Source organism: Jaculus jaculus, chromosome 1 (genome assembly GCF_020740685.1).
Source record: "Jaculus jaculus isolate mJacJac1 chromosome 1, mJacJac1.mat.Y.cur, whole genome shotgun sequence".
Taxonomy (NCBI): Eukaryota; Metazoa; Chordata; class Mammalia; order Rodentia; family Dipodidae; genus Jaculus; species Jaculus jaculus.
Genome location: NC_059102.1, coordinates 234,482,995 through 234,584,044, shown reverse-complemented (window position 1 = coordinate 234,584,044; position 101,050 = coordinate 234,482,995). Strand labels below are relative to the sequence as shown.

Here is a 101,050-nt window from a genome sequence, read left to right as displayed (position 1 = left end):
GCATGGATCTGTACTGCTTATGAGTCCCTCGGAATTCCAAGCCCTGAGCTGACAACAACCTTGGCTGGTTTCAAAGCGTCCTTGTATCCTCATTAACGTGAGGGCCCCTGGGGAGCACCGGTCCTGTGTCACCGTGGCTCACCTCAGCTTGGGCAGTTTGGCCTGACGCCTCAGTCCCAGCCCCCACTCCACCTGCTCACGGCCTCCCCCTCCCATCAACTTGTTTCATAAAAATCAATTTCTGTCCCGTGTTTGCCATGTACATAAAAGACTGTGGCATCAATTAGCCTTCCCCCTCCCCACTCCCTTCCTTCCCGTCTTTTTCGGAAGCCTCTTTGTAGGAAAAAAAATCTCATATTTCAGCAATTTGCATCATCCACACATTCCACTTTGAAGTTCTAAGTTATGGTAAGAAAAGGACCCACTTATCTGCCCATAAAAAATGTTCAAAGCTTATAAAGTCCTGAAACAGATGTACATTATCATTGGATTTGCTGCCTCTTTGCTAGAGCATGCCTAATAGAATATGAGCCGCCCCTGACCCCCACCCCGCCTCCGCAGAAGCCCACTCGGGGTCCTCCCCGGCCCCTCCCCGCCATCTCGTCTACATAGAAGCCCACCCCTAGCCCTCCTCCTCCCCCATGAGCATCTCCTCCTCAGCATCTCCCCCGCCCTCGTGAGCTTCTTGCCTCCACAGAAGCTGCTCCCCACTGAGCCCCGCGACTTCAAAGGTCCAGAGCTGTCTGTGAGAAGCAGAGCACAAAGTGGGAACATATGAGGCCTTTTAAATCCCTCACATTCAAGTCAATATCGGGCCTTCTTGCCCCTTACCAGCAGAGGGGCGCTTCAGCTCTCCCCTGCCTGCCTCCGGCTAATTCAGTAATTATCAGGGGGTCAGTGCTGGTCTATCTCTCTTGGTCTCTGCCGTCTCCCTCATTTTCTGCCCCTGCCCCCTCTTCTCAATGTCCCCTCCCCCACTTAAGGTGATGTGATTCGACACTAGGAGTGTCAGTCATGATCCCAGATGAAGGCAGGCAAGAGCATCCGGAGAGCCCTCATGGAGGATGTCACAGGTACAGTGGATGGTAACAACTCACCTTTGTGCCCACAGAGGCTCCACTGTCTAGACCACCGCTCCACTGAGGGAGGGGAACCTCTTTTTGATGTGTCCCTTAAGATCAAGAGGACACCATTCACCACGCCCTTTCCTAGGCGCTTCCCATCCTCGATGTCACGCTTGCTGCCAGCATGCATCAACATGAGAATACAACTTTTCATCCAGTGGCTCACTCTCTTTTCCATCTCAGGGCTTTTTTTACAAACCATGCCCCCTGGCTTTCCACGTGGTTAACTCCTCCTTAATCTTTTTTTGAATTTTTTATTTTTTATAGTTAACAACTTCCATGATTGTAAACAATATCCAATGGTAATTCCCTCCCTCCCCTCACTTTCCCTTTGAACTCCATTCTCCATCACATCCTCTCCCTCTCAATCAGTCTCTCTTTTATTTTGATGTCATCATCTTTTCCTCTTACTATGATGGTCTTCTGTACGTAGTGTCAGGTGCTGTGAGGTCAAGGATATCCAGGCCTTTTGTGTCTGGAAGAACACATTGTAAGGAGTCCTACTCTTCCTTCGGCTCTTACATTCTTTTCGCCTCTTCCTCAATGGACTCTGAGCCTTGGAAGGTGTAATAGAGATATTGCAGTGCTGAGCACTCCTCTGTCACTTCTTCTCAGCACCATGATGCCTTCTGAGTCATCTCAAGGTCACTGCCATCTGAAAAGAGAAAGTTCTCTAATGAAAAGGTGAGAGTAGCATTAATATATGGATATGAACATTAAGAGAAGTGCTTACTGGGCAGTTTGATGAGCATAGTATTTACATTTAGCCAGACAGCAGCAGATGTTACAATCCTAGGGCTCATGACTACCCCTGTTGTTGGTTTTCAGTATCAGCAATGTATTCCCTCCCATGGAGTGGACCTCCAGTCAAATTAGAGGGCAGTTGGTTTCCACCATGACAGACATGCCAGTATTGCACCCGTTGGCTCATTTGGCCTTAATCTTGCAGTTGCCACCTACACGTGCTTCCAAGAGAGCCCCTCTCCTGCCCCCAGTCTCAGTGATGTCCTCTCACTGTTCTACATCTCATGTCTCCTAGAAGTCCATCCCAGCATGTAACATGCCACTGCTGTGTGTCAGCTGTCATCCCCCCACTAGCCCGTGAGCTCTGTGAAGATCTATCAACACGGGGTCGTCTGAATGAGTCCTGAGCCTGCTCCCTGACACACAGCAGTTATTCACTAGATATAGAACAGTAATGCACAAGTGTAGAGAGGACTGGAGATGGACGAGGGATGGGTGTGGTCCAGAGAATGACCAGCAGGGTCTGAGCTTGCCCTTTGTATAAGCAGTGAGTACAACATCTGGGCCATTCTTTGCTCTGCCCAAGTCTTGCCCAGAAGCTCAACTGTGGCAACTCCTTTATAACCAGAGCCTGGTGTGCTGCACAGCACTGCACAGCAAAACCAAAAAGGGCACTCAAAGGACAGCTTTCTGGAAAGGAGGGACAGTGGGAAAGAAGGATGCCACTGGAATATTTGGTCCAAGAATTTCTGAACCAAATCATAATTAGAGGACAACTTTGAGATGTCTGTGTTCCACTTTTTTTTTTTTTTTGAGACAGTGTTTTGTCACTGTAAACAAAGTGCCAGACTGCAAATGCACATCAAACTTCCTGGCCCAGGATTAGCTAACCATAACTTTTGGACTTTCTCCTGACCCCCGTAATCTTGGAATCACAGATGCAGGTGCCACTTTGCATCCAGCTCTTTGTGGGTGCTGGGGAATTAGACTCAGGACAATAGGCTTTATAGTACCTTCTTTTTTAAAAAAAAAAAATTGTAAATTATTTATTTGAGAGAAATAGAGCCAGATAGATAGATAGATAGATAGATAGATAGATAGATAGATAGAGTTACTGTGGGCGTGCCAGGGCCTCTAGCTGCTGCAGACAAACTCCAGATGCATGTACCACCTTGTGCACCTGGCTTACACGGGCCCTGGGAAATCGAACCTGGGTCATTTGGCTTTGCAGGCAAGTACCTTAATTGCTAAGCCATCTCTCCAGCCCAGCTTTGTAGCACCTTTAACCACTGAGCAATTCTTCCCAGCCCCAGATATTGCTTTTAGGGGATAGAGTCAGAGGATGGGGGACCAGATGACTTCAACTCAGAAGGGCAGAGACCCCCTCTTCCTGGGTGGGATTTTTGTGGTGTCATCCAAAACCCCTATACCTAGCCCCTGTGGAGAGCTCACAGGCTGATGCAGTGCCATTGTCTCTCTCCTCTGGGTCCTTCGAACATCCCTCACCAGAGTACTGATTTTCAGTCTGGTGCAATCGCTGCTACTCCTAGAGGCAGAAGTGTGGGCACAAGGATCCTGTGAGAGCAATACCCATTGCCCATTGGTGTTTATAGGGCAGTTACCAAAGACATTGTCTTAGGCTGGTAACAGGCCATGTGCTGGGACCGACCGAGGTCACATCAGATGCCAGGAGTGTGTCCTTTGAGACTCTCAACAGGCATTGTATAAGCATCTATCTGCACTGGGCCCTTGTGTTACAACATGATCTTTGGTGAACCAAAGTAGTGATTTGATGGAAACCATATGTTGGCATAAACCAGTATAGGCTGGAATGTTCTCATACTTCACAGGCACCACACTGTGACCTCACCAACCCACTGTCATTTACTTGGAACTCCGAAGTTAGTATCTGGTGTTGTCATTGTCATTCACAGACGAGGGTCTGAGTTACCTGGCTGCATGTGCCCAGCTGGGGCTGAGCTGGATCAACTGCTTTCTCTAGGGAACTGTCATCTGATAAACACGGGTCTTTAGGGCCACAGTCCACCGTATTGGTGGTTTTGCCATTTAAAATGGTCCCCGGGGGCTGGGGAGATGGTTCGGTGGTTAAGAATGCTGGCCACTTCGGCAAGAGGGCCTCTTGGGTGACAAACCACCAAGTTGAACGCCGCCGCCGCCCCCCCCCCAGAACCCACGTAAAAAGCTAGGCATGGCCCCTCACTGCACACTGGATGGAGACAGGAGACTCGCTGCAGATCACCGACAGACAGCACGTTCAGGCTGAGAGACGCTGTCTCAAGGAAGTAGGCAAATAAGAGGACACTCTACATTCTGTGGCCCCTGCACACATGCACACGGGGATTATGTATCTGCACACACGTGTGAATATACCACACATCACACATACCATATCATAAACCATACATATACTCTACAAACACACATGAAAAAAAAGAAAGAAAGAAATGGTCCCCAGGTCTAGAGTTCAAGGGCTGCTTTTCTCCTAGGTACAAGGAAGCTTGGAAGAGCCTGATGAAGGAACCCCCAGCAGCTTTGTTCAGCCTTGAGATACAGTGCTTGGGCCAAGTTCACTGTCAATATACCCATCGAATCAGGTGCCCTTAAGCAGTCACAGCGTACAAAGCTGCACACTGACTGGCTGATGGTAATGTCATGACAAGCTAGAGAGAACCTTGCTGTGATGGTTTGATTCAGGTGTCCCCCATAAGCTTAGGTGTCCTGAATGGTCCAGCTGATGGAGATTTGGGAATTAATGCCTCCTGGAGGGAGTCTATTCTTGGGGGTGAGCTTATAGATGTTATAGCCAGTTTCCCCTTGCCAGTATTTGGCACACTCTCCTGTTGCTATGGTCCACATGATGTTGGCCAGGAGGTGATGTCCACCCTCTGCTCATGTCATTTTTCCCTGCCATCATGGTACTTCCCCCCCCACCAAGCCTGTGAGCCAAAATAAACCTCTTTTTCCCACAAGCTGCTCTTGGTTGGGTGATTTCTACCAGCAATGCAAACCTGACTGCAACAGTAAAGTGGTACTGAGGAGTGTGATTGCTGCTAGACACCTGACTGTGTGGCTTTGGCCTTTTGGAGCTGATTGTCAAGAGGAATGTGGAAGGAGTTGAAACCTTGGCCTAAGAGATGCCTTGCAGTGCTCTAAGTACAGCTTGATGGACTATTCTGGTCAGAGTTGAAAGACTTGAATGCAGTAAGAACTATGGACTGTGAGGTTTGGCTTATGAGGGTGAGAAAGAGCTTTGCCTGGACTGGGCTAACAGGTTGTGTGGGAAGCTTGCTGTTATGCCCATGTCCTCAGAATTTGTGCAGGGATGCTTCGCGTAGAAATGAACTGGTGTGAGTACAGGGATATGGCACACAAAAAAGTCTTTGGGCCTAAACTGCTGCCCATTCACCTGCAAATTGTTTAAGAGATAGCAACTATTGAGATTGGGCCAGCTGACCTGCACTGAGGCAACAGGAAGAATGTAGAATCTGGTGAAGGGGCCTGAGTGCTCAAGGAGTGCCTCTTGGCACTTCCAAGTCTGCTTTATTCCCCCCACCACCACCACCTGGATTAACAAATTGGCACCCTACCTGGTATTGTGGAGTATAAAAATGCAGGAAAGAGAGGGTCACTGAGATGGCAACATAGTGTTATGTTTTGGAAATGGCCATGGGCAGTGTGAAGCAGGTTTGCTGGATACCTACATGGAGACCCCATAGGCGGGCCATGAGGATGAACCGTGGACTGCAGTGGAGACCCAGTGGAGATGCTGAGACCACGAGATGGCTTCTAAGTAAAAGCTGCCATCCCTGATGAAGTTTAACAGGACTGTGAGTAGCCTAGCTGGAGGGGTGGAACTGGAATTCCAGAGATTTGTTGCTGGTTAGAATTATCGGACTTGGAGATTTGTCACTGGTTAGAGTTGTTGGATTTGAAGCTACAGAGTTTGATGTTTGCTCTGGTTGTTTTAAATCTTGTATTGGTTGAATATTTCTTTGCTATGCTCAGTGCCATCTTTTGCAGTGTGGATGTTTATTCTGTGCCAGTATGGGGTTTTTTGAGGGTTTTTTTGGTATTATGGCTCAGTTAAAAGATCATGGACTGTGGGGATGTATGAACATCATTGGGATTGATAAAAACTATGGTGACTTTTATTTATTCTTTGGATTGTTTTTTTTTTTGTTTTCTATTTCATTAATTTCTGCCCTAATCTTTATTATTTCTTCCCGTCTACTGATTTTTGGTTTGCCTTGTTCTTCTTTTTCCAAGGCTTTAAGGTGAAGCATTAGGTTGTTTACCTGTGACCTTTCTAATTTCTTAATATAGGCACTTAAGGCTATAAACTTACCTCTTAGAACTGCCTTCATTGTGTCCCAGAGATTTTGATATGTTGTGTTCTCATTATCATTTGACTCTATAAATTTTTTGATTTCCTTCTTGATTTCTTCATTGACCCATTCATCATTTAGTAGTGTATTGTTTAGTTGCCATGATTTTGTGTATGCTCTATAGCCTTTCTTGCTACTGATTTGTAGTTTAATTCCATTGTGGTCAGATAGAATGCAAGGAATTATTTCAATTTTCCTGAATTTGTTAAGATTTGCTTTGTGTCCTAATATATGGTCTATTTTAGAGAATGTTCCATGTGCTGCTGAAAAGAATGTATATTCTGCAGCCTTTAGATGAAATGTCCTGTATATATCTGTTAGGTCCATTCGTTCTATGACCTCATTTAGTCCAGATGCCTCTCTGTTTATTTTTTCCCGGGATGACCTGTCAATTGATGAGAGTGGGGTGTTAAAGTCACCCACTACCACTGTGTTTGGTGTTATCTGTGACCTTAGTTCTAATAGTGTTTGTTTGATGAATTTGGGAGCCCCCATGTTAGGTGCATATATGTTTAGGATTGTAATGTCCTCCTGTTGGAGTGTGCCTTAATCAATAAAAAGTGACCTTCCTTATCTTTCTTGACTAATGTTGGACTGAAGTCTACCTTGTCAGATATTAGGATAGCAACCCCTGCTTGTTTTCTAGGCCCATTTGCTTGAAACACCATTTTCCAACCTTTCACCCTAAGATAATGTCTATCCTCTGTAGAAAGGTGAGTTTCTTGGAGACAACAAATTGTAGGATCCTGCTTTTTAACCCAGTCTGCAAACCTATGTCTTTTCGTTGGGGCATTGAGGCCGTTGATATTAAGAGATATAGGTGTGTATTTATATTTGCCAATTTATCTTTGTGGTTCTGGTTACCTGTGCTCTTTTAACAAGTATTTGAGTATTGCTTGCTTTTTCTAGGTTCCTTATATGTGTGCTTTTCCTTTTCTTCAGCATGGAGGATTCTTTCAAGTATTTTCTGTAGAGCTGGTTTTGTCTTCAAATACTCCTTTAACCTGCTTTTGTCATGGAATGTCCTTATTTCTCCATCTATTTGAATGGATAACTTTGCAGGATAAAGTAACCTTGGTTGACAGTTGTTATCTTTTAGAACTTGGAATATATCACTCCAAGCCCTTCTGGCTTTAAAAGTTTGTGTTGAATAATCTGCTGTAATCCTGATGGGCTTGCTTTTGTAGGTAACTTGATTTTTCTCTCTAACTGCTTTCAATATTTTTTCTTTGGTGTGTGTATTTGGAAGTTTGATTATAATATGGCGAGGAGAGGTTCTTTCCAGGTTTTGTCTGGCTGGGGTTCTAAAGGCTTCCTGTATCTGTATTGGCACCTCTTTCCCAAATTGGGGGAAATTTTCTTCTATGATTTTGTTGAAGACACCTACTATGCCTTTGGAGTGGGATTCTTCTCCTTCTACTATGCCCTGAATTCTTATATTGGATCTTTTCATAGTGCCCCGAATATCTTGAAATTCCCACTCATACTTTTCTATAAGTTTGTCTTTCTCTTTGTTGGCCTGTATTAGATCTGCCACCTGGTCTTCTAGCTTAGATATTCTGTCCTCTCCTTCATCCATTCTACTGGTGAGATTTTCTACAGAGTTTTTTATTTCATTAACTGTGTTCTTCATTGCTAGTAATTCTGACTGGTTTTTCTTTATTATTTCTATTTCCTTATTTATGTCTTGTATTGCCTTCTTTATTTCATGAAATTGATGTCCTGCATCTTCTTTGATTCCTTTGATTTCCTCTTTAAGTTCCTCTTTGACTCCTTTGATTTGTTCTCTGACTTCTTTGAACATATTTACAATCATCCTTTTGAAATCTTTCTCAGGCATTTCCTCTAACTTGTTTTCACTGGAGGTCCTTTCTGATGCATTAATACTTTTAGGTGGATTTATATTGTTTTGCTTTTTAGTGTTTCTTGTGTTATAATGTATATATTTTTGCATCTTGGATTAAGTTAATGCTTGGATTTTCTAGCTAGCTGGGTATTCTTAGCTGTATCAATTGGTTTGATGTTATATATTTTCAGTGTAGGAGCTTGAGGTGTTAGATGTGGCTCTTAAGACTCTGAGAGTATCTACAAAGGTGCTCCTAGGGGTTGAGTTTCCCTGCTATGGGGGTATTCAAGTAGGCTGAGTGGAATAAAATACAGGTAGATTCTAAAAGTTAACTAAACACTGTACCCATTCAGTCAAAAACAGCCCCAAGTATGTATGCCAGAGTAGTTATTATAACAACCAGATCCTCTATCAACATGGAGGTTAAGATTTCTGGTCTGTTGAGGGATCCAAGTCAGCTTGTGACCAAGTGAGACTCTTCCCTGATGCAAACCCAGTTACCTTGGATGAGTTTGGTCTCAGTCAAGTTGCTGCCTGGGTCGTCGGGCTGTTGTTGTGATTTCTGGAGCTGGGCACTGGCTTTTCCTGCGGGGCAAGCCAAGCCTGGCAACTGTGGCCCTGCAGATCAGCTTCCCCACTGGGTCTGTCAGCAGCTGAAGCTTCTGCTGCTGGGTCGGCTGTTGTTGCTGCTCCTGGGTCTGCTGCTGCTTGGGCCGCTGTTACCGGTGCCGGAGCTGCTGATGTTGCTGCCAATCTCTGCTCCTGCTTGGGTCCCGCTGTCAGCTCAGGTTGGCGTGGCCGGGTCCCGGGACCGCTGCTCTGTTCGCTGGAGCTGGGCTCAGGCGGCGGGGGAGGGGAGGGAGCCGCAGCTGCTCTGGTTGTCTCGCTGCTCCACGTGTTCTTCTACCTCGCGGTCTGCTCCTCCGCTGCTCGCTGCCGCTCTCCCCTCACATTTCCCGAGTTGCGGAGAGCGCGGTGTGAGGGGAAAATCCCGCACCTGGCTTTTCCTGCGGCTGGAGCCGAACCTGGCAGCTTTCTGGTGTGCCCCACCGCCACCGCGGTTGGTGGAGCTGCTGGGGTTGCTTTTGCCAGCCTGTGCGGGCTCTGGATGCTCTGGATCTCTCCTACTTCTCCGCTGCTGCTTCAATTTCCTATACACCTCAATTTTTAGTAAAAGTGTGTATTTTGCTGAGTTTTTTTGGCCTTTTTTCCCCCCAGGCTGCTTTGGCGTGGTACCTACGCCGCCATCTTAACTGGAAGCGCTGGGAACTTTTAAAGTTGGACTGAATGCATGGCATTTTAAATCATGTATGTTTATCAGTTTATGGGGGCCAGGGGTAGAATGTGGTGGTTTGATTTAGGTGTCCCCCATAAACTTAGATGTTCTGAATGCTAGGTTCCCAGCTGATGGAGATTTGGGAATTAATGTCTCCTAGAGGGAGTGTATTGTTGGGGGCAGGCTTATGGGTGTTACAGCCAGTTTCCCCTTGCCAGTGTTTGGCACACTCTCCTGTTACTACAGTCCACCTTATGTTGGCCAGAGGGGTGATGTCCACCTTCTGCTCATGTCATCATTTCCCCCTGCCATCATGGAGCTTCCCCCTAGAGTCTGTAAGCCAAAATAAACCTCTTTTTTCCCACAAGCTGCTCTTGGTTGGGTGATTTCCACCGGCAATGCAAGCCTGACTGCAACACTTACCGTCCACTTCCCCCAGAGCAGCTGTTCAGCATTCACAAATTCAGTGTTCAACGTGACTTAGCAGAAGGTGACTGCCAAGATGAATGTTCACAGACTAGTCACAAAGGCAATTAGCACTGGCAATGAAGAACTCTAGGGCCCCAGGGAATCCTGGGCCCCCACCAGGCTGGCAGCATATCTCCCAACTCCTTGTTCTAGCTGGGGCAGTGGTGGCCCACAGTGTCTGACTGGCCCTGGTCAGTTTCAGTCAGTGCCTGCTGGCTTGGGTGGCTAAAGGCATCACACTTGTCTTTAAGCCTACCATGTGCTAACCACAGTTAACTGTACCTCAGTGGATTCCACACATTCAGAGGACACCAGGGAGCGGAAGCTGAGCACTTCCTAAGTGGTGACTTACACTCCTCAGCAATCCTGGGTGTCTAAGGTTGGGCCTGATTCCTCGAGAGGAAAGACAGGCCCAGATGCAGGGCAGCCAAGGGCTTGCTAAGGCCTCTACTTCCCTAGCAAAAGGCCCCTTGCAAGCTGCGGGTCCCCAGCATTGCCCGCCTCTGTGGGCTCAGAGCTGTCACTGTCTAGGGCCAGACTCAGAGCTTAGGGGTGGGGGGAGGGTGGTTTCATTGAGCAATGTGGAACTTAATGCCCAGAAAGGGCAAGGGTTTGTCCAAGTCCCAACGCATGCCAGGTCTCGAGGAATGGAGTGACCCTGTAGAACATGGGTATGAGAAGCAACAGGGCAGGTTGAACAACCTTTAAGAATGTGTCAGAGATGGCAGCTGCCCCATGGGGTGGGGTGGGGTGGGGGAAGGGCGTCTGCCCTGATCAGGAGTGCACCTGCTTCTCCAGAGCCCTCCAAGGCCACATTCTCCTGACAGCTGGTGCCATCTTTGGAGGGCCTATTGCATGGGCTAAGTTTTATACCTATCGGGACTGTTTAATTTGTGATGAGTCCCTTTACAGAGCAGGAAACTGAGGCAAAGAGAGGTGAGGCCACTTGTTCAATGTCACACAACAAGTGAGTAGCATACTGCCAGCCATGCAGTACCCAGCTACTGGATCCCATCACCTCCTCAAGCTCCACTCACTGAGCCAAAATGAGCCAAATCCAAGACACTAGATCCAGATAATATAGAGCTGGTCCTGGTCCTGCAGGATCAGCAGCCTGTGGCTGGTCTGGGCTGGGCTGGTCAGGTAGCACTGGGTCCCCTCTGTCCACACTGATCCCTCAGGACCAGGAGCCTTCCTGTTCCTAGAGAGCTGGGCAGCATCCATTCAGGGGCCGCTATGCGTAAGTCTCTCCTCACATTTCTCCTTTTGCTTAAACCTCCACAGAGCCAGGAGCTGGAGCCAAGCAGGCCACCGGACAGAACAAACTGAGGCTCCAAGGTGATGCCACTGGTTCCCAGCCAGCAGCCCAGAGTCACAGGTCTTTAGAGTTTTGAGGAATGGGCTTTCCCCATGGCTGATGCCTGTGCCAGGGCAAGTCTTACCCACCTAAAGGAGGAATGGAGCTATGTTGTGAGTGAAGGCATCCGGTGCTTCCCCAAACTTCTCCATGAAAGTCCTCCCACGCCCGAGACACCCCATTCACCTTTCTCAGAAATTCCATCTTGAGCTGGATCCAGCTCCGCTGACTCCCAGAGGGTCAGTGTGAGGAAATATGAGATAACAAATCTCAGGACCAGGCTAGCGAAGGCTTGGAGTTGGGTGGGGGAGCTCCAGGTCCCAGGGGGCATATGTGCCACTGGACGGGGCAGATGCTCCCACATTGTTGCACAGGGGAACGTGATCCTGGAGGGAATCTCACTTTCTGATTTGTATGAGAAAAGCCACAATATTTGATTTTTAGATGAAATCCTTAGATTTGGGGGCATTCGTTCAAAATATTTGGAACCCTGGATGAGTCAAACATGGCTAGCTGTAGGGACATGCTAAATATCTCCCAAGGCCCACTACTGGACTGACTCCACTGCCCCCGTTCCAATCGGGGCTGTGGCTGGGCCTTACCAACACCAGCAGGACCACCTTGGTCTCTGCAGCCCCTGGCAGTGATGGGAGCCAAGGAAGCTCTTGCCCAGACTCCACAGACAAATGCATGCACTTGGACAGTGAAGGCCTCAGGCTGAAGAGAGCTGGCATGAGGCCAGCTTCAGGTACAAGTATGCCATGCTGGATCAGTCTATCCGCTGGAGTTTCAGCTGCCCCATCCCCGTAGCAGGAAAATCCTCTTTGCCCAACCACAAACAATTGTTCAAAAACACAAAGGAGGGGGCCAGAGGGATTGCTTAGTGGTTAAGGCATTTGCATGCAAAGCCAAAGAACCCAGGTTCAATTCCCCAGGACCTGCAGTAGCCAGAAGCACAAGGTGGCACATGCATTTGGAGTTCGTTTGCAGTGGCTGGCAGTCCTGGCATGCCATATTATCTCTCTCTCTCTGCCTCTTTCCCTCTCTCAAATAAATAAATAAAAATAAAAATAAAAATAAAAATATTTTTAAAACCCACAAAGAATGTTTAACCAAACTTCCTCTGGCTCTAGGATTAAATAAAACCAACCAAACAAACAGAAGGGGGAAAAAAAAAGCTAAGCCAACAATGAGGGTTTATTTTTAAAAACTAATTTTAAAAAAGAAATGTATTTGTGCGTGTGTGTGGGCACATCAGGGTGCCTTCCTGATGCCAATACATGCTCATCCAACTTTACACAGATGACTAAGGAATTGAACCTGGGCCAGCAGGCTTTGCAAGCAAGCATCTTTAACCTTTGAGCCATCTCCCAGCCTCACATGTCTTTTTAAAATAAATGATGGCTTTTGTTGTTTTGTCTGTGGTGCTGGGGCTCAAACTCAGGGCTTTGCATATGCTAGGCAATTCTCTACCATAAATCTAAATCCCCAGCCTTTTTTATTTTTAAAGCAAAATTGAAAGATGGCAATGTTGTATTGTCTGCACACACTTATTCAAAACTTTCCTGCTTTATAAAACCCCAAAGTCAAAGAGGATGTCATGAATCCATCATGAGGATGTGAACTCTACTGTCCTTCACTCCTGCCTCCCTCTCCCCCTAATGTGCTCTCTCCCATTTATTAACCACCTACTGTACACCCTGAAGAAGAACCCCCCTTCAGGAAAAGCCCAGACTTCAAGGGGCTAGTGACCCTGTGGACCAGGTCATAATACACAAGCTGCATTTCTTCTTTTGAGAACTCTCTATTTAGTTCCATTGCCCATTTTTTAATTGGGTTGTTTGATTTCTTACTATTTTGTTTTTTGAGTTCTTTGTATGTCCCAAATATTAATCCTCTGTTATATGTTTAACTGGCAAAGATCTTCTCCCATTCTGCAGGTTGCCTCTTTGCTCTATTCAGTGTCCTTTACTGTACAAAAGCTTTGTAATTTCATGAGGTCCGAGCGGTTGACCCGTGGTTTTATTTCCTGAGCAATTGGGGTTATATTCAGAAAGTCTTTGCCAAGACCAATATGTTGAAGGGTTTCCCCTACTTTTTCCTCTAGCAGTTACAGGGTTTCAGGTCTGATATTAAGTTCTTTGATCCATTTGGACTTGATTCTTGTGCATGGAGAGAATAAGGATCTATTTTCATCCTTCTACAGATACATATCCAGTTTTCTCAGCACCATTTGCTAAAGAGGCTGTCTTGTCTCCAGTGAGTATTTTTGGCATTTTTGTCAAAGATTAAGTGGCTGTAGCTACATGGACTTACATCTGAGTCCTCTATTCTGTTCCATTGATCTACATGTCTGTTTTTGTGCCAGTACCATGCTGTTTTTGTTACTATGACTCTGTAATATAGGTTAAAATCAGGTATGGTGATACCATCAGCTTTATTTTTGTTGCTCAGAATTGTTTTAGATATTCAAGGGGTTTTGTGCTTCCAAATGCATTTTTGGATTGTTTTTTCTATTTCTGTGAAAAATGCCATTAGAATTTTGATGGGGATTGCTTTAATGTGTAGATTGCTTTTGGTAAGATTTCCATTTTCACAATATTGATTCTCCCAATCTAAGAACAAGAAGTGACAGAGGAGTGCTCAGCACTGCAATATCTCTATCACACCTTCCAAGGCTCAGGGTCCATTGCAGAAGAGGTGGCAGAAAAAAATGTAACAGCCAAAGGAAGGGTAGGACTCCTTACAACGTGCTCCTCCGGACACAAAATGGCTTGGATATCCATGACCTCACAGTGCCTGACACTACCTACACAAGACCATCATAATAGGAGGAAAAGATCATGACATCAAAATAAAAGAAAGACTGAGATGAGGAGGGGATATGATAAGAGTGTGGAGTTTCAAAGGGTAAAGTGGGTGGAGGGAGGGATTTACCATGGGTTATTGTCTACAATTATGGAAATGATCAATAAAAAAAAAATACACAAGCTGACAGCTGCCCTCTGGTGGGCACCAGCCAAGAGGCTCCAGGTAGAATTGCTCAGTTTTTAAGGGCTGATCAGTATAGGCCAGCTTTGGAACTCACCAGAATTTTGCCATCAGAAATGTCTAGAATTTTGTTAGTGATGCAGGGCTTAGCTTTGTTAGAGGTGCCTAGGGGCTTTAAGGTCTTGTCACCCAAGAGCTGATTGACAGCCCAAGGCTCTGTGCCCATAGGGCTTGTCCTAAGCAGGCATCTTGCACCTTGGACCTTCTTCTAAGCTCCTAATGATCTCCCCACTTGCCTCTGAAGCATTTGCCCAGACTATGACCCCCAAAACAGGCCCTTGAAGAAGCCAGGCAGGGCCATAAACTTGGAAACAGGCTGGGATCTGCAGTGAAACAAAGTGGGGTCATTGGTGGCTGTACCAAGTCCTATGCTACAAGGCTTGTTGTAGTTTGAGTGTAAATGTTGGTTCCCCCAAGCTTCAGGTATTGGAGCTTCCTGCTCAAGTCTCCAGCAGCCTGTGGTGGGGGCATGTCACTGGGCCAGATCTGAATTCCAGTCCAAAGGTGTGGAGAGCAATTTGAGCTCTGGAGGGGTTCTTGTGTTGGTGTTTTGCTTGGATGTATAGAAGAAAGCAGGTTCTTCTGCACCTAATGGAACTTCCCTGGATCCCTAAGCCTGAAATAAATCCCTTCTTCCCATAAACTGTGTCTGTTTGGAAGGTCATCCCAGCAACCTGGAGCTCTATCGGGGAGGGAAGTTTTCAAGAGCACAATCATATCCTTTTAACTCCAGATCTCACTGTGAATGGCAGGAGGGCAGAGAATATGGCCCACCACAGACTCCCATGGACCATCCTTGTTGTGGGCCATTGGGTCTTGTTAAGTCTGGTGTCCCTATGGTTTTGTGCTAAGGGAGAGAGTGAACCATTCAGGGCTAATGGCAGGGCAGCTAGGAGAGGAACTTGGCCTGCACAGAGGTGGATACTGAGCCCCCCTAGTCTTGTCCTATGCTGAGGTCATATCACTTGATCCAACATTGTAGTGGTTTGATTCAGGTGTCCACCATAAACTTAGGTGTTCTGGATGCTAAGTTCCCCAGCTGATGGCAATTAGAAATTAAAGCCTCCTGGAGGTGATATATTATTGGTGGCGGGTTTATGTTTATTATAGCAGTGTCCTCTTGCCAGTGTTTGGCATACTCTCCTGTTGCTGTTGTCCACTTTATCTTGGCCAGGGGGTGATGTCCATCCTCCACTCATGCCTTTGTTTTCCCAGCCATCATGGAGCTTCCCCCTCGAGCCTGTAAGCCAAAATAAACCTCTTTTTCCCACAAGCTCCTCTTGGTTGGGTGATTTCTACCAGCAATGAGAACCTGACTGCTCATGAAGATTTTGGGGTCCCTGGTGGGGCAGAGGTCGGAATAGCTCCCTGCCTGTCCTCGTAACTCAATGCACAATCTCCTCAAGGCAGGGCTTTGGAGTCTACTGGCTTGCACTAAGGCACAGGTTCCTAGAATCTCAGAGCAGCCTGTGAGCCAGCTGCAATGCCATCTTTCTGGGTGGGAGTTTGTTAAAAGCCATCTTTCCTGCTCTAATCCTCCCACTAATCCAGTGGTGGGTCTGAGCATCTGCATTTAATATGGTCCTTGGAAGAGCCCTTCAGCCCTAGTAGAATTTAGGTATTTCCTTCCAAGGAGCATCTGAGGTTATCTGGGGGACATTGCAAGGCTCAGCGGTCTCAGCCTGGTTACATAGGATGTCACCTGGGATCTTAATGCCTGGGCCACACCCTGGGCCCAAGAATCAGCATCACTGGTGGGAAGACCCAGGAACTGGGCTTTGAAAAACTCTCTCAGGTGATTCTGAACTCAGCGCTCCCCGCCCCCCAACCCACTGACAGGCTGGCTTATTGCAAAGGGAGGGACTCATGTGGGGACACACATCTGCCAGGCTGCTGAGGGAAAATGTAGAATCCTTCCACTGCTTGGAGGATGGAGGGAAGGGAAAGTTTCTGGTGGGGTCAGTGGCATGTGAGGCATCCAGGCCAGGCTCTGCCACTTCCTCCCTGGGATCCAACTCTGGACATCAGAAGCCTTTTGAAGGAAAATACATTGGTCAGAAACTCCCTTCTAGGGGGGTCAAACCCTGAGGAGTTAGGTTCAAGAATATGCTGTGCTGGCCTGGGAAGGACGAGACTAAACAGCAGAGAAGAAGGGGTGACTTCAGGAAGGGTAAAGTTTGATGATGTTCCCTGGCTTGCTTCTAGGAGTCAGTGAAACAGATGGATGATCTACCTTCACTGGCTCTACAGAACACAGCCCTGCCCTTTTGGGAAGGAGGTGAGGTGGGAGGCCAGGGTAGTGGCCAAAGGGTGATGCTGATGTGGTCTTTAGAGTGTGTACTCCCCTGGTACCCGCTACATGGCTGGCAGCCTCATCTTCCACCCGGAGCCAAGGGCTATAGGTGACAATCATAGCGTGATATACAGAGCAAAGGCAGTTCAAGGTCCCGCACAGCAGTGACGTGAGACCTGACTGCTAAGGAGGGGAGAGAGTAGGAGAAGCTGCCCCCTTTGCTAAAAACTCTAATCAGCACGGCTGCATGTGTAGTGGACCAGCTGCCTGGCTCCTGACCTCTAAGCTCCCAGAAAGGTGCGAGCCGAGAAGGTACTCGACCCCACCAACCCACCAGTGGCATGCACATGTGTGCCTAGGGCCACAAAGCCAAGAGCTGTGAGTCTCGTGCGGGAGCTAACACTTCTCCAGGGCCGGGGAAACCCCTGTGCTAGCAGCTCAGGAGCCTGGGAGGCAGCAGCTGGGATCTGGAGTCAGGTCTCATCACTTCCTTTACCTTCCTCCCTCAGCCCTTCTCTTCTTCCTGAACTTTTTTTTTTTTTTTAATAAAAATATTTCATTCATTTGAGGATTGGGGGAGGAAGAGGCAGATCGAGAGAATAGGCACACCAGGGCCTCTAGCCACTGCAAATGAACTACAGATGCATGTGCCACCTTGTGTATCTTGGCTACTTGGGTCCTGGAGAATCGAACCTGGGTCCTTAGGCTTTGCAGGCAAGCGCCTTAACCGCTAAAAGACATCTCTCTAGCCCCTCTTCCTGAATGTTCTAATTGTTTTACAAAATCACTTTTAATGTCACTTACAATAGCTTCCAAGCAGAAGCTGCACTTGAATGCAGCAGTTCCATGCCGACACATGTCACTGTCGTTGGTGTGCTCTGAGCCGAGCCTACCACAAGCCACATGCAAAGACCCTCTGTCATGCAGTGTGTCTGTCACGGCCCAGAATGAGCCATGACCTACAGGCCTGCCAGGAGGTGACAGCACCTCTAAGCAAGAAAAGGTTAAGCAGCTGTTAGAGGGCAAGAGAGCTCATTAACCCAGGGGGAGGGAGGCCCCCGAGTGCACGGAGCTGCAGAGAGCAGAGTTACCAAAGTATGAGCACTGTGCCCCTCCTTGGGTAAAAATAAAATGGGGAGGGTCAGGGATTAAGACTAACTGCAGGGTTTTCTCTTCTAAAATTAGATGGAAAGAAATGTTGGCATCTGAATACTCTGAGTAGAGTTCACAGGTACTATTATATGACTGTTTCCAACTTTGTATTTGGAAAATTTTAAAATATATGTATTTATTTGAGAGGGAGAGAGAGGAGGAAGAGGAGGAGACAGAGCATGGGTGCACCAGTCCTCTAGCCACTGCAAATGAACTCCAGACACATGCACCCCCTTGTGCATCTGGTGTGGGACCTGGAGAATTGAACCTAGGTCATTGGGCTTCACAGGCAAGTGCCTTAACCACTAAGCCATCTCTCCAGCCCATGAAAACCCTTTTATATCCACAAATTTTAAATGAGAGATGTTTTATAAACTGCATTTATTATAGTAACGAAGGTCAGCCAATGCTGACCGTGCTCACAGAGGAACCTGAGGTATGGCATTCCACCTGAGGCATGCTGTGAAGAGAGGGAGCCGGGACCTGAGCCTGGCAGCCTGGTATTGCCCTGTACTGATGGTTCTGAAGTGCCAGGATTTGGGCATTGGGTGGGTACCGGGATGGAGGGGACGTTTGTTCGTTACCTTCTACTGTATGCTTCTTTGTACTATTTTGATTCCTTACATGTGAACATGTGACTGTTTTTATAAGTGATTTTTAAAAGTTAACAAGAAGAAACCAAATCCTTGTGGGTGAGGGGCAGGCTGGCAGTGGGGTCCTCCTTGGGGAGACCTGCAGCTCCAATCCCCTGGCTAGATCCTGTGGTTATGGCAATTCTGGGCCTGGAAGCGATTAGTTCCTGTCTACTCAGCTCCCTACCCCAGCTGACCCTACCTCCTGCCATGAATGGACATGTGACCCCAGATGGGCCGTGCTGATTGGTCTAGGAGTGGGCACTCTTATCTAACTAAGTCCAGCCAGCCAGAACCCCTCACTGGGCTTTCCTCTTGTGCAAAATCTCTTTTTCCTGGATTTGTACCCACAGTACAGCCCCACCTCTTTCCCACACACAAGGGTGTCTCAGGACAAATGTCCAGAGACGGGTGACAAGAATCACTCTGCCTCATTCACACTCAACCCTGTCATCCCAAAGCCAGCTCCCACTCTGCCTTTCCTACAGTTAGGTTTAGCTACATTCACCTTGTTTGAGTTGGATCCTAGCCAAACAGAAACATAAGCCTCCCAGCAAGGAGAGCCCGAATCCAGTGCTCACACCCTTCGCAGTGATTACAGGAGCCTGGAGAAGGCTGGGGGCCAGCACCACCACCTGCCACGCGGTCTCAAGCAAGTTACTTCACCGCTCTGAGACCCCCGTGCTCTCCCCAAGCCCTCACTTCTTGCTTTACCTCAGAGCTGTCCAAGGACTGCCTCCGCCGGTCCCAGGCACACTGGGACTCCTGTAATCACGACTGCCACTACCTTCAGAAGGACCTGTTTACCAACAGCACTAACCTCCAACTGTGGAAGCAGAGCAGCAGGGAGGGAAGCTGGAACTGCTTTTCCTGGACTACGTGACCCAAAGCAGCAAGAGCAAGTCCCCTGGACCTCTGACTCCAGGGTCTTCAGCAAACACCGCTTCAGCAGAATGCAGGGCAAGCAGAAGGGATCAGGATGCTCAACCCAGCAGCTCCTGGAGGTTATGGCTCCTAAGTAGCCCTCGGGCACAGAGGTGGAGTGGCAGCCCAGTACTAGACTGGATTCTACACTCCCTCAGCCTTTGCCCCCATGGCAGTAACTCCTTGTTCAATCCTCCTCAGTTACCCAATGTGGGCATGGAATTTGGTTTTTCTGTAAAGGTCCCAGCTGGCTGGCCACGTAAAACCTGGCTTTGCCCAGGATACTGCCCCAGGGGCCCAGCTACCATCCCCATCCCCCTTCAAGTTTATGTACCCAAGCACGTTTGCTCTGAAACCCACAACTTCAAAACCTAAAGAGAAAGGAACTCCGATGAGAAGAAAGGGACCATCTGCCTGTGACATATAGCCAGGCCCTATAGGAGACACATAGGGTCGCATCTGGGTTTCAGAAACTTCCAGAGAACAGAGCAGTGATTTCTGCACACCAGCAAAGATACCTGAGAGTGTGTATTTATAGAAATAAACAGAGACGTGGACAGGCAGCACTACCTATAGATACAGAGGCTGCTAGAGAGCCGTATGGTATGTTTGCTGAAGGCAAAGTTTCCACACCTTCTGCCAACAGACAACTCCGCACCGAGGGGCAATCTTGTAAAACCTTGATTTGTGGCTGCTTCTCTCTGTAGCAGTTTCCAAAATGAGAAGGCTGGCGTCAGTGACAGTCCTTTAACATGGGTGCATCCTTCAAAAGCAGAGGGGGCTGGCACAGGTGAGGGTACATCCACATTGTACATAGAAAAGACAACGAGGCTGGCTTGGGCCAAAGGCATATTCCCTTTGGAAAGGTGAGAAAGGAACTCCAGAAAGCACAGCTAAGGTGTCTAGATTGGGGCAACAGCAGGGAAGCCGTGTCTGCAGTCCGCTGAAATCCCTTATAGTATGTCACAATCAGTTAAGGGCAAAGTTACACCAGAATTACACTAAGAGGTAGCAGCTGTTGTCCTCTGGAGACCGTGAGGGTCTCTGAAGCTGGGCCAGGCAAAGGTGCTCTCCTGGAAGAGCCGGGGTGAGGTGGCTGGGCCAAGGGCTCCTGTGCTGTGGGCAATTCGCATGGACCCTGTAGCTGGGGAGCCCAAGAGACCTTTCCCAACCCAGTCACTTCTTGGGTGAGTTACGCAATCCCCTCAACATATAAATAAAAGTTTAGTTCCGTGTTTCCATATATCTTCTACCTGAAGGCTAGCTAAATATTAGTGGAGTAACAATCATTATTAATAACAATAATCATCATAATAACAATAATTAATAGAATAATAGTGCCCTGGGGCACAGGGCAGGTCCTTCATGTGGCGTGGCGAGGCGGGGGCCAGGCGGGTCTAGGGCTGGTAGAAGTGGTGGTAGTGGTGGTGATGTTCGTGGTGGTGGTGGTGCTCGTGTCTCTGGACCGCCTGCCCGGCCTGACCCTCATACACCACCACGGCAGGCAGCTCCCTCACTTGCTCCCGCCCCAAGATGGCACTGCCCACAGCGAGTGGGGCCTGCAGGCCTCGGCAGCCAGCCTGGTTCTCCTTGGCCCGGTGCTTGTGTTTCTTGTGGCCCAAGGGTGCCAGGGTGGGGAGGAGGGCTGGGCTGGCAGCCAAGTGAGCAGAAGGGGACACAGTGGGGCCGGTGGGTGCCAACGGGGGCTTGCTTCTGGCCCCTCTCGCCATGTGGCCCACACCGACATTCTTGCCTTGGGTCTTGGGAGACCTCACAAAGTGCTTGCTCCCATCCTGGGTGCTGCGGAGCCGCTGCTGGAGCTCTGAGACCTTGGAAAATGGGGTGTCAAGAAGATGGAAAGAGCCTGGGTCCACACCCTGGGGCTTCCGGTGTGGGGCGTGGGCGGCTTCTGGCTCATGGGAGCGAGAGCGAGTAGGGTTAGAGGTGCGTGGAGGCAGCTCTGATTTCTGGGCCACTGAAGGGGAGCCTAGGAAACAATCCACAAGATACTTCATGAGCACCCACTGTGTGCTGGGGCTATCCCCATTTGCCAAGAGCAACAGACGGCAGCTCCTGAGCTGCCTGCATTCTACCACCCCTTGCTGCCCTGCAAGAAAGCTCCTGGCAATGGACCCTTCCTACCCACTAACTAGGAAGAACTGCTGCTCCTCAAAGGTGAGAAAGAGACATGGTGACAGCGACATGGAAAATCAGGTTGGGGTAGGAAAGAATTCTGAGTGTAATGAAATGAAAACTCAAAGGAAACCCAGAGAGGACTTCACAGAGCAGGAAGCAGAGAAGGGAGTGAAGAGTGAACTTGAGCAAGAGGTCAGTGGGCACAGCGACTGGCAGCAGTATTTCCCTGCATGGAACAGCTAACAGAGCTCGTGCCTGGCATGGGGCCAGGGCCGGGATGGCCCGGGTGGGGAAGGGACCTATTGCTTTTATTATATTCTAAGCCCTCTGATACTAAGCTTTTGCTCAAATTTGTACATGTGGTGCTTTCATTTTGAAAATGTTTTTAATGTCACCTCCACTAAGAAGATTCTGACCTTTCCAATAAAAGCCACATCTCTCCCTATCCCACAAGAGCAGCGGCCTCCACCTGGTACCATGTGTTAGTGCATGCCCCATGTAGCAGTCCCTTACCGGGTCCAAGCTGAGATGTGTAGTTCTCCATCCCCGCAAGGTCTAGGTAGTGGTTTCTCCTCTCGATGTTCTCATCCACACAATAGTGGTAGCAGCCTGGCTGCTCCAGGTGGCTGTCACCCTGGAACCTGTGATGGGAAGCATGTGAGTGGGCAGGCACCAGCCCCATACACTGCTGGGAAGCCACCAGGTCAAATGCTCTGCTTTTCACTCATTCCCTTCTGTCTTGGGAGGAGGTGGAGACACAAACCTCTGTAGTCTGTGCTTCCATTTCCCTGCCACCTAGGGAGATATCTGCAGCTGATGTTCTGAATCCCTTGTGCTTTGGTGAGGGGTGGACAGGGGCACCTCTTTGAACAGGCCCAGGGCAAAGGTGAAGAGTCACTGGTCAAAATTTAAGGATGCCTCAATAACAGCTTTCAAACTACATGTGCCTACTACAGGCAGGCAGCCATATTCTGGCCTGGGTCACCCTCCAGGGGTTTGAGCAGGAGACTCCCCTAAACTGTTGGTATTCAGACTGGCAGGCTCCATGAGCTGTCCAAAAGCCTAGCATAGAGACACACTGCCACAGGTCTTCTTTCTCTAAGTACAGCTGTGATGTGCTCCAGCCCTGCCTACCTCCCACCAGCTGGATGTCTGTGATATCATTGCTCTGCCCACCCACAGTGTCCCAGTGTGGCCTGCCTGCTTTCTGGCCCCCACTCCCAGGACTATTCCTCTTTGCCCACTAGGTGTGACAGGTCTGCACGCCTGCCTGATCCCCTGATGCTATCACTTGCTGCTTTTCTTTACAACCGCCTCTCTTCCCATCCCTCCCTGTAGAAGTGACGACAGGGGACAGATAACTGCAACTTCACAAACTTTGATCCACAAATCTGAAACCTAAAGCTGAAAACAGTTTCTTAAAAACCCACTGAGCAGCCTGGCCACCCTAAGGGATGGAAATGGTTTGAGGTTTTGTCTCACTGGGTGTGAATGAATGTGTACACACTCAGTGGCAGAAACACAGCATGCTAAGCTCCCAGGGGGATGACCTAACGCTGCCTATAGTGCATAAGAAATGCATTAGGATACCCAACAAATGCTGAATCAAGACCGTATCTGGCTGGAAGATTTTATACAAAGCCACAATGAGGGCGTACTGCTAGCCCTCTTTTTAAATTGATGTAACTTGTGAATCTGTGCATCTGAAATTCTCTGTCCCTACGAAGGGCCCTGGATGGGGGCTCCTACTCAGAACTGTTCGGATGCATGTGTTTGGCTGGCACACACTACGTGCTCCTGGGCACCAGGCTGCGGCTCCTGCTGTGTGAGGCGTACCTGAGCGGGGCCCGCTGCTTCTTCTCCCAGCCGCGCAGCTCCTCAGCAGGCTTGGTCTCTGCTCGGGGCCTCGTGCTCTGCATGTCTGAGCCCCATCCCAGAAGCCCAAGAAACACTAGTCAGCTGTTTGCAACTGGCATGCCAGGGCTGCCTGGCACTCAGCCCTCAAGAACCACCCACAGTGGCTTCATCACAGCTCCATGGGAGGGTTCCCCTAGCTGAGATGAAACCAGGTGCCTGCCCACTCACCTCCTCTCTGGGCTCCTCAGCTAAAGGCCTGTCCTGCCACCCGCTCCACTACACCCATGTCCCTGTACCTGTGCCTATTCCCACCTCCATGTCTTTGCCTATTCAGAGCCTTCCATTTGCAACTCCCTCCTTCTCTTCCTGCCTGGAGGCCTTCAACATGCAGAGCAGCTGCCAGGGAGAACCAGGCTCCCTCCCAACCTCCCCAAACAGGCTCAAGTCCTCCTTCCTGAGGCAGTCGCCTGTTCTGCCACCCTCACCGGCATGGTTGAAAAGGACACTCCTCTTGCTCTGACTCCCATCGGGGGCCACAGTGAGCTTCACCCGCAGTGTCTTGCTTGATGTTGGGGAATGGTTCACGGACGAGTCAACCACCTCATAGATGGTGTGCAGCAAGCTGGTGATGTCCTGTAAGGGAGGAAACAGGTACTCTGTGGGTTTCAGGCATGGTGCATTGTCACCACAGCAACTAGAGGAAAGGGAGTAGTGGCCACTGTAATGCTGAGGTTCCCTGGCTCCCCCAAAGAGGGCTAAAGACAGAACAGGTGGTATGTGTGTGGGGGAGTCCTAGGAAGGAGGAGTAGTGGAGCAAAGGGGAAGGGATATAGACTAAGCTCAGAGTTGATTCCAGCCACGTGCCACTGGGTTGCTTAGCAGGACTTGCGGAACCAGGCCAGGTGGTGGCATCCAGATAGGGGAGTGATCTGCTCTTATTTCTCCCAGGTGAGAGGCACCCAGGGATGCTCCTGGGAGGGGAAAAATGTAGACACCGTTGTATCCTTGCCATGGACTGGATTTTATCCTCTGCTGAAGTCTCCCTTTGGCACTGTAGCTGGAGTCAGGTGATTAGAATGAATGGAGTCCTGGAGGTAGGGCCCTGATCCGCAGGGGTTACTATAGTTTGCATCTTAAAGGTCCCCCAAAGGTTCATATGGTAAACATGTGGTCTCCAGAGAGGCACTACTGAGAGCTGGTGGAGTCTTGAGGAGGTGGAACTTGTGGGAGGTCTTGGGTCATTGAAGGTATGACTCAAAGGTTATTGTGGGACCCCAGTATTTTCCACTTTCTTTTTCTTTTGCTTCTTGGCCCTGAGGTGAGCAGTTTTCTTTGCAATACACTTTTGCCCCGATATGTTGCCTTGCCACAGGCCTTCCAAACAGAACCAACCAATCATGGGCTGGAGTCTCCAAAACCCATTTTCTTGGTAAGTTTCTGACACAGGACCCATAACTGCTTTCTGCTCGAATAAGCACCTGAGAGGTGCTGTTTTTGGAGCTGAGGGGTCATCCTCGAAACAGATGTAATGAGTTGGGAGCCTGGCTGCTTTGGCATATTGGAACACATGTGCTCACATCAGAAAGAATGGGAGAATGGCAGTTATAGCAGGTTTGAGGAAAGATTTAGGGGCTCGATCCCTGGAAACACCAGGCTGGGTTCTCCACTCAAAGCCCCAGGCTAGCTCCCTAGTAGAAAGAAGATAGAATCCCTAGGAGGTTTGATTCAGGCTTGCCGTCTCCTTCCTCTGGTTGCCAAAGCTAACGAAGGAGTATGTTCTTACATTGCTTCCTGCAACATCTCCAAGTTGGGGGACATGGGATAGGAAGCCCCTCAGTGACTCCGAGCTAGGGAGGAGGGAAGAAGGCAGCTCTGAGGGGCTGGTCATCCTCACGGCTGCACAAGTGACAAGAGGGCTGTCCAAGAAGCCCAAGACTCGGTCTGCAACTTGTGCTCACAATCTGAATGGGTGCGGCTGCGGACAGGGAGGGCTACAGGCAGAGCCAACAGCAGTCATCTACTACCACAGGGAGCGTGTGTGATAACCAGCGACAGCAGATAGAGCCATGAAGGAAGGTCCTATGCACACTGAGCCTGTGGACCCAGCCCCACCTGAAATCAGCGCCACCCGGACTGAATTTCAGGCACTTGAGCCAATGTGTGCTTGTGTCACGACCGACAACTGAATGAGCCAAGCTTCTTCCCCTCATAGTCACGGTCCTCAGTGGGTAATCACCAGTCCACCTCTTCCTCCCACCTGCTCTAACGTTCCCTAGGCCACAACTTTGGGAAGAGTTGGGCTCAGTAAACCAGCTCTCCCTCTGGCAGCTGTTTGCACAAACCACAGAAAAGCTCTGACCTGACTGGCGATAAGGAGATAATGTCTCTGAGGACTAAAGGGTCCATATGCTGGACCAGAAATGAATGTCGAGTGTGGAGCCCACCCATGTGATCTCACACACACCTGCTGAGAGTGCAGGCCTCTTGGGGAGGCAGAGGTGTGGGCACAGGACAGGGGAGGATGCAGAGCCCGGGTGGCCTCCTCTGGCCCCTGGAGTGTGAAACCTAGGCTGCTTGCAGGGCTTCAAAGGCCCGAGTCTCATGAACAGTAGCCTTAGGTGGCTCTCCTTCAGTTCCATAACAGCCTTGTGTGCGGTGGCAAAGCAGAAATTCCTCCCCAGGGGTCCTGCCTGCTGTACAGCGAGCTCAGCAAGGCTCAGCTCCCATGCCGTGGTCCTCCTCCAGGAAGTAGGTCTCTGCCCCGCCACTGGCATCGTTCTTTCTTTCACTGAGCGTATTATAGCTTATAACTGTCTTATTTTCTGTCTCCCCCATCAAGCTGCCACGCCACACGCGGAAGGACGGTGGCGGGTGATCCTACTGAGCACTCAAGCTTGGTGCACAGGTGGTGCTCGATGGGCAGTGATAGGCATGGAGAGCGGAGAGGAAATCAGGGTAGCCAGGCATGGGAGAAGGGCTAGGAAGAGAAATGAGGGTCCACAAAGAGGGAACACAGAGGTGCTAGCTGCATGGGTGCCTTTAGAGTGCATACCGATGGTAGGAGGGGTTATGTGGCCTTAGGGGCTCAGTGAAGTGTCCAAGGGGGGCTGTTATAGCTCAGGGGCTACAGGAAGAAGGAAGCAAAGCAAGACTATTGGGATCTAGGGACCTTTACTGGGAGGGCCTGGGCCTCTACACTGTCCCCCACCTCTCCCCGCAGGAGTCTGAGTGCACGCTGTCTGGCTGCCCTTTGCTCTAACCCCTCTCCTCACTCACTGCGGCTTCGGGACACCCCTCCCATCTTCCCAGAGGCTCACAGCAGCCTTGCTTCTCCCCCACCCCACCACACACAACTCAGGAACAAGACCTAGCAGGAGGATGGGGGCAGGAAAGGACAGGGCCAGACCCATTCCTGTGCCTGAGGGCTGGCAAGTGACAGGAGGCCAAGTTGATGCGCTCACCTCACGAGTGACCTTGCCATTGTTGTCAAAGTCATACAGGGTGAAAGTCCATTCCTGCCGGCTGTCCTCTTCCACGGACACATCACACTGTAGCTCCTGGACACAGACAGACAGGCGGGCTGGTCACCCATCAGCTGGAGCACTGGCCGAGGGGTGGGGGTCCCTGGGCCCAGGGGCAAGGCCATGGGCATCCCCCTGCTGTCCCCAGACCCTGGGGGAGGGAGGAGGACAATGACCAAGACATGACCAGCCAGGGAGAGAGGCCAGAGCCCAGTCAGGGGACAGAGGCCCCCAGGGGCACTAGCAGTCTTCAGTCTTCTAGAAGGCAACAGGAAACAGCAACTTGGGAGGTCAGGCAGGAGCTTGAGATGGGCACCTGAACTGGACATCTGCAGAGGATGGGCATGAAGAGCTGAAACTCCAGTCTGCCAGGCTCTGCCCCCATGTGACACTCTATAGCTGTGCCACCTTGGGCAAGTCACCGTGTTTCTTGATGCCTCAGTTTCCCCTTATGTGAATTATAGGAAATTATAGTACCTATCTTCTATCCAACAAAGTTACTGGGACAACTCAATGCCTTGCTCCATGGCCTCATCACCCCAGAGGTCTCAGTTCCTCTGGAGCTATGACAGATGGTCCTGATCTCCCACCTCAAGCACCTGCTTCTCTACCAAGGGCTCACTGCAGGGCCAAGCATCCAAGGCCCAGAGGTGACTTGGAGGGCTGGGAATCAGTGCACAAATGTCCAGCTTCTTCTCCCTGTGTGGTACACATCTGAGCACATTCTATATGCTCCTCAGAGGGTCCCCGGGGGGACAGATCCCCAACTTCCCCTTCCATTAACTGACCCTTTCCCGACCTCCTGCCTCTCCTGCTCCCTACAATCCTCTCCAAGGCACCACCTGACACTCATGTCCTGTCTAAGGCCACACTGGTGTGACTGGTAAAAAGAAGCATAGTAATATGTCATGTGCTAGGTAAATGGAGGAGCCAACAATAATTCTGTTATCATTCACAGCAAATCAGGGTTCTAGCCCCGGGGAATCTGAGCTGGGAAGTAGGGCACTCTAACACTGGAGGTCTGGACAGACAGTTCTAGGAGGATGGCTACTGGGGAAGAGCTTCTATTTGGGCCTTGAAGAATCATTAGCCTGGAGCTGGAGAGACAGTTTAGTGGTGAAGGCGCTGGCCTGCAAAGTCTAAGGACCCAGGTTTGGTTCTCCAGTACCTACATAAGCCAGATGTACAAGGTGGCACATGCATCTGGGATTCGTTTGCAGTGGCTGGAGACCTTGGCATGCCCATTCTCTCTATAGGCCTCTTTCAAATACATAAGTAAATACAATTAAAAGGAATCATTAGGGCTGTAAGGATGGCTTAGAAGGTAAGGCATCTTCCTGCAAAGCCAAAGGACCCAGGTTCAATTTCCCAGATACCATGTTAGCCAAATGAACAAGGGGACACATGCATCTGGAGTTTGTCTGCAGTGGCTGGAAGTCCTGGCATCCCCATTCTCTCTCTCACCCCCCCTTTCTCCGTCAAATAAATAAATAAAAATAAATAAAATATTTTTTTAAAAAAGAATTATTACTCTGGGGCCTGGGGAGATTGTGCAGTATGGTCAAAGACGCTTGCTTTGCAAATAGGCTGGCTACAGAATGCACTCATGTAAAAGGCAGATGCAAAGTAGCATGTACAGACATAATCTCAACACACCTACAGCAAAAGGGAGGAGTCAGGAGCACCCAAAGACCATGTCTCAAACCAAGGTGGACAGAGAGGATTAACACCCAAGGTTGTCCTTTGACCTCCACACATGTGCCCACACATATACTCACACATATATGCATACACACACACACACACACACACACACACACACACACACACAGAAGATTTGAAAATAGGAAATCAGAATCCTAAGTCTGCAAACATAGTATCAAGTGTCTCTGGATATAGTGGTACACATCATGCAGCACTCAGGAAGCTGGGGCAGGAGGTCTTCAATTTGCAGCAACCTGGACTATATAGTGAGACTCTTGTCTTAAAGAAAAAAAAAAGCAAACAGTCAGATGTGGTATAAAAGAAATAGGAAGGGGACTTAATAGGATGGTATTGTATATATGTAAGTAGAAGAACAGATTAATGGGGGTGGAAAGGCCTAAGTGAGGTCAAGGGAAGAGATTGAGCAAAGGAATGGTTGGGGGGGGGCTGATCAAAATCTAAGAGGGCATCAATAAATCATATGGAAACCTACTGTTTCTGGACAATGATGCACCCAGAAACCATATATTGTTACTAGAAAATTTTCAGTGCCAGGGATGGGATGCCTTCCAGTGAGTTGTTGGCCATGGAGGTCCCTGATGCCCCTAAAACATTATAGGCCATTGCTGAGGTTCTTGGTACCCACCAGGAATAGACTATAAGACCCTATTGCTGAAGACTCCACATACTTGGGCTGCAAAGTCACTGAGAAACTTTGCTGGAGTTGAGCTGAAAACCTCCTCCATGTAGACCAGCTGACAGAAAGCTGGAAAAAACTATGCTACATGCAGTTCAATAGGAGAGAGAAAAATCACAAGTGGAGATGCTCAATAGTGGACACAGACTGAAAACCTTAAATTGGGCCAGCCAGGCCAAATGAGCCAATGGGTACAATAGTAACCCATCTGCTAAGGGGGAAGCCAACTGCTCTCCAATTGGACTGGAGGCCCGCTACATGGGAGGGAATATAACATGCCTGACACTGAAAACCTGTAACAGAGGTAGTCATAAGCCCTAGAGGTGTGTGGTGGTTTGATTCAGGTGTCTCCCATAAACGTAGGTGTTCTAAATGCTAGGTTCCCAGCTGATGGAGACTTGGAAAATTAACAGCCTCTGGAGTCATTGTATTGTTGGGGGCAGGCTTATGGGTGTTATACCCAGTTTCCCCTTGCCAGTGTTTGGCCCACTCTCCTGTTGTGATTGTCCACCTGATGTTGGCCAGGAGGTGATGTCCACCTTATGTTCATGTCATCACTTTCTCCTGCCATCATGGGGCTTCCCCTCAAGTCTATAAGCCAAAATATAGCTTTTTCCTCACAAGCTGCTCTTGGTTGGGTGATTTCTGCCAGCAATGCAAACCTGACTGCAGCAGGATATAGCATATATACTATGCTCACCAAACTGCCCAGTAAGCACTTCTCTTAATGTTCATACCCATATGTTAATGCTACTCTTACTTTTGGTTAGAGAAGCTGGCAGTGACCTTGGGATGACTCAGAAGGTACCACAGTGCTGAGAAGTGACAGAGGAGTGCTCAGCACTGAAACATCCCTATCACACCTTCCATGGCCCAGAGTCCATTGTGGAAGAGGTGGTAGAAAGAATGTAAGAGCCAAAGGAAGGGTAGGACTCCTTACAACATGCTCCTCCAGACACAAAATGGCCTGGATACCCATGACCTCACAGTGCCTGACACTAGAAACATAAGACCATCATTAATAGGAGGAAAAGATGATGACATCAAAATAAAAGAAAGACTGATTGAGAAGGGAAAATGTATGATGGAGAGTGGAGTTGCAAAGGGGAAAATACGGGAGGGAGGGAATTACCATGGGTTATTTTCTATAATTATGGAAGTTGTCAATAAAAAAGTTTTAAAAAAATCAGAGGCAGAGGTAGGAGTATTGCCGTGAGTTGGAGGCCACCCTGAGACTACATAGTGAATTCCAGGTCAGCCTGGGCTAGAGAGAGACCCTACCTCAAAAAAAGAAAAAAGAGAAAGAAAATCACAGCCAGATGTGGTAGTTCACACCATTAATCCCAGCACTGGGGAAGCTGAGGTAGGAAGATCATGGTAAGTTCAGACCAGCCAGAGTGAGTTCCAGGTCAGCCTGGGCTACAGTGAGCCCTTGCATCAAAAAGGAAAGAAATAAAAAGAAAATTCAGCTGTCCTCAGACCTTTCTGTTCTACGTCTTGCTTTGTTCTGTATTTCCTCTTCTTCTGCTATAAAGAAATGGGCACCTCAGCTCACAGTCATGGTGCCCAGGAGGGGAAGGACCTGCAGAAGCTGGCAGGAGGGTGCATGACAAGCATTATGCCGCTGCTGCAGCTTAAAGCTGGTTGCTGTAGCTCCAAGCTGGTTCCCTCCCATTTTCAAGGGGCCCATGCTGAGTTCAAAGCCAGCCTTCCCTCAACTGTGACACCCCTTTCTCATACCTGCCCAGTGCTCATTCTGCTCCCAGAGGAAGTGTTTCATGTTGTGTGACACATGCAGCACAGGTGTGTCTACACATATCTGCACATATGCAATACACACACACACCAATCACTTATGGCTCTCTTTGCCCCTTCCATACTTGGAGAGCTCTCCTTGAGGAAGAACCATGGCTCAGGGGCAGCAGTCAGCCAGCCCTATTTACATAGTGGACCTCCAGGGACAAAGCGCCTGGGTCAGGTCTTCCGTCTGATGTACCCAGATGACTCTCCCGGAACCCTGGTGGGCTCCAGGCAGCAGTGGGGATCCCTACCCCTTCAACTGGATTGTAGCTGTCCCTCTCAGCTCCTGCAGGCAGGGCCTTTGGTGCCTGATCTTGTCCCCTTTCTGCAGCCCTGGCCTTTTATCATCACGCAGGTCACTCAGGCACCTTGGGATTCCCACAGGACATGAGGTACAGCCCAGCATCAACTAACTCCCAGGACTTTGCTCGGGCAGGCCAGGCCCAGCTTCCAGGAACAGCATCCTCCTGCACCTTCCCCAGCTCCTGCCAGCAACTGGATGCAGTTGAGCCACTGCCTGACCAGCCAATGTCTGTATATTCTCTTTCCCCTGTTACTGCAGGCCCAGGAGCTGCCCCTGTCCATCAGTCTACACCGCTCCAGCTTGACTTGGTGACGCCCCTATGCTCCCAGATCCCCATCCTGTCACTGAGTGTGTGGTCACTGAGCCTAGGTCACACTGTTCGCTCTGCAAGGGCAGGAGCCACAGCGGCTACTGGCAAGCAGCAGGGACCCATCAACAGTAGTGAGGAAGGAAGCAGTACCCAGGCAGGACTCCCTGCTGAGTTGTCTGGCGATGGGAACCCAAATGCTCCCAGTGCCCCTACCAGACACTTCTATTACTTCCACAGCCCAGGTGAGGCCAAGATATGAAGACATTTGGTTCAAAGTCACAGCTACTCTGCCAACTATAGAGCTGTGCCCTGCGGTTTCAGGAAGACAGACAAAGGGAAGGAGGGAAGGCAACAAGGTAAAGATGTCAGCAAGCTCCTTGGGTGCCGGGCTTGGCTCTCAGCCCTTGCTCTGTGCTTGGTGCCAGGGAGCAGTTCAAGCCCACACTGCCCCAGCTCCACTTCTGGGGTTGGGCAGGGGCGACGACAGGTTGTGCACTCTGAGAGGGCCTGTCCTTGCACTGACCAAGCAGGAAAACGAAAGCTTAGATGGCATTAGGGCCCTGACCATGGCCTCTAGCCTCCATCTCCTGACTCTTACCTGTGGCCTCTGAAGTTAGAAGGGAAGGCTGCCTAGCAGGCCACATGGGCTTGAAGCCAGAGTCCTGGCCACAGCCCAGCTATGTGCTCTGGCTACCACTCATGAGAAGAGGCAAGGGCTAATTTGAGGGCACCCTGTACTAGGCATGGTAGCCCCAGAATTAGGAGAAAGCATCTCCCAGACAGGCAACTGTCCACGCAGAGGTGAGGGGCCCTCCCATGGGGATGGTCTCAGCTCCCCCCAGCACCACACCATTACGAAGCACCACCATGAAGGCACAGCTCTCAAAAAGGAAACTTACTTCAAACTTCAGCTGCTTCTTGGAGCCCGGGCCAAGGTCACTCGCTTTCTCCATCCTCTTCTCATCTCCACCGCCCAGGCTGTCAGTCTTCTCGGGTGGCAGTGCCACTGCAGGGAAGGTGTGGGAGAAGGTGAGGAGGGGAGTCCAAGCACAGCCAGGTGTGTCTGACACGCTCACAGGGCACTGGCTTCCTCCTACACTGCCTGCTGCTGAGCTCCACAGCTCTCAACTCTTTAGGGAGCTCACTGGCCCAGAGTCTTGCCCTTGGCCTCTGCTTACTCAGGGTCTTGCTCCCCTCTGCCAAAGGCATGGTTCTCGGTGTGTCTCCCAGGAGCCAAGAGAGGATGGGAAAATGGTGACCTACTGGCACCTTTTCTTATGCACCATCACTAGATCCAGGACTCAGACCACAGGCTCCACCAAGTCTTGGGATGTCCACAAGAGTCCTCTGGTCCCTTCTGCCTGTCTTGTGTCTGCATGATACAAGATTTGCTTTTCTACAATATGCTTCTGGCTCCTTCTTCCTCAGGACCACCCCTCTCCCAATGTCCTGGGACAGTGATTTTGCTGTCCTATTTTGCAGGGAAACCAAGTGAGTGAGGCTCCTGTGTGAAGGGTTGTATGAATAGCCAAGAAGCCCTAGTTGAACTGTATTGGGATACCAAGAACCTGGCAAAATGAGGCACAGGCCAGGAAAAGAAGCGGGCTCTGTATCTGTCCCAACTACCCCAATTTACACCCAAGAGCAGCCACAGGGGAAGGCATGGTGGGACCCCTGGGGGAGGGGAGCTCCTCTGCTTGGTTCTTTTCCTGTGCTTAGAGCTCCCTTCCAGGTAGCTATCTGCAGCAGTCTCCAGTACCCTGTAACGTTGGCTCAGCGGAGCACAGAGGGCAGGAGGCAGCAAGCCCACATGGTGCCAGGCCAGCAGTGCTAAGCTCTGTCCTTACCACAACTCTGTGAGACACTTACTGTTATTGGCTCCATTTCCCAGATGGGAAAGGCTGACACATACGAATGTTCTAGGTTTCCCAACTCCACAGCAGCTACAGATTGGACCAGAACAATAGCTCCATCCATGATCTCCTCCTGTTGGAGCCTGGAAGCCATTTCCTTCTCTTCCTACCAGCTCTAGTACAGCCAAAACCCACAAGGGTTTCCAGTGGCCTCATAGGGTGACAGATCCCTAGGGCCTTGAGGGTGCCAGAGGGGATTGGTCTATTAACTTTCCAGCTCCTGGGATGGTGGCTGCACAGAATGAGGCCAAGGAAGCACAAAGTTAAAAAGTCCACCTCCACAGAGGGACCCAAAGTCACCAGCACCCTTACTACTAGGCAGGCCATAGGCCCCGACTGCTTCTGATTCTGTCTACAACAGTCGTATGCTCTGATCTGCCAAAGCAAAGCCCTCTGGCCAAGCACCTCATTCCAGACAACCCCATACCCAGGCAGACCAGGCCAGTAACAGGGACCCAAGGACAGTCAAGCACAGACTATTCAACCTATCTGGTGCCTGCTGGGCCATAGCTGATACCACCATGGGTCCAGAAAGGGGATGAATTGCAACCATGTCCTCCAGACCACAGGGCAGGAGCCCTCCTGGCTCCTATGAGCTGAAGCTCCCTCACTTCTAGCATTAGATGAGCCCTGAGCGCTGGTTGTCTCCAGTACCTCAAGCAGCTGTGTCTGAGTTACAGGAGAGTGTCTAAGTGACAGGAGCTTTTGGGTCTCCTACCCATCTGATTCTGACACTGGCTGGCTCAGGCAGCCTTGGACATGACATTCAGTGTCTCTGGACCTATCTCTCCTCAGGAGGTTTGTAAAGTGAGACATGGTGGTGTCTCCCTCGCAGGGCTGCTGGTTTCCAGTACAAGAAGACCCCAGAAGAGGACACTGCTTGTGGCATCATGGTGGGCACACAGTAAGTGCTCAATAAGGCTGGCTCTGCTAGTGCTGAGCCTCAGTCCCACCTAAAAGCCCAGGTCCCATGCTGGCCCCTGAAGGAATCACAGAGACATGATGGCCAGCAGTGTTGCCTCTTCCCCTCCCAGAGGGGAAAGAAGAGGATGCAGAAAGGAAAACAAAGCCCAGCTCCATCTTCAAAGCCCTTGCCTGGCTCTGTGGCGGTCCTGCTGATGCAAGCTGGCCAGGCTTATCGAAACCCAACTTCAAGTTCAAAGGGAAGTTATCAGACAAGCACCTCCAGGTTCAATGCTGCCTTTCATGTTCCACTTGATAACCCTAATGACAAGGAAGCGCTGCTCCCATTCTCTCCACATACCTCTGTGTCACAGCCAGAAAGCCCGTCTTCCTTCAGGTCCTCTCCTGCCCCTTTCTTTCTCCTGAACACCCCCTTCACCCTCCAGAGACCAGCACGGCCTAGACTGTTCTCTCTTCCCTAGTGGGTCCCTCATGCCATTCCAGCCAAGCACAGCCCCAGCCAGCATGGTCAGCAAGCCTATCAGGTCCTACCAGTCTGAGCAGAGCAGATGTCCCAGGTACCTGACAACAGGGATAAGGTCTTTTGGCACCCTCTGATCTATGGAAGGACTTTACCCTCTCCTGTCCCCTGCCCAAGGCCAGAAGAAGTGGTGGAGAGCTCACAGAAGGCCACGGGGACCCAGTATCAGAGGCAGGGGCTGGGACACCAGCATGAAATCTGCAAATGAACCCTCTGAAGCCCAGCAAAGGCAAACGGCACCATGCTCAAGCAGCCTTCAGTGGCACGGGCATCGGGCATTGGTAACTCCAAGGTGGGTTGCGAGGGGAGGATCCTGCTCGCTGCAAGTCATCTGAATAACCATCTCTCTGCCTCTTACTCCTGCTTGGTCCTACCATTTGTCTTTCAGAGAAGGATCTCTCAGGGGTATTCTAAGTATGCTCCAACAACAAGGTGGAGCTGCTGCATGACACTTCACTGAAGTGACAGGAGAAGGGAAAGCAAGGAAAAGGAAGAGGAGAAGGAAGGAGGACGCCTTCCACTGCTTGTGCAGCACTGTGGTTAACAAGGGGCAGGGATGGTGAGCTAAATGGGTAACACACCTGGTTTTATAAATAAAGTTTTATTGGGACATTTGCAAAAACTGCTCCAGAGTAACAGAGCTGAGTCAAGTCATCACATGAGACCACATGGGTCACAAAGCCTAAGACACTGTGGCCTTTTCTGGAACTGTGACAATGGCTGTTTTTGCTGTTGTAAGTGAATACTGCCCTCCACCCCCATCGACTGCTTGCTTGATGCTCAAGGTTCAGACCGGAGGTCACCTGTGATTCAATATTTGTTTGACTAGAAACTCATTCAGTACACAATTTACCCAACCATTCTCAGTAGCCATGGAAGAAATATGTCAACTCTATTCTTAAAATCGCTTCTCAGAGACTGGCACTCAGGAGGTAGAGGTAGGAGGATTGCCATGAGTTCGAGGTTACCCTAAGACTACAAAATGAATTCTAGGTCAGCCTGAGCTGGAGTGAGGCCCTACCTTGGAAAACAAAAATAAATTAATTAATTAATTAATTACAATTGCTTCTCAGCCCAAACAAGCCGGGGTTGTTCATGGAGTGCTTTCTCTTTGGAAGCTGCTCCTTGTCCCTCCTCGAGCTGAGGCCACAGCCACAGGAAGCTGACTGAGTTTAGCAAATGATGCTTCTCTCTACATTAGCTCGCAGCCTGGCTGCTCTCCACCCCCAGCAACTGCCAGATTAAATGCATTACTTGACCATCTTCACCCGGCTCCCTTTGAAGTTCCCTTCTCAAGCTTCAAAATACCTTTTGGAGGGAGATCAGACAGCATTAAACAGAATTACTAATTAATTAAGCAAAGTTAAATTTTAAACACTGTTTGTTGTGTTAGCCAAAAGCCTGAACAGAACAGACTTCTTTCCTCCACTGAGATCAAAGACAATCTCTTCTCTCTCCCCTCCCCCAGTTTAAAAAAAGGGAAGAGGAGGAGAGAGGGAGAGAAGGAAGAAACTTGGGAAATACAGGAAGGTGGCAGCTGTGATCAGGGCCCAGACTCCCTTCCCTCCACATGGCCAGCCTATGGGAGACACCAAGGCTCCTCTGGGACCACATACTGGGAGAGCTTCCGTCACTTTCTGGGACTGTTTACCCTGGCAAACATCAGTGACCCATGGATCAGCCTGGCACAGCCCACCCAGCCTGAGCTGCTGACAGCTGGCGCCACCCAAACAGCAGGGGATGTAGAGGGCTGGGCAATGAGCTCCCTTCCTGAGCTGTGTAGGGCATGCTCACCTTAAGACTCTTGCCCTGTGGCTAGACTCACCTAGTGTCATTTAGGATCATCTGGGGGTATTATGAGAGCAACTTTTGAGGGGCAGGGTGGTATAGTGCACAACTCTGGAGGTGCTATTCACACAACAGACACCAAGGATGTATGCACTAGTTTTGACATTTCTCAAACAGTGTGTTAGGCGGGGCACCTTCTTTTAATTGGTACAAATGCATCTGAGCTGGCAGGGTATGATCTACCATCACTCAGTCTGCCACTGCAGTCAATACAGTCCCATCTGCAACCTCCACATCTGTGTAGCCAGAACACACTCTTCCTGGGCACTGAGTCTTTCTGGCTGGGGCCCCCTGTGCCCGTGGAGTCTGGTGCATCTGCACGTGTGCACGGCAGGGTTTCTACCAGCATGTGCCCAGCTGTGCCACATCCTACCGACAGGCAAAGGCAGGGTGGGGCAGAAAAGACATCGGTCTGACTGGAATGGCATGGGGACTTGGGTGGAAAGTAGCTGAAATTCAAACCCTGGAGACATTAGCCAGGACCAGCTTATCTCAGCATGATCCAGAAGAGCCTGGTTGATATTCAACTAGGAAATTGGAAACACTGTTTTGACCAAGGCAGTAAAGACCAAGCAGCAGTAAGGAAAGACCAGAAATGACTGGCCTGTCCAAAGTGTGGCACATGCCTCTCCAACAAGATACCCGGCAAGCTCTTGGCAGACACAAGGGGAGATGGAGCACACGCCGAGACTTTTCACTCAAGTTTGGACATTCAGCCTAGCATGCTCATGGTCCTTTTGCAAAGTGTCCACATGCAGATTATCTGAGGCAAATATTCTGGTCTCAGGGTAACAGGCCAGGTCGTCTGTGTGCCCCCAAGCCTCCAACAGCAGCTGTTAGAGAGAATGCAGATGGATTTTAATATTAGCTTACACCAAAAATAATTAGGAGGGTAAATAAGCAGCCACAAAGAGAAAAGTATCGCATGTCCATTCCAGGCCAAATGGTTTCTTATATTATGGGCACAGGCCCCTGAGAGAGGAGGCTCTATAGATACACAGATGTGTGGGCAACAAATCATACACCGGTGGTCACCCTGGCACTGCTGGTCAATTGGCAGCTACACTCATTATTTCATTAAATTTTCTTACTAATGCCATGTACGGGGCGTCATGTGCATTTTACAGCAGTGGAACAAAGCTTTTAAAAAGCCGAGTTGAGGTGGCTGGAGAGATGGCTCAGGCATTAAAGTGCTTGCCAGGCAGGCATGAGGACCCGAGTGTGAACCTTCATATAAAAGCCAGGTGCAGATGCACACTTGCAACCCCAGCAATGGGGGTGTGGGAGCCCCTTGGGGCTCCCTGGTCAGCCAGTCTAGCCTAACTGACAAGCTTCAGGCTGACAGAGCCTGTCTTAAGAAAAAAAAGGTGCTCTCTCTGTTCTCTCTTCTATCTCTCTACTTGCAAATAAATAAAAATCAAAATAAATAATATTTTCTAAAAGGGCTGGAGAGATGGCTCAGCAGTTAAAACTTAACAACCCAGGTTCAATTCCCCAGGGCCCATGTAAAGCCAGATGCACAAGGTGGCACATGCATCTAGAATTCATTTGCAGTGGTTGGAGGCCCTGACATGCCCATTCTCTCCCTCCCTCCCTCCCTCTCTCTCTCTCTCTCTCTCTCCCCCTTTCTCTCTACTTGCAAATAAATAAATGAAAAAAACTTTTTTTTAAAAAAAGGACAGCATTCTTGGGGAATGATACCCAAGGCTAAACTCCAGCCTCCACACACATGTGCAACACACACACCCACACACCTCAAAAAGAAAAAAGAAAAACTGGGCATGGTAGTGCATGCCTTTAATCCCAGTACTTGAGAGGCAGAGGTAGGAGGATTTCTGTGAGTTCGAGGCCACCCTGAGAATATAGAGTGAACTGCATGTCAGCCTGGGCTAGAGTGAGACCTTATCTCGAAAAACCAAAATAAAAGTAAAGGGAAAACTTGAAAGCTGGGTGTGGAGACACATACCTGTCCTGCCAACACTCAGAATGCTGATACAAGAAGAGTACATGTTCAAGCCCTCCCACCGCCCTTCCCCAGTTGGTTACATAGCCAGATCCTGCCTCAAAAAATGAAATAAATGTGTGAATACTTTTACTTACAGAGCCCTCTTCATCCCTACTACTGTTCTAGCACCAAGTCACAAAACCTAGATCTTTCCTGGTGAGTAAAGTGAGAGTCAAACTTCTTCAAGGACTTCCACGACCGGGAGGCTGCGTCTCACCTAAGACATCACTGCACACTCCAAGCTCACAGGAGGGACAGCCTGGAGGTGGGCGAGGGGTGGCATCATTATGCATCACTGATGAAACCTGGACTTCTAAGGGGACCGGAGGAGAGCGGCATTGGAACAAGTGGCCTTCCCTGGCAGGACAAGCTGGGAACTGAGGGACAGAAGCCAGAGGCCGGGGTTGCCTGCTCCCCAGGGAACCTGTTTCAGACTTCCAAGGCAGCTGCCAGCCAACCATGCAGACCTGCAAGTTCACAGCATGGCAGATGGACTCCATGGACAGTCAGAGGAGGAGTGCTCACGTGTGTGATCACTCCTGCGTGCACACATTAAAGGACACATCACTGTGGACCCAGTGCTCAGGGAACCACCACCTCCTCCCAGGCAGCAGCTATGTACCCAGCAGAGCCTGGCCCACAGGCTCTCTCCAACTTTCCTGTGTACATGCATGGTACCCCTTCGCGATGTATGCTTTCTTCTGCATGCCACCCTGGGCAAGCCTCCTGACACAGATTCTGCTCTGGGACCTGTTGTTGTCAGTTCACGTTGCTGGGATGAACATCCAACCCAGAAACGGCTGGTAGGAGGAGGGTTCGTTCCAAGTGTACAGACCCAGCGGGGAAGTTCCATCAGTGGCTGCTCCCATACATCCAAGCAGAGCGAATCCGCAGCAGGCAAGCACCAGCATTAGCTCACACACAAACCCGCCAGAGCTCAGGCTGCTCAGCACACCTTCTCACGGGAAATCAGATCCGCCCCAAACACAGCTTAGCGATGGACCCCGAGATCTGACCCCAATGACAGCTCCTCTAGCCAGGTGACTGAAGACAAAAGTTATAAGGTTTAATGGAACATCTGAACCTATGGGGGACATACATTCAAACAGGGACACTTGTGACAAGAAAGAAAGAGAGGAGCAATGGAGGGAAAGGAGACGACTGTCCATAAATTACATCTGGTCCTTACAGTTTTGAGGCCTGCATTGGACTAAAGGGGCATCTGCTCAGAAAGTGGGCAGGGACCCTGGGCAAGCAAGAACCCTGGGTGAGAAGGGAATAGGAAGAGCCCACAGTGGTCTGAAAGCACCACACTGTTTACACTCTGCCCATTCCAGCCATGTAAAAACCCTCGATGGAATCCAGATTCCCAGCCTGGCCCACCCAAGCTGCTGCCAACCCTCCTCGTCATCTGGCTAAGTCAGAATCTCCACTTCCAGGCCGCACTTTCACGGACGACAGAATCTCCACTTCCAGGCTACAGTTTCACGGACGACAGAATCTCCGCCGTCCAGGCTACACTTTCACAGATGACAGAATCTCCACCGTCCAGGCTACACTTTCACAGATGACAGAATCTCCACAGTCCAGGCTACACTTTCACAGACAACAGATGAGCAAGCCAACTAATAGAGTCCACTTGGCCGAAACTAAGCCTCAGTGTCTCGGGGACTGGAGTGCCCTGCTAAGGCCACAGGACTGGCTTGAGCAAGCACAAGAACCACAGACCACCTGTCCTCCATGGTGGGGTGGGTCCTTGCTGCTCTCTGAGAGGCCCAATTCCAACTCTGGAACATCACCAGCCAGCTCTGAACTGCCTGTGGTCACTTATGAAGAAGCCCCACTGGTGACCCTCTCCCTCCAGTTCCTGAACCCCAGGTCCCATCTGGCAGGCAGTCAGCGCCGCTTCAGCATCCGCACGCAGATGGCCAGTAGGTGTCTTGACGTGGCATCCCAGACCAGTTGCCTGCTCCTCTACTGCCCCAGTATTTCCCCCGGACAGCCTGGCTGTCTTTGTGTCTTTCTACAAACATAAAGCTCTCCTTCCTTCTGGTCATTCTCAACACCTGACGTCTTCTTGGCACGTGCCCCTACGCTAAAGTGCCCCTTCTGAGACCTCTGCACATTCTTCCCTTTGCTGGGCTTTGACCCCCACTGTCAAAAATGCAGTTGCTCACTCAGTAATCTATTTACCACCATCCTCCCCCCGCAAATGTCTTGACAACTGGGTAGGGCCATTTTACTCAGGGCTGTACATCCAAGGCCCAGGAGATCTCCAGCTGTAGCAGTTGTGCTCAGAAAATAAGAGACCAAAAGGGTCTGGAGGCCTTGATTCTGCTCAGTCTGCTGTGTGATCCTGTGCAGATGAGCTCCTTCTCTGGGCCTCAATGTTCCAACTACAAATGAAATGGACTAGGGATGCTCAAGATTCTTCTGCTATCATTGGCTGTAACGTTGTACACTGGCCTTGATCCCTGTTGAGTACTTGAGACCTGCCTGAGTGGTTTGAGGAAGGGGTAATCTCATTTCAGAACTTCTTAGTGTTGACTTGAATTCTTTATTGCACATTTAACAGTGCACCAGACTGTAGGCCACTCTGGACTGTAAGAGGATTACTAAAGCCGTAAGGATCAGTGTCTCCTGAGACACACTAGTACAGCTGGCCCTCTGTGAGAGCACCAAGTCCTCGAAACAACTCAAATCACGACATGCCCAGTGCACAACACTACACCAGAGCTGTTCTGGGACTGACATAAATCACCTCGTCACCTTCACAACAGCCTTGACAAAGTAAAAGCACAGAGAAGTTAAGAGGATTGCCAAGGTCACACAGGAAGCTATGATAAAGCCAGGGTTTACAATCTAGGGAGGAGGGTGCCTGCCCTGGACCGACAAGGAAAGCCAAGTTCAGGGTCCTGCAGTCGGAAGGCCTCCATCCCTGCATCTTGACCCCAACACCACTGCCCTATGTGCAGAGCTGGCTCTTCCAGGGACTTCTTTCTTGAGCTGGGAAGCAGAGACCCTCTCATGGTTACCACAGCCATGCACAGGAGCAGCCCTGGGTGGGAAGTAGGAAGAGGACTCTGAGGATGGTGGGCACAAGAATAGGTTTTCTCTTCTGCCCAGTAAGCTGATGGGAGTCACAATGGACAGGGAATGCCCAAGGCCACACAGGGACATGTGGGTCTGTTGGCACTGGCTTGCAACTTAGGGCACAAGTCCTGGGGAGCCACCATGTGGGATGCTGGAAGTGGGTAAGCTTCAGAGGTGCTAGAGATGAGCAGGAGGAGAGACCCTTTCTGTCCCAGACCACTGCTGGATCCTCAGAATGAGGGTCCTTCTGCTTCTCCCCACCACACCACACCCCACCCGCGAGAGCTGGCCTGGGACCTCTGATGTTTACTTTGTTCTTCCCCTAGTTCAAAAGGAGCTTGAGGCCTGCACCAAGCAGGCCTTAATCTCCCGCTCCGATCCCAGCTGGCCAGTTAAGGCAGCTAAGACTTGGGATTAGGGCTGGCTTTACAGAACAACCCAGGAGCCAAAGCCCTCCTCTCCCGGGATAGCCAGAGACTTCTTTTCATCTTTATGCCTCACATGGCCCTTTCTCTCCCTTAAACAGCTTTCCAGCCTGCCAAGAGGCAATGAACTTAGCCAACAGCAAGACAAAGACGACATTCAGGACGCAGCTCATTCTCATTTGGCTAAGAGCACAGAGGGATGCTGCAGCCCAGGTCCAGCAGGTGGAGGGCTACATAGCCAGGACTTGGCAGCACCTGCCCATACCAGCCGTCATGCCCAGCCACTTCCCTGCCCTGGCATGGGTGGCCACGGGCCACCATATTAGGGATGGTAGGGGAACCCCAGGCAGGTGTTTGGCCCAGGGGTCTCAGAAAGCAAGTGAATGGACAAGTCCAGACATCTGCCTGGCTCACACTTTGCTGTTTTCATTTTTAAATTTTATTGCTTCTTTAAAAAATATGTGTATTTATTTTATTTATGAGAGAAAGAATATTGGTACACAAGGGCCTCTTGCCACCGCAATCAAACTCCGGATGCATGCGCCACCTGGGCTCATGTGTGACCTGTGCTCACGTAGTCATCTTGTGCATCTGGCGTATGTGAGTTCTGGGAGGCCAAACCTGGGTCCTTAGGCTTTGTGGGCAAGCACCTTAACCACTAAGCCATCTCTCCAGCCCTATTGCTAGTTTTTAACCTCAGAATGCATGGCTACATTCTTGGAAAAGTAGCAACCTATGTTATAGATAACACTACAACCCACTCTTTCCATTTTGCCTTCCCTCCCATGCTCAGAAGGGACTGCTGTTATTGTCTGTCGAGGCCTCTGTCCTCAGGGTCACATGCATGTGGTGTTGAAGGAAACGGAGGCTGCCTGGCACCAAGGTACACAGTGTCGCACTGGCCCATCTCTCTGACACCTGTTTCACATTGTGTGCTCTTGCATGGGCTTCTATTGGAAGACAAGGGCTGAAAAACTTGACTATCAGCAATCAAGTCCTCGTCCTAACTGGAAAACCGAGGCAGGGTGGTGGCACCAACTTTCTCGTCAGTGGAGTTTCTACTATGCTTGGATGAGACAGGTGGTTGGTCAAATGCCGATGCTGGTACAGTAGAGACATAGCTGGGGGGATGGGACTCAGGGTCCAACCAAGTTCTAGCAGCACCCACCCTTGCCCCAACAAGGGTCATTCAGGCACCTCGTATCTACTCCAGCCAGCCAACCAGTGTCTGTAAATGCCAACCCCAGAGCAGTCAGTCCTCCTTACAAGGTGCCTACATCCTCTGAACACCTATGGAATACAACTCCTTATCACCACTCATCACGTGACAGGATGAGGGTTGAAGCCCAGAGAGGGGGGAACCTGCCCAGAATGCCACAAGTTACTGCCGGAACTAGGAGGGAGCCAGGTCTATGGCTTCTCTCATGTCTGTCTGCAGGAAGACATCATGTGTGAAATTGATCGCGTGATTTTCAACTTAGCCCCAGTGGACAGTGTCCAATTTGGAGCTCTAGTGAGGGACTTGACAGAGACAGAGATAGGCAAGTGATAAATGGAAGGTAGTTGAGGGATGAGTGGGTGAACGATAGGGGTGGAGGGTAGGTGATAGATGGCTGGTGACACATGAAGGGGAGGCAGGCTGATGGATGGGTAAGAAAAGGAGAAAGGTAAATAAACAAAAATAGATGGAAGGACAGAATAAATCGCTGAATGGACAGATAGGAATGGTAGATGAGGAGGCCACATGTTAGTTGAAGGGTGGCTGCATACCGGCAGCTGAGGATGATGGTAGCTAGGTAGATAAAGAGAAGGATAGATGGGTGAGGGAGAATATGAACAAGAGAACAAACGTGCTACATGTTCTCATGTGAATAAGCAAATATGTGAGTGTGAAATGAGGCCACCTGGGTCCCAGATCTCTACATTCCAGATCCCAGCACCTTTCCTTGGATCCAAGGATGATGCTGAGGTTTAGCGAGTCCCAGAAGTGATGACACTCAGAGCCACTGAGCTCCTGGGAACAGCCCCAGGCCCACAGTTAACAGACTCAAGGGAAGCCCACCACCTGGACACAGCTTCTTGACCCTGGGACCCCGATCTGTTAATTTGGGACCAACTCATATGGCAGCAAAGTGGGCTAGATCCTGGGGCCCCAGCCCATCTCCCATGATGGGGTGACTGATCAAGAATCTCAAACAATGCATCTCCCAGTACAGAGTGCCCGCCAATTGCATGCACCTGGGATTCAGTAAGCCTGGGAGGAGCCAGAGAGCCTCCAGTTATAATGGCTCTTGGGATGCATTGGGCCCCATTCCTCGGGTAGCCCCAACTCCCCGCTTGAGGCCTTCTGAACAAGGAGCAATCCCCAGAGACTCTTCATCTTAACTCTGTTCTCTAGTCAGGAACTTTCCCTGGCCAGCACTAGAGGTTCTTAGTCTCTCTGGCTGCTCCATATTAGGTGTCTCTTATGATGCTGAGTAAGGGGCAGAATATGACCCTCAGCGAATGCTCTCAGTATCAGCTGAGCCACTGCTGGCAACTCCACAGTGACAGACCTTGCTCTCATTCTACTAATGTGGACACGAGGCTCTAAAGATGCTATGCCCAAACCAGTGTCCCCAGCTCTATAGTACAGCACCATTTTATTTATTTATTTATTTAGAGAAAGGAAGAGTCCCAGTGAGGAAGCAAAGGTAAGAAGTAGGGTGGGCCTGTGTGTACCTGCATGTATGACTCTGTGCCAGGGTACCACACATATGGAGGTGAGATAAACAATGTGTGTATTCAGGACCCGCCTGAGTGGCATCCCACCAACCTGTTATCACTGACACCCTAGAGGGGCAGCTATGACAGTCTGCCAAGCGCCTGCAGCTCCTGGGCCCAGGGCCCAGATGTGACTGCAGACCACAAAGACCTGCACATCCAAGCTGCCACCTTCTGCACTCATGGCCCCTCCACCTCACTGCCATGATGGATCCCATGTACCTTCCAGCCGGAAGTCGTCTTCCTCTTCCTCGCTGAGTGCCTCTCTAGAAGCGTCACCCATGAGCTCCTGGGAAAGACAGAGCAGGATGTTAAGGGAGAGTAGAGCCCAGCAGGAGCTCACCTGGCTGGACTTCACAGGTGGCAGTGAGGGCATGGGGCCAAGATGCTGGGGTGCGGCCTAGTGCATGTGACAAGTTAAACAGGGCGGCACTCCTAGACAGTGTCTTCTTAGCCCACGGGACACCAGGAAATACTGCCCAGGACCCCACAGCTCCTTGAGAACAAGTCCCCTTCCCCTTCCAGAACTGTCAGCTAAGATAGATAAGGTGGGTTTCCAAGAGGCCATGGGGCCTGCTATGCTCTATGCTGGGTCTCTACTGACCTCAACCAACACAATACCTTCCCCCAACAGCCCACACTTTCCCATGCTATGGCTCCGGCCAGTCCTTATTCAGGCCTCCACATCTTGCCCATGACCCAACTTCCTAGTCACGAGTCTACCCTGGCATATGCTTTGCCTGTTCCCTCTCTAGTGAGTTAACAATATCTGTCATGGACCAACATGGCAAGGGGCCCCTATTTATAGCCTCTTCAATATGCCATTCAAATACTGACAGGTTAGCAAGGGGAGTTTCACTGGTTCATAGGAAATGTTGGAGATGTCAAGAGACTAAAGCCCCAACTCTATGACCCACCTCAGGAAGACTAGAGTTACAGAAAAAGCTAGACAATATCTGGTCAGACTCGTCTATTTATTGGTACTCAGCCCAAAAAGAATTTTGTGGGGAAAAGAAAAAAATTTTGTGATCAAAGATGATTGTTTGAGGCAAAGCTAAACAATGCCCCTTACTGAAGGACTTGTCAGGGCCATTACTGTGGTCGGCACATGAATCTCCTTATGCTGGTATATATCCCAGCACCATATGGGTGGGATTCACCGTCCTAGGATCTACTTTGGAATCTGGGAGCCAGATGAGGCTGGGGAATATTACACGTTCTCTCTTGCAGTGCTACAACCAAGCTTTGGAAGCATGTCTCAATGCCAGGAAATAGCAAGCAATACAAAGCCCAAATGCAGCAGCTGTTAGCAAGACCTCTTTGTGAGCAATAAAATAAAAAGCCCCAAACCCTGTAAGCCCACATGCCTAAAAAACATCCAGGCTGGTGTAATGGTCCACAGAGAAAAGACACTGTGCATAGAAGGTGACCCGCTGGCCAGGGTTGGAGGGAGGGCGCTTCCTGTCTCAGCTTTTGTTTTAGAGACAAACAGTTCCCATCTGGGTCTGCAGCTGGCTAGATCATTCTAGGCCACTGTACTCCTTCTTCAAGGTAGTTAAAACCTGCCATCCCCGCTTTCTCAGGTGTTCCATTTACTTCAAAACCAGGTGACTTTCTTCACTCTTCTCCTCTGCCAATTATAGTCACGGAACACTTCCTGGGCTTGTAACCTGGCTGTTTGTGTTAACAAAGCCAGAGTTGACAGGGAAGCTAGAGATAGTGACAGAAAAAGGGACTCACAGGTGTTATCATCAGATGACAGGGATGCCCCAGCAGCCAATTAAAGCCTGGCTTTCATGCTACAGAGATGGCTGGCATCTGCTCAACCCCTGAAAGGTTGGAGAAGAGTGCTTCCTACAGGAGCAACAATGGGCTTCAAGGGGACCAAGCCCTTTCACACTGGGATCCTCCACAGAGGCTGTACTCAGCACTGACCTCAGCCGCCCTGGATGTACTATGGTGAGGCCACCAGCAATGATGAGTCTTTTGAGGCCCCGTGATGTTTACTGGTACTATTTCACCCCAACAAGGAAGCCAGAGGAACCCTCTACTGACACCCATACATGTTCACCTGGGCTAGGCTCTTCTGCTCTATAAGCCACTGCAAGTGGCTTCCTCAGGCCACAGACCATGGCCAGTGGAGTCACATTACCACTTTATGTGTGGAGACACCCCAGGGCTGGTGGCACACAATATCCATGGTCCTCACAGTTGAGGTCACTAGCCTCAGGGCACTGTGGGCTATTGAGCCAACCAAGGATCTCATCCTGCCTTGGGCCCCCCTTGCACTTGGACCTTAGTGTACTTATCTATAAAATGGGCCCAGGACTAAACACAGTATGGTAAGACAGCTGACACTCACTGGACACTCCCCGTGTGGCAGGCATGTTAATGTCATCGTGTGTTAAATAAACTCCTTTGCTCATCACAACAGCTTTTCTCTATTCCTCTCTCCAGGAATAAATGATTTACAAATTGTAAAGATGTGATCATTGCTATTAAAGAGGCCCAGTCTTCAAGGGTCACAGGACAAGCAAACAAGCTGCTAACAGCAGCTGAGGTGAAGCTCAGTGACAGAAGGCCTGCACAATATGCACAATGCCCTGCATCCCATCCCAGCGCCTCAAGGGAAAGAGGGTAGGAGGGGAGGGGAGAGGATCTGAGGGAAGGGAAGACGGGGAAGGAAAGGGGGGGAATAAGAGGAGTTGAGGGAAAGTGAGGGAAGAGGAAAGGGGGAGGGGAAGACAGGGGCTGAGGGAAGGGGAAAAGGAAAGGTAGGGAGAAGAGGGAAGTCTTGCCCCCTCTTTCACCAGCACCCCTGGTACATGAGTGACACAGATAGATCCTAGCAAGGAGCTCTGGAAGGTTCCAACATCATATGAATTTAAATGAAGAAAAGGTTGCCCAGGCCCACTCTAGACCCTCAGCTGGGCTAGGAAACAGAACTTGGCTCCAAACAAACTTGGGACATACAGACAGGATGAATGTTGAGTTTAAGAACAGTCTGGGCTACACAGTGACTGAGGCCAGTCTGGGAAACCCAGTGAGACCCTCTCTCTAGACAGAGCCTAAACTGGGACCTGGCTAGCAGGTTCAGTGGTTCAGAGGCCAAGTACTTTGCTTGTCAGTGGGACTCACCCGCACAGCTCCTCTTTCCCAAGGCAGAGGGCCTGGTCCTGTCTTCTAGCCTCAGCATCCTTCTGTGGCTTCCCACAGGTGCTTCTGGGAGCTAGACACTTAAACCCCTTCACTATGAGCCCCCCAAAGGGCCTGGAGCAGGAAGGGGGGAAGGAGCATGAAGGCAGAATCAAGATGTCCTCAGTGCAAACCTGAGCTCAGCTCAAACAAGCTACATCCCACAGAGGCAGCAAGAGACTTGCGGGGTTGCAGGTATGGACAATGCTGCTCCCCAAAGCCACAAGAAAATCCCAGCACCAGAAATGGAATACCTCGCAGTGAGCTGTTGGTCATGGAGGTCCATGAGGCCCCCAAAACAATACAGGCTACTGTCAAGGTACTTGGTTGCCCACCAGAACTAGATGGTAAGACCCTATTCTGAAGATACCCTGTGGTTTGGCTGAAGGACACTGAGAAATCAAGTGACCTAGAAACCTCCTGACTACTGGCTAGCTGTCACAGTGTTGGAAAGTGCTATGCAGACCGCTGGGGGGCAGAGTCATCAAGTCTTTATAAATGCCGTGAGCCATACAACCAACAAGCCAGGCAAGATGCACCTACTGGTGCACTGGTGACCTATTATGGGGGTAACCAATTGATGATTGGATCTAAGACCCATTCCATGGGAAGGAATTTGTGCCTGGCACTGAAAGTTAATCAAAAGCCCATGGCTAGGAAGATGATAGGTCTTAGGAATGAAACTACTGCTGCTGTTTGGCTATAAAGGATATGTTGTACTCAACAAGTTGCCCTCTAATCACTTATGTTTATGCTTATAGAGTAGTGCTGCTCTTGTCTTTGGTCAGAAAAGTTTCTTTGGCTGTTGGCAGTAACTACTGGGGAGACTGTCAAATGCTCAGCATTAAGTGAGACATCTGCATCCCACTCTTCAAAACTTAGGGAACACTGCAAAAGTAGACTATAGAAACTGTAGCAGGCAGAGGATGAGGAGTGCTTTGAAATGCTGTCTTCTGGATATGAAGCAGTTCTTGTATTACGTCCTCACAGCTACTGTCACTGCCTGCCCAAGACATTTCACTACAGACAGCGGAGGAGGGCAAAGACATCAAAATAGAAGGACTAGTTGGAAGGAAGGTATTCAGTGGAAAGGGAAGGATATGAAAGGGGATCACGATCAAAAAAATTATGAAAATTGTCAATAATTTTTTTAATAAAAAAAGACTTCCAATGGGCTGTAGGGATGGCTTAAGGCATTTGCCTGCAAAACCAAAGAACCCAGGTTTGATTCCTCAGGAACCATGTAAGCCAGATGCACAAGGTGGCACATATGTTTGGTGTTCATCTGCAGTGGCTGGAGGCCCTGGTGCACCCATTCCTTTTCTCTCTTCACCCCTTTCTGTCAAATAAATAAAAATAAATTAAAAAAAAATATTTCCCAGGGTGGCTCTAAGTAGCAAGACAGCTACTACAGAGCAAGTGGTCAGCCTTGAGGAAGTCAGGGGCAGGTGCTGCCGGCACAGCAGTTACTGTTTACTGCTTCCTCCTCTCTTGTATCAGTGATAGCTTCCACACTTGACTAGGAGGCACTAAGCCGCTCACTAGCCTGAGCTGCCCTCCCATGGCAATTACTGTGAGGCAGTCCTAAGTGATTATGCCCACTTTACAAATGAGAAAATCGAGGCACAGTGACTAGTTAACTGATGTGCCAAAGATCACACAGCTGACCACCAGAGTTAGTGCCTGCTCCTCACCACTGCACCCCCTTATGAGAAGTCTGAGTGTTGGAACTGATATGCAGTATCCCCAGTTCATTGATTCTTTTGCTTTACTTAGCCTCTGTTTTGACCTCTAAGGCCCAGAACCTAGGGTCCCTCTCCTCTGTCCTCCAGAACCGTGGTTTCAGTCTTGCTCAGATGGAGACCCTACTGGATCCCCAGAGGCTGGTTCAGTGGCCTCCCAGGACACATGATCTAGATGTGCCTCCGTTTTTAAAGTTGCAGTGCTGTCCCTTTGTTGGCTCTGGGGAGTCCAGCCTCTGCCCCTCGCTAGGCCCCAGGAAGAATGTAGTTCCTCTGTGTATTGGTGTGTGGCCAGCCTAGTCCTGAGCCCAGAATTGCAAGTACAATGCCTTATAAGGCCTCCAGGATGGAAAACCACATCAAAGTGGGGCCTTGGGAAGCAAGCTGCTGCTAGCTGGGGATTTTCCTCTTTGTCTTTGGAACTGCATACTCCTGAACTTAGTCCCCCCTTCCCCCACCATCCCCATGACCCCAGCACGTCATCTGTCAATCTTTCTGTTCTCTAAGGGCTAACAGATGTGGGTGCCATGTGGTTTCGAAGTGTACTCCTGCTGCCCACAAAACATGGTACCATGTTCAAATACCAGAAATGCATGGGGCTGGGATGCTAGGGAAGAGGGGGCTGCCCAGGCCAACCAGAACCCTCACATCCAAGCAGCGTGTCATGAGCCACCCCTGGAAGTGCCTGGCAAGTTCTCTCTTTGCTCACTCTGCAGAGATAACAGTCAGCCTCGTGCCCAGCAAATCCACCTCCTGTGGTAGTATCAGGAGGCCCATTTGAGTTCAGTGATGGTCAGGACAACACCATTCCTACTGGCCAACAGTCGGACCCTCTGAAGGCCGTCAAAGAATGCTGTGCTGGTCCGTCACAGTGGAACACCACACAGTGAAGCAGAGGAGTGAGGCTAACCCGTCACACAGGGTGCGTCCCAAGGGGACACGCATTAGGGACACAGTATTGCTACATACTGCACACCTAAGAAACATCAACCACAGATGGGACCATGAGGTGCACCAGAGAAAGGAGGAGGTCACCTGCAGGGAAGGAAAGGACAGCAGAGACACAGGACGTGAAGAAGTCCCAGCCTTATGAGAACTGTTCTAATGCTCAACAGATGAGTACAGTGGTAGCTTGGGATTCATGGGGACTGGTTCCAGGACATCCAAATCCTCCAACTCTTGAATCCCTCACACAGAACAGTATAGTATTTGCATAGAACCTACCTACACACGTCCCCTGAAGTGTTTAATTATCTCCCAATGACTCATAAAGCCTGACACAAAGTATGTGCTATGTAAACAGCGTTACACTGTATTGTCTAGAAAAAGAAGTCTGTACACATTCAATACAAATGTAGTCTTTTCCCTGAATATCTTCCATGGGGAGCTGGCTAAATCTGTGGTGCAAAATGGATGGAGATGGAGGGCCAACTGCACACTCACATGTTACTTGGGTAATCAAACCCTGATTTAACAAAATCTCCGACAATTAAAAAAAAGGTGACAGAGTAAGTTGGCACCCTCCAGGCATTGGCCACCTCATGTCGAGAATCAGCAACATGCCCAGGTGAGGAACACGGTCCTTCACTGCGGAGCTCCTGGGGTCCCAGCTCCGACCCCATCAGCAGCACTCATACTCAGGAAGCAAGAGAAGAAACAAGCTCCCTGTCTGAGCCTCCCTGTCTGTGTTTGGCATACACCTCTAATTCATGGACCAATCTGTCCACCCAGCTGCTTCTTCCCCAGGCCCCACAAAGCTTCTCTGGCTCTAAAGCCCACTCTACCCATGAGTGCTACCAGCTACAAGAGCTGTAAACTGTCACCCCAGGCTGACAATGTGCAACATGTGAGCTTGGGATGCAAAGTTGGTTGTTATCAAGGGCTTGGGAGATGGGATGCAGGGCCTTGTCTCCAGAGACAGAAGGAATTTGAACTCTTTCCTCCCCAGAACAGCTTCAGAACTGAGGCCCCACTGAGCTGCTTCTAAAGATAAATGACATTGCTCCTCAGATGGGCCGAAGTGTGAGGTAGACTCCTCAGCCCCTCCTGTAGCCTTGCCACAGCCTTAAGTCACCGGTGGTGGCTCTTGGTCCTATTGCACGAGCACACATCCCTCCCCTAGGGCCCCTGTGGCAGTAGTGAGCTGACACACCTGCCTCTCTGGGGCCATGGCTACATCTCAGCTTGGCTCCAAGAGTCAGATGCTCCCATGGAGACAGGCATCAGGAATGAGAGGTCAGCACAAGACAGGTCATGAACTGAAGCAAGCTCCTCATGACAGGGTCCTGGCTGTCCTGTTCTGAAACCATGTCCAACACACACTGGATAAACATGACAAATGTCAGTTGGATGGAACTTGCGGCCAAGCCCACTGCACCTGCTTTGTAACCTTGGGACAGTGACAAATGACATTACACTGTCCTCTTTGCTTGCAGCAACTCAAGTTTAACTTGTCACTTGCTGTAAAAGTCCTAACTCAGACCCAGGACCAAGCTGCAGCTTCCATAAAAGTAAATAAATAAAAAGATCCAGGGCTGGAATGATAGCTTAGCAGTTGCCTGAGATACCTAAGGACCCAGGTTCAATTCCCCAGTACCCACGTAAGTCAGATGCCCAAGATGGTGCATGCATCTCAACTTTGTGTGCAATGGCTAGAGGCTGCATACCCATTTTCTCTCTCTCTCTCTCAATCTTGCTCTCTCTCTCTTTCACACACACACACACACACACACACACACACACACACACACACAAATAAAATATTTAGAAACACAGATCCAAGTCCATGACACACCTTGGAACTGGGGGTAGCCCCTCCAGTCTCTAGCTGGCCCTGACTACGGGCTATGCAGAATAGGGAGACAGCTCTCAGGCACTTGTAGGGCTGGCCCTCTGCCTAGGCCCACAAGGAGTAGCCTTCCCGGCTCCAGAGACATGGAGTGGTGATTAAAATTCCTTGCATCGCTCCTATTTTTATCTGCCTGGGATATAATCAGAACGCTTGGCACTATGTCCCCCGCCAGCTCCCCATGGCTAGGATACAGCTGAACTTGCAGTCTGGGGCTCTGGGTCTGCTGCTAGGAAGATGTCCATCCTAGAGGGGCAGTAGAGCTCTGAGAAGGATGTCAAGCCCCAGACTTCACAGGGCACAAACGACCTCAGAGATGGCCTTGCACACCTCTGGCCCCAGGCAACCACGTGTCAACAAAGTGCACTCTCATTTGACCTGGTCTTGCCATAAGTAATAACATTTCTGAAAATCATAGGTGGATGTGAGTCCTCACTATCTGTTTCATTTGTGGGCATTTATGTGTGTTAGTATAAGTGCATGTATATGGATCAAGGCTGGAGGACAACCTCCAGTGTCATCCTCTGGAATGCTGCCCACCTCCTTTGAGATAGTATCTCTCACTGGCTTACCAACTAGGCTAGATAGACTGGCCAGCCAGAAAGTCTCAGGGGCCACCTGTCCCTGCCTCCAGTATTGAGATTGCAGAGGCACCACCATACCTGATATTTTACATGGGCATGGGGATTGAATTCAGGGCCTCATGCTTGTGAGGTTTTTGAAGGACAGCTCATATTAAACACATACAATCATTAAAATACCACATGCCGGGCTGGAGAGATAGCTTAGCAGTTAAGACACTTGCCTCCAAAGCCTAAGGACCCATGTTCCATCTCTCTCCAGATCCCATGTAAGCCAGAGGCACAAAGGTGAGGCAAGCACAAAGTCGCACATGCCCACTTGGTGGTGCAAGTGTCTGGAGTTCAAATGCAGTGACCGAGGCCCTGGCACACCAATTCTTTCCCTATCTTTCCTCTCCCTCTGTCTGTCTCTCTTTCTCTCTAAAATAAAAATGAAATTAAAAATACCATATGTCCACTACTTGCTACCTCCAGTTCCAAGCCCCAGAAGGTGGCCCAGGCTTTGAAACTGACAAAATGTGAAGAGTCCCACACTGAGGTCTTGCCCCACTGAGGCTGGTTCCAACAGGAGAAGGAAGTAGACTGACAGTGGACAAGCCGAGCAGTGGGGAGACCCAAGGCTCTCCCCACAGGTCGAAGGCTTCTGCCTTGGCATGTGGTTTCTAGGCATGGAGAAAAGTTGACAAACAGGGAAACTCCAAATACACCCAAATCAACAGAAAATGGTATATCTTGTCATTAACCAGAATGATCACTTATCCTAAACTGTGGGCATCTATCTCATTGCTTATGAGTGACCTAGGGTAGGACAGACTATCCAAAGCAGGCAGAGCATGGGCTTAGCCAGCATTCTGAGGTATGTCCACAGTGGGAACTGAGAACGGATGGACTTGTTGAGGTATGGGAACACTGAGGTTGTAAGGACAAAGGATTTAGTAAAACAGTAACCAGGGCTTACCAAGTATGACACCTGTTTAGTGTTTTTCTGAGCATCCAGGACTCTCTAGCGAACCCCTCCATAGCCTAGAGGCTAGGCCCATTTCATGTGAGGACAAAAGCTTGGGGTTGATGGGATGAACTGGAATTGGCATCTGGATTGCACTGTGATGCACAAATAACTCCTCCTGCCATGCCTCAGTTTCTCCAGCTGCTGCTAGAGTACTCAGTTTGCTGCCTGGCATGATGAGAGCATCCTGAGCCAGAGATACTGGCCCTTGACCCTGGGGACAGGGTTTTACTGTCTCCCACTGTCCCCACCCTGGGTCTTCAGGGATTTAGACAGCTGGGCAAAGTCAGTCCAGTCCTCAAGCTTCCACAAGGCACTTGGTCAGGCCTCTGTCCTCACTCTCCACCCCACCATCCGCTGACACTGCAAAGCCAATGCCTGCCACAGTGCTCACCTGTCTGGGGACTGGTCTGCACTCAGTACAGCTGGGAGCTGATGACAGAGGGCTAAGGAGGCACTGACCACCATGCAGCTGTAGCTACTGCTGCCAGCAGTTCCTGGCTGGGGGCAGGCCTGCTCTGCCATTAGGATCCAAGCCCATGTTCCCTGCTGAGCAGGGTGGCTGTGAGCCAAGCCACTTATGGCAGATGGCACTGTCAAAAATGCCTCTGCAGGCCCGGGCCACCTCACCAGAGGAAAGGATGTGCATTCTGTTCCAGGACAGCAGCCGGCCCAGCCAGGAGCCAGGGAGCTTGGGACCTCGGAACCACAAAAGCTGGTGATTCTCCTTCAGCCTCACATGGGCTGGGCTTCTGGCTTTGCTAACTAAACACATGCAGCAGGACCCTTTCCACCTGCACGGTCTGCAGACCACATCTTCTGGAGTGGACAGACAAGGGTGTTAGCCACAATCAGGGTGTGCACAACACACTTCACACATACATATGCATGCACGTGCACATGTACACACACCACACACATATGCATGCACATACACATGTACATGGCATACCACACATGCATATGCATGCACGTGCACAAATCCACACATATGCATGTACACATCATACATCACACACACATACAAATAAATCCATACACATACACATGTACATAACACATATACATGTGCATGCACCCACACATGTACAAATCTACACATATGCACACACATGTGCACAACATATCACACACATTTGCATGCACACATGTGTGCACATCCACACACTTGCACACACACATGTACATGATACATGTCACACATATATGTGCATGCACATACACAAATCCACACATGTGTACATACACATGTACATACCACACACGTGCATGCATGTACAAATCCATGCATATGCACATACACATGTTCACAACACACATGTACATGCACATGTACTCATCACACATACACAAGCATGCACATGCACAAAGTCCACTCATCCAGCCCTGAGGCACCACAGAGGTCATCTCCCAGTCAGTCTGCTCCCAGCCCTGCCGAGCCTCCCTTGCAGCTGCCTCCTGCATCCTCTGTCCCACAGCCCAGTGCTAAGAAGCTTCTTGCCACCAGCCATAGGCTAGTGCCTGTGCTGTGCCCCAGAAAGCCATCTGCACTTCACTGGGGTGGATCCTTATACCTCCCCACACCAGGGTGGACCCACCATCCCCACCTACCCAATTCAGGCAGAATCAAGAGGCGAAGCTCTGAGATCCCCAAGACCTCAATTCATTCCAGAACTTAGAAGTGTACGTATAAAATGGAGGCACCAATACAGCACATGCAGGAGCCCCAGACCCCACTGGATCTGAGACAGAGGCACACAAAGGTCACACACAGTGATGGGCACCCGAAGGTCAGAAGTAAGGCATCCTGGGCACACAGAGCTGCTGGGGAGAGCGAGACTCATCCTGCCACGTGATGAGCAAGCTGTGCAGCATCTGTGTGTGTGGACTAGCACAGCCTGAGAGGACGTGGGCCCAGGACATGGCTGCCCGCTGCCTCTGTCAGCAGCCTAGCATTCTGCGCTGCGTTGCTGTGGCATCCTCCCTCCCTCCCTCCCTCCCTCCCTCTCTCCCTCTCTATCTCTCCCATTCTCCTCTCCTTTCCTCTCTCTCAATTTGCACTCCCTTATACTAAATTCATTTTTCAAAAGAGTTTCCATTAAAACCACCATGTGGCACCTGCTATTTTCACCAAACACCTCGAACTTCATGAGTCTTGAACTGGTTCATGGCATACAAGCCTGTCCTCTCTGTGCTCAAACATGGCAATGCCCACCCCAGCCAGACATATGGAGTCACCTGACACTTCTCATCCAACCCTTCCTTCCATCTATCAGTGTATCATGTTGGCTTCACCTTCAAACCAAGGGTGCTCTCACCTTCTCCACATCTCCCATAAGGTCCTGCTACCATCCTACCACATCCGGACAATGCTAATCATTTTCCATTCTCTGCCCTCGCCCCAACCCTGACCCTACACAATTCTCCAAGGTTTTCCCAATGGTCAACAAAACACCTCCAACTCTGCCCATCACCTCCTTGGTAACATCTGTTGCTCCCCATTCTGACAGCTGCAGCAACTACCTTCAAGGTTTTTCTCACCATCACTCTGTCACCTGGATAAGTCTATTTAACATTAGAACTGTTGAATCCAGGTGTGGTGGCACCCACCTTTAATCCCAGCACTCTGGAGGCTTAGGTGGAAGGATTGATGTGAGTTCAAGGAAAGCCTGTGACAAAAGAGTGAGTTCCAGGCCAGCCTGGGCTAGAGTGAGACCCTATCAAAAGAAGGAAGGAAGGAAGAAAGGGAGGGAGGGAGGGAAGAAAAGGAAGGAAGGAAGGAAGAGGGGGGAGGAAGGGAAGGAGACAGAGAGAAAGAAGAAAAAGAAAAGGAGAGAGAAAGTTAAGGGAAAACTACAGCAGCCTCTTCCTCACTCCCTTCCCTTCCCTTTGGTTTTCTCTGACATACCAGGTACACATGCCTCATATGAGGCATGCAGCAAGCATGTGCTGAACAACTGATGCAGCTCTTATATTTACATACTCAGAACATTCCCCACATTTTCTCAAAATAAAAAAGCAAGAGTCCAAAGAATGTGATTGCCTCTGCTAAAATTACCCACATATGTTCCCATGCGTCAGGGTCAGAGACAGAAGGTACCAAACTGTTCCCAGAGACTGTGAAATAGCACTCAGATCACCTAATGTACACCACAACCAGGAGGTGACTCCCATAGGCAGAGGAAAAGAAAGGCACCCCTTATCTTCTAGAAGGACTCACACAGAAGTCAGCCTATTGACTCACAACTTTCCAATGAACTGGAAGGTTCTGCTTCCAGGAGGAATTTCTGGCTTCTGCTACTATGTAGATCCCTGCCCCTGCCCCACTCTCAGCCCACCTAAAACCCCACCAGACCAGTCCTGCTTCTTGCTACTCCCGGTTGTAGATACACTGGAAACTAGGGACTGTAGGTCTCGTGTTTTTACTGCTATGTGATGGTGTGACGCAAGAGGAGTTGGATCCCATAGGTAGCAGGAGGCCCCCTGAGCATGTCACATGAAGGAGAACCTTTCCTCCCATCCCAGCCACTACCACACAAAGTTCACTGTTCTGCTTCCAAGCAACTAAAGAGCTGGAATAAGACTAGGACGGGGGTCCAAGAGGTAGCTGCCTGGCCCTGTGAGGCTGGCTAGTGGCTGTGTCAGGGTCTCTGTCACTAATGGTTTCATACAGGTGTAGGAGAGACAAGGAGGGTTAGAGGCTGCTCAAGATCAGGAGCAGAAGGCAACTGTGTTTGTGGCTCCACCTATCACCCCTGAACTCCCAGCTACTCAGAGAAACCAACAGGCATCACCCTCTTTTACAGTCTTGGGGGCAGAAATGAGGATCTGAAAGAGGAAGCAAGAAAAGGATGCATTTGTGAGAAACCACATTGTGCCCTCTTGTGCAGGCCAGGCTCCTAGAGGACCAGAGTTCACACAGGAGAGGCCACTAAGGTCACAGGATGGCATGAGGCCAGCTAGGTCCTGAGGTTAGAGGTACAGAGCTATGAAGGGACCCAAGACCCACTGGGAATGTACCCCCCAAGAAGTTTAACATAGATCAAATGGATGCTGAACGTGGGGGGTGGGTCATGAATCTCTCACTAACAGTCCATCTTCAGACTTTAACAGGAACCAGAGTCTAGATGAGGAAAGTGAGGCCTCAAATAGAGGTAGGATTTATAGGGTAGCAAAGCCACAGAGTAAGACCCAAAGCAGGAACAACAGAGCTACAAAGATCAGCAAGCTCAGGAGCCCCTAACCCACCCATAGCCAGGGTCAAGCACATCTGAGCCAGCCATTGGGAAGGTGTCCCTCACAGGACTTCTCACACCTTCATGGACTATCTGCATTAGGACCCCTGAGAAAGCCTGTAGCAAGCAGGCTTCTCTAGGCCTTGGGAATGGCCTACTTCCCCAAGGCAGGGCACATAGGGGGCTCCTCATCGCCCTCTCAGCAGCTACCCCCATGAAGATTCCCCAGGGCCCACCCTGGAGCCTAGTTTGTAGATCACCTAATGTACACCACAACCAGGACTCAGAACTGCTGGCGTCATCTACTCCTGAGTGACCCCAAGGTGGGGGGGGGTGCAAGAAACTGAAAGCCCATCATTCACATCTGGACAAACACACTCCAGAGCTCCCTACAAGGCCAGGCTGGAGCCCAGCCTGGGCCAGAAATGGTACCTGTACCTCTTTGCCTGTTCTGTCTCAGGACATCCTTAAGGAACCATGTACACACACACCCTCCCTTAGGCTCTGCCTCTCTGGGATACCTCCCACTGAATTACCACTGGCATTGGAGAGCTCCTGTCCCATGTGGTGGCTTCCCAGGGAGCAAACAGGCCACAGGAAGTCCAGCTGCTTGCTCTTGCAGAAACCAGACAAAGCATCCAACAAGCAACAGTCACACCAAGGCCTGTCCAGCCAAGCAAGGGAGGAGCTGGACTGGCCAGCAGGTGGAAACACATATTTGCTCCCGTCCCTCCTTGGATCTTTGGGAACCTTCCTAAGTATCTCATACTCACTCAAGTCTGCACTCTCAGACATCTAGCCATATAGCAGACTTCATAGATCATACTTTGGGGATCCAACACTGAAGAGCAGCTTTGTTCTTCCCAGCTCCTGTGGTGGTATCTGTGACCCGGAACCCCCCGCCCACCAAGAGTTCATTCTTCCTCCTCTAGGAACACTGATTGTCCTGTCATGCTGTCTTCCACAGGCCTTCTAGATATCACTCATGAAAGATGGGACACTCAGTGTGAGTAGACCCCATACAAGACTGAGGGCAGACATCACATTGGGATTCCAGTATAACAGTATACCAGGGTGCCATGGAGCTTAGGGGGGAACCTTATCTCTGCCTGCTCTCACTGGCCTGCAGCACCATCCAGCTGCTTCCGCCTGGATCCAGCTCTGGCTCCTACTCAGAACACAGGCTGGCATGGCCGGTGGCCTCCAGTAACTCTGTCCTTAGTGTGGCTTTTTACAAAGGGAAGAGACAGGACAAGAGGACCCCAAATGCTTTCTTGCTACAATGTTCATGGTGAACAGCTCACAGACAGTCTACTCTGCTCTCATCCTACCTCTGGTGTCCTTAGGCCACCCCAAAGACTTATTTCTCATTCATAAAGTCACCACTGGAGCTTGTCTGGCTGAGATTGTCTGTCTCAGGAGGCAAAGTTACTTCAAGGACAAGGAAAGAAGTGGGGGATACCGTTGAACATTTTTCTCAACTAGACTTCACAGACCACTCAGCCCTAACACCCTGCACCAATAGCTGTGTCAGCTGCACACAGCAGCTGGACACAAAGGCTGAGGAGCAGCCACAGATTGGTGAGAATCCCACATATGAAATGCTTCAGACCAGATATGCGTTAGATGGGAGCCATGTCTAAATATGACATTCTCTTTGTTGCCTACCTTACATAGAGTCTGACAGTAATTTCACGTGATCATTTTAAAAATTTTAACATGGCCGTCTTTATTTCTTAATGTGTATGTGTGGTGCACATGTGCGTGAATGTGAGCACATGTATGTGTACAAATGTGCACGTGTGTGCACAGGTCAGAGGGCAAGGTATGGTGTCTCCTCAGTTGCTCTCCACCTTATTTTTTAAGACAGGGTTTCTCATTGAACCTGGAGGTCAGTGAATCCACTAGTCTGGCTAGGCAGCAAGCCCTAGGGCTCCACCTTCGTCCAGCTCTCCAGCACTGGTATTAACATATGTCTCACCATGACTGCCTGGCATTTTCTACTGGGGTACTAGAGATCCAAACTCAGGTCCTCGTGCTTGTGTGACAAGTACTTTGCCCCCTGAGCCATCACCCCAGCCTCCGTCATACAATATTTTTAATAGTTTTATGCCAGATGCAAAGCTCCATGGTATAGAATTTTTCATGTGAAGCATCATGGCAGTGCTCCAAAAGTTTTGGAGCATTTCTTATTTCTGACTCAGGGTGCCTAAGCTATACTGCATGGCCTGAACAGCAAAAACCCAACTGGGTAGAACACTGCCCCCCCCCAAATAAAAGACCTAGCAGCCCAACTTGACCATTTGCACCTCAAAAATCACCACCATCAGGTGACTTTTCATATAGGCTGAGCCCTGGTGGCCTACAGGTAGAAGCCATATCAGGAGGTCAGGAGTGTGCTAAATGCCAGGTTGCCTGCACTGTGCCCAGCTCTGCCAACACCTGCTGCTGAAGTGGGCACAACAGCAAGCTCTCCATGGGCAGTATCTAGTTCACAGAAGAGCATGGTGACTGAACAAGGCACCCCTAGCAGAGGCTGAGGCCACGTGCGATGGCTAAACAGAAGAAACGAAGGTGTGTGCCAAGGACGCAAAGCTAAACTTGCAATCAATCAGAGAGGCGGGTCTCTGGGAAATCAAGACTGCTTCTCTCCTTCCTCCTTCCCTCTCTTTCTTTCACAGTGCTGGGGGCAGAACCACTCAGTGCTCCTCGCATTTTGGACAAGCATTCTACCATACCCCCAGACCATAGCTTTCTATTTTGAGATAGGGTCTCACTGAGCTGCCCAAACTAATCTTGAGCTCACAATCCTCCTGCTTCCCCTTCTGAGTACCTGAGATACAAGTTTATACCTTCATATCCAACTTTGGATTCTGCCCAACACTGAGGTCACAGCAAATCAAGAAAAGACCAAGGGCACTGAGGTGGGCCATATGCCACACTAACACCCTTGTGCTTGCTAACTCACTTAACTGTCACAGTAACCATGAGGAAAGCACTGCTATTCTCCCCATTCTACCAATGAGGAAACTGAGGCCAACAGCAGTTAAGAAGCCTAAGCAAGAGACCCAGAAGCAGTATCATGGAGATGTGAGCCCAGACCCATGGTGCCTTTGTCAGGGAGTGTAGTGGCCACAGAAATAGCAGGGAAGCCAGGGTCAGTGCTGGACCATGGATGCTCGGGCTTAGGAACAGCATCTGCTATTGGTGATGTGACTACCTAGATATTGTGACAACTACCGTCGGGGAATCCAACCTGTCCCATCCTCATGTGGAAAGTGCCACTTGCTTGTACAAATTTCACTTCCATAGTGTCAGAATCTTCAAGAACTATAGTCCTTCTGCTACCTGGGCAAGTACAGTGAACTGAGTAGTGAGCATAGCACCAAGGTGCCAGCCAAGGTCTTCCTTCTTGAGGGTGAGTGCTGCCACACATCCCTGGCACTGACAGCCTGGGGTCACTCTAGGCGTGCTCAGCCCTTCCCCCACTGACTCATCTGGCCCGCCCTGAGGAAATATGCCCTGGAGATTCCATCTGCTGATGTAGGTCTCATCAGTCATGCGGCACATGCAGGTCCTACCGCAGGAATCCTTCCCCAGAAGCGTCCATCTTCTGTCAAACCCATTAAGACACAAAGACACTGCACGGCAATGCCTTAAGTGACTGGTTGAGACTCAGAGGCCAACTTGAAAATTATCTTGATAGCCTATATAATAATTATCCCCCTGAGCAATACAATCTGAGGCCACAGTAATAGAAGTATTTCAGCTACATCATGGGAGGTAATGGTTCTTTCTACCACCACAGATTACGAAGGACCCCATCTGGAAAATTAAATTTCATACTCAAAGAAAAGACACATACTCCTGATCTCTTCAAAGTGTGCAACAAGGAATACCAGTTTCTACCCAGTCTAAGGAGTAGCCAGAAATGCAGCCTCGGGCCATCACCTGACCTACTAAGCCAGAATCTGTACTTTTCCCATAATCCTATGCACACTCTCTGGTCTAGAGAGGACAAGAAAGGTGACTACATCATTACAGCTGATATTTTTATACTGAGCATGTTCCAAGTCCTATTTTAATGCATGGAAGTACTTTAAAAAGCCTGAGGTTGGGACCATGACTATCCTCATTTTGTTTATATGTTCATTCACTTACTGATTTTAAGGCTGGCCTTGAACTTCTAATATTCCTGCCTCCACCTCCCAACTGCTAGGACTATAGGCATACACAGCATCATGGCCAGCTGCCACCCCATGTTATAAATGAAAAAGCTGGGGCTGCAGATATGGCTCAGTGGATAAAGTGCTTACCATCCAAGGTGTAAGGCAAGGACTGACATCCACATTTGTCCTCTGACTTCCACAGGTACACTGTAGCATGCATGTAACTGCACACGCGCACACACACACCAATTTTTTTTCTAAAGATGAAAAACTAAGAGTGAGGTTAAGTAACTTCCGCAGAGCTCGGGACTGGCCAGAGCTGGTAGCAGAGGTGTACAAGGGAACTCAAGAGCAGCTGGAGACCCTGGGTGACCTGAGAGAAAGGGTGCAAGCAGCCAGCAATCTGCTTCCTCACGGTCAACAGTGACCCTCCAGCCCAAGCACTACTGGGGTCCTAGACGAGGGCACAGAGCAGCCCTCAGAAAGCAGCAGACTTCATGGACCTCTGACCAGGGAAGGCAGAGAAGATTCTCCTAAATAAGAGCTGTCTCTGTGGCCCAGTAGCCCACATTTCCTACAGAAGTGACTCTCATTTAATGGCAGCTGTTGCCACTGTTCCTGTTGTTCTCACTGCCATTACCAAATTCTAACCAGAGAGAAAAGAAAACTGTTAGGCCACAGTGGTGGCACATGCCTGGAATCACAGCACTTGGTAGGGTCAAGGCCAGTGTGGGATACATGATGAGACCCTGTCTCAAAACAGAAAAGAAAAACTCATAGAGTCACAGACCCCAGGACCCAGTGGTGCAGCTGGGTCAGAACCAGGGTGTGCCACCCTGAGGATGAGGGGCAGGCCCCACTGGGTAAGTGCTTGGCCGCTGGATTCTGGAAGAAAGGAGGCCTTCAGAGAGCCAGCTCCACAGCGTCAGAAGTCAGGCCAGCTTTCCATTCCCAGCATTCCAGTTCCAAGTCCCCAGGCGGTCCTGCTGGCCAGGGCGCTCTGCTCCTTCCAGGGCTGGCTGTACTTCCAAGGCAGCCACTTCTCAGGCCAGGCCAGAATTCCTTAGCTGGCAGGATCTCAGCTCCATGCTGACAGAGCCCAGCTGTTGGGTACTGTCCCTCTGCTCTCTCCAGGCTCTTGTTCAGCTCCTGAGCAGACAACCTGGACTGTCAGCAGCTCTGCCCAACCCTGCCTAGTATTCAGCATCAACACCAGGCAGGGATGTCCATGGCCCCTTGGCAACACAAGTCAGAATCTGAATTTGATGACCAGATTCATCACCTATGCCTGGTCTGTGACTCTGAGGTTTTTTAGAGACAGTGCATATGGTGACTTAGAGATATCCGCGTGCCTGCCCATGGCCTACGGTGACTCCCACATATCCACATGCCCATGGTCTATGGTGACTTCTAGTTATGTGCGTGCCCATGGCCTACGGTGACTTACAGATATCTGCATGCCCATGGCCTATGGTGACTTACAGATATCCATGTGCCCATGGCCTATGATGACTCCCAGATATCCACATGCCCATGGCCTACAGTGACTTACAGATATCCAAATGCCCATGGCCTATGGTGACTGCCAGTTATCCGTGTGCCTATGGCCTATGGTGACTTCCAGGATGGGTGGTATTGAAAATAACAGTTACCACCTACCACATGCCAGGTCTGCATCAGACACTGCCATATGCTTGTCCTCTTTTGAAACCCTTGCACTACCATCCTTTCTATGACTAGACTCATTTTATAAAGAAGAAAATGGAGGTCCCAGATAAACAGTGCCTAAAGTTACATTTGGAAAGTGTCCAAAACTGCACCCCACTCCAGGACCCCTGGGGAGGGAAAAGGCCTTTCAACTCAGTTGTGGCTGACCACTGAATCCGTGGCCCCTATTTGTTCACTCCTCCCCGAATCCACATCCTTTGTGGTGTCCTCAACATGCTGACGCTGAGTTTAACCACATGTGTCTGCTCTAGCCAATGGGATAGGACTAAATGTGATGTAAAATGCAATACTTGCATACTCTACTTCCTATCTGAGTCCTGTCACTATGATGAGGAATGTCTGTTAGAAAGATGTGAAATAGCGCTGGAAAGATAGCTTAGTGGTTACACTTGCCTGCAAAGCCTAATACCCAGGTTCAATTCCCCAGTACCCACTTAAGCCAGAAGTACAAGGTGGCACATTTGTCTGGAGTTTGTTCACAGTGGCTGGAGGCCCTGGCACGCCCATTCTCTATCTGCCTTTCTCTTCCTCTCTCACTCTCAGGTAAATTAAAATAAAATATATTTTTAAAAAGACACTGAACAGAAAATAAAAATGTGTAATATACATGGAAAGGAGACAACTTATTCTGGTCAATTCTATTCCAGACCAGGTAGTTGTCAGCCAATGTGTCAATATTCTGAGAAACATGAGCAAGTCCAACCCAGTTCAGCCCAAACTGGCCCAACCCAACCCTAAATAGCCCAAAACTAGTCCTAATCAACCCTGATCAGGCCTTTCCAGATCATCTCAGCTCAACTCAATCCTGAGCAGCTCAGTCTACCTCAGGCCAATCTGAGCAGTCCAGGCCAACCCAAAAATCCAGACCAGCTCCTATCAGCCTAGATCAGCTATACCCAACTCAGAGCAGCTACACCATCACAAGTCAGCAAAGTGTGGCCAGCCCAAACCAGCTTAGTCCAATCCAGATCAACTCAACTCCACCCAGACCAACACAGGCCAAAGACTCTGCTCCAAGCACTCTGCACCCATTAGGCAAAGTGAGTGGCTGCCTTAGGTCACTCCATGTCTTGGGGTTATTTATTACATATCAATAATGAACAACTATGCCAACTATAGTGGCCATTCTCTTTTGACATAGGAATAACAATTTTCTGAAAATTCACAGGGCAAATAGTTATTACAGAATGAGTAGACTTTATTTCAAATGCTGGAACCAGAAAGAAGTGTCTAGATTTTCTTTCTTCTTCTTTTTTAAATATTTGAATCTATGTAGTAAAATAATATTGGGAATGATATCCAAGTCTAAATACAAAATTCATTAATTCTTCACATGCCTTATAATTGAAGGTAAGTTTACACAATTATTTTTAGTTCATCTGTGTTTTCACTGAAAGCTGCCACACAAGGACAGGTGTGTTATTTTCCATTTGTAGTTTCACATTACTCAAATGTTTCAGATTTGGGGGTATTTTGGAGTTCAAATGTTGGATCCATTTATCACTTGGAGGAGAAGCTCATTGAAACCACAAGGCTTCCTTAATGAGAGAGAGAGCGAGTCATGCGTCCATGTTTAGCTGAGGATCTGTGTTCCAACTGCACCCACAAAGGAGCCAGCCCACAAATGCAGTCACAGATCCATTGCCCGGCATACTGTGGATGGCCCTGAAGTGGACCACATATCACTCCTGTGTTCTCTCACATGCACCCCCCCCCCCCGCCATGGACCAGGGGATAGGACACCTTTCTTCCCATGCCAGACTAACATAAAGCCACCTTTTCTTGGAGTATCTGCTGTGCAACAAACACCCCAAACTTACAGGCCTACACCGCCCCCTTTATCATCTCTCTCAATGCTTCAGCTTACTGGGCTCTGCTGAGCAATTCTGTGGGTCCCAATTGAGTCATTGGAAAATCGGCTGGGTGGTACTCCAAAGGGGCTCACTCCATGCCTGAAGGCCTGGCAGGGAGGTTGGGATAACTGGGCCTCTCTCTTGCTCCATCCTGACCTCAGAGCACATCCTCTCCACAGAACTGCTCCTGGTGGCTGCTCTAGCAAAGTGTCTGTACTTCTCATTGGTAGCTGAGGGTTCAGTAGCACAAAGCTGAAGCTGCAAGGCCTCCTCAGGTGTCCTTCCCACTGCCTTCTAATGGTCAAAGCAGTTCACAGCTTCAAGGCAGGAATTTGTGCAGCACAATCTCTGGCGTCCTCTACAGTCTAGCCCCGAGTCAGTGCTGCCCAGGTCCTCAAGCATAGCAGCAGGGAGTTTTAGCTCCTAACCCTCAATGGGCAGTGAGCCTTGGGTCCGCAGTAGACATCCAGAATCAGCAATGGAGTGTTTCCACCAGACTGATGGCCAGCACATATGATGTGCATCAGGATGAAGGCAACACCCTCAGACCCCAGGACTGCTGCTGAGGCCTCTCCAGAATGAGTGTGTGGGAGACCACTCAAAGGCAGTACAACCCTGCCTGTGCACATGTGGGTGTCTGGGAGATAACAGGCCATCGCCTTCTTTGCTAAGACCCCAGTCTGGAAACAAGCACCTGCAAGGTCCAGACTCCTCAGAGGACCTGCTCCCTCTCTCAGGGCACAAGTGGCTTTCTTGTTGGCTTGGCACCAGGCACAGCTAAGGGTTTACCATCGGGAGAGCAGACCAAGAGAGACCTTAACTATTTAAATACAATCAGTCAAGGTATAATTCGTGGACAGCTCCAAATGCAGGATCTGAAGGCTATTGACACTAATAGACTAATTAGCTGAGACATCCTTGGGCAGGCAACACGCTCAGGCCTTCCAGAAACATCCCAAAGAGCTCTGAAGATCAAGGCTGGCATCTGGCTCATGAGGTGTCTCACTATGGCTGGGCAGATGCATTACTGGGAGGAAGTACTCCTTGGCACAATCGCCAGGCATCCTTGCCACCACCCGTGAGAACCAGTCTGGCAGCATCTAAGTCCTGGACACAACATACTTCACTCTCGGCTATGAGAGGCATGCTCCCTGCCTCCTGTCTCCTGCACTTCCCAGCCCTTTCCAAGTTAGGATAAAGGACATGCACACCCACATGCACAATTCTGTCTTCCCAGAGCCTACCGTACTCACCCTGTGGGCTCACAGAAAATAGCGCATGACTATGGGCTGGAAAACTAGCTTTATGGAAGCGCAAATACCCACAGCCACAGACCCAAAGAGTAGGCACTGGCTGCTTTGGCAGCTTTCTCCATTCAAGCCGCAGGGGTCCCACACAGTGAGGAGGACTTCAATCCTCAGCACAAAGGTGGGAGAAGGAGACACCTCAGCAGAAATGAACCTGCTCACTGGGAAGCCTTGCGTGTGTCTGGCGCAAAGTACAACATAGGTGCTGGGATGAACAAGAGGTGGCACCCAAAGTAGATCACCCCAACCCTACAGCACTGTCTCCAAGGGATTCCCAGGCCAGACAAGCCTGGGAAATGGGTTACAATGTAGGAGGGACAGAGGTACCCCCAATAAAAAGCACAACAAAAATTAGTGCCATAAAGGCTGTGAGAAGTCCTATAGTAATGAAATCTCATTGACTATTGCACCCACTGTTTCCCAAGCTTATGTTCTGCTTTTCTTCAGTCTAGTGGGATCATGTGTTTGAGAAAGACGATCTACAGGAAACAACACACTGCACAGGGAAAGTCACAAGCTCCATTCCCATCCCGTAGGGGATAAGTTCCTTCAACAGAAGTGGGCAGGCTTTACCATTTGCCCAGGAAGCACAGTAGCATGTTTGATACCCATGAAGAAAACAAGATCTCATTTCTCCTAACATAAATATGCAGCTTCTCTCTCCAACCCCAGCAGCCATCTGTGATTGCAAGATTTTTGTATATGAGACAATTAGGAATACTTAAAAGAAGCATCTCTGTAAGAAAAAAAAAAAGTAGGGGACAGAACAATGAAGAAAGGCAACAGGGAGAGAAACAAGAGAAATAGGCCTGTCGGGCCCTGAGGAGAGGCTCTGGGGTCACAGCTACCCTCTGCTCTAGCTCAATGTTAGCAGGCCAAGGAGTCAAGGTGTGTGGTATGGTGGTACACACCTGTGATCCCAGCACTCAGCAGGCTAAGGTAGGAGCGTGGCCACTTGAGGCCAGCCTGGGCTATATAGAGAGACTCTGTCTCAAAAACATCAAAGGCTGGGGATGTAGCTCAGTGCCAGAACACTTGCTTAGCATGCAAAGGCTTTGAGTTCCATCCAAGTATGGCAACAAAAAGGAAAAGGAGAAGAAAAGAGAGAAGGAGGAAAAGAAAGGAGGAGGAGGAAGAAGAGTTGTTGTTAAGACCAGGGATACCAGCTTTTCCCATTTTAAAACAGAAGTTCAAAATCTTGACTTCTAAGTGAAACCTCACATTTTTAAATATGGGTCACACGAAACCTTCCTGGGGACATATTCAGACTGTCAGGTTGCAAACTCTGCCAAGCAAAACACAGTGATACTAATTAACAGTTACTGTCACCTAGTCCCCAAGCTTCCCAGACAAGAGACCCCCCGGCGGACAAAGTCTTAGTGATGCGGCGCACTCACTCTCACTGCAGTCTCTCACATGCACCTGGCACAGCCCTGTGTGTTCCTGCTGTGATGCCACAACATAAGGGCCTCCCAAAGATGGGAATCCCTGGCATGATGCCTTCTCCTAGAAGGGGTGAGCCAGGGAAGTGGCAAGTAGTGGGAGGTTAAGGGGACCCATCATAGTCCCATGATAACATTAGCCAAGGTCCCTTCCACAAGCAGGTTTTGAACTCAAAGTAAGAAATATAAAATGTACATGCGGAGATCAGCAGAGGCAGATGTCCCCCACAGACCACCCATGGTCAGGTGGCTTGATGGCAGAAGCACAGTACACAAGAGAACCTGACAGTCTCCCAGTGGTCCACATGGCCAATGCTTCTTTGAACACCCCATTTCACTCCCTTACCTTCCTATGCCTTTCCTGTTTCATTCCATGACAAAGTTTCATGCATCCCAGGCTGGCCTCAAACTCTCTATCCTCCTACCTCAGCCTTCTAGTGCTGGGATTACAGGCAAGTACTCCCATGCCCAGCTGTTTATTTTTAAAGATGAGTCCATGGACATAAACTTTCTTTTCCTAGGGAGACACAGTGGTACATATTCCTATAGGTAAATGTGGCCCCTATCAAGATTCAGGGAACTCTATCTGGTCAGGACACTGCATAACTCATCCAAACACGGGCAACTGACTCATGCCCTCCCTGAGAACGTGCTACACCCAATCAAAGAACAGCGCTAATTGGAAACCTAGGTCTGCTGGTTTTCTCTATGCTCACAAACCTCGATTTTTATGTTGTGTCTCCAATTTTTAAATGTGTCAACTTCACTTTTTTTCAGTGCTAGAAATAGAATGCAGGACCTCACACATGCTGAACCAGTGCCCTACCACTGAGCTACACCCCCAGTTAGATCTTTTATGCTGTGAAAGCCACAAAACACATGGGCAGGTGACTAGCAGTAGCTTCCACCAGCCCTCTGCTAAGTCCAGATGGGAAAACAGATTCTCTACTTCTCAACACGGAGCCCGAGAGGCCACGCTGTGACTTCATGGCCCAGGAAAGAGCCGTGGGTGTAAGTGTGGGCACCATATACAGTAAAGACAGAGACTGACTAGGACCCCAGCCACTGCTGGGGAATATCATTTCCTTTCATCTGCCTACTATGCCCAGGAGCCCAGAAGCGCCTCCCTTGGTAAGGGCCCACCTCCCTTTCTCCTACCACCTGCTGATTCCCGGGGCTGGTGCTGTTCATGTAGAACCTCAGTACCTGCCTGGAAGCCAGTGAACCTCTCAGAGTGGACATGTCCCCTTCAGGAGACCCCTCTTCCCCTTGGCCCCCAGGCTACAAGGCAAGAATCTGGGTTAGTAGGCGGAGGCAGCAGAGTCTAATAAACCTCAGACTACTCCAACTTCACTTCTTGGCTAAGGATGGACGGACACACACACACACCCACATACCCTACTTACCGTGTCATGAAACAGCTTTGCAGGCCTCTGAAGAGAGGCCTCAGAAGTCGTTATTGTACCCAGCTGCATTAAATCAAGCTGTGAGAAGCGCCGGGTTATGCTTTTCAAGTGCGCCCTGAGCCAATCTGTTGTTTAAAGGGAAAAGGAAAAAGTTTCCGAGGCCTCCATAAATCCTGAGGAGAGGAAGTTTCAAACTTGGGTGTTCACAGTCCGTGGCCCCCGCATGGAAACAACTTGGTTTCATGTATTTCATTTTACTCTTCAAACTTTAGTTCTTTCAACTTTTTATTTTTATAGGGCTCAGAAGAAAAGGGAGACGGGGCCATTTGCTCACTAAGAGCCAAAGAAAACCCCAGCGCCTCCCTCCCAGGGCCTCTGCCTGAGACAGCAGTGAGGTGGGGACATGGGGAGGCCCGGCTGCTGGCACACCTCGTGCAGCTCCTCCTGCTCTCCTCCTGCCCGCTGGAGGCCACTCCTGCAAGGCCAGCTACTAATTAGCTCCAATAAAATAATTCAGGCCACTTCTGGGGAGCAGAGAGCAGGAAGGACTATCACTCAGCTGTGGCCACCATCAGCAGTAGCAGGAACAAAATGGAGCCTCTCCAAACCCAAGGCAAGACTCACCAAGCCCTGAGGAAGCCTAAATTTAGTCCCTGGGGAGAACTGGCTATGTGTGCCTAGCCAGAGCATGGTGGGGGGTGGGGTTCCCAGCAGCCTCCCAGGATACCTCAACCCCAGGGTTGACTTTGCATGTGTCTATGTACACTGCTGGCCAGGGCCTGGCCCTAGTTTTCCAGGTGCTGTCCACCCAAACTAGGCAAGGTAACTCTACCCATTTGCCAGGTGAGGGAACTGAGTCCCCAGAGCAGCAGCAGAGAGGCCAACTGGGCACAGGCAGCCCAGAGTTCACACCTGACCACAGGTTCCACCTCTAATGCCAAGATGACCTGGAAGAAAGTACTTTGCCATTGAGTCTCAGTTTTGCTAACTGCAAAATGGAAGTGAGAAGGCCCGTTCAAAAAGACTTGAAAAGGGCTGGAGAGATGGCTTAGCCTGTGAAGCCTAAGGACCCCGGTTCGAGGCTCGGCTCCCCAGGTCCCACGTTAGCCAGATGCACAAGGGGGCGCACGCGTCTGGAGTTCGTTTGCAGAGGCTGGAAGCCCTGGCGCGCCCATTCTCTCTCTCTCCCTCTATCTGTCTTTCTCTCTGTGTCTGTCACTCTCAAATAAATAAATTAAAAAAAAAAAAAGACTTGAAAAGACACAACATGTTACAATGCATGCGTGCACACACGTGCTTTATATGCATCTGTATGTGCAGGCCCTCTGAACAACAATCCTCAGAGCTGTTGTCTGTACCCACTCTGCCCCAGTGGCCACACCACCCTACCTCTCTTTGGGGGACCACAACCCTTTCTCTTGCCTGGTGGTGAGAGCTGGCGTGGCACTTTCTCTAGAAGTCCTCAGACACCAGGTCTAACAAGCCACTGGTTTCTTTCCCTCCCCCAGGTGGCTGGGCTGCTTTACAAGGGGAAGAACGGCCAGCAAAACTCAGTGGTCGTCTCAGGAGCTTGCTCAGAGAGGGCTTCTGCCCCGGCTGCCCCAGAAAACTGCATATCTGCAAAGATACTCAGGATGGGCCTTAACCTAGCCTGGACCAGTGCAGGCAGAAACCAAGCCAAGTTCTCATTAGACCCATTAAAGCATGCACTGGCTCCTCCTGTTTCATACCTCAGGGCAGCAATGGATGACAAAGAGCACAGAATCTCCAACCTAGCCTCCCCCAACACTGTGGGAGGTGTCACCATTTGATGTGAAATGTCCCCCTCACAGGCTCATGTTTTGAACACTTGTTCCCAAGTAAGTGATGCCACCTGAGGATGCTGGGCAACCTTTAGAAGGTGGCACCTGGCTGGCTGGCTGGGAGAAGGGAGGTCACTGAGGTGGGCTGTCTCTGGCTCCTCACTCGCTGCTTCCTGGTCTGTGATGACTGAAGAGCTTCTGCCATCACTCCTGCCATCATGAGCTGAGCTGCTCAGCCATCCCCACCAGGACAGGCTGAAGCCCTCTGAAATGGTGATCCAAAGTAAACCTTTCCTCTCTTTAGTTAGTCATGTATCATGGTCTCATGCCACAAAAGTACTTGGTACACGGTGCCAGGGACCACCTGCCCACAGGGCAACTTCAGCACACCCTCCATAGCAACCCTCTAAATGGAGTCACTAATGAATTACCTGCTGCCTAGTTGGGGGAGGGCTAGGGGCCAGGTGGTACTAAGGGAAGGGGATTCTAACAAAGAAAGAAGTAACAAAGATCTTTCTATAGTGCGGGTGGGGGGTTAATTTCCACAGTCCTTTCTACCTGAGAAGGATGTTCAGTCATCACAAGAGTGGCTTTACCAAGCACCTGTGGTTCACCCACCAATGTTGGTGACTTCACACACCAATGCCTGTGGGGATGGGTCAACTGGAAGCCCCATTTCACAATGGAAAGACTGAGACCCCAGGAAGATTAGGAAAGCTATGTAGGCTGCATGACTCACAGGTGTAGGCTCAGGATTCACACGCACTTTACCTCTTCTGCATGGGCAGGTCAGCATCTTCCCTCCCTCTCCCTGGGGTGGCAGAGCCCAGCAATGAGACATGCCCAAGCCGAGAACCACGTCTCACACATGCAATGAAGAACCACAGGCTCTTTTAAGGGCCAGCATGTCAGTGCTCAGGGCTGCTCCATGTCCCAGGATCCCATAACCAATTCCCAGATCCCCTGCTCAGCAAGTGTGGCAAACAACCCCACACTCAATGCCACACAGCCCCAAGTGATATAAAGAGAATTAAAAGAAAAGTCCCACAGAAACACCTCAATTCACTGCTACCACCAGTCAACAAAGTGAATGCCCAAAGAGGGCCAGACTCTTGTCCAAGGCACATAGCAAAGCCAGTTAATTCTCCAAGTATAAACATGCCTGCGAGGCACCAGCACTGCACTAGGCCAGGGTGGCAATAACGTGCCACACCAGAGCGCACCCCCTGCAGGCAGTGGGCAGTAACGTGGCTGGCACATGAAGAAGTGGCTAGTGGTCAGTGGTGAGCACCACAGAGTGGAGGCGCTAGGTGGATGAGAAGGAGGGAGCATCTGCTCTGAGGCAGATGTGGAAACGAGATCCCAAGGTGAGCAGGGAGGACGGTGAAAGACCACTGGGGAGCCCTGTAAGCAAAGGGAGGGCATATGCCCCAGCTCAGAGGTGAGACCACAAAGTCTGGGAAATAGGCAGTGAGGGTCAGGCAAAGGGGGAGAGGCAGGAAAGGGGCAGGGGCAGGGCTCCATTTCATATGCGAGAATGAAATTAGATGTTCCCTTGAGGAGGGTGGGAAGTCACAGGAGAGAGGCAGGGGAAGGGCAGAGTGATCCTTTGTGTGTGGTACATGTGGCCTGGCTAGAATGGAGGCAATGGAGCTGCTCAAAGACAGAGGAGTCCTCCAGGGACCATATGATGGTGGCTGACCGCAGGGCAGGGGCAGTGGTGAGCAGTGACCAGAGCAGAATTAGCAAACAAATGTGGTCATGTGATGGATGCTCAGCTGGAGCACAGTTGTGCCAGGCCTAAGCACCTAAGCACCAACAGGCCTTGCAGGCAGATGGAAGTGTTTCAGACAGGCTGAGTTCATGTGTATGAGCTACATAAGGGGAGAAATTGAGCCAGGGGAACCCAAGTCTAAAGACTGCTTGAACCCCCACCCACCCCCAAAGCTACCAAGTGTGCATGCCCAGGTTCCACCAGGTGCGGTTAGTTGTTCTCCTGGCTTACAGGTGGGGTGGTGCAATACAGAGTGAGTTCCAGGTTAGGCTGGGCTAGAGTAAGACTCTACCTCAAAATATGTAACTAGAAGAATAGATTAATGGAGGTGAAAAGGCCTAAGTGAAGTCAGGGGGAGAGACTTTGAGTAATGGAAAGATGGAGGGAGGGCTAATCAAAATCTAAGCGAATATAAATAAATCATAGGGAAACCCATTGTTTTGGAGAATGGAATACTCAGGACCCATAGATCATTACTAGAAAATTTTCAGTGCCAGGGATGGGATACCTTCCAGTGAGTTGTGGGCCAAGAAGGTCCCTGATGCCCCCAAAACATTACAGGCCATTGCCAAGGCTCTTGGTTTCCTACCAGTAATAGATAAGACCCTATCGCTGAAGATTCCACATACTTGAGCTGCAAGGTCACTGAGAAATTCTGCTGGAACTGGACTGAAAACCTCCTCCATGTAGACCAGCTGACACAAAGCCAGAAAAAGCTACGCTGCATGCAGTTCAATGGGAGAGAGAGAAATCACCAGTGAAGATACCCAATAGTGGACACTGCAAACCTTATATTTGGCCAACCAAGCCAAATGAGCCAACAGGTGCAATAGTGGCACGTCTGTTATGGGGGAAACCAACTGCCCTCTAATTTGACTGGAAACCTGTTCCATGGAAGGGAATATACCCCTGATACTGAAAACCTAAAACAGAGGTAGTCATGAGCCCTAGGGGTATAACATCTACTACTGTCTTACTAAGTGTATTTACTATGCTCATGAAACAGCCCAATAAGCACTTCTCTTTATGTTCATACCCTTATATTGATGCTACTCTCACATTTTCGTTAGAGAACCTTCTCTTTTCAGATGGCGGTGACCTTGGAATGCATCAGAAGGCATCACAGTGCTGAGAAGAAGTGACAGAGAGTGCTCAGCACTGAAATATTTCTATCACACCTTCCAAGGCCCAGGGTCCATTGCAGAAGAGGTGGCAGAAAGACTGTAAGAGCCAAAGGAAGGGTAGGACTCCTAAAACATGCTCCTCTAGACATAAAATGGCCTGGATATCCATGACCTCACAGCGCCTGACACTATCCACACAAGACCAACATAACAGGAAGAAAAGATGATGACATCAAAATAAAAGAGAGACTGATTGAGAGGGGGAGGGGATATGATGGAGAGTGTAGTTTCAAAGGGGAGAATGTAGGGAGGGAGGGAATTACCATGGGATATTGTTTACAATCATGGAAGTTGTTAATTATAAAAAAGAAAAACAAAACAAAATAAATAAAAAATAAAGTAAAATAAAATAGATAGAAAATGCCCAGAGATGTACACAAACTGCTCACAAATGGTCCAGAGAACCCAATTCCCAGATGGGAACACCAAGGACATCAGACATGCTCACTCTGGAAGTGGAGTCCCATGCCTCATACCTGTTTCACACAATGTGGACAGCACATCTGTCTGAAGCGCTGCTGGCATTCTGAAGGCCTCTCACCTCTCTATACCACAGCTCTGGGCTGACTACATTTTACAGATGAGGAAACAAGCACAGAGAAGTAAAGTTGCTTGCCCCAAGATACATAGCTGGTGAGTGCCAGGGGCAGGCCTGGCTGACTTGAGATGAAGCTGTTTCTACCCTCCCCTTATGCAAAGCTCCTGCGACTCTACTGAGGCTGGGCTGCACCTCCCCCAAAGTTCTTGCCAGTCGAAAACCAAAGGATCTTTGCTATCCAGAAACCCTGAAAAAAGAGTCTCCATCACTTCCAACCAGCAGGTCCCAAGACACCACCCTGCCAAGATGCAGACCAGCCTCTGCCCTCAAGCGGCTACCACTCCAAGGAGGAAGAGAGTGAAGGGGCAGGACTGCCACAGAATCCAAGTCCACAGATAACTGACCGGGATGGAGACTGCGTCTGTGCTAAGTATGCATGTACCTCCGTCTTTATCTTTATTCCCCTAAACAACACAGTGGAACAGCTGTTCAGAGAGCATCCACACTGTCCTAGTCACTAAAAGCCACCCAGAGATGGCTTAAAGGGCCTGGAGGCTGTGTAAGTTACATACAAGAACTACATCATTTTCTAGAAAAGGGTCTTATTTGAGCACTGCAAATTATGGCATCCAAAGGACATTCTGGAGCCAATGCCAACAGGACACCAAGAATGACTATATTTACCAAACTCTGGTGCTCAGTAGGCCCTGAGGTTCCTCACCCACATTAGAGAGAGAAAGTGTTAAGACAACCCAAGAATGTATGAACAAAGACATGCAACAGCTCCCCAGGAAGCTGAGGGCAGCTAAGGAACATAGCATGCTGGTGGCCTAGGAAGGAAGAGGACAGCAGCTCCCCAGGACAAAGTAGGATGAAGGCACGTGCAGGGAGCACAGTCTACTGAGCAGGCTCCCAGCGAATCTCAAGGCACAGGATCCCCAGAGGCAGGAATTCTGGGTGCTGTGATACCTTAGCACCCAGCCTGTGCACAGGCTCTGTATGACAAGCGTCCAAGTCCAACCACCCAGTCCTGAAACAGCACCCACTGCCCACCCCATGGGCTATAATGCCAACGAAATCTAACTTCCCAAAATATTTACCAGAACGCTCTGGGCACAAACTCCATTCTGTAAACTTGGATGCTATTCCAGAGCTGAAATGACAAATCTCCCGGAGAACAGATAAACTCTCCCTCACATTCTAAATAATGAGAGGGAGGTTGGGGGGGGGGAGGAAATAAATCAACCCTCCCCAACCCCGGCCCAACTTAAAAGGGATGGTGGTCAGCAGTAAGAAGGGAGCAAGGATGCCACGTCCTTATCAGGCGCAAGGCTGCTCCAGACACAAACAAAACTTTTGGCAGGCGTCCTCCTTCCACATGGGGAGGGGAGCACAGACTCTTCATGTGCAAGGGCTAGATCCATCCTTAGCACAAAAGCAAGCTGATCTGCTCCCTAACTCCTGGGAGGAAAGGGCCCCTTCTGGGAACAAGGGCACTGACTGGAGCTCCAGAAACAAGGCCTATAAGCCTCCACGCCCCTAGGGCGGCCAGTCCCAAGTTCAAACCTCCCACTGCTGGGGCCCACTGCACTCAGAGGTACAAATGATGGGAATGGAGGGGGTGAGTTGGCTCAGCAGTGTGGCTGGAGCAAGCCATCACCCTCTTTTATGTATAGAGAAAACAAGAAAGGGCCCAGCATGCTTGATCACACTCAATCACTCCATGAGGCAGGTATGTGGGCTATCTCCAGCTGACAATAGAAAAGCCAGAGTCTCGTGATGGGTAAAAAGCCAAGGCCACCTCTCCACTGATATACCTCCTTAGTTTCTTGCTCTCTCTCTTCCAGCTCTGCCCACCTCCCTTCCCTGCCCAACAGCCCTAGGTTGCAGAGCTCCTAGTCCAAGAATTAGAAGATGACACGAGTGCGTGCTCAGACCCCCATGCAGCCACCACCTTCTGGCACCCACTCCCAACTCCAGAAACGCAGCCCTGCTCTCTCCAGCAGCTCATCCAAGAAGCGCGTTTTCCAGCATAATATTTTCCTCCCACAGAACGTGAGAATAAAGGGCTCTTTGCCTGTCTCCTGAAATAACTGGCTCTCACCATAAAGCAATCTTCTGCCCAGTAAAAATATTTCTGTAAAACTTGGTAACTCTATCTGTGACTTCTTTTTCTGAAAGTCAAAAACCTTGGAGAGTGAAATACGGCAGGGGCAGACATTATGGCAAGCTCATGAAGTCATGTCTACCCAAGGCAGCCCCTCCTGGGTTCAGTGATTAATTTGCTGTTAACCACAGGGACTTTGTGTCTTAATACACTCAAAGCAAAGCTCCAGTTCACATTTCTACCAGAACAATACCCACCACCCCTGGTCCTGAGGGCCAGCCAGGCAGGCAGCAGAGCCATAGCTAGACTTAGGGGGCCAGAAGGCCTCTGGAGACCAGAACCCCTGCCAACGGGCACACTGCACAGGTGAGCCATCCTCCGCAGCCTGGCCTTGGCCAGAGGGAGGTGGTGCTCAAAGAAAAGAGGTGAGGGGTCCCCAGCTCACAGCCAAACCAAATTCATTCCAAGACACTAGGGAAGCCATGGAGCCTGCCTAGGCCTCCTTCTCTGGAAGAAGACTCCTCCTAAGGGAACATGAGCCGCCACACAGATTGCCCTGAGCCTCTTCACTCACCACGTGGCACTCAAGCCCCTTGCACATGCTGTTTGGGGCCCTAGATGATGGAGGTGCACTGAATGGAAATCTTCCAGAACATATCAGGAGCCATACAGGACTACCAGCACAAGCCTCAAATAGCCATGCACACTATTAAACTGAATCCTGGCAACAAGTCCAAGCAAGGTATCCTACTCTCCATTTCACAAAGAAAGATACGGAACCAACACCACCACAGCTCGTTCGGTGTAGACCCAGGTCTGAAGCCGGTGTCCAATGCTCTGTGTTCCCTTCCAAGGGCAGAAGGGAGTCAAGTCGAATGATGTAGTTAAAAAATAAAATAAAATCAAAAACAAGGGGGAAAGATTGAGTAATGGGGAGGGGGTGGTTGGGTGATCAAAGCACGTTAAAATGCATGTATAAAAACGTCACAGTGAAAACCATTGTGTTTTTGTTGTTGTTGCTGTCATTTGGGTTTTTGGTTTGGTCTAATTGGTTCGCAGTGCCAGGGATCACAGCAGGGGTAGCACACACACTAGGCAAGTACTATACCTCTGAGCTACAACCTCTAGCCCTTTGTTTTGTACAATTAATACACACTATTGAGACAAAGGCATACAAATAAAGGCAGAGATCTTGCCCTAGGGACCAGGAATGGGCTGATGCTGCCGTTGAAGACAATGGGCAGGAATCTCACCAGGGAATGTGACAGCACTCTGCAGGTCAGGAATCATCGCCCTAGGAGGTGACACAGAAGCTGGGAGCTGTGACTGGGGGGCTGAGCAGATAAAGTGGCAAGATACCCAGGCACCTCCAAAGCCCAATGTGTGGTTCTCCCAAAACTCAGCTACTTCACCTGGTGGCCCTGTCCCTAACTGCTGTCCCTAGCTGCTAGAACCACCTTGCCTGGTGGGTCTTCTACCTGGTCCATTTGCCCACCCATGTGCAAATACATAGCCTTCTCCTCACAGGAGCTTCTCTGTAAGACACCTGAAGGGCTGAGTGTGTGTGGCCCAGGCATGCACAAGGGCCAAGAATTGGATCTGGGGGACAGCATATGAACCAGGTCAAAACAACGTAAGGCTGGACTGCTGAGAGACAACTGCCACTTCCTAAGAAGAGTCTGCCAGCAAAGGAAGCCAGCCCAAAAGAAACTGCATTGCCTGACCACTGAGCTGATGCCTGTGCCGGGACATAGTCTGAACTTTAGGATCCATCAGTACTGAACGCAGCCCCAAGATTTCACAAGCCAATAACTTGCCTTTGCCTAAAACAGCTGGGTTGGGCTGGAAACCCAAACAGTCCTCAGTTATCCGGGGGGGTCAACCACAGACTCCCTCTGGAGCTTCCTCCCTACAGGTTTGTGAAGACACCAGTGAGAAGTACACACTGTGTCTTTGGCAGAAAAGGAGTAGAACCACACCTGGAGATCTCATCAGGATGTTCAGCACATATGTCAGGGACACGAGGGGGGGGGGAGCAGCACATACCAGAAATACACACCACTGGTCGAAAGCCAACTACAGGCAAAAGCCCAGAAACAACCTGAATATCCAACAAGAAGGGATGAGGATAATGAACTATAGCTTGTCCTTATAAGGGAAGGTTGGAAAGTCATAAAGAGAGATGAGATTAACATGGAATAGTTCCAAGACACACTTCAAAAAGCAAGGTGTAGGAGCAGCTGTATAGCATGCAGCTCCAGTCAGCAGAGAATGCTGAAGGTCTGACCACTGTGTGTGATGTCTCAGCAAAGATCAAGTCAGCTACAAATAAAAATAAAAATGCTGAAGGTCTAACCACTATGCATGATGTCCCAGCTCAGATCAAGTCAGCTACAAATACCAATGCTTTCCAAGGGCTCCTGCTGCCTGTGTGGAAACAGGGTGTGCAGACAGTGGGGCTCATGTAGACAGAGAGCGGGGCTCAGGTAGACGGAGAGCAGGGCTCAGGTGAACAGAAAAATGCTGGCTCGACTTATACCATGGCAAGGGTCTGCCTTCCAGTGCCTCATAGCAGTATCTAGGTTAGATGCTTACTCCAGATAAAGACCCGGTTTGTGATACAGGATGCTCCTAGAAAAAGCCCAAGTTCATTCTGAACCATGACCACAGGTGGCAGTGGCCAGTCAAGCTGCCCTGTCCATGCCTCTTAAGTGGGCTCTGATGGGCTCCAAGGCTTCCATGGAAAGATATAGAGAACATTCTTTCCATTACCTATGATTGTGAATACATCTTTTACTTACATTTACACACACCCCAAGATGAGGTTTACATGGACACAGTGAAGCCCTGGATCCTCCCTGCTCTCACCACAACTACGCGGCACTGAGCAGCTGCTTGCTTCTGGGGACTATTTAAATGTACATGTCAATTCATTCACATTAACTGTATCTTAAAATTCACTTCATTAGTGCTCCAGCACTGGACCACTAGGACGTTCCCATCAGCAGAAAGCTGCATCATACTGGACCACCCTGACATCTCGTCCTTTAAAAAGCCCCTCTGTCCCTCCAGTTCTAAAGGGAGGAGCCTGGCAATGCTTGAAAGAGTGGCCAAGTATCAACAACTGTCAGTCCAATTCCAAATCCACATGGAGATTTAAGCAGTCACCGTCATGGGAGACAAGAGACGGGAAGAGGCAGACAGACCCATTGAGAGCTTAACACCAGTCCGGTGGCTTCCCATAGAGCCACCACAGGCTCTATGCCCAGGAAGACTGTGCCCTCCTGTGCCCAGCTACTGCCCTGCAGCTCCCCTCACCTTTCCTTCAGGGTGCAGCGGGCAGCTATGACACAGTACAGAGAGAAAGGTTCAGATATGAGGGGCACCAGGGAAGAGGAATGTGGGGGGACTCTGCTGGCTTTGGTTTTTTTGGTCACTACCACCCTGCCTCTGCCTTGTGATTGCAGGTACAACATGCACATGCCAGCTAGACTGACATTTAAACAGCACCCAGGGGCACAAAAGCAGGTCTCCAAGTGCTCTGAGATCCCCCCCCAAATCTCAGCCCACCGGCATCTGCCTCCCCAGCCTTTCAGAGAAGCTTCTCCTGTAGGAACTGCTAGTTCCTCACCTCAATGCCCTCTTTAAATGTATCAGTTTTTTGAGACACGCCAGTAATAATACTCAGTTCACTAAAAAGTTAATGTGAAAAGTGAAATTATCTACTCCTCAGTCTGACAGTATATCCTTCCAGATCTCATTCTCTCTCTCCCTTTCTCTTTCTCCTCCCTCCCTCCCCGTCTCTCTCCCCCTCCCTGAAAATCCGTATAAACCCTGGGTAGACTTCTCTTTTCAGTTGTCCCTCAGTATCCATGGGGATCGTTCCAGGACACCCCTCATATGGATACAAAATCCTCTTCCACCTGACATGGCCCTGTGTGGAACGCACGTACATCCATCCTCTTACATGGCCTGAGTTCTCTCCAGCTGGCTTGCAACACTTAGCACCACGCTAAGTGCTCATTGCACTGTTCTGAGCAGGGTATAAATGACAAGAAGTGTCCTGTTTAATTTTCCCTCCTTATACTTTCAGTCCAAGGTAGGTTGAAGCCACAGAGCATGAGCTGCAGGCAAAGGGCAGTGAGGACCCAGGAGAAAGACCTGGTCAGTCTGTGTTCTATGCTCCCACTATCATCAGCCACATTCTCTGACCTCCTTCATGTCCTCACAAGACACCCCACCCTGCTTTTACCTAGGGCAAAGAGATCCATGAATGGTCACAGCACTGTTGACTAGCCTGGTGGTGGACATTCAAGCTGTCACCAAGTTTTCACTCTTTTGAATAATGCAGCAGCAGCACATGTTCTTGCTCAGTGTGCATGCTTCTCAGTCACATCTTGACCCACTGATTATCACACCTGCCACACCCAGCTGTGACCTCAATCCAACCCTATCTAAATGGACACCACATCCTTTTTTATGAGAGAGCAAGAGAGAGACTTGGTACGCCAGGACATTATCCACTGCAATCAAACTCCAGTCACACATGCCACCCTGGGCACATGCATCACCTCATGCGCCTGGCTTACATGGGTTCTGGGGAGTAGAACCTGGGTCCTTAGGTTTTACAGGCAAGTACCTTATCTACTAAGCTATCTCTCCAGCCCACATCCTTTTCCTGATTCTATCTCCCAGCAGCATTCTCTCCAGATGCATCCTCTCTGGAAGGTTATGTTGATGGCTACCAATGGATCCCACTTCATGTATTTAGACCCAGACCATGCCTCCCCCTAAGTCTAAGGTAGACCTGTGACTTGCTGTGCCCAAGAGACTAGATGCCTTAGCCAGGCCTTGAGACACCTGGCAGAGCACTCTGAAACTCTTAAGGAAGCCAGAGAACAGGACAAGAAACCAAGGACAAGGTCCCTGAGGAAAGTGAGGTCCCACACCACTGTGGGCCACTGCCAAGCAGCTGACCTTTAGGCTTCCTCACTAGGCCAGTAGGCCACAGACAAGTCATCATGCCCAACTCTGCCAAGCAGCACATCTTACACAAGTCGTAAAGTAATCAGGTCACTGAGTTCTGGGCTTTCCAATGTGGGACTGGAAACAAAGCACACCCCATACTTCCAACATGTTTCTGAGACCGAAAGCAAGGTGAATCTGAGCCACCCACAGACTGCTTGGTCCCTAAAGACTTCAGTCTCATCATCCCCTCCACCAGATGTTGCTTCTACCCTTTAAGCTCAGATGGTAGCATCTCAAATACAAGACCCTGGGGCTTCCAAAGGATTCCTCCACCCTCTTCTTCCCCTATACAAAAAGGAATGGGACAGCTGAAAAGCACCCATCCAGCCCTAAGAACACAATGCCAGAAGGCCCTGAAGCCAAGAAGGAAACTGGAGACACAAGGAGGTCAAGAAACTCACCCAAGGTTACACAGCCTAGGAAAGCAGAGCTTGAAACTAAATGTTTAGGCTCAGAGCCTGCAGCAGTAACCAAACGTCAGTATTTTTCAAAGACTTTGATCATGACCTACAATAAGAGGTGTATGGTATAATGGGTGTCTGTATATATAGGCTTGGATATAAATGGGTGTGCTTAAACTGTACAAAAAGTAACACAAAGGCTGGAGAGATGGCTTGGTGGTTAAGGCGCTTGCCTGCAAAGCCCAAGGACCTCAGTTCAATTCCCCAGTCCCACATAAGGTAGATGCACAAGGTGATGCATGCATGTGGAGTTCATTTGCAGTGGCTGGAAGCCCTGGTGTGTCCATTCTCTCTCTCTCCCTCCCTCTTTCCTTCTCTCAAATAATTAAAAAAAAAAACAAAACATGAGATGTAGAGCCAGGAGGGTAAGGCATTCAAGGCCAGCCTCATTTACATACTAAGTTCAAGACCAGCCCTAGCTACATGAGACTCTGACTCAATAAATAAATAAATAAATAAAGAGCCAGGCATGGTGGTGCTCGCCTTTAATCCCAGCACTCAGGAGGCAGAGGTAGGAGGGATTGCTGTGAGTTTGAGGCCACCCTGAGACTACAGAGTTTATTCTAGGTCAGCCTGGGCCAGAGTGAGACCCTACCTCGAAAAAACAATACCAAAAAAAAAAAAAAAAACGGGGACTACAGAGATGGCTTCACGCTTGCCTGTGAAGCCTAAGGACTCCAGTTTGAGGCTCGATTCCCCAGGACCCACATAAGCCAGATGCACAAGATGGCGCATGCATTTGGAGTTCATCTGCAGTGGCTGGAGGCCTTGGCGCACCCATTCTCTATTTAGCTATCTGCCTCTTTCTCTGTCGCTGTCAAATAAGTAATTTTTAAAACAAATTTTTTTAAGTGGGCTGGAGAGATGGCTTAGTGGTTAAGGCACTTACCTGTGAACCCTAAGGAGCCAGATTTGACTTCCCTGAACCCATGTAAGCCATGCATACAAGGTGACACAAGAGTACAAGATGAAGCACACATCTGGAGTTTGACTGCAGTGGCTACAGGCCCTTGCACACCAATTCTCATTCTCTCTCTCTCATAGAAAATAGTAACACAAAATAATACTTCTATTGCTAAATGTTTTGTCATTTTTATCACTTTCTATTTCATTTTTCTAAAATTGATCACTAAATTGATTTCACGAACAGGATTATGAGATATAATAAGTAAAACTTATCAGCACTGATTTAATATGGATCTACAAGGCGAATTTAAATCTTGCTTGAGTGAGTTTCTTCTCACAAGTCAGGTGAGGTTGGACATGGGAAAACTTAAAGCACCAGTTTTCCCATGGGTAAATGGAGACTGTTACTGTTTGTGGTGGTTTGAGTCAGAGGTCCCCCATAGACTCTGTTTTGAAAGCCTGGTCAGTAGCTAGTGGTAACTTGAGAAGTGCAGCCTTGCTGGAGGAGGTGTGCTACTGGGGCGGGCTTAGGGATGTTACAGCCAGCTTCTCCTTTGCCGGCTCATTCTTGCTGTTTTCTTCCAGATGCTGTAGCAAGAAGTGACGCCCAGCCTCTGCTCTGCCATCCTTTTTCTGCCATGATGGAATTTCCCCTTGAGACTGTAAACCAGGATAAACCCTTCCATCAGCTGCTTTTGGTAAGTACAACACTATTGGAATATGAAAAGTCCCTCAAAAGGCTCATGTGTCAAGAGTCTTTGTCTCCAGGCTGTGGTACTATTTTGGAAGGTACTAAAGATGAAAGAGACGGGGCTTTGCTAGAAGAAGTAGGTCCCTGGGCGCAGGTCCTTGAGGCTATTTTGTCCCTGGCCCCTTCCCGTATCTTTGGGTTTTTTTGTTTTGTTTTGTTTTGTTGGTTGGTTGGTTTTATTGAGGTAGGGTTTCACTCTAGCCCAGGCTGATCTGGAATTCACTATGGAGTCTCAGAGTGGCCTTGAACTTACAGCAATCCTCCTACCTCTGCCTCCCGAGTGCTGGGATTAAAGGCGTGCGCCACCACGCCCGGCTCTTCCTGTGTCTCTGATTCCTGTCTACCATGAGCTGCTCTGCTCTGCCACAACCTCCCAGTCACAATGGGCTGAATACCATGAACAAAATAACTCACCCTTTGTTATTTTCCTCAGGTTATTATGTCACAGTGGGGAGAAAACTGAGCAACACACCGGCAACAACACCCTGGGTCTTGGATCCTCCAGTACTCAGTCAACAGGAGCTGTGCTGTAAACAGCTCCTCGCAGTGGGTACCCAGTTCAGCATGGGCACTGCATACAGGCAGATGTTAATAGATGCAATGAGCCTGCAGCCATGAAACGGCAAGAGAAGAAACATCCTGAACTTCCCAAGCCACATGCTTCTCTGGACTTCCTAGAGCAGGTAGGTGGTCAGCAGGGATGTAAAAGAAGACCTAGGCATCCCCGACAAGGCAACTTTTCCTGGCTTTTCTACATTTTCTTAAATCCTTTCTAAATTGCTGGCAGAAAGAAGGGTAAAGCAGCAAAGTCAAGGTTAAAAATTTCTCCATTTAACAAGGAACCCTCTGGAAGCAAGTGTAGTGCAGGAGCCCAACCAATACCCCAAACTTGCTCAGTGGAGCTCCTGTAAGACAGACTTCTGAGGGAGGTACTCTGCCCACGCAACCTCATGAAGTTGGACAAAGGTCCTCTGGTTGGAATCCCTCTGGCAGGCTGTGACCCTGCCTCCTCCTCACATGTGGCCTGAGAGCAGTCAGGCCCATCTTGTTAACTGGAGCACTTTACACTCTTGCCCCAGGCCAGGGCCCCAGCTCCATAGTCAAGGCCAGGTACTTGAGCAGACAGAGGGTCGCACACTCAACTCCAGGGTGATACTATTTCTTATAACATAAAGATTCCTGTCCTCTACCACACACCCTCCTTGCCCACCCCTAACCTGGCCAGAAAGGAAAAAGAACACTTCCAGGAGGTTTGTAGAGGGTAGACACCTCTCCTACCCCTAGGTTATAGCACATATCTGCACTGTCCACTCCAACAGGCCCACCTCTCTACTGGGCCATAAATTCCTGCCCTAACATCTGAGAGACCAAAGTCAGACTCCAGAAGCTAGAATGATTGATGACTTTCTGTGTGCCTGCGCCAAGCCCTTCGTCACCTGGCTGTCTCCTACTTGCTCATTTGGTCTCAACTTCAGTGTCACTCTATAATCCAAAGCAGGGACTTCCCTAACATTCTCCTTAGCCACACCCCATTCTCCTCCTGCATCACACTTGGCAGGCTCCCACAGTTGGCACACATCTGCCATCATCATTAGCAAACCACACTGGAAAGCTGCAAGAGAAGGGATGACATCTGTGTCCTGTCCCAATTTACTGATAGGAACTCACTTCACCCTTGGAGAACTTCATGAGGTAAGACCAATTCCTCCGCTCACTTCACAGATGTGAAGGTGGAAGACCCAAGATGAACCACCACTGGCCCCAGGACCCGCGGGGCAAGGAGCAGAGCACCTAGGACTTGGGCTCAGGGTGTGAGATTGTCAGCCCCAGCTCCACCTCTGGTACCTGCAGCACGCACATGCTGATCCCCAGTAGGGGGTGGCCAAACCACACCCCCACTGCATCAGCCTCTGCCCTCTGTCCTGCCATGCAAACATGAAACACAATGGCCACGGCTTCCCAGCTCCACTGCATTGCCTACAGCCAATGCTATGCCCATGGTTTTGGCTTAGGAGGGTGTCCCCTCATCCACAAAACAGAAGGGCATGCATGAGACAGGTAAAAAATCTCACAAGGAGATATAGACTCAACGCCAGTTCATCCCCACCTGTGTATACACCTTCTCATTACTAACCTCCTGCACCCCACAGTGCTGAGTTGGCAATCCCAGACCTACTGCATAAGCCAATTCTGGCTATCTGCTCAACCACAGAAAGCAAATGTTAAGAAAAAACTTTCTTAGTTGACTTTTTTTTTGAGGTAGGTCTCACTATGTAGCTCAAGCTGGCCTCAAGCTTGCAGTCTTCCTGTGTGCTAGGATTATGAGGGTGTTCCACAATGCCCATAACAATGTTTTAAACTGGAATGGTTCCATGTAAAAATCCAGATGGTGGGCTGAGAAGATGGCTCAGTGGGTAAGAGTGTTGGCTGCACTAGTGTGAGGACCTGAGTTCATGTTCCAGCACCTATATAAAAACGGAGACATAGCAATACACGCTTGTAACCCTAGCACTGAGTAGGGCAGAGACAGGATTGCTGAGGCTGCCCGGTCAGCCGGACTACCTGAAAACCAGTGAGCTCCAGGGAGATAGTGAGAGACTGGGTCTCAAGGAAATAAGGAGGAAAGGCAATGGAGGACACTGGATGTCCTCCTCTGGCCTCCGCATACACACACACATGGCACATTCACATCCGCATACATGTGTGTGTACACTGCACAGACATATCATACACACAAAATTCCAGATGGCTGGGTCCCTCAGAGTGTGGCAACACTAAGACCGCACTAAGACTTCCCAGGTGGTGAGAACTGGCTCAGGCTGAGTGGCACTGCCCCCTTGAGGCCTGCAGTGTGTGTGTGTTCCATTCCTCCCAGATGTCTCCCACACAGCCTACCATGAATGTGACCTCTCTGGCCCCATAGGTCCCTGAGCTCAGTCTCAGCATCCCACAAAGCCCTGCTCTTGCACCCTCCTCTTCAACCTCTCACCCAGCCTCACGGCTGTCGACACTCCCCACTTGCAATAGCAGCCCTCCCAGCCAGGCTGGGAAGCAGGAAGTACTACCACCACACTCGCTAGAGGTGGAAACGGAGGCCTAGAGATGCTTACCTACTGCCATCAGCATGTCTGCCTTTTCTGGGCTGCTCTGCCCCAGGAAGCTGACTCTGGGCACGATTCCTTAAGGCCCCTTGCTTGCTGGCTTCTGAACTCAGCCAAAAGGAGAACTGGATGGGATAATTCTTCCCACCCCTGGAAAGACTATGACTCCATCTGTCCACCATGCATACTCCTGACCACCCATCTCCATGCCTCAGCAGAGGTTCCTTGGAGGACCAGGGTCAGCCTTTCCTCCTCATCTCTTTGTGCTCCAGGATCTACAACCACCTCTGGTTGATAACGGGCCTCAGGTGCCTCAGCCCCTAGAAGGGCTCTCCCATCCTTGCTTACAGTTCTAGCAGCCCAGGAATCTTGCTTAAACTATCTACAGTGCATCTGTTCCCCACCACACGCGTTGGCTGACACAGAGGTCTGGCTCAGTGCCTGAGGTCCCGGTGAGAAAGCATGTAGACAGGACTGGATTTCAGGGTGCAGGCTTCCACAGCCTCTGGTCTTGATCCTTGAATCTTGTTCCACTTCTCCTAGTTCCTTGCCTGCCTATAACCTCCTCAAGGGGCCCCTGTATAGTCCCCAAAGCACCAAGTGTGGTGCCTGGCCTAATGCAGACATTTAGGAATCTCAAAGAGCCCATAGAATATTGTCACTTGATTCCTCTTTATCCACCAAGTATTTCTGTAACTGGGAACCCATCTCCACATTCCTCCTCCTCCACCACAGAACAGATTACAGGCTCCCTCAGTCACAACAGCCTCATACAACACCACCACATATTTCTTCTCTAGGCAAGACCTGGGCACATAACCCATTGAGAAGGTAACCAGGCCCAGCCATGACTTCCATCTACACCTCCAACAAACTGCCCTCTGCTCTAGGGACTCCCACCTGCCATCTGACCATTTACTGACCACACATGCCCTCTCTGTTCCTGACCCACTCCTCTCTTTGGCTTAGCTCCAACCAAATGTCCTCGCAGTATAGATCCCTCTGACATTCGTACTCCTTGTTCCAGATTCACAACCTCCAGAGTGCCCCCTAACCTTTCCCTAACACTGTCTTCACTGCTCAGCACCCACCTTCCCAGTATGAGCCTATCAGTCTACTTTCCACATAATCATGTAAAGACCTGCAGTAAAGTATTTGCATATCAAATGCAGGTGCATTTAAAAAAAAAAAAACATCGTTTGGGCTGGAGAGATGGCTTAGCGGTTAAGCACTTGCCTATGAAGCCTAAGGACCCTGGTTTGAGGCTCGATTCCCCAGGACCCACATAAGGCAGATGCACAAGCTAGCACATGCATCTGGAGTTCGTTTGCAGTGGCTGAAGACCCTGGCGCACCCATATTCTCTCTTTCTCTCTCTCTCTCTCTCTCTCTCTCTCTCTCTCTCTCTCTCTGCCTTTCTCTCTGTCTGTCACTCTCAAATAAATAAATAAAAATAAACAAAATATTTTTTTTTAATTTTTTTAAACACAGTTTACCAAGCATAGTGGCTCATACCTTTAATCCCAGCACTCGGAAGGCAGAGGTAGAAAGATCACTGGGAGTTCAAGCCCAACCTGAGACTACATAGTCAATTTCAGGCCAGCCTGAGCTCCAGGGAGACACTACCTGGGAAAACCAAAAAGACAAAAAAAAAAAAAAAAAAAAAAAAAGGGGGGGTGGAGGGATTACCACAAATATTGTTTACAATTATGGAGGCTGATAGTAAAAAAAAAAATCCCTTAAAAAAACATAGTTGTGGGCTGAGGAGATGGCTTAGCGGTTAAGCGCTTGCCTGCGAAGCCTAAGGACCCCGGTTCGAGGCTCAGTTCCCCAGGTCCCACGTTAGCCAGATGCACAAGGGGGTGCATGCGTCTGGAGTTCGTTTGCAGAGGCTGGAAGCCCTGGCGCGCCCATTCTCTCTCTCTCCCTCTATCTGTCTTTCTCTCTGTGTCTGTCACTCTGAAATAAATAAAAATTAAAAAAAAAAAAACATAGTTGTATCCCTCAGTATCCACAGTGTTCTAAGGACACTGTTTGTACCATCTCTACATTGCTTGTAACACCTAATACAATGAGTTGCTATGTAAGTAGTCTTACTGCCTTGTTTAAGGAATAGTGATAAGAGAAGTAGTACACTCTGTATAGATGGAATCACTATCAAATATTTTCATCTGAGGACCCACAGGTAAGAAGAGCCAGCTCCACAATGTATCACATGGTCTATCATAAAAAATCAAGGTTTTAAGGGTACAAAGAAGTTAAACACTAAGAAATCTAGCAATGTGAATCATTACACAGATAATATACCAGCCAGGTGTGGTGACAGTCACCTGTAATCTAAGCAATCAGGAGGCTGAGGCAGTAGGATTATGATTTCCAGCCCAGCCTAGGCTACATAACAAGAGCCTATCTCAAAACAATGGGAGGGGAGCTGGAAAGATGGCTTAATGGTTAAGGTGCTTGCCTGCGAAGCCTAAGGACCCATGTTCCACTCCCCAGATCTGCTGGAAGTCAAATGCACAAGGTTGCACATGCGCATAAGGTGGCGCATGTTTCTAGAGTTTCATTATAGTGACTAGAGGCCCTGGCATGCCAAATTTCTCGCTCGTGCTCTCGCGATCTCTCTCTCTCATAAAAATGGCCAGTGTGGGGCTGGAGAGATGGCTTAGCGGTTAAGCGCTTGCCTGTGAAGACTAAGGAGCCCGGTTCGAGGCTCAGTTCCCCAGGTCCCACGTTAGCCAGATGCACAAGGGGGGCGCACGCGTCTGGAGTTCGTTTGCAGAGGCTGGAAGCCCTGGCGCACCCATTCTCTCTCTCTCCCTCTATCTGTCTTTCTCTCTGTGTCTGTCGCTCTCAAATAAATAAATAAAAAACTAAAAAAAAAATGGCCAGTGTGTTGGGCTTGCCTCTAAAAAACAACAATAGGAAACCAAATCATATATCTTGTCAATAAAGAATGGCCCACTTCATCAAAGTTCCCAACAGTCACTAGAATTCAACAATTATTTCTAGTTTGACAAAGCTTAGTAAGCCAGGAGAGGTATCAAGTTATTTTGACTAAATAAACCACACACATGATACCATATGGTTATTATACAGAACATAAGCAGCTCTGACCAATGTAGTCAGAGAAAGAGAGAAGAGGCGATCGCGCTAAGTTCTGAAGCAGGTTTCCACCATATACTGAGTATAGGACTTAGTGGGGGAGGGGCTGCCAAACTGCTAAAGGAAATAAAGAGCTGAGGTCCAAGCCCTCAAATCACCTAGCACCCCTTTGGCACCTATTACAATTAAAATTACAATATTTTTTAAAGCCTTATCATCTATAAGACAACAAATCTCATGGAAACAAGGCCGATACTCATTCCAGATTGATGGACAGGGTATAGGCACACCTGATCTAAGGCTACTCCCCACTACTTACTGCAGCTATGAATGGTAGGACAGAAAGCATTTTTTACATACTCAATTAGAGTGACTTCACCCCCATCTCACATGAAGAGGACAAGGTCCAGAGAAGGGAGGGCCCCTTCTACTGATGTCATGTGTAGCAGCAGTAAAGCCCACCAGCTACCCAGTGGCCCTCTGATAGCCATCAGCCACACACAGGGTCACATGCCACAGCCAAGCCAGGAACATAACACCCAGACTAACTCCCTAGGGCTGCTAAGCAAACACTACTCAGGACCAGCCCCTGGGCAGAGCCACACTGGCTGGCCAGAGCTCCTACATGCCTTGCAGAAGCCCAGGATGACTTCAGCACAAGGCCGTAAGGCTTTCCTCTCCGAGCCCTGTGGCTGGTGCCCACATGGATAAACAGCCCCCCCACACACACCCCGCTTGCCCAGGCAGCTATCAAAGAATTACTTATGCCTCTGGAAGTGCATGTTTAGAAAAGGCTCTCCACCCCACCTGGGCTTGGCAAAGCACTGGCCTGGCTGGACAGTCCTTCACGGAGCAGAGTGTGCAGGCCTCTCCTCTCTTCCAGCACGAGAGAGCCTACCACTCTCCATGTGGAGAATCTGAGGCCATAAGGAGGCAGGCAGCTGCCCAGGATAAACGGAACAGGGTGACATCAAAGCCCAGCTTCCAGATCCAACAAACAAGGCCTTCAGCTCTCTCTGGCCTTTCATCCAGGGTGTTCTGGGCTCCTGCCTCACTTCCCCCTCAGACAGAAGGACAGACATTTAGTTTATGAGGATCTGAGTTCTTTCCTTCCTTAGGGAAAGGATCAAGGGAAAAGGAGAATATCTATGAGAGAGAAGAACTGCAGAAGGAAGCTGTGAGCCAATAAGAGAGGAAAGCTGGGAGGTAGCCGCAGGAAACGCCTACTTAGGAATACAACAAGCAACCTAAAAATTCCCAAAGTTCTAAAGGAAAGCACAGAGTAAACTGAAAGTCATACAGAGAGGCTGTAGAACCCTGGGTAGTTGGACTGACTCACCAGCACAGTGGGTCACCACTCCATTCCCCCTATACCAGGGTCCCTTTGCCAGACTTTGTCCCTGGGTCTGGGAAGCCTGAGCAAGGGGAAGCTTCCCTCAGGCACAGCATGGCACATGGCCACTGCACTTTGAGGCAGAGTGTGTTCGTTCTTGCAGGTTGGCTGTCGCTTATCTCTTCCCATGGCCACTGAGGTCAGCTCCGCCATTCAGCCCCCAATGTCACCCTCAGGCTAATTTCTTCCTCCAATCCAGTTCCAGGGGCCACTAACCCATTCAAACAGCTGGGAATGGGACACTATGAGTTAATCAGCTCCACGGAGTATGCTGGCAACTACCGCAGCAAACTGACTGCCTACCCACCCACACACCTCTCCGTGGACAGGTAGCTCAAGCCTGCCAAAGAGCGGCTTCCCCTGTGGGGCTTTCCAAGACTGAGTCCCAGGGAAGCTACTCAAGATCCCTGCCAGCTGCAAAGGCCCAGCCCCTTCACAACCACCCAGCCTGTCCCCCACACAAGCCTCCCACCACACTCCCCACCCCATTTTCCCCTCCTCCTTCATCTCCCACCTGCCTTCTAAGCCAGTTCACTTGCTGCCTCTTACCTCCACCTGCCTGGATGCCACCTGAGGGCAAGGACTGTGCCTCTTTCCTCTTCACTGTATCCCAGTGCCTGGCACAGTTGGGGAATTGTTAACAACTCATTATTGATAGTAATTAAAATGGAGTGCCAAAATAGGGGGTGCCTGATTCTACTCTTCCACTAAGGGCAGTGGACCATGGCAAAGTCTAAACTTGGCAGCAGGAATCAAGGGTTAAAGAAGCTGTCTGGGGAAGGAGGAGGACAGGATGGCGACCTAATTTCATTCATTCCTACACAGGGAGTGCCCATTATGTGCCCTAGACACACCATAAGATGTTTCACTTGTTACTGACAGTTCTGGCTTAACTGTCCGGAGACAGGTATCCCTGAGGGTGGGCTTGAGCTCCCTGGTGCAACCATGGACACTAGTTTACCATTCCATCTCCTCTGCTCCCTGATGTCCACTGGGGAAAGGAAATGAGCAGCCCCCAAGTTCTAGGTCCTAGTCAAGCACACAGTGGATGCCCCCTGAATTTGGTTTCCCCCACAAAATATGAATGCAGATGGATATTCCTGACTTCTAGAGAACAGACTGTGTACATCACCAGCTCGGCCTCCTCAGAGAAGTAAAGTTTCATGGAAGGACAAGGCAGAACACGAAGCAGGTGTACCACAGCAACAGGCAATGACACCCACCTGGAGGTACCTATACCAAGAGCAACCAGTAGCCCTGCCTGGCACTTGGCATGTCTCAGACTTTCCAGGCCACTCCTTACTGGTCCCCAGAGTAGACAGGAACCAGGCTGGTCTGAGTAGCTGAGCCTAGGTGCCATAGGCAGAGAAAACTCTCCACGGAGAACTTAAAGTCGCTGACAGACAGAGGCCCCACACCTCCATCCTGAGCCCACTAACCACCCCCCCCCGCATCTAAGCAAATCATCTTTTAATTCTGAAACACCAAATATTTAATTTATGCTCTACCTCAAATGTCAAGTCCACCTCCCAGCACATAGCTCTGAAACCACGTAAGGAGGCCTAACACTTTCCATATGGTGAAGACATGGGTCCTTTTAATTGTGCCAACTGGTATCATTCAAGGGTAATTCCCCTGGAATCCAGCATTCGGGCAGCAGCTGGGACAACCCCCAATCTCATCACCCAGCCCCACGGGCTCCAGTGTGCCTGCACCCTCCTAATCTTCCCCAAATATCAAAATGCACTAGGTGCCCTTAATCAAATTACCAAAGTGCCTGGCAGCCGCCTTTGATCTTCAGGGGGCTTGCCTGTCCCCAGCCCCCAGCCTATTTCTGTAGGCAGCTCTGCTATAAAAGAACAAAAGGGTCATGCGAGGGGTGGGGGTAGAGGGATTGTCTGAAATGTGATTGTGAACATACACATGCGCGGAGTGTGCCGTGCATGCCCTGAGCACACACACAGACAAGTTGCCCAGACTCAGCTGCTCTGCCCACCTAGGGAGCCTTAGGAGCCACTGCACTCCAGTGCTCGGTGTTTCCTCGGGGCTCGCCTGCAACTGCCTGTGCTGCTTCCGCTTTCCATTTCCAGTTGAGCTCCTCATCTCCTGGAGGTTCCTGTGCTGGCTTCATGTTCTAATTCAGCCTAGCGCATGCTTCTCTGGCGCAAACAGGGCTCAGGCCATTGTTCTTTCACAGCACTTAAACGCCTCCCGTTTCTCCTCCCTTTACTCCTCTGTGCTCCTATGTCCTTGGACTTCAGCATGTGCCCATGGAAAGGCAGAAGCCCGGACCTTAGCCCAGGTCCCACCCGCTGAATCCGTTGCAGAGAGGTACAGTGGGCAGAGCACTCTGGCATCACGATGCCTGCCTAAGGACCCCTATCTCTGCCCAGCTTCTAATATTTTTGAAGACTTATCTGCCATAACTCTGCCATGCATGAGAATATTACAGCACCCACTTTACAGATACACTAATCAAGGTCTATAGAGGCAAAATGGCAACAGGGTACCATGGCCACAGCCTGACCTCATTAACTTCTGTATGCAGGGCAGGATGAGTTAAATACCTTTGTGGCCATCCTGTCACAGCCTAGAACCTTGCATATAACTTGGACTCTATCAAAGAGGAGATGTGCAGGCAGGGCCCCTCCTGCTTTTGCCTGACATGCAACCAGCTCATGTAGCAGCACTGGTAACTGACCAATGCACCCTTCTGTAGGAGTAAGGCAGTGAAGTGCCCACCTTCTAGGTGGACTCCCCAGGACTGGGCTTTGCACATGCTAGACAGTGTTCCAGGAGGACAACTCAGTCTACAGCAGCTGGCTACAGCTACAGGGGGTTAGGTTATGAGGAAATTAAGAAAACAGAAGCAGAGTGCTTGGCACACTCATGAGCACTTAGTAAATAGTAGTTCTCACTGCAGAGGTAATGATGATAGTGGGACAAGCCAGTTACGTATTACCAACCACTTTGGTGACAGGACAGGTGAAGACATGGAGACAGAAGCCTTCCTTAAGACAGCCTGGGGCTGGCTGGAGTACACTGCCAGCAGGCTATCAGAACCCAAACACCCCCACCTACATCCTGATGACATCAGCCAAACAGGAACCCTCCACACCAGTGAGGATCAAGGACGTGAAACAAGACTACAGTGTGCCCACTACTGGCTGGTCCAGCATCTTGATGTTCCCCCACTTGTTAGCATCCCAGGCTGACATTCCCAACTGTGACCTCTTGGACTGAGAATTTTTCTCTGTGTTGACTTTAAATTCACCTATCTCTTTCAACTTCAGGTGCCCCTAAGCAGTAAAACCTATGAAATCATGTCTCTCATATCCTAGTTATTATTTCTTTCCGATAAAAAATAGATACCTATAAAGATTAAAGATAATCTCTAAGGACCAACTGCACTGCCTCCCAGGTCCCTTCCAGCACTTCACTACACCTGGCTTCAACCTAATCTGGATGGAGGCACACCCCACCACTGCAGGGTCTATGGCTGGGCCATGCTGAGCCAAAGCAGGTGGGAGCCAGGCACCCAGGAGTCTTACTAAAAATGACTCCCAAGGAGGCAGAGACACCCTCAATATCTCTGATGAATGGGCCCACCCTCTAACCATCTGACACATGTCACGCCCATGGCTCTATGTCTCACATCTTCAAAAAGTACTTTGAACAAATATAATGACCCCTTCCTTGCTGAGAGAAGGGGCAAGAAAGGGAGGGAGGAAAGAGAGCAAGCATCATCCATCCCATGCTGTCCTCAGCTGGAGGAAGAAACCAGGCAACAAAATTCCGTGACTTCACTAAAGCCACAGGCTTAAGCTGGGGCCCCCTCCTCCCCCCAACCCCGCCTTCATTTCCCCCAATGGCGACTTTTACTGGCTTGCATTCCTCTTGCTGGGAACACTACTATTTAATTAAAAACGACAGACTTTTGTTTTCCTCTCAGTCTTCCCTCCTCCCTCCCATCCTCCTAGCCTGGATGCCAAGGAGACCCACCAAAAACATGCGGGTAACATTTGTTATGGCTTTGAAGATAAAAGTCAATTGAAGCAAGCCCTCACTGTATTTCAAGTTTCCCCTCTAGCATGGAGCAAAAGCTGCCTGGCAGTTTAGAAAGAAAAGAGACAGAAGAGTGGGGAGGGGAGAGGAAGGGAGAGAGGGTGTGGGGGGAGAGAGAGAGTATGCGCACTAGAGCACAAATAAATGTCATTCTGCAGGAATACTTTGTAAAAATAAACAGGCTGGGGAAAAAAAAAAAACTTGATTAATGGAAATCCACTGCTGCCCTGTCCTGAGCTCTAAATGCATCTGTTCATATGTCTCAGTTGGATCATTTTCATCAGTCCTCAAATAAATAAATAGATCAAAAACTAGGAATGGTGGGGAAAGAAGTAGTTTATGGTCCTGGTGCTAAAAGGATCCAAGATCAGTGCTCCTTCCTCCAAGCTCTGACCTTTTCACTAGAGTAGCAGCTCCAGTCCCAGCCAGCCAGCAGATGGGAGGGCCAGGGAAAAGAAAGCCCCAGCCACACAGGGGAGGGAGAGAGGGGGCTTGTCCCCAACACAGAGGACATTTCACACATGTACAAGCTACCTCCCTGCAACAGGAGCTGCCAGGTGCCGCCACTGAAGCACACACATCTGAGGACAGCACTGGCCTCTCCCCAGCCAGCCGTGGACAAGACCAAAGAACTATCCAGACCTGAGGCTCAGTCTGTTCCCCCTCGAAGTTAAAAAAAAAAAAATTAAATGTCACATCAAAAAGTTGATTCATCCTTTGATCCTTGGCTTGCGAGAGTTCCACGCAGACCATTTGAAAGCCCCGTGCAGAGTTCTGGAGCTCACAGGACAGCTGTGATCACCAGTCCCAGGCCAGAAGCTGGTTCTGGACTTACTCAGTCCCCTGTCCCACTCACCCCTTCTGCAGAACAGCCTTAAGGACCACCGGGGTGAAGGTATAGCGTGTGCCCAAGCCACAGTGCAATGAGATCCTCTCCTTGAAGGACAAGTTTAAGGGGACAGGTAGGTATCTGTGACCCAAACTCTCCACTCAGACAGCAGATGGCACTGATGAATGTCACAGACACTCACCATTGGAGGGGCCACAGATCCTGGACCAGTATAGTCCTGCCCTCCACCCAGACAACTCCTACTTCCCCCTAGCCCTCTCCCTCTCCCTCTCCCCCTGTGAATGCTGGCTACAGAAGCAAGGCAGGGCAGCCATCCACACTTGCCCACCACAGCAGAGCTTCCCCACCTACTGGACCTGTATTACCTCCTCACTGGTCCTTTCCCTGAGACATCCCTCTCTCCCCAACTGGGAGGGACACTGGTCTGTCTGATCCCTGGCCCACAAAGCTTTCTCAAAGCATTGGGGTACAGAAAGGAGTGGAGGCAGGTAACAGCTGAGAAGGGGCTTTTTGGACCTAGACGCTGTGGCAGAAGGATGCTAAAAGTTGGGGGTGGCCAGGTATGCAGACCTATCTCTGAGGCTGAAAGGGATAAGGGGATGAAATGGAGTAGGGACTGTACCCGGGTGCTTCGACCAACGGTGCCTGCCAATCGCAGCTGACGCGGTCCTGAGACACTGCCTGGGCAGCGCTGCCTTCCGATCCACTCCTCGATGCCTTTTCGAGCCCAAGCAGCGCTCACAGCAAAGCTGTCACCTGGGGTGGGGACAACACGAAGCTCCTGAGTATGCGCCCGCCCCAGTTGGTCAAAAGTTACCTGAGGGTGGAAGGAAGGAGTAGGCTGGGGCAGAGCCCAGAAAGCAGACACTGGGGACTTGGCGGTGTGTGTGGGGAGGGGGGTGTCAAGTGCTAGGGCAGAACCCAGGAGAGGTGCGAGTAACCAAGAAAGGGAGCCCAGCGAAACCCCAAGAGCAAGGATCCAGCGGGGGCGGGGAGGAAGTACCCTGATGGAAGGAGTTTGAGGATCAGAGGAGAGCGTCCTGGAGGTCAAGAGGACCAGGGGAAGGGGCGAAGTGGGCGCAAAAGCTAAGTCCACCCGAGGAGAGGCTGGGAGGGAAGGGGCAAAATCTTGGGGTCAGGCACTGGGGGGGAGTCTTAAAATAGGACGTCATAAAGGGGAGGGGGAGATAGGGTCAGAAATGGGAGCACAGAGAGGGTGGGAGGGACAGAGGGGTCCCGAAGACAGCTCCAGGGGCAAGTCTGTGGCGCTGGTGGGCTGAGTGGGCGGCCCTGGTAATGAGATCCATCGGGCTGGGCCACTCGGCCTCCGGCCGCGCCGCTTCCCCCCACGCCTCCCCGGCCGGTGCCCCGCGCGTGCGTCCCTACCTTCCGGGCTCTCCCTGCGCTTGCACACGGCGGCTGCAGACCCAAAAGAAAGGAGGAGAGGGAGAGAGAGTTAGCCTCGGCGGGGAGGACCCGGGGTGCTGGGGTAAGGGGACGGCGCGCGGGCAGGGGCACTGACCCGGCTTCGAGTGAAGTTTCCCCATGCTGGGGGCCGCGGCGGCGGGGCGTCCCTAAGCCATGCGCCCGGCCCTCGAGACCCCCGCGCCGCGCCGCCCCGCCCCGCGCCTCCTCGCTCTCCGGCTCTGGGAGCAAGTCCCCCCGAGCCCAGCGGAGCCTGAGGCGGCACCGGGACGCCGCTCCTGCCGCCGGTGGCCGCGGCCTGACTGACGCCGGGACGCGCCGAGGCCCCCTAGCCCGCCGCCCCGGCCCCGCGCCTCCCCGCGCGCCCATTGGCCAGGGGCGGCGCATCAAAGGCGAGACGGGCGCGGCGGGGCGGGTGTGGGCGGGGCCTGTGGGCTGGGGCCCGCAGGAGGGGGCGGGGACCTCTCCGAGGGGGCGGGGCCTGCACGGAGGGGCGGGGCCTCTGCAGGGCTGGGCTCCGAGGGCCGCGCGAAGCGGCGATTTCGAGCCCGGGGCGGGGATGGGCACGCCGGCGCGGAGGCTCTGGCGGGGAGGTGGTGGCGCGGCGCTTTCGTCGCCGGCCGTGTCTACTCTCGGTTCCGCAGGGCCTCGGAATAGGCCGGCCGAGACCCCCACCGCTACAGTTTGCAGCTGGACAAACTGAGGTCTCTGGAGCACGCATCTGGTGCGCTCCCGGGGCGTCGTCTCTTCCCACGTTCTGCCTTTTGCAGAAAATGTTCTGTTTCCCGCCCAGTTTCTCCTCCGACCCTTAGGATGTTGGTTTTTGTTTTTGTTTTTGTGGGTTTTTTTTTTTTTTTGATTTTTTGAGGTAGGGTCTCGCTGTGACCCAGGATGACCTGGAATTCACTATGTAATCCCGGTCTGCCCTGGATCTCCTTGCGATCCTCCTACCTCTGCCTCTTGAGTGCTGAGATTAAAGGCGTGCACCAACCACCACACCCGGCTTGGTTTTTATTTGGGAGTCCTGCAGGAATCCCCAGGACACCTCAAGCCAGTGCTGGTTCTCACACCTGGCGGTGACAAGTGTCCAGAAGTCTCGAGCTGTCCGCCGGGCGCTGGCATCTCCCGTCTCAGAGGTCCGTAGGTGCCCCGTCTGGGGTCGGTGCGCTGCCAACCAGAGGGGCTTGGGAGCGAGTTAACCAGCAAGTCTTTGATCTTTCTTAATTTCTACCACACTGCAGTTCACTAGACCCCAAAGGATTCTTTGCTTCCTCAGGGGAGGTCTCTACGGAGGGCAGGACGACAGACATCAAGGATTCCAGCCCATCTTTAAGGTCCTGGTGTCACCTTAGGCTCGTGCAAAATTCATCCCGGTATCCTGGGATGGCAAAAAACCCCAGCTGAATGTGAAGAGACCAGTTCTGCCCTTCTGACAGGCTTCTCTGGGGTGCCTCAGTTTTATGATCTGTACAGTGGAGAGTTCTGCTCGTTTTGGCCACTCCCAAATGCAGTACCTTCTAATAGAAATAGAATATGAGCCTGGTGTGGTGGCACATGCCTTTAATCCCAGCACTTGGGAGGCACAGGTAGGAGGGTCGCTGTGTGTTCCAGGCCAGCCTGGCCTAGAGCAAAATGCTACCTCAAAGAATCAAAAGAAAAGAGAGAATGTGAGCACATTGTTCATTTTAAATTTGTAAGTAGCTACCTTCTTTATTTCTTTCTGGTGCTGAGAACCAAACCCAGGACTTTGGTCCTATCAGGCATGTACCAATGAGCTATATCACCCAGCCCTGGGAGCCACATTTTTAAAACTGAAAAAAGAGGGCTGAGAGATGGCTCTGTGAATAAGTGCTCAGCCAGTATGTGTGAATAGCTGAGTTCAGATCCCCAGAACTGGATGCCTTATTATCTGTAGTCCCAAGGAGCCTATGCCAGATGGGAGGAAGAGAGAGGAGA

At 50.0% G+C, this 101,050-nt stretch overlaps 1 protein-coding gene across 2 annotated transcripts; it reads right to left on the bottom strand.

Moving 5' to 3' along the window:
* Positions 1–19,788: 19,788 nt before the first annotated feature.
* Nkd1 (NKD inhibitor of WNT signaling pathway 1) lies at positions 19,789–99,285 on the bottom strand. Of its 2 annotated transcripts, XM_004664850.2 has the most exons (10): positions 99,192–99,285; positions 99,056–99,088; positions 98,292–98,425; positions 45,316–45,382; positions 32,502–32,608; positions 26,728–26,823; positions 23,752–23,899; positions 23,246–23,330; positions 21,923–22,050; positions 19,789–21,260 (listed from the first exon to the last, which is right to left on the bottom strand). In XM_004664850.2, exons 1-10 carry the CDS (start codon positions 99,214–99,216, stop codon positions 20,671–20,673), a joined length of 1,413 nt encoding a protein of 470 aa, XP_004664907.2. In that variant the 5' UTR covers positions 99,217–99,285; the 3' UTR covers positions 19,789–20,670. The 2 variants fall into 2 exon arrangements, with proteins under 2 accessions (XP_004664907.2, XP_044994602.1); XM_045138667.1 differs by lacking the exons at positions 45,316–45,382; positions 99,056–99,088; positions 99,192–99,285 and having other exon boundaries at positions 98,292–98,417.
* Between the last annotated feature and the right edge of the window lie 1,765 nt (positions 99,286–101,050).

What these genes read in the sequence shown, in the direction of transcription:
- Nkd1 (XM_004664850.2), bottom strand. Translation starts at nt 99,216, where the DNA reads ATGGGGAAACTTCACTCGAAGCCGG. An exon ending in CCGTTGGTCGAAGCACCCGG is followed by an intron (nt 45,383 to 98,291) that starts GTACAGTCCCTA and finishes TGTCTTTCCCAG; the next exon opens with GAGCTCATGGGTGACGCTTC. An exon ending in AGAAGCAGCTGAAGTTTGAA is followed by an intron (nt 26,824 to 32,501) that starts GTAAGTTTCCTT and finishes GTCTGTGTCCAG; the next exon opens with GAGCTACAGTGTGATGTGTC.